This window comes from Carex rostrata, chromosome 28, assembly GCF_964058835.1.
Source record: "Carex rostrata chromosome 28, lpCarRost1.2, whole genome shotgun sequence".
NCBI classification, from domain to species: domain Eukaryota; kingdom Viridiplantae; phylum Streptophyta; class Magnoliopsida; order Poales; family Cyperaceae; genus Carex; species Carex rostrata.
In genome coordinates, this window is record NC_135945.1 from 881,210 (window position 1) to 1,025,388 (window position 144,179).

The following is a 144,179-nucleotide window of genomic DNA, read 5'->3' on the forward strand; positions in this document are numbered from 1 at the left end:
GCATCCACAAACGAGTTAGTGAGCTATTTAAATATGCGCAACGAAAATGAAAACGTTGACATCATGACGTGGTGGAAGAGGAATCAAAGGTCTTATCCAACACTGGCGATGATGGCCCGCGACGTCTTTGCCGTACCCGTGTCAACCGTCCCTTCAGAAAGTTGTTTTAGTTCGGCGAACAGGATCCTCTCCGACAGACGCAGTAAATTGGGTCCACATGTTTTTGAGAGACTTGTGTGCTTGAAAGATTGGATTAATGCTGACGAGCGCAACCAACATCGAGATCAAGAATCATCATCCGCAGCTGATACTGAAGAAAGTGTTACCGAGCCGCAGCCCCAAGCTAATTCAGATTCAGACGGTGCGGAAGAAAGCGAACAATGGTATATGAATCCAAACTACTAGATAGGTAGTGTCGGTATAATTTTCTAACATCTTTTAATATTTATGGTTATTTTTAAAATTATAATTTCTAAACATTTCAATTAGTTTTTAAATTATTCATTTTAAAGAACAATTACTAATAAAAAAAAAGTTAGAACTCCGCCTATGTTATTTTACATAGCCGGTCCCAAGCCCGGAATAAAGGAGGAGGGTAACTTTTATTTTTTAATCTATTGTTTTTAAATTATTCATAATTATTTTTAATGTAATAAATTAATTTAAGATATTTTTATTTATATTTTATTGTTTTAATTAGAATGAGAATTTGAAAATAAAATAAAATGACTTGCTTAAATAAATAAATAAATAGATTTGTACTTAGCCGTATAAATATACAAATTTTTGCACGAATAATTTTTATATATAAGGTACAAATTTTATTCATTTATAAATTATAAAGTTGCGACTTGATAATTTCATGTTTATATATACTCTATTTGATATCGAACTATTCATATTATAAAAATCGAATTATAAACATGTAATAATATTCGTACGACACTGTAAAAAAAAACAAAAAACAAAAAAAAACAGAAAAAAAAACAGAAAAAAAAACAGAAAAAAAAACAAAAAACAAAACAGAAAAAAAAACGGAAAAAAAACTAAAAAAACAGAAAAAAAAAATTAAACAAAAACAGAAAAAAAAAACGGAAAAACAAAACAAAAAAAAAAACAAAAAAAAAAACAGAAGAAAAAAACAGAAAAAAAAAAACCGAAAGAAAAACAGAAAGAAAAAAAAAAAAAAAAACCCGTACCCTACCTGACTACCCGTACCCGAGGTACCCGTATCCGTTACCCGGGACGGGCACGGGTTTGAAACGGGTAGGGTACACTTTTTTAAAACCCTACCCGACCTACCCGTACCCGCCTACCCGTACCCGCCTACCCGTACCCGCCCTACCCGACTACCCGCCCTACCCGTACCCGCCCTACCCGACTACCCGCCCTACCCATACCCGAGGTACCCGTACCCTACCCGAATTCAATCCACTAGTTCCGGACGTGTCGTGTGGTGCTACGAACACGTGAAAACATGGCACACATCCAAAGCCCGACACGCACGACAATTCTAGAATTTTAACGTGGTACCATTAATAAAAGTTTCGGGACCAGTGTTGATTTCGAGAAGGATGAATTGTTCTTGACATATTTATATAATTAAAGGATAATACTCTTAGTAATTTTGTGTAAGTTATAATTAAAGGACTATCCATACTTGCAAATTAAAAAAAAAAAAAGGTTTAATAGATTAATTTGTTGAATGCCCTTAACTGAACTAACGATCCCTTTGATAAGTTATGATTCATTTATGTTTAATAAATCTGAAATTTACATAATATTGTCAATATATGATAGGATATTATTTACATAATTTGACTTATATTTGCATTTGTTTAAGAAAGAAAAATAATAGATATCCTCAAAATATCTTTCAAAACAATTAATGGGATGTCTGCTTCATTTTCTCGTACACAGTTCCCTGCATTAATGAAACATGACTGGCTTATCTCATAAATCAAATTCTATTTTAAATTTGTGCAGTTTGGGGTCTGATGTGCATCGGAAGCAAATTGAATATGATGGGAATGTTGTCCGGTACGATGTAACATTTGTGCGTACCAATTTTAAAACAGAGCACGCACATATCTTAAAGCGCATCGGATGCCTCCGATGCCTATCAAATCCAAATTTGCTTCCGTCTGACCGAAACTTATCTCCTTTTGATACCCATGTCTTCCTTTATATATATAAGCTACCCCTCTCCAAGAAGAATCGCACCTCCTGAAAAATATATATATATGAAAATTGACAAAATTATCACCCACAACTGAACTCAATGGAGAGTGTAGGAATCAGTGTGCAGCGCAGTGGGACATTGTCATCCCTACTAGCCACTAGCTCAAGAATTGATGCGAGTATTGTACAACAAATTGGATCATTGGTAACCCCTGGCACAAGTGCAAGGAGCAATGCATTCTCCCATTCATCATGGGAGGAAGATGATGAGGAGCAGTTGAAATGGGCAGCACTGGAGAGGCTGCCGACATTCGATCGAGTCAGGAAAGGAATTTTGATGGGGAATGAAGGGCAGATGCTCGAGGTTTATGTCAAGACATTAGGAACTGTGGAGAGAAAGATGCTATTGGATCGGCTGATCCGTGTTGCTGATGAAGATAATGAGAAGTTCCTTCGCAAAATGAAAACCAGATTGGACTCGTAATATCTTGTTATTTATGGATATTTGGTTCAAGAAAGATATAGATTGGTACTTGAATTTCAAATTTGCAAAATCATCATTATATTCTGATATTTTTTTTTTGAAAATTTTCAGAGTTGGTATAGAGATGCCTACAATAGAAGTTCGATATAATAATCTGGAAATCCATGCGGAAGCCTATGCGGGAGGAAGAGCCTTGCCCACTATTGCCAACTTCTTTGTCAATAAAATAGAGGCAAATTGCAACCCAATTTAGCAATATAATTTGTCAAATGCAACCAATTACATTTTGTTAACTATTGCAATTTCTATATTGTGAAGGAATTCTTGAGTTGCCTTTACATTTTACCAAGCACAAAGCGGCCAGTAACTATTCTTCATGATGTTAGTGGAATAATAAAACCGAGCAGGTAATTAAAGGAGATTAAGGGAGCTGCAGTTAAATATTTCTTACCTTGACTAATTTACAAATAAACAAATTTATGTACCTTTTTGTTATACGTGTCTAATTGTTAGATTAACCTTGTTGCTGGGTCCACCTGGTTCGGGAAAAACCACGCTTCTGTTGGCTCTAGCTGGAAGGATTCCACAAAATCTAAAGGTAAACATTTTACTAACCACCTTACCACCAAGTAACAGACTGTACCTGTTATGGTATACTTGTACCAGAAAGCAATTCATGAATATTACTAGCATGTTTTCCTTTATAATGGCTAGTTCACATATAGTGTTTTAAAAAAAATAAAATCACAGTAAAATTTCTATAAAGATACCAAAGGACTATGCCTTCAAGTAGGGACTAATCATCTTTGACAGGTATAAGTACAGAAGTCTGGTACCAGAAATATACAAGTAAAGAATAACATTCACTAATTTCACATGTGTCAAATATATATGTGCATAAATACGACACTTGCTTTTGATTACAATCAGGTATCAGGAGAGGTCACCTACAATGGTCACAAGATGAATGAATTTGTGCCAGAAAGAACCTCAGCATATATAAGCCAACATGACACACACATAGGAGAGTTAACTGTTCGAGAAACCCTTAATTTCTCTGGAAAATGTCAAGGAGCAGGAACACGTTATGGTTAGTAAAAGAAAAGAAAAATCATCTACTGGGACAACTTTCAATTTCATTATTTTTTTATTTGTTTGCATTTCCTCTTTGAAGTATACAATTCACAATTTTATCTTTAGATTAGTATATTAAAGATCAAATTTAGACACTATGTTTCTCAAAATGACATGTTGTTTTGTCTTATTTCCTTTTGAATTAATGAAAGATATTGTGACTGAGTTGACAAGGAGGGAAAGGGAAGCGAATATTAAGCCAGATCCTGATATTGATATATTCATGAAGGTGAACTAGTTTAAATTATGAAAACCTATTATGTAGATACTAGCTATTCAAATTTTTAAATTAGTTGCAATAAATGTTTGACATGATATCTTTCCAAGAACAATTGACAAGGAAATAATCACAAAGCATTGTGTATGCCCACCACACCAGGCCAATTCTCTAGATTCTAGAAGTGTCTATAAAGATTCCAAAAAATGATAATAAATAAAAGAGAGAGACTAGCAATTGACCATATACTATACTATACTACTATACCGCATGAGCCGTGAATAGCACTGCATTAAATTAAACTTTGACATGTTGCAATTGAATGTTTCATAGTAGGTATACTGAAAAGGACAATCAATATTTATTAATTAGCACAAATATTTCTTTATAGTGTTAAAATTGACCCGTAGAGACTCTACAGTGTAAGTCAACAGGTTATATTCCATTACTAACTATGATGTAGAAAATATTTTTTTATTATTTTTTCCTTTTGTGAAATAGCTCTATGATCTTATGCAAATTAACACAGGATAACTACATAAAATAAGATAATATTTTTGTGCCTTTGTACAGGCTACGACTCTAGAAGGGCAGGAAAATGTGGTCACTGATTATTTCCTCAAGGTAACAAATGCAATAAGTGAATAGTAATTGAATATCAATTATTCAAGGTTTTACCATAGAAGGAAAAATCGGCTGATTCTGAGTTGACTCGGTCGAGACAGACCGGAATTGGACTAGACCAAGCTTATTTTGGACATATAATTAACACGGAGAGCGGGTTTTAGGGGAAAAACCGTGTTAAATAGTGTTGAATCGGATGAGTCAGAACCGATTCCATACCGAGTCTTATGATTTAGAATGATTCTTCTAGTTCCAAACCGATTCTTGCGTTGGATCTTGATTCTTCGATTTTTTTTCTGCTTTTCTGAGTTATTTCCTGAGAAAGAAGAAAAAAATATTCAATAGGAAATAAACATGGTGCAAATACACCCTTGAACCATGGGACTCTTCAATTGAAAATGATTGGCCACTTAACGTGGGCTCCACTTATCTGATTAAATGAAAGAAAGAGGAATCTCCAATTAAGACTTACTATTCCTCTCCATTTCATGTGATAATCGGCACCTCCATTTAAGTCTTTTTCTTTATTTTTGTTATATTTTTGCCTTTAACTGTTTTCATTTTTCCTTATTGGTATTTTTCTTTATTATTTTCCTATTTTTCCTTTCTTAAGTGTTAGCAAGTGGTCTTAATATTAGTTTGAATTATTTATATTTTTTTGTACAAAACAAGTTACAGGCAAAAAAGTTCGAGTTTCCGATTCCAATTCCGATTTTTCCTTCTATGGGTTTTACACCTTATATCTATAAGAAATCAACCGATCTTTTCCGTCTTATACTTGATATTGCAGATTTTAGGATTAGACATATGTGCTGATACAATGGTGGGAGATCAAATGTTGCGGGGTATATCTGGAGGTCAGAAGAAGAGAGTAACTACAGGTATGATAATTAAAAAAAATTAAAAAAAGGAAAAAGGAATTTTGATTTGCCTGAACATTGATGTGTATTCTGTTTTTATAAGCATATATTTTCGAAAATACTACTTAGTACTAATTTCGAGAAAATGTTAATATACACAAAATTTGAGGACTAAGTATTCTTACTTCTTTCACACAGGGGAAATGATAGTGGGTCCAGCCAGGGCTCTGTTCATGGATGAGATATCAACTGGCCTAGACAGTTCGACAACATTTCAGATTGTAAAATCAGTTCAGCAAATGAACCATATTTTTGGTGACACAACAGTCATATCTATGCTTCAGCCTGCCCCAGAAACATACGAGTTGTTTGATGACATCATCCTCCTGTCGGAAGGCCAGATAGTGTACCAGGGCCCGCGGGAACATGTGCTTGAATTCTTCGAATCAATGGGCTTCAAATGCCCCGAGAGAAAAGCAGTTGCTGACTTCTTGCAAGAGGTACCAGTGTACATATGTACCATATACAACTTTAGAGGAATAAAATTAAATTTGGCTTAAGTGTATAATTATATGATACCACAGGTCACCTCAAGGAAAGACCAGTCACAGTACTGGGCAAGTCATGAAGAAACATGGAAATTTGTACCAGTCTCGGCATTTGTTAATGCATTTCGCTCCTTCCATGTGGGACGGAGGTTAAGAAGGGAGCTGTCAATCCCTTTTGACAAGACCAATAGCCACCCTGCAGCTCTCACCAAAACAAAGTATGGTATAGGAAACAAGGAATTGCTTAAGGCATGCTTTGAAAGAGAGATTTTACTGATGAAGAGGAACTCCTTTGTCTACATTTTCAAACTATTCCAGGTACCACCTTATGATTTCCTGAAATTTAAAAATCCCATCAAAATATGCAAGACATCTTTGCAATAATATTAATTTTTGTCTGTTTGTACTTCCCAGCTATCTATAATCGCGATTTTTTCATCGACGGTGTTTCTTCGGACCGAAATGCACCACCGATCGGTCGAAGATGGCTACATGTACATGGGTGCCATATTCATAGGGATAGTCACCCACACCTTCAACGGGTTTGCTGAGCTGGCAATGAGTGTGGTAAAACTACCTGTTTTCTACAAGCAAAGAGACTTCCTCTTCTTCCCCGCATGGGCTTATGCCATTCCAACATGGCTTCTGAAAGTACCAGTGACATTTGTTGAGTGTGCTCTGTATGTTGGTCTGACATACTACACAATGGGCTTTGACCCAGATATTCAGAGGTTAGATTTTAATCACTGTAAAGTCCAGCTATCTGACCAACTGTTCTTTCAGCCGTTTCATCAAGCAGGTGTGTACCTAACTGGGCAAATATATACCAAACAACAGTCAGTATTAGCAGTTACCAAAAACCGAACAACTAAGCTCAAGAGGATCATATGTGAAAGATTTTAATATCATAACAAAATACCAGAAATTAGGTGCCACAGATCATGCTACTAATTTGAATTGTGGACTATACCTTGTCTATAAACAAATACAAGTATGACATGTAAAGTTGTATATACAGATGCAAACTCCATCTCTATCTCCCCTCTCTCTATACTCTCTAACCCAAGTAATCTAGACTTCTAGCAGTTTGCTGGTTTGGTTGTGTTGGGTTCAAAGTTGAAACCTGTCCAATCAGTCGGAGGAATTTGGGTCAATGATGCCAAGTTCTAGGCCTCTGGGCCTTGGGCCCTTGGCAGTTTCCCAGAAAGTCCCTCTTTTTTTTTTTTTCTCGGTAAACCACCCATAGGTAAAACTGTTCTCTTATTTTGTGAACCATTAAGCTAGCACGAATTGGGATAGACATTAAAAATAAGAGAGGGCACAATATTTTTATATTTACCAAAGAAGGAAAAATCGGAGTTGGAATAGGAATTGGATGAATTGAATCGAAAACTCAGATTTTTTTGCTGGAATTTGTTTTGTACTAAAAAAATAGGAAAATATTGATAAAAAAATAATCTATCTTAGACAAATAATTACACTCAAATAATCCACTAATATAATATAATACAAACATTCAAAAAATAATAGAGTTAATTTTAAATTAAAAAAATATATAAAACAAAAAGATTTAAGAAATAGTAATTTATAAATAATGCGGTACAAAAATAAATTGAACTACTACAAAGGAAAAAAATAATAATATCAAAAGATATATTCTACCACTCACACCATTGACAACACAATTATTGTAATAATCTATTCCAACATTAAATCTGAATTTTTGATCCGATTTAAAAAAGAAAATATTATGGAAGAGTAATTAAAAAAAAATCCGGATGGTTCCAATGTGGGGAGTCCCAAACCCAAGAGTAATGTAAATATAATTGTTACAATTTTTTTAAATTAAAGTTTTGAGTTGTTGTAGTGGTAAAGCTCTTTGTTGTTACCCATCTGACTTGGGTTCAAGCCCTGCTTGTCACAATTATTAAAGAAATTTTGGGAGAAAATATATTGGGGGCTGGAATGGATGGAATTTCCGGAAAACATCTGTTTTGGCCGAAATTTGACTGGAATCCACCATTTTTCCAAAATTAACTGGAATTGGACCAATTTGGCCGAAATTTGGACTGAAATAAGATCGTTTAAGCCGAAATTCGACTAAAAAATTAAAATAGCGTGTAAGTCGGCCAAAAATCAGATCGTTACTGTCCAATTCCTGTCCGGAATAGCCGATTTTTTATATTTACACATCATTAATGAACATTCAAAATTGGGGCAACGGAACAAATTCTAATGTAATTCTCTATAATCCTCTTTCAATTACTTGTAGAAGGAAATGGTCAAAAGATTTTGGGATCCAATATTTCTACATTGCTACCGAAGAACCAAAATTGAAGAAGAATCTAACAAAGAATATGTTGCTAATTACAGGATGTTTCGTCAACTCTTGGTATTCGCACTGATGAGTCAGACGGCCTCGGCTATATTCAGGCTGTTGGCAGCTTGCGGCCGCAAACCTGTCACTGCCAACACTTATGGTTGTTTTGCAAACACTGTGCTGGTTGTTCTAGGAGGTTTCGTCCTTTCAAGAAGTACTTCTTTTGTCATTAATTCCTATTTTCCAAAATGAAAACAAAACTATAGGATATCCTGCGTATAATATTTGATTTGTGAAACTTTAACCTTGCATATAGTTAATGTGCAAAGGAAAATGGAAAATCCTTTATACCAATTGCTTAATCTGTCATTGTTCTCGTGGGGATTGAGAAATAAAAAGGCAATGATTCTAGAATATTTTTCCAAGTTAGCTAGACACTTTTTTACAATAAAGTTCACCTTACTAAATGCATTAAATAATTTGCGGTTGTCAGTGAAAAAGCTTGTACTTAATTGTAGATTTTTACGATAAAAACATAGACAAGATGAGGATAAATATAATTATCTCCTTTTGCTATTTGTGACAGAGAGTATCAGCAAATGGTGGATTTGGGGTTACTGGGCAACTCCATTGATGTATGCGCAGAATGCATTAGCAGTCAATGAGTTCTTGGGGAGTCCATGGAAACATGTAAGTGATTGCCGATGGTCTTGCATCTCTATACATGTACCAGCAAATTTTATTTTGTACTGGTTTCTTGTATTACCACCCCTAAGGTGCCAGTACACACACAAAGACACATACCAATTTTTGGTAGAGAAGATTCTCCTAATACTAACCCGGTTTATTGAAATAGGTAACTAATTTAACTGTGAGCACAGAAAGCCTAGGAATTCAAATCATAAAGTCGCGTGATTTATTCCCCGGACAAAAGTGGTATTGGATCGGTGTCGGTGGGCTTCTTGGATTCATACTACTTTTTAATGTTCTGTACATAGCCGCACTATCATTCCTCAAATGTAAGGCCTATCTGAATTCACTGTTATAATTAACTGTGTTATCTGTTTCTAGTAACCAGAGTGATATCGTTCTAACTTTTCTGGAATGTTTATTATGCAGCAACTCAGAAAAGCCAGACAATCTTTGAGGAATTGGATGAAAAGCCGACAGATATAATAAAAGATGATGCATCAACACATGAAGGTTGACAAAGAATAAATTGTTCTCAATTTCTAGAATAGTAAAGACCATTTTATTTTTTTTCTTTCTTTAGTTGGTGTCCATACCTGACCAAGGCAATAATCATTGAAATCTATACGAAACATTGAAATTGAAATGGCACATAATCATTCAAATCTATATGAAACACCAAACCAATAGGTTTAAACTTTATCTGTAAGAACAAATGTATTGTAAACTGCAATTACTAGTTTACTACTACTACTATGTTTTGGTCTCTCTTAAATTAGCTAGTGGAGAAAAGTGTGATTTATGATTTGTTATTTAAGGATCAACTTCTATATGATTCATACATTCTCATCCTCTAAAAATCTACAGAAATGGGAAGGATCGAGATAAAACCAGTTCAGCCTGATGACAACACCAAAGAGAACATGAGAAAGAAAGGGATGGTTTTACCCTTCCTTCCTTTGTCAATCGTCTTTGAGAACATCATGTATTCTGTTGACATGCCAAAGGTATCAACTATCAATACTCCAATCCTTTAAAATGAGGAAAAACCTTACAACATTACGTTAATTAATTATAATTCAGGAACTAAGGGCGGAAGGAGTACAAGAGGACAGGCTGCAGCTCTTAAAAGGAGCAAGTGGTGCGTTCAGGCCAGGGGTCCTTACTGCACTAATGGGAGTTAGCGGGGCGGGTAAAACAACTCTAATGGATGTTCTATCAGGGCGAAAGACTGGTGGCTACATAGAAGGTAGCATTAGCATTTCTGGGTACCCAAAAAACCAGGAGACCTTTGCACGCATCTCAGGATACTGTGAACAGAATGACATACATTCACCAAATGTAACAGTTCACGAGTCTCTCATTTATTCGGCATGGCTTCGGCTGCCTACAAAGATCGACTCCAAGTCAAGAGAGGTAAGTCTCAGTCTCTGTTCCATATATGGACTATCGCATAATTTTATATATCACCAGTAGTATGAGGTGATTGAACACAATTGCTGGCTGTTCTGCTGGTAATTACCCCTTTTGTAATTATGTTTTCCGGTTAATGGAAAATGGGCTTTTGCCTCTTTTTTTTAAAAAAAAAAATAATGTGGCAAGTCACATTGTTGTATTAAATGGATAGTTCTTGTGGGACCCACTCGTCAATGGTGCACCATGCAGTCAGATCTGAAGTTAATTATGACTAAATCACTTGTTTTTGAGTACATGATGTTTCCTTTGGGCATAGAGAGCAGATTTATCTTATTTAAACTGGGGTCAATTGACCCCCATTTCATTTTATTTTCAAATTTAATGAGTTCCAATTGATTTTTTACCACCCCATACTTTGTTTGAAAGTCTTTATTTCGACCCCCATATTTATACAAAGTATTATTAAATTAATGACTATATAAATTTCAATTAATAAATAGTTAACCCCTTTTTTGTGAAATTTCTGCATTTGCCTCTGTATTGGCTTATGATATACTGAAATATTTTTTGTATCAAATAAAATAAAATATTTAGATTTTGATGTTATACACCCACACAATAATGTGCTTATGAGTTCTATGCATAAAATTGTTCAGTTGTTCATAGAAGAGGTGATGGAGCTAGTTGAGCTTACAGCAATCCGCCATGCGCTAGTTGGGTTGCCGAGGGTGAACGGGCTCTCGTCTGAACAAAGAAAGAGACTAACGATCGCGGTTGAACTTGTTGCAAATCCATCGATCATATTCATGGATGAGCCCACATCTGGACTCGATGCAAGAGCAGCAGCTATAGTGATGAGAACTGTTAGGAATACTGTCTATACAGGAAGAACAGTAGTTTGTACCATTCACCAGCCCAGCATTGATATATTTGATGCATTTGATGAGGTATGTAAAGACACGCTCTGCCAAGGACTAGTAACCAAATGTCTCTTTTAATTATTACATATTGAGTTGATATCACATTTTGGTGGACCCTTGAACTTATTGTGCTTTATTTCTTATATTTTTTTTGTCTTCAATATTTTATTTTGTTGACCAATTTTGAATGGCGGCCATTGATTGTTCGTACAGAGCTACGAATGTAAAATGATAGATGCCTGTACATAGCAGTATTCCTCAGTGTCTGATCCCTTGCCTAATATTACTGATTGTATGCCTTTTTGTAAACAACAGCTTTTTCTTATGAAAAGAGGAGGAGAGGAGATATATTGGGGTCCAATAGGACATAATGGTTCTGAATTGATCAAGTACTTTGAGGTAATTATCACAAATAATAACCCTCAAAAAATTGTAGTTGTTCACTTGTTCCAATCAATCAAATCATTTATCTTCTGTCTTAAGCAGAGCATACCTGGGATTGTGAAAATAAAAGACGGTTATAACCCTGCCACATGGATGCTGGAGGTGTCTACATTGGCCCAAGAAGAAGTTTTAGGGATCAATTTCACTGAGACTTATCATAATTCAGACCTCTACAGGTAATATTAATGGAGATTTACCATAATTCAAACCTCTACAGGTAAAAGAAATATAGTGATATAAGATTAACACTGATGAACATGGTTACTGCTTTTCAGGAGAAACAAAGTACTCATTGCTGAGTTAAGTACACCACCTCTAGGTTCAAAGGACCTCTACTTCCCTACAAAATATTCACAGAGCTTCCTTGCTCAATGCCTAGCTTGCCTGTGGAAGCAACACAACTCCTACTGGCGCAACCCAGCTTACAATGCCATACGAATTGTTTTCACAACGGTTATCGCCTTGATAATAGGGACCATATGCTGGAAGCTCGGTAGCAAAAGGTGACCATTCTCAAATTGTTTACCTCCTAAACATAAGGATCAGGTTACAATATTGGAGGAATTCCATATCATTACAAGTGATATCCAGTTATTTGTGTCACATGATATGAAGAAAAAATCAAATTACTGATCAACAACTAAATTGCAGGGGATCACCAGGGGAGTTGCTCAATGCCATGGGTTCGATGTATGCTGCAGTTATGTTCACAGGCATACAAAATAGTCTAACGGTACAACCAATCATAGATATTGAGAGAACTGTATTTTACAGAGAAAAGGCTGCAGGAATGTATTCCGCATTGCCCTACGCATGGGCTCAGGTGGGAGATTCAACATTTGATGTTTTCTTTTAAAATTTCAAGAGGTGTATGTGCATCTCATGTTATGTCTTTCTGTGTAATTTAACTAGTAAGGACCAAATCATAAGATGTATACATAACAAGGGCCAAAAGAATGAAATGCGTACATAATTTCAATCAAAATCAACAGCAAAATAATTTAAGACCTCAAAAGAGATCAAAAGAGGGGTAAAAATTGTACAAACTTTATGAACCACTAAAGTTCTGACCATTCAATTTATCAACTAAATCTCATTTATATAGATTGCTATATATATTTCAGGTGGTGATCGAGATTCCCTACAACTTGGCACAAGCAGTCATATACTGCCTACTGGTGTATAGCTTGTTAGAATTTCAGTGGACAGCCCTAAAGATTTTCTGGTACATTTTGTTCACATTTTTCACTCTTCTGTACTTCACGTACTATGGGATGATGGCTGTGGCCTTGACGCCTAATGCACACATCGCATCAGTAACTGCTGCTGCATTCTATTCTATTTGGAACATCTTTGCTGGTTTGGTAATTCCTCGAACTGTAAGTGTTGTTTTTCTTAACACTGCTATTATAATAATCAGTCCCAATATGTATTACCAGCCTAGCACATTATCAACTGAACCAAAAGAAAAAAAGAAAAGAAAAAGAATATAAAAGAATAATAGAATATAAAAGAAACACAAAACTGTTAACCTGGTGAAATTACTTTGACAAAACAGAGGTTGCCTATATGGTGGAGATGGTACTTCTGGGCTTGCCCCGTTTCATGGACACTATACGGCCTGGTAGTTTCACAATTTGGAGATATGGATGATATAATGGATAATGGTATAAGTGTCAAAGATTACATAAGGAATTATTTTGGATATAGAGAAAGCTTCCTGCCAGCGGTTGCAGTAGCTGTAATTGGATTTACCCTCCTCTTCGCAACTGCTTTTGCATTCGCCATTAAAACACTCAACTTCCAAAAGAGATGAAGTTAATTAATGCAAACATATTACCAGATGCAGGTGCAAATATCAATCGTAGACCTGAGGCTCAAAATATCTGTAGATTATAGATTATATCTGCTTTTGTAAATTGTAATAATAGATCAACTTTTTCCCAAGCATTTCTAGATTACAAGATATCTTTTCAGATTTGGTAATATATTTTGATTACATGAGTATAATTTTTAGTTCTTTTAGAGTTAATGTTGAGAGTAGACCTTTGACACCATCAAATATGTTTATTACCTTCCTTGAGTTGAAACACATTCCCTTGGCATTTGCCATGGTGTGCTCATCATGGGTCTAGAATTTCACAAGTTGATTATCAGAAGAGCAAAGCATTAATTTCTCTGGTATGGAATTTCTCCTTTGTACCTCTGAGTATAAGTTTCTCATATTATGCAAAGTATATTAATCATAAAAGATCTAATATTTTATTAACCACAAAAAAACATAAATTTATTTTCCTATATTTTTAATTAAAATGATTTAATTAAAAAATAAGACATATTAGATATATTTAAGGGAGGATCTAGCTATCCCCTGTAACAATTCCCCATTTCATCCCCCAGTTATTAACTACTTTAATAACTACTAACTACCTAGGGGGACCACTTACTATTTGGGGACCACATAATATTTGAAAGATTTTACAACTGACGCGCGCAAGTATTCATCTATAATGCATCAAGTATTCATCTATAACACATCAAGTATTCATACCTAATATATTATGTATTTTAAAAAAAAAACTGGATACGTTTTTAGAGGTGGGATTTTTTTTTCGTTCAATCTAATCAATATTTCTGACGATCGGTGAGAAATTTTGCAAATCTAAAACCACAAATATTTTTGTCATAATTTTATCTTTAAAATGAGATCCATGATGATATACTTTCAAGTTGTCCGTTGTACAAGTATTCATCCTTATCGAGAAAGTATTCATCCTCGTCGTGCAAGTGCAAATATAAAAACTGGACACATCACTCATCTATCTTTTACACGTTTTAGAGGTGAGTTTTTTTTTCTTCGTTCAATCTAACCAATATTTCTGACGATCTGTGAGGAATTTTGCAAATCTAAAACCACGAACGTTTTCTACACAATTTTATCTTTCAAATGAGATCCATGATGACATACTTTCGAGTTGTCCGTTGTACAAGTATTCATCCTCGTCGTGCAAGTGCAAATATAAAAAATGGACACATCACTCATCCATCTTTTACACGTTTTTAGAGGTGGTTTTTTTTTTCTCCGTTCAATCTAACCAATATTTCTGACGATCTATGAAGAATTTTACAAATCTAAAACTACGAACGTTTTCTACACAATTTTATCTTTCAAATGAGATCCATGATGACATACTTTCGAGTTGTCCGTTGCACAAGTATTATTATCTTGTCACGCAATTATTCATACCTAAGATATTAAGTATTCATTTATACACATTGAAGTATTCATATCTAAGACATCAAGTATTCATTCATATATCTCTATTTTTTTTTTCAAAATTTGTTTTTATGTCATTTATTTAATACGCAATAGCCTAATTCACCATTAATAAAGATTTGTTCTTTGCAAAACTCGCTACTTCATGAGGAAGGGGAACATAAACATGAAAGTGATTAATTGCATATACATATACAAAATTATTTTGATACGATCGACAATGACGGATCTGACCTAGTAGAGATATGCTCTAGTATTCATTCATACACATTGAAGTATTCATCCATACACATTGAAGTATTAATTCATACACGTTGAAGTATTCATTCCTGGTAGAGGCGTGCTTAATTGGGATGGAGCGACGGATGATCTCCGGTAGAACGTTCACTGGAGCGGGAGCAGCAGGCATAGAGGGAAAAAACTGAGGCGAAAGTGTAAGAGGGAGGGAGCTTATTGTATTTACCATTTCGATGTGGGAGATGGTGGGAGGTGGGAGAAGGAAGGGAGCTTATCGATGGAAAAACGGAGGCGAAGGAGGAGGTGGGATGCGGAGGTGGGAGAGGGAGGTAGAGGTGGAGGTGAGGTGAGGTGTGGGGAGCGAAGGTGAGAGAGGGAGGTGAGAAGTGGAGGTGGGAGGCGGAGGTGGGAGGCGGAGGCGGAGGTGGGAGAAGGAGGTGGGAGAAAAAGATGGAGGTGAAAGAGGAAAATGAAGGTGGAAGAGAAAGGGAGAAAGAGGAAAGAAATAAAAGTTGTTAAAAATAGTAGTTATAGTTATAGTTAAAATAGAAAGTTAGTTGGGAGATGAAATGGGGGATGAATAGGTGGGGAAAATTATAATTACCCTATATTTAATTGCTTAAAGCGTGCGAAAAAAAAAAACTAAAGTTTATGTATCATAATTAAGCAATTATATATATAAAAAAGAAGTAGCTAACAGTCCTCCAACTCCAGTCTCCCAAAAATCTCCGGAGATTTTCAACTAATTCTGTAAACATCAATACTAAATCCTATAAACTAATTCAACAAATCCTGTAAACATAAAAACGTGTGAAAGCTGTTAAAAATGCGTGAAAGCGGTTAAAAATGCGTGACAGCTGTCGAAAACGCCTGACAGCTGTTGGGGACCACCTTCTGTGAACATACACATAATATCCTGTAAACATACACATATTATCCTGTAAACATACACATATTATCCTATAAACATACACATATAATTATGTAAACATACATAGTGTACTTAAAATTATAGCAGTTGAAATATCCTGTAAACATATACATATTATCTTGTAGACATACACATATTATCCTATAAACATACACATATAATTCTGTAAACATACATAGTGTACTTAAAATTATAGCAGTTGAAATTATGGCAGTTGTGGCAGTTAAAAATGCGTCAGAACTAAGCTAAAAAGGGAAGACTTTTATACACGGGGATTTTTGGGGGACTGTAGCCCGGGGGACATTACCTTTTCTCAAATAAAAATAGGAGCTTGATAACTCTACCCCAAATAAAATCTCCGAGTGCGTCCCCCAAGTAGTTTAACAAAAAAAACTTCCAATGTTATCTAACTTTCATTTCCAGTGCTAATATCCAAACATTTAAAGCTCTGCTTATAACATTTTACAATGCTACTCGCAAGCATTTAAACCTCTATATGTAAACATTAAAATTCTAAATCTGTATAGTTTTAACTCCTAACTACTTTTGTTTTCAAGCCAAAAACAAAAAGATTCATTTCACCAACTTTATTTAATTTTTTCTCTGATCATTCTCATTCAATTTCTTGACGATCCGTGATGAATTTTGTGAATATAAAAATATGAATGGTTTTTATCCGATTTTCTCTTTCAAATGGGATCCATGAAGAATAACTTTTGAGTTATATTTGTGTCGTAATTTTTTTACCACTTTAAATCTCTGTCACTTTCAGTTTTTTTTTTATTTTTCTTCAAAATATATAATTGAAACATCTGTTTACAAGCATATAAACATCATTAATAACACTTTAAATCTCTAGAATAAAACATATAAACCTCATGTATAAATAATTTAAACCTCAACAATAACACTTCAAAACATATAAACCTCAACAATAATACTGCATTTACAAAGCTCATGTACAAAGCATATAAACCTCGTGAATAAAGCATTGAAAATTTTAATAGTTGTAGACTGAGATTTGAAAACTTAAAAATTTAAAGTGCTCATGAGTTTTACTTTACAAAAAAAATAAATGACTTTAAAATTACTCAAAAGTATTTCTTAATGGATCTTATTTGAAAGATAAAATCGAATAGAAAACGTTCATATTTTTAGATTCGTAAAATTCATCACGGATCATCGGAAAAATAAATTATAATGATCAGAGAAAAAATAAAAAAAAGTGGGTGAAAAGAAACTTTCATTTTTTGGATTGAAGACAAAACTAGTTTGAGAGTTAAAACTATCTAAAAATATTTTCAGACAGAGATTTATATGCTTGCGAGTAACATTTTAAAATATTATAAACATAGCTTTATATTTTTGGATATTAGTGCTGAAAATGAAAATTTAACAATATTGGAAGGTTTTTTTTTCTGTTAAACTACTTGGAGGATGCGCTCGGATATGATGGCTTGGGGTACTATAACATTTTTCATAAAAATAAACTACCACACAACCCAAATAATTGCTTTTAAAATAAATATGTTTTGATCGATAACAATCTACAAGAAAACTCCAAGAATTTCAATAAAATCGTTATTTTAATTTCAACCAAACTAATAGTAATTTCCGAGACATATATTTCATATAGAAGTATAATTATTATTTTATTATTTTTTCTGATATTTTATTGTAAAATTTTAAGAATCATGTAAAATTTTGAATATAATTACTCAAACTATATATGTTTTTATGAACTTTCTTACTAAAAAATAAAATAGACTTATTTGTTGAGAACTTTTTACTCTTGTGCTATATAAAAGAAATCATAATTAGTATTTGTTATAAAATTAATGAAATATTTAAAATAAAATAAAAATAAGACATGTATGCATGATAGATCATGCAGAACACTCCTTCCCTCCTCCCCTTATTTTTATACACAAGAAACTTGTTTGCAAAGTTATTTTTTAATAAAGACTAAAATAATCGAACTTTTTATTAGTAATTTAAAAACGCTAAAATCAAGGGCTAAAGAATTATAGAAGACTTAAAAGTTATACGGTCTAAGTATTCATTCTAATATATAATTTCAACGATCGCTCTATTCATTTTTAAAATTCAACAATTAATAATTGATCTAATTAGGCGTCCAAACGGATCGGTTATTATTCGTTTATATCCGATTCCGTAATAAAAAATTAGATACAAAATATTCGATATTTAAATATCTGTACAGATGTAGATATATATTAGTTCTAAATTTTAATTATCTATATTCAAATAATAGTTATATATTATATACTTAATATATTACGATTAAAATTATGCTACTATTATCTTAAAATAAACAGATATCTGATCAGTATCCATATGTATCCGAAAAATAAAAACAGATACATATATAATTTTACCACTATTTTATTTATTTTTTATTGAAAGTTTTACCACTATCGGTCCGATCCGTTTGCACCTCTATATCTAATGGCAAGAGCAGATGCATTTGACTGCGTTTTGGGCCGGGCCGAGCTGGGCCTGTTCTAATCAAACGGCCGGTCCACTGAACAATTGAAGAGGAAACAAGTCCGACCCCAATGGCCCAATCCATAAGCCTATGGATTTAATTTAATTGACCAACGAGAAAGCAATAGAAGAAAGGAAAGCTTAGGTCCGACCTCTGTGTGCACCGTTAGATCTAAACTAAAATTCAATTCTCACACGAATCTTGACACATCAAACGATATTGGTCGGATACTGGATGTAATTTGATTCAATTCCCATGGGATACATCCCTCTCCCTAGTCATCAGTTCATCGATTTCATCAATTATTGTAACGCCATAATTATTCTCTTTTCCGTTACAAGTTGTATTTACCAGTACATCTCATCATCTCACTTACAGTAGACCAACTGACAACCTCAGAGAAATGAATCCAGAGTTGACCCTCCGGCCATTCGACCTGGCTGACCTGAACGACTTCTACGTGTGGGTCTCTGACTACTGGGTCAGCATATGGTGCCGCTTTGAGACTTACACCAGCAAAAATTTCATAATTGCAAACAAATAAAAATAAAGGAAAGGGTTTCAAAACTTGAGTTGAAGTTTTGGATTCAGTTTATTTCAATGTAATTTTTTTTCTTAGGCATTCTTTGTTGTGTTTTCATTTTCTTTGTTAGAATATTTTCATTTTGAAAATTAGTTTAGTGTTTTTTTATATTCAGATTTAGGGTATGCTATAATAAAAATAGATCATTTTGAAAATTTAATTTAGTGTTTTCATTTTGAAATTTAGGTTAGTATTTTCATTTTGAGATTTAGTTTAGGGCATTTTATATTAAGATATAGGATGTGCATGTTATAAAAAAAATATATCATTTTAAGTATTTAGTTTATAGTTTTCGTTTTGAGGATTTTCCAAAAAAAAATTAAAATTGGACTGTCAGGATTTCTGATTATCCAAAAAAAAGAGAGTAAGTGCCAAGAATCATGGTGGTTCCGGTATTTTTAAAATTTTCAGAAAACGATAGATATATTTATAATTTTTATTTTATGGTGGATATTAATAAAAAATTCGGCATACCCAATATGATCCTGAGCTTGTCATTGTCGTCAAATTAATTATTAAAAAAGAAAAGGATGTTTACAAGTTGCATGAGAAATATTTTACCACACTTATCTTCTCATATTAGAGATCGGCGTCAATAATTTATGTGTATTTGGAATGAGATGCTGAGAGCAACTTGATGATCTTGATGGCTCCTCCGATAAAGACGAGTCAAAACATTACAGTCAATTTAACAAATTTTAAAAATTAATAAATATTTAAGTTGGAATTAAATCTCTAAAAAGTTAATGATTTATTAGAACGATTTCGGATTTCTCTATCTTATTCAGAACTAGGGCTCAAAACGGATCAGATATTATCCGACCGAATTCGGATTCGTATTCGAAAATTAGATACGGATATCCGATATCTGAATATTCATGCAGATAGTGGTACGAATATGGTTTTGAATTTTAATTATCCGTATCCAAACGTTTCCAAATAGTAGATATATACCATACAGTTTAGTATATATTATGAAAATATGTATGTATATATCTATGGATATCCGCCGATCCGTATCCATATGCATCCATCTAATATCCGATTCATATCCGTATCCGAAAAAAAAAAAAAAAGACAAATATAATTTTACCACTATCCGATGCGTTTTCACCCCTATTCAGGACCCACTCCCCTCAAATTTAGTGCAATACCTGACTGAGTACAATGAGATCTATGCCATCAGTTTTAATGTAGCACGAATTTCAAAGCGGGCGACCTGTATCTAAATGGATACTGTATTATTTTTGGTTCGGCTGGGTATGCTATAATAAAATAAGATCAGTTTGATAATTTAGTTTAGTGTTTTTTCAAAAAAATTATTTAGAGTTTTCATTTTGAAATTTAGTTTAGTGTTTTCATTTTGAGAATTTTTCAAAAAAAATTGAACCGCTAGGACTCCTTGCAGTCCAAAAAGAAATTAAACCGCCAGTAGTCTTGGCAGTTTGGGTATTTTTTTTAATTTTTTAAAAGACCATGATTATTTTTGTAATTTATTTTATGATGGATATAATAAAAAAATCAGCTTAGAAAATATGATCATGTGCTTGTCATTGTCGTCAAATTATTCAAACAGAAAAGGATCGATGTTTACAAAATACAAGTTGCATGAGAAATATCTGTGTATTTACAAAAAAAATAAAATAATAACTGAGATGTTACGAGCAACTTGATGATCTTAACGGGTCCCTGGAGAAAAGGACACAAAACATTACGGCCAATTTAATAATTTTTTAAAATTCATAAAAATTTAAATTTGAAATAAATCTTTAAAAAGTTAACCACTTGCTAGGTTTCTTTATCTCATCTAGAATGCACAGGGGCGGAGCAAGGATTTTCGTTAGGGAGGGAGGCAAAAAAATATCGAATCGGGTTTAAATAACTTATCGGATTTAAATCCATTAACTAATTGGGTACTCGATAAAAAAAACAATGCTTTGACTTGTATTTTCCAATGCTCTGACTTGTCATTTCTACTATTTTAACTTAAAATTCTAATTACGAATCATAATTCAAGAAATTTATTTTGATTTTAACATTAAATTTAACCCGAATTACAAATCAAACACTCGGACGGGGACAAAAAAATTTATGGAGAGGGAGGGCGGGGGGGGGGGGGGGGGGGGGGGGCAAAGTCTCGAAATCCAGGGGGGCGGCTGTCCCCCCTGGTCTATGCTGGGTCCGCCCCTGAGAACGCAGTCCCTCTCCCTTAAATTCACTGCAAGACCTGACTGAGTACAATGAGATCTAAGTCATCAGTTTTGTACGAATCTCAAAGCATATGTACTGTATTATTTTTGGAGTGTAAACGAGTCCGATATTATTATCCTTCCGAATCTAGATCCATATCCAAAAGTTTACATATCCGGATGTCGGATACGAATAGTTACAGATTCAGATACGAGTAAAGTTTCAATTTTGAAATCGGATACGAATACAGATACAAATAATTATCTATATGCATATTTTAGTTTTCCAGATATCCGATAAAAATCCAATCTCTCTATCCGACATCCTTGTCTCTCCCAATTTGTCTAGTACGGGGCAAAAGTGAAGAGAACTCTTCTGGGGATTGAGATTAAATGGGAGAGTATTCGTGAGGATAAAATTAACTATCTGCAAAATTGTACTGACAGAAAAATGTTTTTTCTATTAGCAACGATAGTATCCGTGAGGGTATACTGACAGCATTAGTCGCAAATACTTTCCCATTGTGGTTATACATACATATATCGATCGAGCACCTACTGTTTAACCTCTGACACTTTCTTTCCGGATTTGCTGTTGCCATCCTTGTGTGGCCTAAAGAAGGAACATTTTTTTATTAAGCATGTGAAGATACATCGAAATAAAATCTTTTCATTTTTATATATAATCTTCAGAATGGTAGTTTCCTCAAGAATAAAGCGTCGCCATAATTTTTATTTTTTAAATTGTTTTGATAAATTCAAGAGTTCATAATTAGAAACTTACTATTGATCAAAAGTCAAAACTCACCATAGTCCTACACTAATTAATTAATTTTACTCAATTTTTGTACGTAATAATTAAACTAAAAACGCTCCTAGTAGCAGTACTTGATATTCTCAGTTTTAATTTCAAATTCTCGATATTAAATTTGTTCAACTTGGAATGAAATTAGCTATATTTCTATTTACTAATATAATAAAAACAAGTGTTAAACACAAAGCTGGAATAGCTCAGTTGGTTAGAGCGTGTGGCTGTTAACCACAAGGTCGGAGGTTCAAGCCCTCCTTCTAGCGTTATTTTTCCATTTAATTTCCTTCTTTGCTACTTTCAAATATTTTGACAACAATTTATTGTTGATATTGTTATTTTGAGAAATTAAATTTTGATTAATCATCAAAATAAACCATTAGTAATTCTTTCTTTTATAATATTTATATATTTTTAATTATTTTCATATAATAAAAGAGGGAGGGCTCAAAATAAACCATTAGTACTTCATGCTCCAATTGTATCTTAACATTTTTATCTTCGATTTTAAAGTCTAAGCAAAAGATCTGAACCGCTCAACATGATATCTATTTTAAAATGTGCTTTGAGATAAAATTTTACATTTTTTTAATTTTTTTACTATTTTTAAAATAAGTAAAAAAATCATTCCTTTTGAATGGTCCACAATTTTCTGAAAAACATTGATTTTGTACTTATTTTAAAAAATAGTAAAAAAATTTCAAAAATTGTAAAAGTTGATCTCTAAGCACATTTTAACATGAATATTATGTTGACCTGTTCGGATCTTTTGTTTGAATTTTAAAATCAAAGATATAAATATTAAAATACGATTGAAACATGAAGCAATAGAACACTAGCCTTCCTCATAACAAAATTGTACTATACCAATTTATGAGTCTCTCTAATCTTAATTTTTAATTTCTCCGCATGTATGCATCTAATGATAAAACCTTAGTTAAGAACCAAGCTTTCTTGTGACAACTGCCAAGGTTTGGTTAAAAGCGTCAAGCGGATAAGCACATATATCACTACAGCATTTTGTGTTTTCTGCGACCGGTAACAGCGACTGAGGCTGGCGCCGGTCGCAGAAAACGATTTTTTTCTCAAAAAAGAAAAAAAAAATGGCAACTTTGGCGACGGAGGTTTTCTGCGACCGGTATCAGTGACCGGTTATGTCGCCGGTCGCTAAAAGTCTTTTTTTCCGAAAAAAAAAACGCTGGCTCGCTCGCGCCAAACCCTAGCAACGTAATTTTTTCTTCTCCCGCGCACCAGCTTTATCCCCAATTCGACTTTCTCTGCCTAAATTTCAATTTTGCTTCTTTGTCTTCAAATCTGAGCGAGAGAGAGCGGGAGAGTGAAAGCCTTGCCAATAATTTCAAGAGAGAGAGCGATGGAGAGAGATTTGATGGTGAGAGAGAGATCGCGTCTTCTCTCCTGGCTTTGACCACGCCTTCGTTCCTGCGGCTCTCCGGCATCCGTGAGTCCTTCCCTGCCGTTCTTCTACTGTCTGGTTGGTTTCTTAATTTATTTGTTTATTTGAAATGGGTATTGGGGTAATCAGAACTGTCGGCATGAGATTAGCTTTGCCACGATCAATTTTCAGGATATTAGCTTTCTCCGTGGAACTTTTCTGATAAAACAATTTTCTGATAAAGTCCTTTCATTTAAAGCAATTTACAGGAGATTAGCCCTTTCAAAATGATTTTTAGCCAACTGACCTTTTCTAATCTTGTGTAGGTAATAAAAAGACTGATAGAAATTGTCCATATTTATAAACCTGATATATGATAAATTGATAATAATTTGCTTGATTTGATAAATCCATGTCTTGTGAGATTGGTAATGAGCCATCTTTGGGTTTAGGACTTAGCCGGACTAACAATTTGAATCTCGAAAGATAATTACAAGGTAGCACACTGATTATCTTTATTTATGTTCTTGGTTATTGAGGATTGTCAACTGAGCTTCATGTGGTTTTTTTTTTTAGTGCAGAGCTTCATGTGGTCCTCAGATGGGGTGGTGCAGAGCTGTGGTAAAAGGTGAACTCTAAGTCTTGTTAGTATTGGAATTAGAATATGGTCAAATGGACTTATCGCTATATTTTCTTTAATAATTTGGAATTTTTTTTTTTATGTAATGCAGTTTGATGCTCTTGTTTCGGCTTTGCCATTGTCTAGAGAAGAAGAGCAGTTGCAAAGAATTGCTGAGCGATCGAGTTCGCCTGTGACGATAGCAAGGTCAACTCCTCTCTCCTCTCTCCTCTACCTTCAATTAGTTGTCTTGCTGTTTTCTTATCCAATTTTATTCTAATTTCCTGTTAATTTGCTTAAGATCGAGGGTTTAGAAGTGTGTTATTTAATTAATTTCAGCTCCTCTCTCCTCTACAGCTATATGGTACTTGTTCTTTTCAATTAGATTGAAAATTTGATGCAATTTTTTTTAGCGCTTTGCTAATTCATTGTTACTTGTCTTTTTTAGCAGCATATAAACGTGATTATTACTCTTTCTGCTGAAGAGGTAAACATAAATGAACTTTGTTACTTTATTTAGCCTCAAATACTATCGACAGAGGATCTTGGCAAAGGCATCAAACATGACCATAAACCCATTTTAAATAGTGAAATAAGAAATGGTGTATTGGTGTTCAATTTCAAGAATTTTGAGAACCTGACCCTACTTGCACAGTAAACAGAAAAATAAAAAGTTCAACTTCAAAAATTCACAGAGATCAATTTATAAGTCCAAAAAAGAAAAAAATTATATAGGAATGCTCAGGGTGATGTCCTATAACTGTCTGTAAAGTGACATAGCCTAATTAGGTATACAGCTATTTTTAATATTTTTCTTTGTGTTTCTGGTCATTTTTGTACCAGTTAAGTCCCTTTGTCATTTCCTTTATCTGTGTGCTTATCATGTGCTTATCATGTGCACCAGTAAAGATTATTCAATGATTTATTGAATCCCTTATAGAACTTGTGATGAGCATATAATACTTTTGGTATTAATTTTTTGTTTCTTGGCCTTTTTTAGGATGAAGGTGATGACTGAGTTGGACATAAATAGCTGGGTTAGAACTTTATTAATTACATTATATGTGTTGTTTTGTTAAACGGGGGTGTTTGATATTATGCAAAATAACAATAGGCTGTTTTTTTATAAATAGCTGGGTTAGAACTTTATAAATAGCTTAATTTGGGAAAATTGGAATTGAGAATTTTGAGGAATATGTGTTGTTTTTTTATATTTCATGACTTGAGTTGAGAATTTTGAGGATATTATAATTGATACTATGGCAAAATTAGAATTGTTGTGTTGATATTGTTCCCGTTGTATCTCAAATAAAAACCGTAATTTTGTATGATATTTGATGTTATAATTGAATCGATCTATTGTGTATGTTTTGAGAAAAGTGAAATGAAAAAAAATCCAAAAAACTAACAAAAAAGTAAATAACAAAAAAAAACTGACATAATAGTATCAGCGACCGGGTTTTGACTTTCAGCGACCGTTGTTTGGTCGCAGATATCTCTTCGTGACGTCAGCAAAAAACAACAACGATCAAAAAAATTGGTCGCAGAAAAAGTATCAGCGACCGAATGACGTCATTCAGCGACCGGCGACGTCATCGATTGAGTATCTGCGACAATGCTTTCAGCGACCGGAGTATCAGAGACCGGAATCAGCTTTCTGCGACCGGAATAACTATCTGCGACCGGCGACGTGACTATCAGCGACCGGAAAACCGGTCTCTGATAGCCTTTTTTGCTGTAGTGTATATACACAAAATGTGATTTGTTTTTGATGTTTGATCTTTTGATTGATATTTGATATTGAAAAAAAAACAACATTAAAAAATATTTTAATATTAAAAAACATTTTTACTGTGTTGTACAGAAAAGAATATCCCAAAAATAAATGATCAACACTAGAAAAATGCTAGTACATATTAAAAATGAAACAGAAAGTTAATTTATATATACATGGAAAAAAAAAGTTCAATTAAATTTTAATATAAATGAGTAAAATTTTAGAAATTAGAGAAAAATTCCATTGTACCCATCAAAATTTTAAAATAGTCAATTCTCCCGTAAAAACATCATAATATCCAATATCTCAATGAAAACTTAACTTTCTTTGCTGCTATGTCTTTTTAGTTATTTCATAAATTAAATTGACAGATATATCCTTCCATTAAAAATAGAGGTATTCATTATATTATGGTGTTTTCAAAGGGAAAATGGCTATTTAAAAAGTTTTGATAGTTACATTGGAAAATTTTCCTACAAATTATTGGTGGCGGCTACGTAGATCCGGGTCAGATTAAATAATACAAACTCAGTTCTCCAATAATAATCAGCTCCATTTCAAACTGAACTGGAGGTGATCGGTATCATATCTTGCTCTATGCTACTATGCCTATTTAACCAAACAGAAACCACACTCACTTGCTCACTGAGTGGTCACTTCCTCCTCAAATTATAACCAAAGATGGAGGGTACCAAGTCCTCCATCCCTGCCAAGTTCAATCCACCACTCAACACTTTCCGTCTCGACCATAGAATACCGATATACCGCGTACATATTTTCGTATACACTCTTGCTATCATCACCTTAATATATCATCGAATAACATCTATTTTCTCCTCCTATACGCTTGTCGAAGCTTTGCTTATTATGGTCGATCCTAATATCCGATCTCATATTAGCGTTCATATGGGCACAAGTTCAGGCCTTCAGGTGGCGACCAATGCATCGACAAGAGTTCCCAGCTAGGTTACCAGATCGAGCAACTTGGCCTGCACTAGATGTGTTTGTGTGCACCGCTGATCCGCACAAGGAACCACCAATGGGTGTTGTGAACACGGCGCTCTCGCTTTTGGCCTTTGATTATCCTACTGAGAAGCTATCACTAGTGGAGAACTTGGAATTAGTGTCGGCTATTTATGGGTATTAGTGTCGGACATTAGGCGACACTAATCGGGCTGATACTAATACTTCGTAAATAGCCGATACTAAAAGTAAGGCACTAGTGTCGGCTATTTATTAAATGGCCGACACTAATACTAACTTTTAGTGTCGGCCATTTAATAAATAGCCGACGCTAATAACTTATTAGTGTCGGCTTTTTAATAAATAGCCGACACAAATATTTATTAGTGTCGGCTTTTTAATAAATAGCCTACACTAATGCTTTTTTTTAAAAAAAAAATCAAAAATTCACTATAAATCATAGAAAATTTCAAAAATGAAAATTTTTGTTCTGGGATGCTCATATATTTTTGCTGAACTATATATAAAACAAAGATATATCAAATAATTCATCATAATTTACAAATAACACTCACTAAATAAAATATCATCCAAATTGCTCATTTATTGTTATTCTTATAAATGGGCTGTGCAAGAAAGTTGAAATTGAGAAGGCAATGGATTATCTACATGACATGATTTCTAAAGGGCATCAGCCTGAGGTCGTAACCTATAACATTCTTATAGATGGATTATACAAGAATGGTGAAATTGAGACAACAGTGGATTTTTTACATGACATGATGTGTAAAGGGTATGAACCTGATGTCTTGTCGCGAGAAAAGGCATTGTCGCGAGAGAGAGGTCGTGTAGCGAGAGAGCACAGTTGACGAAATGAAACAGCGTCATCTTCTAGTATTCGCCTAGAAGAAGCGGCTAGGTTTGAGAAGATCAGATCGGAGAGAAGCGTGAAGTGAAGTGAACGCTCAAGAGAGAGGGGAAACTAGATTTTTCCGAGCGGGAGAGATGTGTGGAGGGAGAAAGGAGGCTGTGTTTTAAACCCTAAGCGTGTGTTGTGAAAGAGGTGCGCGGGACTTAAAATGAAATTATTTTAGCTTTAGTGTCGGCTATTTATAAATAGGCGACACTAATGTATTAGTGTAGACTATTTATAAACAACCGACACTAATACTTAACTATTAGTGTCGGCTATTTATAAATAGGCGACACTAATGTATTAGTGTAGGCTATTTATAAACAACCGACACTAATACTTAACTATTAGTGTCGGCTATTTATAAACAGCTGACACTAATACATTAGTGTCGCCTATTTATAAACAACCGACACTAATACTTAACTATTAGCTAGTGTCGGCTATTTATAAACAGCCGACACTAATACATTAGTGTCGCCTATTTATAAACAACCGACACTAATACTTAACTATTAGCTAGTGTCGGCTATTTATAAACAGCCGACACTAATACATTAGTGTCGCCTATTTATAAACAACCGACACTAATACTTAACTATTAGCTAGTGTCGGCTATTTATAAATAACCGACACTAATACATTAGTGTCGCCTATTTATAAACAACCGACACTAATACTTAACTATTAGTGTCGGTTATTTATAAACAACCGACACTAATATTATTAGTGTTGGCTTTTTGTAAACGACCGATATTAAAGTATTAGTGTCGGCTTTTTAAAGCGACACTAATTGTACATTCTCCACTAGTGTATCAGTGTATATTTCGGATGATGGTGGCGCCGACGTGACGCTCTTTGCGTTCATGGAGGGTGCGAAATTTGCATGTCATTGGTTGCCATTTTGTAGGGTGAATGATTCAAGGATAGATCCCCCTTGGCTTTCTTTGCTTCGGGGTGTTGTTGCGGTGGCAGTCATGACGAGGACAAGCTGAAGGTAATTAATATAATTTTTTTTTATATGTTTTTAACTTCTTGAGAATTAAAACATGCTTAACAGTTTATTTAAAGCATCATGTATTTAATTTTGTTCATCCATATATTTTGCTTAGCTAGCTATCATTTTTTTCTAAAATAAAATGGGAAGAACCAATATACCATACTTTTATTCATTTTGTTGCATTCATACTCTCCGACAATACTTTGAGGATTATTTATAATTTTATATCATCTTACATATATATCCTCTGTTATATCATCTTACATATACATCTTAGATGTAGAATTCCTGTCAGAGAGAGGCAGGAATTGAGCTAAAATAATTTATCGGGTTCAAATTCATTAGTTATCGGGTACAAGATTAAAATGTGTATAGAGTTAAGGAAAACAACTAAAAATAAAGAATAATTATATGAATCTCCTCAGTCTTCCTAAAATCTCTACATCAATTTTCTTCTAATGTTGTACTATGGTCCCCACTAAATACATGGTCTGCCTTTTCTAGTCCCTACATTCGTTCGTCAACCTTTAGATCTATAAATACTTAGAAAATAAAATATTACTATTTGAAAATTAAGATATTAATATACTTGCATACATAACTTGATATAATCATCCTCATTTTCTAGTCCCCAAATGGTTCACGTGTCAATCTTCCTCTAATGAAGTATTGGGAACCCTATATCGCCACATTAACCTTCTCCAATCGTTCTCATATTAACATTTTTTTTAACAAAAATAGTTGACCTCATAGGTATAAATATTTCACTGCATAGTTATAAATACGTACAAAATAAGATATTAATACTTTGAAGTGTAACTTGACATGATCAAACACTTGAAGATTAAAATTTGTATAATATATATACATACAAATATTTCAGTGTATAGGTATAAATATTTGCAATACTTGATATTAATACTTTCCAGCACCATATGTAACAAAAAAAAAATCAAGTTTTGTAGTCCTCAAGATAGTTATGACAATATTGATATTTTTTATAAACGTGTACGGTCCTCCCTTGTAGTTTGAGTGCTCCTCCAGGTATTTATAGTTCAGGGTCATTTGAGAAATTTGTAACTCAAAAATTGTTGTAACAGCTTGATCCCTCCTCTTTTGGAGAGATTTTAGTGCTGGTATTGTTATCACCTCCCAACAATAAATTGAAGGATTTTTTTTGTTTACATTTTTGTTTATACGACAGCGTAAGCCCGATACGAAAGATGTGTCATACTCAGCAGTTAGTTATTGAGGACACATATGGGTCAGAATACGTCACATGTTCATTTGTGCACTATCACGTGACCATTCATACATTGCCAAAAGCTTGATATTAATCTCTTGTATGTGTTTATATATATGTATGTTGATGAATATTGAACAATGGATATGCATATTGTTTATGTTGAATATTTGTTAAATGTGGTTTATGTTGAATATTTGTTCAATGTTGTTTATATATGTTGAATATTTGTTAAATGTTGTTTACGTTGAATATTTGTTAAATGTTGTTATGTTGAATGTGTTGAATGTTGTTTAATTATGTGCTTGTTGAATATATACTGTCTTATGTCTTTTCATTATGTTGAATATGTGTATGGATGTATATGTATGTTGAATCATGCGTTATATATGTTGTTTATGTGGAATGTATATTGCCTTTTGTATGTTATAAAACATGTTATAAAATGTACAGTACAGTAGTAAGTGAAAATAAAAAAAAAAAACACTCATGGAGAAGTTGACTCACCCAACTAAATAGACTGCAAAACATGCATCTATAAATAGTAAATAATGTTAGTTTAATCTCATAAATAATTCTTTCTTATTTTCAGTTCATATTACACTACAAAAAAATGAATGAAGTACTAATTGGGGTATCGATCTGCAGAGATAATTCTTTCCTATTTTCAGTTCATATTACACTACAAAAAAAATGAATGAAGTACCGATTGGGGTATCGATCTGCAAAGATAGTTATTGTATATTAAGTTTTTAACAATTTTTACTAGTCTAGATTGATTCGGTTTTTAACAATTTATTAACAATTTATTGAGTCTCCCTAATCTCATTTTTTTTTTATTTCGCCCCATGTATGCGCATCTAATGATAAAGCCCTCCTTCTAGCGCTATTTTTTTTTTCATATAATTTCATTGCTTGCTACTTCTTTCAAATATTTATTGTTCATGGTGTAGTTATTTAAAAAATTAAATTTTGATCAATCATCAAAATAATTAAAATAGAGGAATTTTTATTTTATATTTTTATAATATTTATAATTTTAAAACATTTTAATTATTTTCATAACATAAAATTATACAATAATAATTTATTTATCTAATCTCAATTTTTTATTTCGCCGAATGTTTGCATCTAATGATAAAACCTTAATCAAGAGCAAAGTTTTCTTGTCATCAACTGCCATGTTTTGGTAAAAAGTGTCAAGCGGAGAAGCACACATACACCAAATTAAATGTGATTTCTTTTTGTGTTAAGTATTATAATTAGCCTTTTTGCATGCCTTGATTGATTTTTGATGTCATCTAATTTGGAGATTTGTAATTTGTGACACTAGGCAATCAATCAAGCTAACTTTTTCATACGCAACATAAATTCCTTTTATTGATTATTTATTTTAAAAGTAGCTCTATTTTTTTAATGAAGCGATATTTTTATTTTAAAAAGAAAATACATGAGATTGCTTGCATTATTTTTTAAAAATTAAAATGCTGACAATGAAAACGCGATCTCAGTATATATACTTGAAATCCAGCTAATATTTTCTATATTTAATTATTACGAAAATTTACATTAAAATCTTTTAAGATTATTATATTATGTATTATTTTAAAAATAAAAACTTGATATTAAATTCAATATAAACATTTTAAAATATAATTATTTTACTGTAGCACTTGAAAAAAAAAGATGCTAGCTAGTACATATTAAAAATGAAATAGAAAATTAATACATGCTAAACAAAAGTTCAATTAAATTTTAAAATTATGGGTGGCGGCTACACACCCCTAGTTATACGGGAAATTTTATAAAATATCCCTCTTTCCAAAAACTTCAAACAAAATAACCTCTGCTCAAAATTATTGACAAAATATCGTTGTGGTCCTAGTTTCCTCTCCCTTCCTCCATTTCTCCTATTTACTCCCACATCTGTCTCTCCCCTGTTTTTGCACTGGTCTATGCTTCTCTCACTCATCTCTCATCTCTCATCTCATCAATCTCTAAGATTTAGGAACAAATTTCTAAGACTGAGGAACGAATTTCAGTCACATGCCCCATCTCATCTCTCTACACACATAGGTTATGTTTGATTGTGGAATAACTTTAATTCGAAGTAAATTGCTTACTCCAAGGTAGAGTAAGTTAATCATGTTTGGTCTAGTAAACTAAATCACCTCTCTAGGTGGAATAAGTTAAACCAAATTAATTCAAATGTTACTCTCACTTACTCTATCAATTTCACTCCTTATTTGGTGAATTAAGTGTGGAGTAATTAAGGAGTTTAATCCACCCATTACTCTACAACCAAACATGACCATAATGCAATAAGGATGTGGTCAACCTCAGATTGCTCAGGGGTTTCAGAAAATTACAAGTTGACCCATCGAAAAATTAAACGAATAATTTGAAATGAATAGTGGAATCCGGTGAAGACATCAATATCTTGTAAAAATTAATATGGCACAATAAAGCTTAGCTGCTTCTAAAAATTAAAGATTGAGGAATCGGGAATGATCATAGAACACCTCAACATGTCATATTTTAATGAAAACACAATTAAAGAAAGCAGCTTGCATGTTTCATCTATTTCTTTCGATTCATATATGGTGCATTTTGAAACTTTTTGCAAATGGGAGATCGAACCTTACTGAGCAACTCCATGCAGATGAACTTACATGTTTACTCAAACTTGTATCTATCAACTCCATACCACTTGTCAAAGCTTCGACCCATCACAGCTTGAATCCCTTATGTCACTGACCATGGTGGATAAATGGATGGGAAGAATGTGTTAGAGAGGTCAGAGGTCTTAGGGAGATGAGATGAGAGGGGCGCAAGGAGAACAAACCAGCCAAAAACAAAGGGAGAAAGGGAAAGAGGGATGTGGGAGGTGAAAAGCGTCAAACTCACGGAAGTAAAAGAGAGCAATGTGGGATAGAGGGAGATGAAGGTAAAAAGTAGGATCCACAAGAACATTTTGTCAATAATTTTGAATAGAGGATATTTTGAATAGAGAATATTTTGTTTGAAAATTTTAAAGAGGGGTATTTTATAAAATTGCCCTAGTTATACTGTTGATTCACCCTGTTGCTATTGAAAATTAATTAGATATTGATAAACAATTAAACATGAAAAAAGCACACAACTCAGATTGAGATAAAATAAAAGTGCTGCATGTGTGTTATAAACATATAATTATAAGCGCCATAATCTTTGGAGATCTGGATCAGTTTAAATAATAGAAACTCAGTTCTCCAATAATAATCACCTCCATTTTAAACAAAACTGGAGGTCACCCGTACTTATCTCTCCCTCTATCCTACTATGCTTATTTAACCAAACAAAAATCACACTCAATTGCTCGCTGACTGGTTACCTTCTCCAAATTAAATTTTAACAAAAGATGGAGGATACCAAGTCATCCATCCCTGCCAAGCTCAATCCACCACTCAACACCTTCCGTCTCGACCGTAGAATACCTATTTACCGAATACATATGTTCGTATACACTCTAGCTATCATCGCCGTAATTTATCATCAAATAACATCTATTTTCGCCGCCTCTACCCTCTTTGAAGCTGGCTTATTGTGGTCAATCCTAATATCCGATCTCATCTTAGCATTCGCGTGGGCACAAACGCAGGCCTTCAGGTGGCGGCCGATGCACCGGCAAGAGTTCCCAGCTAGGTTACCAGATCGAGCAACTTGGCCAGCTCTAGATGTGTTTGTGTGCACCGCTGATCCGCACAAGGAACCACCAATGGGTGTTGTGAACACGGCGCTCTCGCTTTTGGCCTTTGATTATCCTGCTGAGAAGCTATCGGTGTATATTTCGGATGATGGTGGCGCCGACGTGACGCTCTTTGCATTCATGGAGGGCACAAAATTTGCGCGTCATTGGTTGCCGTTTTGTAGGAAGAATGGAATCAAGGATAGATCGCCAGAGGCTTTCTTTGCTTCGGGACGTTGTTGCGGTGGCAGTGACGAGGACAAGCTTAAGGTAATTAATCTGATACATGTATATATTTTTAACTTCTTCACAATTAATAAGTTCTAAGTGTTTATTAAAAAGCATCCTTCATTTATTTGTACTAATAATCATGATAAGTTGCAACCTTCAATTCTTTTTTTTTTTTTTTTTTTCAAAAAATAATCAGAAGAATCCATACCATACTTTTATTCATTTTGTGGATGAATATAATCATCAATAATATTTTTCGGTTTAATTTATAATTTTATATCAAATATATATATATATATATATATATATATGGAATATGCTAGCATGCTACACGTAGCATAGAGGGCCTCCGTGCAACGGCTTAATATTCGACTTTTCAAAATTCTAACAGTCGATCCGAACCATTCATCTTGTTCTCCATATTAATATGTGTTTGGAGACCAAATTTTATATTTTTTGGAATTTTTCACTAGTTTTTTAGATTTATTGAAAATCACTGTTTTCAGCAAATATGGACCATAAAAAAACATAGATTTTCAATAAATCTAAAAAACTAGTGAAAAATTCCAAAAAATGTAAAATTTGGTCTCCAAATGTATATTAATATGGAGAACAAGATGGACAGTTCGGATCGACCGTTAGGATTTTAAAAAGTCAAATATTAAGCTGTTGCATAGAGGCCCTCTATGCTATGCGTAACATGTTAGCATATTCCTATATATATATATATAGAGTTAGGCTGGGGTGCTATGGATAGCATAGTGGCCTCTATGCTACGGCTCAATATTCGAGTTTTCAAAATCCAAATGGTCGATCCGAACTGTTCATCTTATTCTCCATATTAATATCTGCTTGGAGACCAAATTTTACATTTTTCTGAATTTTTTTACTATTTATTAAGTATTTTACAAAATTGTTGATCCAACGGTGGCTGCACAAAACAGTAAAACCGTTGGATTAGCAATTTTCAAAGTGGCTTAATAAATAGTAAAAAAATTCAGAAAATTATAAAATTTGGTCTCCAAGCAGATATTAATATGGAGAATAAGATGAACGGTTCGGATCGACCGTTTGGATTTTGAAAACTCGAATATTGAGCCGTAGCATAGAGGCCACTATGCTATCCATAGCACCCCAGCCTAACTCTATATATATATATATAGCCTATATTAATCCTCTGACCTTTGTTAAAGACACGTGTTATTGCCTTATTGGAATTGTTCTTTTAGAACCACATGTCTAGCTTTTATTAGATTTTATTTTCCTGTTGTTTTACTATATGCATCAACACATGCAACCAAGAAGGAAAAAAAAAAAGAGAAGAAGCATTATAAATTAAGTTAAACAAAAAAACTGAGATATTTTATTTTATAGTGGTCCTACGGTTGTCTTAGATTAAAAAAATAATATTGAAATATATTTGAAACCATACAAGCTCACATAAAAAAATCTCCTGTACAAGAAAACCCAATTTTTTTTTTCGATGATTGCATTATAAAGTCTCACTATAGTCAAGTCAAGTAGGAGCAGGATGATATACATATGGCCAATCTGGTATGGGCTATGTATGGTCCCAAAATTATTGGGTTTTTGTTTCTATTGGACTTAAATAAATTAACATTAAGTCTGATTTATTTATTTATTTATTTATTTTTGTGTGGTTGGAAAACCCTTCAAATATTTTAAAAGTGTCTAAAAATCTGGTTTAGATTTTAGAGAAGTTTGAATTGTATACGGAGTAGAGACAAAGGTACAATCAAATAATGATGCGGATGGTGACAAAATTGGTTGAGTGAGGCTATGGTACATTGCAATGTGCATATCTATTTTGTACATTGAATTTATATTGAATTTTGTTTTTTTGAAGTTCAAATAATCAATCTGAACTGTTCAATATTATTATTATCATGTGAAAATATATTTGTACTTCAAATTTTATATTTTTCGAATTTTTTCACTATTTTTTAGACAACTAAAAAATCACTAAAGTAGTGATTTTCAACCTACATAAAAAATAGGAAAAAAAAATCATGAATATATAAAATTTGATCACCATGTATATTTTCCGATTTTTTTTATTTATATCCAAAAACCGCTTGTTTTTTTCAAAAACTATCCAAACAAGAAACCGATTTTTTTTCCGGTTTCAATACCAATTTCCGGAAATTGGATCCAAAATCAGGAATAATTTTTTTTGGATTTAGGATTTCTTTTTTTTTCTTCAATCCGGAATAATTTTTTCCGGATTTAGGAATTTTTTTTTTAGGAATTTTTTTTTTTCATTTTTCAGTTTTTATTTATAGTTTATTTATTTTTTGTATTGAAGTATTACAAATATTTAATATATTTTTAAAAAAATAGATGGAATACTATATAATTTGATTTATTCGAAAGACTGCTACAAATAATCCGGATCAACATTTTTCATGCCGGATTTTTTATGGCCGTAAAAAAAATTAATATAATATAATATATGTATATGTATATATAATATAATATATGTATATGTATATATAATATAATATATGTATATGTATATATAATATAATATATGGAGTTAGGCTGGGGTGCTATGGATAGCATAGTGGCCTCTATGCTACGGCTCAATATTCGAGTTTTCAAATCCAAACGGTCGATCCGAACCGTTCATCTTATTCTCCATATTAATATCTGCTTGGAGACCAAATTTTACATTTTTCTGAATTTTTTTACTATTTATTAAGTATTTTACAAAATTGTTGATCCAACGGTGGCTGCACAAAACGGTAAAACCGTTGGATTAGCAATTTTCAAAGTGGCTTAATAAATAGTAAAAAAATTCATAAAATTATAAAATTTGGTCTCCAAGCAGATATTAATATGGAGAATAAGATGAACGGTTCGGATCGACCGTTTGGATTTTGAAAACTCGAATATTGAGCCGTAGCATAGAGGCCACTATGCTATCCATAGCACCCCAGCCTAACTCTATATGTATATATATATGTATATATAATATAATATATATGTTAAAATGTGCTTGCATATCAAATTTTATATTTTTTTTGAATTTTTTTACTATTTTTTAAGTATTTAACAAAATCGCTATATTGAGACCATTGAATTTTTGTACCCATCTTAATAAATAGTAAAAAAATTTAGAAAAATGTAAAATTTGATCTGCAAGCACATTTTAAAATATCCATCATGTTGAACGGTTTGGATCGACTGTTTGGACTTTGAAAGCTTTGAAAATACCGATCGTTGAATGCCTACCGTTGAACGAAAACTTAAACTGAATTTTTGAGGCACTAAACGAGGGTTCCAATGCCTCATTTTTTTTATACCTCATCATACCTCATATTTTATATCTTCATTTTCTTCATATTCAAAGTCTAAATTGTCGATCCGAACCGTTCAACATGATATCCATATTAAAATATGGTTAGGGATGAAATTTTATAATTTTTGAAAAAAAATTTACTATTTTTTAAGATGGGTAGAAAATCACTGGTTTTTGAACGGTTCAGATCGAATAAAATTTTTTGTTGAACAGTTCGGGGCGAATAAATTTTTTAACATATATATTATATTATATATACATATATATACATATATTATATTATATATACATTTACATAGGAATATGCTAGCATGCTATGCATATATAGCATAGAGCCCCTCCGTGCAACGGCTCGGATTTTGAGTTTTCAAAATCCTAACGGTCGATCCGAACCGTTCATCTTGTTCTCCATATTAATATGTGTTTGGAGACCAAATTTTACATTTTTTGAATTTTTTTTACTATTTCTTTAGATTTATTGAAAATCCCACGTTTTCAGCAAATCTGGACCATAAAAAAACAGCGATATTCAATAAATCTAAATAAATAGTAAAAAAATTTTTAAAAATGTACAATTTGATCTCCAAACACATATTAATATGGAGAACAAGATGAACGGTTCGGATCGACTGATAGGATTTTGAAAACTCGAAATCCGAGCCATTGCATGGAGGGGCTCTATGCTATGTATAGCATGGTAGCATATTCCCATATACATATATTATATTATATATACATATACATATATTATATTATATATACATATACATATATTATATTTTTTTTACGGCTGTAAAAAATCCGGCATGAAAAATGTTGATCTGGATTATTTGTAGCAGTCTTTCGAATAAATCAAATTATATAGCATTTCATCTATTTTTTAAAAAAATATATGAAATATTTGTAATACTTCAATACAAAAAATAAATAAATTATAAATAAAAACTGAAAAATGAAAAAAAGAAATTTCCTAAAAAAAAAAATCCTAAATCCGGAAAAAATTATTCCGGATTTAGGAAAAAAAAAATTAATCCTAAATCCGGAAAAAATTATTCCGGATTTAGGATCCAATTTCCTGAAAAAAAATTTTCCGGAAATTTTTTTTCCGATTTGGGTAGTTTTCGAAAAAAACAAACGATTTGGTCAGTTTTTTAAATTTATATATTTTTTTGAATATAAATAAAAAAATCGGTATATTTTCATATGATAGTAATATTGAACGGTGTAGATTAATTATTATCACGAATAAACAAATACTCCATGCAGATCTCAAAAAGAAAGCATATCACCACATGCACCGAATTCAGATTCTGTGCAATACCCGACCAAATGAGATCTGAATCGTCTATTTTTAAACTCACACAAACTTTAAAATAAATTATTAACAATCTAAATAATTAAGTACATAATTGATTATTTTTAAACTGACACAAATTATTTATATCAACATGCACATGCCCCGAATTCAGATTCTGTGCAATATAAACCTGACCATGTTGTCTTTGGACTTTTATTTTTAAAAAATAATTAATTCATTTTCTAGTTAATCTGGTGGCATGAAAATTGAGAGAAATGGAGAGATGTTGCCCTTGCACACCATCTGTTCGATGAAATGCATTCATCAAAATTCATTTTGAAATTTCATTAGAAGTATTCATGGTGCTGCTGGTAGGTAATTATGGACCATTTTGCTTCATCATAATTTCTGATTGGATGTGGCATTTTTGCAATTTTTGGTTGTAGATGATGTATGATGCTATGAAAGAAAGGGTAGAGAGTGCACTAGAGAAAGGCAGTGTTAGTGCTGACTTAGTTTCCTCAGAGGAAGATCAACAAATTTTTCAAAAGTGGAAGCAATTTTCCCGCAACAACCATCCTGCGGTCGTCCAGGTTTTTTTCTTGTTACCGATAAATGCTGACATTCGATGTACAAGTTTCCGGAAAAAGTTGTGATCGCTAATGTGTGTCGTTTCTCTTGTGCATATATGTAGGTGCTACTTCAGAGCAGCATAGATACAGATATTGCCGGTCATGTAATGCCGAACCTGATTTATGTTTCAAGAGAGAAGAGTCCGAAATCTCCTCACCACTTCAAGGCCGGTGCACTTAATGCTCTCGTAAGACCAACTATTAACAGTAGAACTTGACATATATAGTTTCATTTGTATTTGTATGACATCCTAAGCATGTATCATGTACATTCAATTTTAATTGAAACTGTGATTCTTTTTGTTAGGTACGTGTCTCGAGCGTTCTGACAAATGCACCAATAATCCTAACAATCGATTGTGACATGTGCTCGACCGACCCGAATTCACCACACCGGGCACTTTGCTATTTCCTAGACCCCACCACCTCAGCTAAGCTTGCTTTTGTGCAATTCCCACAGCATTTTCAGGGACTCAACAAGAACGACATATATGGAGGTGAAATCAAGCGTCTCTTCACGATAAATTCTATTGGAATGGATGGATTTTGCGGGCCGAATTATGTCGGGACCAACACGTTTCATGCAAGGCGTGCCTTGTTTGGTTCATCATTGGAAGGTGTAAATGATCAGGGGCAAATTGGATCTAAGATAGTTTTGGAAAAGGCGATTGAGGCGGCAGGTTGTGACTATGAAGTCGGGACGAAATGGGGAGACACAGTAAGCGCAATTGATTTTGTGATTATTATCTCATAAGCTAAACTTTATCAAATTATTGCCTTCCTCTTCATTTATTTAGTGTAAAAGTAGCCTTAACATAATGCAACATGATGCATTTTTTTCTGGGTATTTGAAATTAATTTTAATATTAAGACCACTTATAAAACCTTTGGACTGAAGAGAGGATGTGCACTTGAATCAAAGTATTAATTTGGAGAAATTTTCTGAAAGATAGACAAACAGAGCATGAGTTAAATATAAGAAATTAAGTTATATCATATCATATTTATGGATTTTTTAAATTCTAGATTGGTTTTCGCTATGGTTCGTTGGTTGAGGACTACTATACAGGTTATCGTTTGCATTGCGAAGGATGGAAATCGGTGCTTTGCAACCCGCCTGAGCCAGCATTTCTTGGAGATGCACCAAAGAGCCTGAATGATGTGCTTAACCAGTGTAAGAGGTGGAATATTGGGCTTCTTGAGGTAATATAATTCCTTAAATTTGAGGCATTAATCTTACATATTCATACATTATAATACTTACCAGTCAAATGTTCTTTTTAACATATATATCCTCTACAAGTGAGACTACAATACTATGCATAGTGCATATTAGTTCATACTATGGAATAATAGTTCTATTTTCAAAGTCCAAACATTCGATATGAACTATTCAACATGATCTCCATATGAAAATGTACTTATAGATCAGATTTTACATTTTTTACAATTTTTTTACATTTTTTTTAATATAGATAGAAAATCACTTGATCTTAAAATTCTAGATCATTAAAAAAATAGTAAAAAAATTCTAAAAATATAACATTTAGTCTACAAGAACTTTTACAAATGAAACTAATGTTGAATGTTTTAGATCAATTATTTAGAATTTGAAACTAAAAATATTAATTCTTAATACAGACCAATTTGCAACTTGAATAGTACCATAGCCTAACTCTATCCCCTACTTTAAATATTTTTCTGATTATATACTTTCATTTTATTTAATTATATGCTTATTTTTATTGACAAATTAATTTGTGCATTCTAACAATTATCTAATTTACACCAAAAAAAGGCCAGAAAATAAATTAAGATCCTTTAAGAAGCTGTTGTGCTTATGTAAAATGAAGCTATATTGGATCATGAATTACAGGTGACTATTTCCAGGCATTGTCCCTTAACCTTTGGTGTCAAAAAGATTTTACTTGGAGCAGGGCTAGCTTACTCGCACCTTGCATTTTGGGGCATTTGTTGCATCCCTATTGCCACTTATGCTGTTCTGCCTCAACTTGCTCTAATCAACAATAGGTCATTATTTCCTGAGGTGTATTCCTATCCTTTTATTATCTTAATCTTGGATGGATTAGTTTTAGAAAAGTAATGTCTCCAATATATTTCCTCTGCGTGCTGATAAATTTATTTGTTCAAAAGTGAAGAGAGAAAACCGAAATTAGACTTATAATTCTTCTAAAGTGCATTTACAGCATTTTGGTTCTGATGTTTTTATAAAATTATGGTCTTATTTTAATAAACAATGGCTTATAGGAAGCATATGTGATATGTTCAAACTAAATACATCAAAGAAAACGAAAGAAAACAGACAAAATGGAAATTAATACGGGACATAAATAGCTTAAAGAGCAATGTACCAGTTCACCATGGTAACTTCCTAACTGTGTGCTATTGATTTTACCTAATCGCAGCCGTCCAATCCATGGTTCTATCTATATGCATACCTCTTCTTGGCAGCGTACATCCAAGACATGACCGACTTTGTCTCCTACAATGGCACTTTCATGTGCTGGTGGAGTGACCAGCGAATGTGGCTCATTCGCGGCCTCACCGCATGCCCCTTCGGTATGATGGAATTTGTGTTCAAGCAATTCAACATCACTACTCAAGGCTTTAATCTCACGAGCAAAGTCATGGATGATGATCAAAGCAAGAGGTAATTTGTGTTCAAACAATTCAACATCGCAATGCTAGTGTAGGATGTCCTTGTACAATTGTCACATACTTAGTGGCATTTAGGCATACGCTTGTGTGCACATCACAAGTAAGAAAATAAATCATTTGCCCTCACAACCGGCCAAGATTGAACATTTCTCTTAATAAATGGTAAAATACGTACTTTATAAAAATAAAATTAGCTTTAATGGAAAAGGCAATAAATTCGGCAAATTTTTTAGTTTTTGAAATTTGAGAGGGTAAATATGATATTTTGAATTTTCGAAGGGAAAATACGTAGTTTCGATATTTTTGTGGGGTATACGTGAAATCCCCTTTAGATTTGAACTCAGCAACTCTAATTTCATACCATTCTTATTACAGCTTGAATGTTGGAACAATATATCAGAATTGGTGGACATATAGGGAAATTAGTGTAGGCAAAATTTCTCAAAATAAGTTTTGAAATCAACACTCATATATAATACAATGTTTCTACACTTAATGTAGGTATGACCAAGGCTTGTTCGATTTCGGTGTAGACTCGCCTTTCTTTGTCATATTAGGTACTGCAGCAATACTCAGTTTGTGCGCATTCACGGTCGGATTGATCAGAAATGGCATGGTTTTAGAGATGTTTCTAGCAGGATATGGTGTTGTGAATTGCTGGCCGGTATATGAGGCACTATTTTTGAGGAGTGATAGTGGGAGGATGCCCGAAAGAGTCGGCGCTCGAGCATTTATCATGGCAGGAGTTATTCTTGCCATAGGTTTTGTTGCATTTAATGTGTAACATTGTGATGTGTATTTCGGTGGTATCACGTCTCAGAGGAGAGTACAAAATGGATCCACTCTAGCTAGTAGGATAATAAGATCATTACTTGTTAATTTTAAACAATAATTATATATGAAATTATTGTAGTCATTGGTACAATTAATTAATAACATGACTATGACAGTGAAAATGATATGAAGCTTGCCAAAATTTGAATGGTAAAATGTTGTGGTCAATTTTCACAAAATGGGTCAATTTATTGGCCCAAAATGAAAGAATAGTTATTATATCTTGGCCCATAAACAAGAGAAATAGAAACACTCAGGTTACAAAAATTAACTTTCAAGCAATGTTGATCAACAAAATATATGATCACTATTTGTAATTTTGAACTTGAACAGTAATATATATGAATATATTGTGATAGTTGACCCCATTAATTAATAATATCAGTTTGGCATTGAAAATGAAATGTTACTTGCCGGAAACTGAATGGTAGAAAACTGAGGCCAATTTTCACTAATTGGGTCAATATTATTAGCCCAAAATAAAAGAAAATTTATTATATCCTGGCCCATAGACAAGAGCAATAAAAAACACTCAGGTTACAAGCAATGTTAATTCATAATATATAATTGAAATTTTTCATGAAGCTGGAAATAGCTCAGTTGGTTATAGCATGTGGCTGTTAACCACAAGCTCTGCTCTTCAATTCCTCCACTGTCCTCAAATATTTTATTTAATAAAAAAAATATCCAAATCATGATTGTCTTTTTTTTTTTTTTTTAAATTCGAACAGTTACACAAACTGAGCCAGCATCTCTTTAAGAAATTAAGATTACATGGTAAGACAAGTTGCACAGTATGTGAATTTTTCGTCCAATTTCGGCCGAAACGGTCCGATTACAGTCAAATTTCAGACAAAATGGTCCTTTACAAATCAAATTTCAGCTGAAGCGGTTTAATTCCAATCATACCATCGGCTAAAATGCACAAATACCAATCTCCAAAAAAATTCACCTACTGCGTGACTCGAACTAAGGGCCTCTTGGTAATCAAGCCAACTACCACCACACAATGCTATTTTTTGTTGCTAAAATACATAACTACATGTAAATGTAAGTGTTGAAATGCTTGTATTATATTGTATTATTGGACTATTTGATTGTAATAATTTGTCTAAACCAAATTGTTGGCAAATTATTTTTTTTCTCATTTTTTTCTATTTTTTAGTATAAAATAAGCTTCTAGCAAAAAAGTCCGAGTTTCCGATCCGTTTCCGTCGATTCCGATCGATTCATCAGATTCCAATTCCATAGTCAAAAGACCGATTCCGATTTCGATTTTGATTTTTCCTTCTATGGGTTGAACGCAGCACCAAGGACCACATCACTGGATTCGAGAAATGTTATTTGCATATGTGGCAATTAGTCAATTGATAGATCATAGTGCTTATTTCTTCAATTAATTATCCGTTCAACACACACACAGTTACAAAAAGAAGTGTTAGTAGGTACAAACCTGAAGGAATAATAAGGAGGTGTCTCTGAGTTCACAACCGGCACAAACAATTTTCTATTAATCTCAGCCGATAATTCGTATCCTTTTAAGTTATCGTAAGCTTTGACGACCGAACTAACACGAAAAAAGCACCCTCGCCGTTGCAATCAATCTCTAACCGGCCATCTTTATCTGCTACCAATCGGCCGGCCAATGGCACCAATGCCTTTACCAAGCTGCTCTCTACAATTTCTACAGATAGTCCAGATCTTAATTATATTATATAAGCGCCATAATCATGGGAATAATAATCATCTCCATTTCAAAACAAAACTGGAGATGATCCGTACTTATCTCTCACTGTTTGCTACTATATATGCTTATTTAAGCAAACAAAACCACACTTGCTCACTGACTGGTGACTTCCACCTCAAAATTTAACCAAAGATGGAGGGCACCAAGTCGTCCATCCCTTCCAAGCTCAACATGATCTGTCTCGACCATAGAATACCGATATACCGAGTACATATGCTCGTATACACACTAGCTATCATCGCCGTATTTTATCATCAAATAACATCTATTTTCACCTCCTCTACCCTTGTCAAAGCCGGCTTATTATGGTTGATCCTAGTATCAGATTTAATCCTAGCCTTCATGTGGGCCTGTTCGCAGGCCTTCAGGTGGCGGCCGGTGCACCGACAAGAGTTCCCGGCTAGGTTGCCAGATCGAGCATCTTGGCCAGCACTAGATGTGTTTGTGTGTACCGCTGATCCGCACAAGGAGCCACCAATGGGTGTTGTTAACGCGGCGCTCTCGCTTTTGGCCTTCGACTATCCTCCTGAGAAGTTGTCAGTGTATATTTCTGATGATGGTGGCGCTGACGTGACGCTCTTTGCGTTCATGGAGGGTGCAAAATTTGCACGTCATTGGTTGCCGTTTTGTAGGGAGAATCGAATCAAGGATAGATCGCCTGAGGCGTTTTTTGCTTCGGGACATCATTGCGGCGGCAGTGATGAGGATAAGCTCAAGGTAATTAATCTCATATACACTTGTACATATTTTTAACTTCTTCATAATTGATTATACCTGCTAAACTGTTTATTACAAGTATCTTGTTTAATATTTTGTTTAATTAGTTTGCTTAGTAACCTTCATTTTTTTTCCAAGAATAAAGGGGAAGAACCAATATCAAACTTTTATTCATTTTTTTGGATGCATATACCCGATTTTTTTATTTATATCCAAAAATTAAATCAAATTACAAATAATAACCAAGGCACTGTCGAATTTCGAAAACTACCCAATCCGGTTATCCAATAACCGGATTTGGGATAAATGTCCGGTTATCCAATAACCGAACTCAACAAATATAACCGGTTATTGGATAACCGGAAAGTTATTTTTTTTTTTTTTTAAAAAAAAAAACCGGTTAATCACTAACCGGAAAGTAATTTTTTTTTTAAAAAAAAAAAAAAAAACAGAAATTTCGAATTTTTTTATTTTTTATATTAAAATATTAGAAATGTTGAATATATTTCTTTGAAAATAGATGAAATACAATATAATTTGATTTATTAGAAAGACTGCAACAAATAACCCGGATCAATATTTTTCAGGCCGGATTTTTCGCGGCTGTAAGAAAAATTAATATATTTCTTTATGTGCTATTGGAAAAAAATAAAAATGCTCAGATTCTGAGTTATTGATCCCGGTTCAAAAGTCACTTCTAGGTAATCTAGAAAATATTGTGATCCATCTAGTAAATTTAATTAATAAAAAGTTGTTTCTATTTTAAAAATTCTTTTTGAAAAACAATTATTAAATAAATTAAAGTTTTTATTTTTTTTTAAAATAGAAACAACTTTTTATTAATTAAATGTACTAGATGGATCACAATATTTTTTAGATTACCTAGAAGTGACTTTTGAACCGGGATCAATAACTCAGAATCTGAGCATTTTTATTTTTTTCCAATAGCACATAAAGAAATATATTAATTTTTCGTACAACCGCGAAAAATCCGGCCTGAAAAATATTGATCCGGGTTATTAGTTGCAGTCTTTCTAATAAATCAAATTATATTGTATTCCATTTATTTTCAAAGAAATATATTCAACATTTCTAATATTTTAATACAAAAAAAAAAAAAAAAAAAAAAATTCACAAATCCGGTTAACCATTAACCGGACTCAAATCAAATTTCCGGTTAATGGTTAACCGGACTATTTCAATGGATCCGGGAAATCAATAACCGGAAATTTGATTTGAGTCCGGTTAATGGTTAACCGGTTTGGGTAGTTTTGCAATTTCATTAGCTAGTTGGTTAGTTTTTTAAATTTATATTTTATTTTGGATATAAATAAAAAAATCGGTGCATATACTCTCTAACAATATTTGAGGATTAATTATAATGGTATATCATCTAATATATATCTTCTATTAATCCTCTAATGACCTTTGTTAAAGATATCTATGTTATTGGACTAGTTATTTTCCTGTTTTATTACTATAGTCATCAACACATGCAACCAACAAAGTAAAAAAAAAAAAGTTATGTAAAAAACTGAGAGTTATTTTTTTTTTATGATTCTACGGTCCTAATTTAGCTAGCTATGGTTGTCTAGGATGAAAAAAATAATTTTAAAATATATTTAAAATAAGAGAAGCCTCAATATAAAAAAAAACATATCCTATGCATGTGGCACACTATAGTCAAGTGGCGCACTAGGATGGTCCAATCTGGTATGGGGTATGTACGGTCTAATTTTTTTTCGAGTTTCCTAGAAATTTAAACATGCGCGACTTTTCTTTGGTTTGGTGGAGTTTGAATTTTATATGGAGAAGAGACAAATATACAATCAAATAATTCTGCGGATGGTGACAAAATTAGTTTATATGCTGATAAGTTCATTAATTTAACTTGAATATATAAATACCCGACGAAGATCTCAAAAAGAAAGCACTAGGAGCGAAGACGGTATGATAATATCAAATTCGTATTAAATTTGTAAGTTGAAATAATTACGTCGTTCCTTTATATACCTTCTGTAGTTGAAATAATCGAGATTATCTCACTATCAATGATAAGTCTCATGCACCTTCTCCTTGTTCTAGTGAAGTCTATGCCTAATTTCTACTTGTCTGTCCTAATTTTTCTAATTACATGAGCTCTCCTAGAAAATCCTAGATCTATCCTATTTATACTCTACTAGGTTCTTTAGTCTGTCCAGATGGGGAGATGAGTTTTCATTCCATCATGTGTTAGTGGGCTCAGAGGAGCTTGGTTGCCAAGTTTAGAGCTGTAACTGCTGATCTGCCAGTTATTCTGTGCGGTTGCTTAGGTCGCATGCAATTGAATAAATCATTCGCATGTCATTCTTGCGCAGCATAATTCTCTCTGTGGCAATGCACTTCTGTGCGGTTGGTTGCCTCCACTTGCATGCAGATGATGGCAATAGCATGCCTGAGACTTAGTGTCCAAAATGCTTCGCTTTATGCCTCTTTTAGCCCTAATAACACTGAAAATCTATAATTTTACAAATGAAGTAAAATAGCAAAAGTAATATGTAACTACAAAAAATGAGCATTTGTAACTTGATAAATGATAATATTTTAGATTAAGTGATAGAAAAAAATGCTATATATTTCACTCCTATCAATACATAGAAATAGGATCGCACAATGGGCATGATCCCAAGTCGGTGCACCGTGCATGGACCAACTGCTAAAAATCAATTTTCTAGCGGAACTGCACGGATCATACTGCCCCCTCCCCCCTTGGTGCAACGACATGCCTCATTACCACTGCACTAGATCATATTTTATAGTTAATAAGTGTTGAATTAATAATATAATTAAAATTATAAAAAATAATATATTTTTTCAAAGTATCATATCACTGTATCCGATACGATATCCGTATCCATATCCGTATCCATGCAACATAGCTTAGCAGCATATATTATATGCAATTTTGTAAATATTAAGTTTCAAGATTATGTATTAATCACATTAATGTTCAATAAATTAGAATCAATGTGCTGGATTAGAACTAGCATAATAGGAAAGTCTAACGACTAGTAGAGTGATGTAATGAAAAATGAATCAATCAATAAAATAAAACAAATGAAATGGAAAGAAAAAAAAAATTCTAATGGCTAAGTCACCTATATAAATCCTTACAATCAATCAATAAAATAATTTATTTTTCAATTAAATGTGGGCAAATATAATCTCCGTTGCCTTGCACACAATTTGTTTGATGAAATGCCTATACGAGGTCACATGTCTCAAGCATGTTTGTTACAGTGCAGCATTTTAATTTCCTACGTAGTATCATGTTAATTCATTTTGAATTTCTATTACAAGTATTCATGGTGCCACAGGTAGGTAATTATATATACCCCATTTTACTTCATCATAATTTCTGCTTGAAAATAGTATTTTTGCAATTTTTGGTTGTAGATGATGTATGAAACTATGAAAGAGAGGGTGGAGAGTGGACTGGAAAAAGGCAGTGTTAGTGCTGAGTTAGCTTCATCAGAAGAAGATCAGCACATTTTTATAAAGTGGAAGCAATATTCCTGCAATAACCATCCCGCAGTCGTCCAGGTTCAATATATTCTTGTTATTATCAATGCCGGCATCCGGTTTACATATCACCGGATTTTTATTTAACTGATCAATAATATGTCTTTCTCATGAGTGTATTTCAGGTTCTACTTCAAAGCAGCATCGATACTGATTTCACCGGTGATGTCATTCCAAACCTAATTTATGTTTCTAGAGAGAAGAGTCAGAAATCTCCTCACAACTTCAAGGCCGGTGCACTTAATGCTCTTGTAAGACCAACAATTAACAGTAGAACTTGACATATATAGTTTCATTTGTATGTTTATGACATCCGAAGCAAGTATCATGTAGAACATAAAATATTAATTGAAACTGTGATTCTTTTCGTTAGGTACGTGTTTCGAGTGTTCTTACAAATGCGCCAATAATCCTAACAATCGACTGTGACATGTGCTCAACCGACCCGACTTCACCGCACCGGGCACTTTGCTATTTCCTAGACCCCATCACCTCAGCTAAGCTTGCTTTTGTGCAATTCCCTCAGCATTTTCATGGACTCAACAAGAATGACATATACGGCAGTGAAATGAAGCGCCCCTTCACAATAAATTCTAGTGGCCTGGATGGCTTATGTGGCCCGGATTATTTTGGGACCAACACGTTTCTTGCAAGGCGCGCCTTGTTTGGTTCATCATTGATGGGTGGAAATGGTGAGGAGCAAATTGGGTCTAAGATGGTTATGGAAAAGGCGATTGAGGCGGCAGGTTGTGACTATGAGATAGGGACGAAATGGGGAGACACGGTAAGTTCTACTTTTCTCAATGGAATTTGTGATCAGAAGCTAAAATTATTTCCTCCCTCTCCATTATTTAGTGTAAAAAGTAGCCTTAACAAAATAAGCAACATGAGGTTCTTTTTTTTTTATTTCTGGGTAATTTTAATTAATTTAAATATTAATATTAATTATCACACCTTTGGACTGAAGAGAGGATGTACTACTAAATGAAACAAAAGAAATAGTGTGCTGATGTGCTCTTGAATCAAAGCTCATAATTAAAAGATGCCAATTGTTATGTATAGTGCTAAACAAAATGCAAATATTGAAAGATAGACAAACAAAAAGCAAGACTAGAATATAAGAAAGTTATCTCATATCATATTTATTATGGTTCTTAAAATTCTAGATTGGTTTTCGCTATGGTTCGTTGGTTGAGGACTACTATACAGGCTATCGGTTGCATTGCGAAGGATGGAAATCGGTATTTTGCAACCCGCCTGAGCCAGCATTTATTGGGTATGCACCAAAGAGCCTGAATGATGTGCTTAACCAGTGTAAGAGGTGGATTGTTGGGCTCAATGAGGTAATATTTTGAGGCTTTTACCATATTTCAATTTTTCAATCTTATATATGCATATATCTTAATACATACAAGTCAAATGTTCTTTTAACATATCCCCTACTTTAATTCGTTTTTCTGATTTTATATTTTGATTTTGTTTATTCTTATTTGTGTTTCCTTTGTATTTTCTTATAAAGTTGCTGTGCTTGTGGATATAACATCCCTGTACTGGTAACATTGCTTATATAAGTATATAAAATGGGGCTGAATTGGATGATTTGCAGGTGATTATTTCCAGGTATTGCCCCTTAACCTTTGGTCTGAAAAAGGTTTCACTTGGAGGGGGGCTAGCTTACTCACACTACGCATTTTGGGGCATTTGGTGCATCCCTATTGCCACTTATGCTGTTGTGCCTCAACTGGCACTAATCAACAATAGGCCATTATTTCCAGAGGTGTATTACTCTGTCTATCCATATATTATCCAAATATTGTTTGTATTTCTTTTTTTTTGGAAGAATAATGATCTCCAATATATTGTTTGTATTCATTTTTCATTATTTCTTTGACGGCTTCACCTTGTAGCAAATGAATTCAAAACTCTCAAAATTTTGCATTTACATGTATCACTCATGAAATAAATGGATTTCAATAATTTGGATTCTTCATTTGAAGCTTATCCGATATACTTTTGAAGTTGTGCTCATCAAACTTTCTTGGTGAACACATCACCACTTAGCTTTGCTCGTGTATGTTTACAGTCTTGAATATCTGCAAGACTGATTTATTTTTATTAAATTTTGCCTAACAGAAAGCATATGTCAAATTCAATATAACTGACCTAAATATATAGCTTAAAGAGCAATGTACCAGTTTACCATGGTAACTTCCTAACTGTGTGCTATTGATTTTACCTAATCGCAGCCATCGAATCCATGGTTCTATCTATATGCATACCTCTTCTTGGCAGCATACATCCAAGACATGACCGACTTTGTCTCCTACAATGGCACTTTCATGTGCTGGTGGAGTGACCAGCGAATTTGGCTCATTCGTGGCCTCACCACATTCCCCTTTGGTATGATGGAATTTGTGTTCAAGCAATTCAACATCACTACTCAAGGCTTTAATGTCACGAGTAAAGTCATGGATGATGATCAGAGCAAGAGGTAATTTCTGTTCAAACAATTCAACATCGCAATGCTAGTGTAGGATTTCCTTGTACAATTGTCGCATACTCTGTGGCATTTAGGCATACGCTTGTATGCACATCACAAGTAAGAAAATGAATAATTTCACCTCACAAACGGATAAGATTGAACATTTCTCTTAATAAATGGTAAATTAGGTACTTTATAAATATAAAATGAGTTTTAATAGAAAAGGCGATCAATTCAGTAAATTTTTTAGTTTTTGAAATTTGAAAGGGTAAATATGATATTTTGAATTTTAGAAGGGAAAGTACGTAATTTCGAGATTTTTGTGGGTATACGTGAAATCCCCCTTAGATTTGAACTCAGCAACTCTAATTTCATATCATTCTTATTATAACTTGAATGCTGGAACAATATACCAGAATTGGTGGACATATAGGGAAATTAGTGTAGGCAAAATTTCTAAAAATAAGTTTTCAAATCAACACTCATATATAATACAAGATTTCTACCCTTAATGTAGGTATGACAAAGGCTTGTTTGATTTCGGTGTAGACTCGCCTTTCTTTGTCATATTAGGTACTGCTGCAATACTCAGTTTGTGCGCATTCACAGTCGGAATGATCAGAAATGGCATGGTTTTGGAGATGTTTCTAGCAGGATTTGGCGTTGTGAATTGTTGGCCGGTATATGAGGCACTGTTTTTGAGGAGTGATAGTGGGAGGATTCCCGAAAGAGTCGGCGCTCGAGCATTTATCATGACAGGAGTTATTCTTGCCATAGGTTTTGTTACATTTAATGTGTAACATTGTGATGTGTATTTGGGTGGTATCACGTCTCAGAGGAGAGTACAAAATGGATCAACTCAACCTGCAAAACAAAATGGATCAACTCTAGCTAGTAGGATAATAAGATAATATTTGTTAATGTTGAACGGTCACTATAATATGAAATTATTCTAGTCATTGGTATAATTAATTAATAACATCAGCATGATAGTGAAAATAATATGAAGCTTGCCAAAATTTGTATGGTAAAATGTTGTGGGCAATTTTCACTAAATGGGTCTATTTATTGGCCGAAAATGAAAGAATAGTTATTATAGCTTGGCCCATAAACAACAGAAATAGAAACACTCAGGTTTCAAAAATTAACTTTCAAGCAATGTTGATCCACAAAATATGTGATCATTATTTGTAATTTTGAATAGTAATTATATTTGAAATTATTGTGGTCGTGGGCCCCATTAATTAATAACATCAGTTCGGTAGTGAAAATGAAATGTTACTTGTCTAAAACTAAATGGTACAAAAACTATGGCCAATTTCCACTAATTGGGTATATATTATTAGCCCAAAATAAAAGAAAATATATTATATCTTGGCCCATAGAAAAGAAAAATAAAAAACACTCAGGTTCCAAGCAATGTTAATTTATAAAAATTGAAATTTTTCATGAAACTGGAATATCTCAGATTGATATTGTTTGTGGGCTGTGGCAGTTAACCAAAAGGTCTGATGTTCGAGCCCCTCTTCTTTCCATAAAATTTCCTTCTTTGTTGTTTCTTTCAAAGATTTTTCGGGGCATTTGGTTCGCGCTATAGACTATTTTAGGAAATAAAAAGATTTTAGGGAATGTGTCATTATCATATGTTTGATTTGCGCATCGCTATTACAATGGTTATCAAGACATATCAACATCAAGTCATCGACTCAAATAAAAATTAAAACACAATATCAATTTCTAGTCAAAATTTTTACTCATATCCTCCATTAAAGAAAAAAATAAACAAATATCCTCAAATTTTTCTTCTTTAAATGCCCGAACCGCACAGAGTCTGAATGGTTGTATATTTTTTTATAAATGAAGTGCCCAAAATCTGAAAGGTTGCTTTTTTTTTTTGTAAATCAAAGAAATATCTTATAGATGACATATATAGATGGATGAATAATTCATAAGTAAAATTGTTTGTCAATTATTTTTTTTAATAATTAATATCAACTTCGCAAAATATAATATAGGCTAAATGACGGAAGAAAACAATTGTACATGAATGCTGCAACAATTGTACACAGTTTTACTGTGTAGCATAAGTAACAATTTGATATTGATAAAAACAAAGCGGTATCCTTTAGCTTATAAGATAATTATTAGATACAAAAACTATATAATAATTTCTATCCTTACATTTAATTATATATTATTTATTATTATCATGAGATTGATTTATACAATATTTTATATAATTTAATTTAATTAGTATTTATATTATTTTAATATAACCGGTACTAATAATTATACTCTTTTATATCTTTATGTTATTATGTACATAACAAGTCTAATTTAAAATATTTATATGTTTTTACCTGGTTCTAAAATAGCTAGCTATAGTGCTATCAGATGCTTTTCTTTTAATAGGATTATAAATAGATAGCTATATCTACACAATAATTTGCTATAGTCGTTTTTGTAGCATTTTCATGACGACGTGATAATTGCTATTTAGAACCTTAGTTTTAGGTTATATTATGTAAATTATTAATTTATTCGATAATTATTCTTTATATATTCAATAGTATTTTATATTAACTTTAATAGATAAAAATAGAGAAATTGATAAAACTAAATTTAATCTAATATAAATATTTACATCCATAGAAATGATATACTTAGAGGTCATATTATATGAATAGAGACATGCATGGTTATACAACATGATGCACAAGTTGTGTGTATATATATCCACAAGTTACAAATAATATTTATTTATTTTTCTACGTGTGAATGAATAATCTTAGTCCGATTAATATATTTTTTTTCTCCAATTATTTTGTTGGCGCTGTCCAATCCACCGCCAGAAGCAACAAAAGAATTGGTTGAACATGTTTAACATCTACCAAGCAAACATTTGATGCTTCCCCACCAAAGGAAATAAATTCATTTCGATAAAATCCAAAATAAATTACATCCTCCTCACCTAATTGCCTTGACGTTTTCTCTCCCCAGCTGTTTAATTCATTCCTATCTTTGAATTTTTTATTTATTTATTTTTTTTTTGGGGGGGGGGGGGGCGGGGGGGGGGGGGGGGGGGGGGGGGGGTGTGATGACTGATATATATTATATCTTATCTTCATAAAGCATCTTAACATTTATCTTATAATACAATAAAGACACTGTGCTTATTATTGGGCCCAAAGGTTATGATTTTTCAGGAGAAGCCTAGCTAGTCTTTGTCGGCCCTCCCAAATCAGAACTTGAAGAAGAGAATTTGATATGGGCCTTTAAGAATCTGGTATATATTGGGATATGATGGGGTGCATTCTCACCTCTCATATATTGGGATATGATGGGTTTTGTTAGATTTAAGTTGCTGCGGTTGCTCAATGCTGACTTGCTCTTGCTAAATTGTGACAGCCATGCATCCATTTTGAAGAGCCAGTGCCTCTCCTTTGGGGTATTCTCGCTTGGAGCTACCAAGCTGCTCTCTACAATTTCTACCAGATAGTCCAGATCTTGATTATATTATATAAGCGCCATAATCATGGGAATAATAATCACCTCCATTTCAAAACAGAACTGGAGATGATCTGTACTTATCTCTCACTCTTTGCTACTATATATGCCTATTTAAGCAAACAAAACCACACTCACTTGCTCACTGACTGGTGACTTCCACCTCAAATTTTAACCAAAGATGAAGGGCACCAAGGCCTCCATCCCTTCCAAACTCAATGCAATCCGTCTCGACCATAGAATACCGATATACCGGGTACATATGCTTGTATACACTCTAGCTATCATCGCCGTAATTTATCATCGAATAATTAATGACCAAAAATACCCTCCCATCACATCCTCTTTCTCTTCTTCTATCCCTCTTCTTCCTCCCCATCACAACGGCTCAGGTCTTTTGTCCTTTGTGTCCGCCTACCATGCTGGTAAACCGGCCATTGAAGAGCTACTGTTTTATTGATAGAGACAATGACTACTTTCTAGAAATGAACAAACTTAAACGAGCAATCGTGGTTGAGGCCTCAAAACTTGACTTCGATATGCATGTAGATACGGTGGCTAAATGCATAGCAGAATCAGGCATGGTAAATCAACATGATCTGTCAATTAGTATTATGACTAAGGAGCGCTATCTTTATTCATTTTGTTTGCTTAGCTACCTTCATTTTTTCCAAAAATTAAGGGGAAGAACCAATATCATACTTTTATTCATTTTGTTGGATGCATATACTCTCCGACAATATTTCAGGATTAATTTATAATTGTATATCATCTAATATATATCCTCTGTTAATCCTGTCATGACCTTTTTGTTAAAGATAGCTGTGTTATTGGACTAGTTATTTTCCTTTTTTATTACTACAGGCATCAACACATGCAACCAACAAAAGAAATTTTTATTTTGGTAAATTAAGTTATATAAAAAAACTGTGAGTTCATTTTTTATGATCTTACGGTCCAAATTTAGAGCTAAAGTTGTCTAGGATGAAAAAATAATTTTGAAATATATTTAAAATCAGAAAAGCTCACTATACGTATATATAAAAAAAAAAATCTCCTATACAAGAAACCGACTTGTTGTTTTTTTCTATGACTAAATATTATAAGGCACGTTATAGTCCAGTCAAGTGGCACTAGGATGGTCTAATCCGTTATGGGGTATGTATGGTCTAAAATTTATTCGAGTTTTGTAGAAATTTAAACAATATTGGCGACATTTCTTTGGTTTGGAGGAGTTTGAATTGTATACGGAGAAGAGACAAAGGCACTATCCAATAATGCAGCGGATGGTGACAAAATTAGTTTGTATGCTGATCAAGTTCATTAATTTGACATGAATATAATTACCTGACGTAGATCTCAAAAAGAAAGCACATGTATTACCACATGGTCCTAGGAGTGAAAACTACTTGCTCTGTATTCAAAAATTAAATATAGAATATTGGTGTAGATAAGGATATATATATGATTTCATATTTTAATTATTTATATTTAAATAATAGATATATATTATACAGTTTAATGTTTATTATGAAAAAATTATGTCTTTCACTATTATAATTAATTAGATGAATATATATTATGAATTTTTGTATTTTTTAAGAATATTTTTATATATTTTAATAGATATCTAATTCGATCTGAATTTATCTAATATTTGATCGGTATCAGTATCTGAAAAATTTTAAAAAAAAATCTAAATATGATTTTCCACTGTCCGTTACATATCCACTTCATTTCACTTCTACGTTGTCCACATCACTATTATTTAGCAAATTAGAGATTTTGTGTGGCAAAGCCCCCCTGTAGCGTTTCTTACATCCACTAGTATGCAAACATAATTATACACGGTCCGAAAAGTTAATGACACATGTTTTTAGAACCGTACCCGTGAATGTTGTGTATGAATAGGAAGGTACATTGTACACGTTTTCCGAACCGTGACTATATAGTGCTAACATACACGGTTGGTAGAATTGAACCGTTTCAGATCTCCAAAAAAAGACATTGAAAATGGTGATTTCTACATGGTCAAAGTAACTTTGTACAATAATAAGGACTATATACACGGTTTCTACAAGGCATCCATGTGTTTTTTGGGAACCATACACGTTATTTAGAACCGTGTATGATTTTTTTTTTTTAATTTGATTTATACTTGGTAGCATTCATATTTCACTAGTGGAAAATATGGAATCAGGATCGGTTATATACACATATCAGTATCGGAATCCAACCGATCCTGTTGAAGGCGATACTGATACTATCAGGATCGGTTTTATATTTTTTAAAGAACCGATCCAAATAGAAACTATTAGGATCGGTTTTTTAACAAAACCGATCTTAATAGTTGTTATCTAGATCGGTTTTTGACTAAGAACCGATCCAGATACGTACTATCAAGATCGGTTTTTATAAAAAAACCGATCCTGATACAAATTTTTTTTTTTCAAAATTTGCTTGCCATTAAAAATACAAAATTTCACATTCATATTTGCTAGCCAATATACATACAATATTACACATCCATATACTAGCCTTTATACATACAATATTACACATCCATATTTGCTAGCCATTGAATATACAATATTACACATTCAATATTCATTTTTTCGACGTTGCAACGCACATTAGACAATATTCAACCTTCAACTTACATATATATATATATATGTCAAGAGAACCTCTGAGAGCAACTTATTAGAAAAAAGCACCACAACCCTAACTTTTCGAGTTAAGAAGAAAATAAAACCAAAATTGAAAAAAGAACTAGCCTTTGGTCATTAAGAACTTCACACAAACATGTTATTTGTTTTCCTTCAACTTTTACATATCAACCTTCAACAATTTTATATTAATATATATATACACATCATCATGCAAGATAAGTTGGAACCTTTTATCTAGTCTAACATAGATTTTTTTTTTCAAGTCACACACAAATTAAAAGATTTCCCTCTTATAAATCGAGGTGGTGACACTAGACTGCAAATCTCCCGTCTCATACATCACATCCTGCGTTTAATTTGTGTCTTCCACGATTAGCCTTGGCCTCCTATTTCAAATCCTTCTTACTCACGAAAAATGGAACGAAGTTGGACAATTAGTGGTGTTCACACAGCCAGAAACGTAAAAAGAAATGAGTGTTTTTTATAATTCATTATACCCAAGAGGGCGGTAAGCTAGACAACGGCTATGAAACCCTATGAGAGAGAAGTAAAGAGGGCCAAAAGATCGATGAGTTTGAGTTATTTGATTAATCGTGGAGGTGTTGAGAATTGAAGACATGACAAAATTCGAAGAGGCGTCAAAAAAATAAAAACCCTAAGCATATATTGATCATGCATGGTTCAAATACAAAAACTGTGTATAGTGAAATTAATCAAATATGGTTATTATTATTTTTGTAAATTTTTTTATATTTATATTTTTTAGCCAGTAAAGAATCATAACATAAACTTCCTACAATTTAAGAGATTATTCACAACTTTTCTTAACCAAAGAACCTTTCTACTTAGATGTTTTTCTTACATCCATGGAGGAGAGGTTTTGTTGGTAAGAAAAGTTGTGTAACTAAAAAACCTGTTATAAAATAAAAATAAACAAGCATAAAGAAGAATAAACAAGATAGAGTAAAAAAAGATGGCAATATCTTTATTCATACATTTTCCATGTGTGTACAATACAAGATTACAAAGCATCTATTTATATGCTACAAATTGTAAATGAAAGCCATACAAATAATAAATTGAGAAATAAATTCCAATAGTAGTGGGCATCAATATGTATGTAGTGGGGAAATAAATTGAGGATTAATATGAGAGTTATAAAATGAATGACATGCATACATTTAATATATATTCTAACACTCCTCCTTGGATGTCAATTATATAAGAATATACCTCATTAAAACCTTACTAGGAAAAACCCTATGGAATAAAAACCTAGTGAAGAAAAAAAAGTACAATATTCTTCTAAATACGCAACTACAACCTTACCAGGAAAACCCAGTGAGAAAAATCATGGTTAAGGAAAATATATTGCATATTAACTCTCCCTCATGACAGCATCAATCAAGATCTTTAAGTCGGCGAACTGCAATATTACGAACTAGCTTTTCGAATATTGTAGTAAGGAACGCCTTAGTGAATAAATCTGCTGAATTTTTTCACTTGAACGGATTTGCTGAACATTAATAATATTATTCTTTTGGAGATCATGTGTGAAATTTTTTTTTTGGTAAAATATGTTTTGTTCTATCTCCTTTAATGTATCATTCCTTTCATTGAGCAATACATACAATATTATATTCATATATGATCGTCGGGATCATTTTTCTAAAAGACTAGCTACATGTCTGACAAATGTGTTGAATCACATATCTTAACCAAGCGCATACTCGGCTTGCTTTTGTGTATTGCTAAATTTTCTTATAGGTAACGAAGTATATGTTTAATTATATGCCAATATTTTCTTGTGGGAGAAGAACTATATCTTGCTAATAAATATTCACTTAAGTGCTCATATTGCACTAAGGCATGGTACTTCAGGATCAAATAGTTCTTTATTATTTTCTCGAGATCTAAAAGGGTCTTTGTTCGCATCTAATAATATTATAACCATCAGAGTGCTTAATGGATGTTATTTATTCATATAAAATTATTTCAATACTCTTGCAATATAATTTTCTTGATACATAAAAATATTATTTTTAAATGTCGATTTGCAATCCAATGCAAAATTTTGTTCTCCCAAGATCTTTCATCTCAAATCCTTCCTTTAAATAATTTATTGTTTTTGGAAGCTCTTCAGGAGTTCCAATGATACTTAGATAGTCAACATAAACTGCAATTATAACAAAATCATTTCTATATCTTTTCCTAAAAATACATGGACAGATCGTATCATTCTTATATCCATGTTTCAATAAATATTCACTTAAACGATTATAGCATATGTGTCCATATTGCTTTAATCGATATAAAAATTTATTCAATTTAACTGAATAATATTCTCGAGAACCTAAATTACATGCTTCATGCATCTTAAATCCTTCAGAGATTTTCATATAAATATCATTATCAAGTGAGCCATATAAATAGGCTGTAACAACATTCATTAGGTGCAAATCAACTCCTTCATGAACTGCCAGACTAATTATGTACCGAAAAGTTGTTGCATCCACCACAGATGAGTATATTTGATCATAATCAATTCTAGATCTTTGTGAAAAATCTTAGGCAACAAGTCGTGCTTTATATCTTACAATTTCACCTTTCTCATTTCTTTTTCGCATAAATACTCATTTATATCATATTGGTTCTACACATTCAGGTATTGGGACTACAGGCCCAAAAACTTTTTGTTTTTCAAAGGAGTTTAGCTCTGCCACAATTGCACATTTCCATTTTGGCCAATTATTTATTTGTCGACATTCTTTAATAGACTTTATGTCATGATCCTTAATATTTATTATATTTAGCACTATATTATATACAAAAAAATATATCATTGATATCAATTTTATCTCAGTTCCATCTTCTTCCATTCATGATATAATTTATCGAGATCTCTTTATTTTCATAAATTTCAGATATCTGAGTTTCTGCTGGAACTCCAATATTACTTATAATTTTATTCTTTTCTGGAGTTTTATCTAAAATTAGCATATCCTCTACTTGACTATTTTCATTATTTGCTCCTTTTTTCGAGGATATATTTTTTTTAATCTTTGGAGCCTGTTGCTTTTTCACGCTTTATGCGTGTTATAATTAGTATGTCCAACAAGGACATCGACTTTAATTGGAGCATTAACAGCTAATACATGTAATTTGGTCACTTTCTTTGAGTCTGTGAATGTGTCTGGCAATTGATTTACTAATATTTGCAAATGAATTATCTTTTGAACATTTAGTTCACATTCTTTAGTACGAAGATCAAAATAAGACAATGATAATTCATACTAATATATAGTTTTTTTTTCAGCTAATAGTTTTCTCCCCCTAAGGTTGGGAATTTTTATTCATCAAAATCACAATCGGCAAAATTAGCCATGAATAAATCTCCCATCAATGGTTCTATTATATATAGAGATACAAATTCAATATAAATTTCTAACTTTCTTTGATATTCAATTTTAGTGCGTTGTAGTGGAGCAATTATAACATATACCGCACATTCAAAAATTCTTATATGAAAAATATTAGGTATGTGACCAAAAACCAATTATAAGGGGAAGCTTTGTAATAGCTACCTGGCATGATGCGAATTAGTTTTGTTGCATGTAAAATATCATATCTTCTTTTTATATACGAACATCTACAAGATGTTCAACATTAATTCTGACATTGTCTACACGTATTTTCATAATTGGATAATCATATAATAATGCTCTTCATCAAATCAATTGAGCAAGTAATCTCGCAAACGCCAGGTTGCGATTTAATAAGAAACATACATGTGACCATCTTATTGATGCATCAATATAGATCATAAAATATTCAAATGGTTCACATGGTGGATATAATGCTCTATAAATATCATATTTCATACGTTCTAGAAATAAAATCAACACATAAAAATTCATCATATTAAATAATCTTCTGGTTCTTTGATGAGTGTTCACATTACTTCTCTATTTTTTTCGCATCATTATTGATCCGAAATGGCCCAACCGGTCATGCCAAACTATAAACATATTCTTGTATGTAAACTTCTGGTTTACAATAACATGTGTTTCAATTGCACTAATATATGTGTAGTACAAGTCGGAGAAAAAACATATGCAAATTGTTTTCAATATGCATTGTTTTTCATATATTCAATATTTTTTCATTAGTTGTCTCAATATGATATCCATTTCAGCGGATATTCTTAAAACTTAACAAATTCATTTGAGACTTACAAGAATATAATACATCATCAATATAAATTTGTATTCCTCTATGTAACAAAAAATAGCTCCTCTAGAGCTTTCAATCAATATTACAATTTAAAAAAAACACAATAACACAAATAATAATAACAATTGTAATTACCTTTTCTTTATTCTTACCCTCACTAATTTTATAAAAAAAATTTAGAAAAAAAAATTAAAATGACCTTGTCAGGTGTAATGTGTTCATTTTAATGTACATCATATTTGAAAACCGATGACTTTAAATGAGTTATTTTTAAAATTATTATCAGATCTTTCGAAGAACAACAAAATTTAACAAAATTAATTTGTAAGACCAGTATTCTAGTATCAATTTGAGTACCTTTTTCATGCTTCATAGAAAGTATCTATGTGGCATACATAGCATGGTAATACGTGTTGTCTAATAACAATAATAACAATTGTGCGTGATGATATGGAACTAGCATTTATAGGCTGTATAAGAAATAACAATACGTGTCTTTTGATAACCTCATATAACTTTTTTTTTTTTCAAAAGTATCCACAAATTCATCAAACTAATAATTGAATATATATCAATATATCTTTTCAAATAAGCATATATAAGCGGTATCCTTTTAATAAAGAGAGATGGTTGGAAAGTTGCATGAACTTTGAAAGCAATTTGACTCAGATGAGATAAAAAAAATTATCCGAAAGAAGATTAATTTTAATGATGCTTCATAAAGATCAACATGATTTTTTTTTGACGTACTAAAGGTACGTTGACGTACGATAGGTATCCGAAAGAAGATTAATTTTAATGATGCTTCATAAAGATCACTTTTCTTTTTCTCATATTATTTTTAATTTATTCTCATTATTTTCTTCATTATATTTCCACTTCTAGTGAAAATATGTGTTTTTGGAATAATCACCATGATAATAATCTCAATTTTGTCCACATGACTAGTTGCCCATCATATTATTTTCCACTTCTGGTGTAATTATTATTTTGGTCAATGATAAAAAAAAAAGAAATATACTCAAAATATTTCTAGAAATCTTCTTTAGGAAGATTAAATTATTAGAAAAATTTATGAACATCACATTAATTTTTGCACATTGTTTAAATTTTCTTCAGGAAAATTTATTAAAATCTTCTCAATATTTATTGAAATCTTCTTCAGGAAGATCAAAATTATAGAATTGTTTTTAAAATCTTCTCCTGAAAAATTGAATTTTTGAAAAAAAATATGAACATTTTAAAATTGAATTGGTTTTGGACCTGCTATGTCGTCAGTTAAAGCTTCAGTTAAATAGTTGTTAAATGCCAATACTATGACATCATTTAGACTTGAATTGACTTCGGGTCAATTTTTTTTTTCAAAATTCTTTTCAATAATATAAAATGGCTTCGGGTCAATCAATAAAAATTGAGAATTTATAATTAACATATCGCTTCAAGCTATTTGATATTAACATAATATAACATAAATATAATATTATACATGTTATTTATATGGCTTTGGGCCATTTTATTAACTTCGACGGTTTAATTTGAATCATTGCATATTTGCTAAAAGGCAATATAAGGATATCACGTAACAGTGACAAAGATCGTTCAAGTACCAATAAAAATAGGAGAGACTAATTATTTATTATTTTTTTATGGTTAAGAGACTAAATATTTTAACAAATCGATCATTTACTTAGATTTTTTGAAATCTTCTTTCAGAAGATTAAATTATTAAAATATTACACTTCATATAAAATTATATGAACCATATTAAACATCTTAAAATAAATATACAAAAATTCATAACTTATTCCATTTAACAATTACTTATTATAAGAATTATTTATTTAAATGAAATTAAAATAAGAGCTATCAAAGTTACCTCGAATCTTCAACTAGTAGAGCTTTCGTGCTGATAACATGTTATAAACTAAAAATGAACAAGCATAAACAAGAATAAACAAGATCAAGAGAAAAAGATAACAATATCTTTATTCATACATTTTTCATGTGTGTACAATACAAGATTACAAAGCCTCTATTTATAGGCTACAAATTGTAAATGAAAGCCATACAAATAATAAATGTAGAAATAAATTCTAATAGTAGTGAGAAAATAAATTGAGGGTTAATATAGGAGTTACAAAATGAATGACATATACACATTTAATATTTATTCATAACAAAACCTTCATATATTTTTATGATTTAAAACACAATTGCTAGTTATTTAATATTTATTTTCCTCTTCTTCGTCTGATTGGGGTTGTCTAGTTTTATAGCTCATCATAGTTCCTCTAAGTATCATCGTGTTAAACCTCGACATAAAATCAAGATTGCACACGAGGGAAAATGAAGATATGGGATGAAGACAAGATCAACACCAATCAGAGGAAAGAAAAGCACAACGAAGGGACAAATTAGGGGAGGAGACTGGACTTAAATGGTGTAAGTGTGTGAAGAGAGTGGTTGAGACAAAATGTTAATTACTAACAGGGTTTTTGTTGAGAGACGCGAATGAATCATACACAGCTTGAATTAAAAAACAGTGTTTTTAAATTGAGCAAAATCAAATACAATCTTTTAAGAAACGACCGTGTATGAAGTAGTACAATCGTATATGGTTTAATATAATTAAACCGTGCATAAATAAACGTGACTTCTGGACAAGGTTCAAAACTTTCAGACTGCGTGTGTATATATATGTTAGAGATTTTATTCGTACGTGTACCTCCTTCCATTATACACTATCATTGTGAAAAAAAGAAAATTACATCTGTATAAGATATGTCGTGTATGGTCGCATTTTCTGTATACTGATTGAATCAGTTTCTGTATTTCTGCTTAATTGTTCTGTTTTGATTTGCTAAGAATAGCCACAGTTAATCCACACGCTCTCTGTTCATTTCATTAGAAAAAAACTTTAATATTACAACGTAGAATTCTTACAAGGTGAGGTTATTCTTTAAAAAATCGTTTAGTACGTAGTAGTTAATACTGAATGGTAATTCAATAGTTTAACAATTAATCAAGATAAATTGATTGATAAATTAGAATGTCGGCATATTTTTTTATTACGAGGAGATTTTTAGGATTGAGTAATCTCCAAGAAATGGAGAGAAATGGAGGACTGAATGAAGAGTATTGAAGGTACAATACTACATCGAAAACACTAATTAGCAGCATCTGTTATATGCAATTTTATAAATCATTATTTTCAAGATTATGGAATTAATCACATTAATATAAATCAATTAGAATCAATGTGCTGCATTAGATTTCGCATAATAGGAAAGTCCAACGACTAGTAGAGTAATGTAATGAAAAATCAATCGATCAATGAAATAAAACTTATGGCTCTGTTGCCCTCGCAACCAATGAAATGAAAAAAAAAAAAAAAAATCTAACAGGCTATGTTGTCTATATAAATCCTTACAGTCAATCAATAAAAGCATTTCTTTTTCAATTCAATGTGGGCAAATATAGCTAGGCTCCGTTGCCTTGCACACCATCTTTTTGACGAAATGCCTATGCGAAGTCACATGTCTCAAGCATGTATACTAGAGTGAAGCATTTTAATTTCCTACGTAGTATCAGGCTAATTGATTTTGAATTTCTATTACAAGTATTGATGGTGCCACAGGTAGGTACTTATATATCCACCAGTTTACTTCATCATAATTTCGGATTGAAAATTGCATTTTTGCAATTTTTGGTTGTAGATGATATATGAAACTATGAAAGAGAGGGTGGAGAGTGCACTGGATAAAGGCAGTGTTAGTGCCGAGTTAGTTTCATCAGAAGAAGATCAACACATTTTTCAAAAGTGGAAGCAATATTCCCGCAATAACCATCCCGCTGTCGTCCAGGTTCAATATATTCTTGTTATAATCAATGCCGACATACGGTTTACATATCGCCAAAGCATTTATTTATGTGATCAATAATATGTCTTTCTCATGCGTGCATTTCAGGTTCTACTTCAAAGCTGTTATATTCCGAAATTTTAAAATGTGATTAAAATGCTAAAAACAAACTTTACACTAAATAAAAATTTTCTAACTAAACTAATGATCTTCCAAACTATCTGATTTATTTTAATCCAATCTAAAATATCAAAATATAACGGAACTATGAATTTTGTGTCGTCTGATTTTAAGAGTTAAAAATATGTATACATAAATAAGACACATTTATATATAAAAACAATAATAGATAATATATAAATGTATAAACATAATTATGTACAAGATTAAAAATTTAGTTTAAAAATTTAAAATCTCATCCATTCGTGAATTTCAAAGTTGATCTGATAAATAGATTATATATGTATATATATAAATTAATATCAAATTATTTGTTTGTTCAATGTTAAGAAAATTTACGGAAACCAATTTAGAATTCCAGAAATCATAAACCAATGATCTTAAGTATGCACGAATCTTAGAACCATCCCATTCCTTTGATTTAATTAAATGGAGAGAATAGAGATCAACCAAAATGGAGATGCATTGGAATAAATCCAATTTGATTTACAGATCGGGTCCGCACCCAAAAATTTATGAATTCGTTTGAATTCCTTCTCCTCTCCCGTTCATTTACCCCCCCCACCCTCTCCTTACCTCTCTATCTGTCTCTGACTCCGTGTCTCCAACAGAGGGGTTTCCCTCTCCTCTTGCTTCGACGAGAAGCTTTGCCCGCCTCTCTCTTCTTTGAATTCGATTTGTCTGCACTGTCGCGTCCTTGTCAGTAAATTGGTACCCTGGGTGACTTTTTGCTCTTTGTCAGAAACCTAATCGGTGACCCGCTCACTGTCCCGTCAGACCCGTCTGATTTCGCTTATTAGATGGCTGTGGTCTCATTTGAACGGTTTTTACTCTCTCTCTCTATCCTCTCATGTGTTGAGACAAGTCTACTTCTCTCTCTCTCTATTTTGCCTCTGATTTGAGATTGAAAACCATAGAAATTCTAAGGGCTTTTCTTTGAGCTTGTGTGTATTTTCTGGTGTCTTGTGGTGTCTCCCTTGTGTTAATTCGGTGCTGTTGGTGCTCCTCTTTGCTTGCTGAACGGGCGAGAAGGACTGTTGGTGTCGGCCTCTAAAAATCCCCTGCTTGCAATTCCTTCCTTCCGGTTAGTTGAGCAACTCTTAGTTAGTGTCTTGATTTCGTCTTGCGCGGGTTGTTGATTTTCCCGGCAAGACACTCGTGTGGCTGTGCCTTGCGTCATTGGACCTTTCCCTTGTTCTATTCTTGCTTGGTGCTCTGATTTGTATCTGGTGTGTTTGATTCTGGGACTGTGATCTGTTCGGTGTGTATGGCTGAATTTCCTTGTCTCATGACCTGTTTTGCTGTGTGCCCTGTTCTGGTCCGATTTCTATTTGCACTTCTTGTTGTGTTGTTTATATGGATGTTGCTGGTACTAGTGTACCAGCCTAGTGTAGATACTGGTATGGTTTTGACGTGTTTTACCAGGCTTGGAACTGACAGGGACCAAATCGTAAATTTTTTTTTTTTTTGGAAAAATCTGGGTTTGATTTCATGAAAATCAGATCCTTTGTATGATTAATTAGATGTGAGGGTCTGTTATGCATAAAGTAGGCCCTTGTTGGATTTGTTAACAACTAGGGGCTAAGGTGCAATCTTTTTAATTTATATTGGGCTTGGCCCTTTTGGTTGGTTGGTTCGGCAAAAAAAATGAGTATAAATGAACTTGGAAGTGGATTGTGAAATTTTAATTAAAGGCTTAAACCTTTTCTAAATTATGGGCCTTTAATTAATTTGAGTTGGACCGAAAGGTATAGAGAAATTGACGGATTAAAAGACGGCTTTTAAAATTTAGGTTTTGATAATGTAACCGAATAAAATCGGATGCTTATGTAAACTTAAATTAAATCGGGAGATGATTATACCGTCCAGGGTCTGATGCCTCGATGATGACTCATAACATAATTTGAGCAGATACTATAATAACCCGATTGGACACCTGTATGATCCCGAAACAAACCAAATTAAAACACACAACACATTAAACTAAAATAAAAGTTTTATAAAAAGTTTTAAAGTTAAAATAATTATTTTAAAACATTTTTCGAACTTGTACAAAAATTCGTTGCTAATTAATAAATGACAGTTAATTAGCAACGAAAAATATTCGTTATGGACTTAGATTCGAAACGACTAACTAAACGTAGAAATTTAATTAGTGATAAAAATAACGAATTGCGCGACTTAGAAATAAAATTAGTTAGAAAACACGTAAAATAATTAAAGGCCCTATTTTTAAAATTTTATAAACGAATAACACTTCTAGAATATAAATAGCTTAACTATATTAAAACGGATTATAAAATTCGCAATAATCATATAATTAATAGATTATATTTAAATGATTGCCTTAGGGATTTTAATTGTAAATTAACGTTCAAAACCGAATTTCGAACCCTTTTTAAAATTAATTATAGTCTGATCTAAATAAATCAAGTAGATAGGAAATTAAAATATATTAGTTAAGTGAAAACACGTATAATGTACCGCAACTCTCGAACAATTATTTTATTACGAATAATTCGACATTTGAATTTATACAAGCAATATATCTTCAAATTAAATCATTAGAATATAAATTTAATTAGGATTAAATTAGATTAAATTAGACCAAGGTGAATGATCAATAGTTGACGAACTTATAAATTAAGATTAATGCTAAGCTCAATGACATGAGATTAATTAATTAATATATGCCTAATCAGATCAGTCCGACTGACTGAACCGGTAATTTTATAAAATCGAAATAATCGAGAAATCGACTTGTACATTAATTGGGACGAAGGTTAGAATAAAATTAGCGTAGATTTTAATTAATTTAAGTTACGTGATCACAGATCAGCCGACTCCGTACGAGTTCGACTCGTGGACCGATTCGACTGACCCGCAGTTCGGAGCATACGTGGAGCACGTTGATTATTAGCGACTGAGACTCCAGCCCCCTCAGGTGTGGGATATCTGAATTATTCTTTTCGTGGGCGTACTCTTACCAGTCGATCCATCTGACCTGACATCCGCACTTTATTTTTAAGTAGTTGCATTAAAACTTTAGAGCATGTCTATCTTTTCTGCACTGTAGGTAGAATTGCATAAACCCTGAAAAACTCGAATTTACTGTATTTTAAGAGTAGAGTAATTAAATAATATTATATATATATATATATCTTATTAGAATATTAGGTTATTAGCGGTCTTCTTCTCGTAGAAGACTATATTATTACTTTACGTGCATACGCATGCATTGGTGAGAGCTGAGCAGAGCCGAGTGACTTCGTTCCGTCTTGGTGTCACTTGGCATGGGACGGCCCGACAGCCACTGAGCTGAGGGTCACTTGATCTTTGGATGGCTTTAGGATTTATATTATATGTATAAACTTGATTATGTATTCTTTTCGATTCATTTTACCATTGCGTGCGGGCCGGACTCGAGCCCTGAGGCACGGACGATTCGGGATTTATTCCTTCCCTACATTAGGAGCTACTTTGCCTAGAACGGGATTCCAAGCCGGGTAGTGTTGGGTAGAATCTTGTACGGGGTTCCAGCACCGGTTTGGGTAGAATCCAAAACGGGATTCCAAGCCGGGTAGTGTTGGGTAGAATCTTGTGCGAGGTTCCAGCACCGGTTTGGGTAGAATCCATGTGTGGTGTCCTATTGGTCTGGCCGGACGGTAGAGTTCTCTTCTGCTCATGAGGAAAGAGATTAACTTTTTACGACTTGCATTGTATGATTTCTCCTATTGGATATGTTTGGGTGATGAATCGTAGGTGAGATGACACACCGGATTTTGGTAAAGATATAACCATCGGCTAGTGTGCAGTTCTTGTGGGCAATGCGCGATGTCATTAGGCAACGTGTATCATTGTTCCCTGATCACAGTCCTTGGATTATATTATTCAGATTATTTTGGTAAAGGTATAACCATCGGCTAGTGTGCAGTTCTTGTGGAGCAATGCTCGATGTCACTAGGCAACGTGTATCATTGCACTCTGATCACAGTCCTTGGATTATATTATTCGATTCTTTTGATCCTATTGGCACGGCACGGGGTGATTTACTTTATCCATATTATTATTATTATTATTGTATTTGGACACACAGTGCAATGAGTACTGGATTTCGATTTGATTTATATCCGATATTACACCTTGATTTTATTTTGGGTTATTTCGCATGTTGGCATAATAGAATAATTGCATCATGACATCATTCAAAAGTATTATAAGTTCTATTAGATATTAATATAGGTTCACACATGTGCATATTTTTAATTGTATTCATTTTATAAAATAAAAGTGCTTTGGCCGTAGAGGATCCCTGAGGGGATAATTCTGGGTCACATACTGGGCGATTCGTCGCTCACCCACAAGTTGTTTCGTGGGTTTTAGGTACAGGTTATGGCGGTCCGCAGCAGGAAATGTCAGGAGCTGTCCCCGAGGGCCACATCACTTGACCTAGTTAGGGTTAGGCTTTTGATTAGGTTTACGAGTCCCGTATTTTCTGTGTTATATATACGGGTTCGATAGATCATGTATCCCCTTCTATAGATGGTGTTATTTGGATCCGAGATGGATCGAATTATATGTTATGTATGTGTATGTTTATTTATTTGCTATGTGACTGATGCTTGATATTTATATTATGTTGCTTCCGCTGCTGTTTGATTTATTATTTGTGATTAGCCTTGCGTGCTTAATGATTAATTAAGCACGAGGCGAGGGTGATCACATCTTAAACCAGAATTCCTGGTTTGGGGTGTGACATCCTTAGGGTGGTATCAGAGCTCAGCTTACCGTTATCCTTATGGGCTGAGCTGGGTATCACTCGAAGAAACGAAAGGTCAAGCATAGTCACATGCCAATGATTGAATATATCTATATATATATATATATATATATATATATACACGAGTCAAAGCACTTTAAGCAATACCTTTCAAACGAAAAACTTGCATATAAATACTTATGATCGAAATTCCCTCTTGTCATACGCCCATCTCACACGTATCATGGATCTTACATTTATTGTTACTATTGATTTTCAGTTGCCCCATGGACGATCGCCGCGATCCACGTCCGCGGCGCCGTAGAGCCGCATCTCTGCCGATTGAGCCCCACTCGGAGCTCTCGGTAGGTAGCGCGGGTAGCCGAGCTGGCTCCTCGCAGGCTGCTGGCCATATGGTATACCAGCCTCCACCACCACCACCGCCTCCTTCCTCACCCCGCGGGGGTGGACATTTTCCTTCACCCCCTCGCTCTCCACCACGTAGACGTGGACCGCGTGGACCACCGTCACCACCTCGTGGTGGGATGGACGCTGCACAGCTCATGCGGCAGTTCTTCGAGGGTCTGGCCCAGTTCGCGGGCCAGGGAGCTGTTGCGGGTCGCGACCAGCGCGATCCCTTCTCTACAGCTCACAGAGATTTCATCCGTATTCACACGCCCCGGTTTGATGGGCGTGGCGCTTATACCGTAGCTGAGGAGTGGCTCGCTGCGGTACAGGAGACACTTCGTCTTGCTCGATCTCCTATGGACTACCATACTGAGCTTGCCGCTACACTCCTTGACGGAGATGCCCGTCATTGGTGGGCCTCACGGCAGCCCCAGTACGAGCACGAGGGCCATGAGGGCCCTATACCTTGGACATGGTTTACCACTGCTTTCCGCGCCCGCTTCATGGGTCAGGCACGTCTACGGACCCTTAGGCAGAGCTTTGAGTCTCTCACTCAGGGCAGCTCGACTGTGCGCCACTACGGGTCCCAGTTCATCAGCCTGTCTCGCTATGCTCCCGACTTAGTGGCAGATCCGCAGGATCGCCGCTTGCGTTTCATTGAGGGATTGCAGCCCTCATTGGCATTGCACACGACCGCCTGTTCGAGCACGACCATCGACACCTTGATAGACCACGCGGAGTCGATAGAGAGACTCCAGCACCAGCATCGTAGTGTCCGACCGAGGACCGATTTCACTGCCTCCCAGGGACGAGGTAGGGCTGTCCCCTCCCAGCAGATGGTGAGGCGGCCCCAGTCTCAGCCATTCCGTGGTCTGTCAGGATCAGCAGCTCCTCGCCCACCCTCAGGCGCTTGCTTCATCTGCCAGTCTCCCAACCATTGGGCATATTCATGCCCACAGCGTCCAGGAGGTGGCCAGACTTCTGTCCGAGGTACCACTGCTGGATCCAGAGGTCGTGGTCATGGTACGGTATTTCCCCGCAGCAGCGGTGGCAGCACCCCACAGCGAGGCGGTAGGTTTGGATCTGGAGCCGGTCGTGACTCTGCGCGCATCCATGCTACATTAGGAGAGGAGATCCCGGCTGACGAGACATTCGGCAGGGAGATAATACCAGATCCTCCTACCTTGGACGAGCAGATGCATGAGGACGTGGATCTCATCACGGGTACGTTATTTATATCTAGTAGCCCGGCATACGTACTTATCGATACAGGCGCTAGTCATTCTTTTGTATCAGTTAGTTTCGTTCGTACGCATGAGTGGACTACTGAGCTTAGGGCCTGTGCCATGGAGGTACAGACGCCCCTCGGGAAGCGAGTCCTGGTAGACAGGATTTGCAAGGACCGCAAGGTCCGAATCGCCGATAGGGACCTAGCAGTAGACCTTACGGTATTGGACATGTCTGATTTTGACGTACTGCTGGGTCTAGACTGGTTGGCCACGCATCGCGCTGTAGTCGACTGTGAGAGACACGTCGTACGGTTCGGTCGACCGAACGAGGTTTCGTTCGTCTTCAAGGGCCGAAAGCCAGGGACAGGGATTCCTGTCATACCTGCACTTCGAGCGACTCACTTACTCACGTCTGGATGCAGCGCGTTTCTCGCATCCGTAGTCATGGCCGAGGGCGAGGATGGAGATGGAGATTTAGATAGCGTACAGATAGCGAGGGAGTTTCCTGACGTATTTCCGGAGGAGTTACCTGGGATGCCCCCGGACCGCGAGGTTGAGTTCTGCATAGAGCTACAGCCCGGGACTACACCAGTTGCGCGAGCTCCCTACCGCATGGCACCTGCCGAGCTTAGAGAGCTCAAGACGCAACTCGAGGACCTTCTCGAGAAGGGTTTCATACGACCGAGTACATCTCCTTGGGGAGCTCCTGTCCTCTTCGTGAGGAAGAAGGATGGATCCCTTCGTCTCTGCATCGACTACCGAGAGTTGAACAAGTGTACGGTGCCCAACCGGTATCCTCTACCGCGCATCGATGATTTGTTCGATCAGCTACAGGGTTCACAGGTGTATTCGAAGATCGATCTGCGGTCCGGATATCACCAGATGCGCATTCGGGCGACCGATGTTCCGAAGACCGCATTCCGCACTCGATACGGACACTACGAGTTCCGAGTCATGTCCTTTGGACTGACGAACGCTCCCGCCTACTTCATGAGTCTCATGCACTCAGTTTTTGCAGATTATCTAGACTTATTCGTGGTAGTATTTATCGATGACATCTTGGTCTACTCCAAGAGTCAGGAGGAGCATGCCATGCACTTACGGATGGTGCTACTGCGACTTCGAGAGCATCGGCTATACGCTAAGTTCTCGAAGTGCGCCTTCTGGATCGAGCGAGTTGACTTCCTTGGACACGTGATATCTAGAGATGGATTAGCAGTTGATCCACAGAAGATATCAGCTATTACCGATTGGCAGGCACCCACGAGCGTCACGGAGGTACGGAGTTTCTTGGGGTTAGCGGGCTACTACCGCCGCTTCGTCAAGGATTTCTCACGACTTTCTCTACCGCTGACCCAGCTGCTGCAGAAAGGAGTCAAGTACGAGTGGACTCCTGAGCGTGAGAGTAGCTTCAAGGAGCTCAAGAGTCGGCTCGTTACAGCACCGGTCCTAGCTATGCCTATCTCTGGCATGGAGTATACCGTCTACACGGACGCTTCCCATTGCGGACTAGGATGCGTCCTGATGCAGGATGGCCATGTCATTGCCTACGCCTCGAGGCAGCTGCGCACCCACGAGAGGAACTACCCCACCCACGATTTAGAGCTTGCAGCCGTGATCTTCGCCTTGAAGATCTGGCGTCACTACCTCTATGGTGACAAGTGCAAGATCTACACGGATCACAAGAGCCTCAAGTACGTCTTCACGCAGAAGGAGCTCAATCTTAGACAGCGGAGGTGGCTCGAGTTGATGAAGGACTACCAGCTGGAGATACATTATCATCCAGGGAAGGCCAATGTAGTGGCAGACGCCTTGAGTCGCAAGAGTCGAGGCAATATGGCGGCAATGATCACGCAGCAGCATCATCTGCTCGAGGACATGAGGCGACTGGATTTGTGGGTAACTCCATCCGAGGAGCCGGTATGCGAGGCTAGCAGTAGCCGCGAGATAGTGATAGCATCATTGGTGGTACAGCCGACCTTGATGGATGAGATACGACAGGCTCAGAGTAGTGACTACCGACTCGAGAGGATTCGCGCCACTGTTACATCTGGTTGGAGCACCCCGTTTAGGGTAGACGAGGAGGGCGCTTTGAGATTCCGTGACAGACTATGCGTTCCGGACGCAGCTTCACTCAAGGACAAGATCCTTAAGGAAGCACATGACTCGGTATACGCCATCCATCCTGGCGAGACGAAGATGTATCAAGATCTGAAGAAATACTACTGGTGGAGGAACATGCGCCGAGAGATTGCACTCTTTGTAGCGAAGTGCTTGACCTGTCAAAAGGTTAAAGCCGACCGTCAGAGACCTCCAGGACTCATCCAGCCTCTCAAGAAATCAGAGCAAAAGTTCGACATCATCACCATGGACTTCGTGACTGGTCTACCGAAGACCAAGTCGAAGGATGATGCGATATGGGTCATAGTTGACACTTTGACCAAGGTGGCTCACTTCATCGCCTTCCGATACGGTTTGACTGGAGAGCAGATGGCCATGTTATATATGGTGCACCAGCACCGATTACATGGCGTTCCGACCACGATTATCTCTGATCGCGACCCTCGGTTTACCGCTCGGTTCTGGAAGAGCTTTCACGAGGCTCTCGGGACTGAGGTAGTTTTTAGCACCGCCCATCATCCGCAGACCGACGGTCAGTCAGAGCGTACGATCCAGACGTTAGAGGATATGCTCCGCGCATGTGCGCTGACGATGCGAGGCGATTGGACGGATCATCTGCACATGGCAGAGTTCTCGTATAACAGTAGCTATCACACGAGTATCGGCATGTCACCGTTCGAGGCTATGTACGGACACCGAGTTCGTACTCCTGTTTGTTGGGGGCCTACTAGTGCGATTCGCCCTACCGTACCTCAGTTGATCGAGGAGTGTGCGGATAAGGTGCGAATTATTCAGGATCGGCTGAAGGCGGCTCAGGATCGTCAGAGAAAGTACGCGGATCCGAAGCGTCGAGACTTCAGCATGGAGGTTGGCGAGCACGCCCTTTTACGAGTGTCTCCCCGCAAGGGAGTCATGAGGTTCGGAGTCAAGGGCAAGCTAGCACCACGTTACATAGGCCCGTTTATGATTCTTGAGCGAGTAGGTAGTACCGCATATCGACTTGCATTACCTCCGTCTCTTGCTGGTGTACACGATGTCTTTCACGTATCTCAGTTGCGACGCTACATGAGAGGCGAGTCACATGTTTTAGAGTACGAGCCGCTACAGGTGGCTCAGGACTTGACCTACGAGGCCCGTCCGATACACATTCTGGACGCACAGGATACACAGCTACGGAGACGAGTTATTCGCCGGGTACTAGTGCAGTGGGAGTATCATACTCCACGAGAGGCGACTTGGGAGCTCGAGGATGAGATGCGGGAGCGATACCCTCATCTATTCGGATCGACGGAGTAGTCCCATGACGTTCGGGACGAACTTTTTATTTGGGGGGGAGGTTGTTATATTCCGAAATTTTAAAATGTGATTAAAATGCTAAAAACAAACTTTACACTAAATAAAAATTTTCTAACTAAACTAATGATCTTCCAAACTATCTGATTTATTTTAATCCAATCTAAAATATCAAAATATAACGGAACTATGAATTTTGTGTCGTCTGATTTTAAGAGTTAAAAATATGTATACATAAATAAGACACATTTATATATAAAAACAATAATAGATAATATATAAATGTATAAACATAATTATGTACAAGATTAAAAATTTAGTTTAAAAATTTAAAATCTCATCCATTCGTGAATTTCAAAGTTGATCTGATAAATAGATTATATATGTATATATATAAATTAATATCAAATTATTTGTTTGTTCAATGTTAAGAAAATTTACGGAAACCAATTTAGAATTCCAGAAATCATAAACCAATGATCTTAAGTATGCACGAATCTTAGAACCATCCCATTCCTTTGATTTAATTAAATGGAGAGAATAGAGATCAACCAAAATGGAGATGCATTGGAATAAATCCAATTTGATTTACAGATCGGGTCCGCACCCAAAAATTTATGAATTCGTTTGAATTCCTTCTCCTCTCCCGTTCATTTACCCCCCCCACCCTCTCCTTACCTCTCTATCTGTCTCTGACTCCGTGTCTCCAACAGAGGGGTTTCCCTCTCCTCTTGCTTCGACGAGAAGCTTTGCCCGCCTCTCTCTTCTTTGAATTCGATTTGTCTGCACTGTCGCGTCCTTGTCAGTAAATTGGTACCCTGGGTGACTTTTTGCTCTTTGTCAGAAACCTAATCGGTGACCCGCTCACTGTCCCGTCAGACCCGTCTGATTTCGCTTATTAGATGGCTGTGGTCTCATTTGAACGGTTTTTACTCTCTCTCTCTATCCTCTCATGTGTTGAGACAAGTCTACTTCTCTCTCTCTCTATTTTGCCTCTGATTTGAGATTGAAAACCATAGAAATTCTAAGGGCTTTTCTTTGAGCTTGTGTGTATTTTCTGGTGTCTTGTGGTGTCTCCCTTGTGTTAATTCGGTGCTGTTGGTGCTCCTCTTTGCTTGCTGAACGGGCGAGAAGGACTGTTGGTGTCGGCCTCTAAAAATCCCCTGCTTGCAATTCCTTCCTTCCGGTTAGTTGAGCAACTCTTAGTTAGTGTCTTGATTTCGTCTTGCGCGGGTTGTTGATTTTCCCGGCAAGACACTCGTGTGGCTGTGCCTTGCGTCATTGGACCTTTCCCTTGTTCTATTCTTGCTTGGTGCTCTGATTTGTATCTGGTGTGTTTGATTCTGGGACTGTGATCTGTTCGGTGTGTATGGCTGAATTTCCTTGTCTCATGACCTGTTTTGCTGTGTGCCCTGTTCTGGTCCGATTTCTATTTGCACTTCTTGTTGTGTTGTTTATATGGATGTTGCTGGTACTAGTGTACCAGCCTAGTGTAGATACTGGTATGGTTTTGACGTGTTTTACCAGGCTTGGAACTGACAGGGACCAAATCGTAAATTTTTTTTTTTTTTGGAAAAATCTGGGTTTGATTTCATGAAAATCAGATCCTTTGTATGATTAATTAGATGTGAGGGTCTGTTATGCATAAAGTAGGCCCTTGTTGGATTTGTTAACAACTAGGGGCTAAGGTGCAATCTTTTTAATTTATATTGGGCTTGGCCCTTTTGGTTGGTTGGTTCGGCAAAAAAAATGAGTATAAATGAACTTGGAAGTGGATTGTGAAATTTTAATTAAAGGCTTAAACCTTTTCTAAATTATGGGCCTTTAATTAATTTGAGTTGGACCGAAAGGTATAGAGAAATTGACGGATTAAAAGACGGCTTTTAAAATTTAGGTTTTGATAATGTAACCGAATAAAATCGGATGCTTATGTAAACTTAAATTAAATCGGGAGATGATTATACCGTCCAGGGTCTGATGCCTCGATGATGACTCATAACATAATTTGAGCAGATACTATAATAACCCGATTGGACACCTGTATGATCCCGAAACAAACCAAATTAAAACACACAACACATTAAACTAAAATAAAAGTTTTATAAAAAGTTTTAAAGTTAAAATAATTATTTTAAAACATTTTTCGAACTTGTACAAAAATTCGTTGCTAATTAATAAATGACAGTTAATTAGCAACGAAAAATATTCGTTATGGACTTAGATTCGAAACGACTAACTAAACGTAGAAATTTAATTAGTGATAAAAATAACGAATTGCGCGACTTAGAAATAAAATTAGTTAGAAAACACGTAAAATAATTAAAGGCCCTATTTTTAAAATTTTATAAACGAATAACACTTCTAGAATATAAATAGCTTAACTATATTAAAACGGATTATAAAATTCGCAATAATCATATAATTAATAGATTATATTTAAATGATTGCCTTAGGGATTTTAATTGTAAATTAACGTTCAAAACCGAATTTCGAACCCTTTTTAAAATTAATTATAGTCTGATCTAAATAAATCAAGTAGATAGGAAATTAAAATATATTAGTTAAGTGAAAACACGTATAATGTACCGCAACTCTCGAACAATTATTTTATTACGAATAATTCGACATTTGAATTTATACAAGCAATATATCTTCAAATTAAATCATTAGAATATAAATTTAATTAGGATTAAATTAGATTAAATTAGACCAAGGTGAATGATCAATAGTTGACGAACTTATAAATTAAGATTAATGCTAAGCTCAATGACATGAGATTAATTAATTAATATATGCCTAATCAGATCAGTCCGACTGACTGAACCGGTAATTTTATAAAATCGAAATAATCGAGAAATCGACTTGTACATTAATTGGGACGAAGGTTAGAATAAAATTAGCGTAGATTTTAATTAATTTAAGTTACGTGATCACAGATCAGCCGACTCCGTACGAGTTCGACTCGTGGACCGATCCGACTGACCCGCAGTTCGGAGCATACGTGGAGCACGTTGATTATTAGCGACTGAGACTCCAGCCCCCTCAGGTGTGGGATATCTGAATTATTCTTTTCGTGGGCGTACTCTTACCAGTCGATCCATCTGACCTGACATCCGCACTTTATTTTTAAGTAGTTGCATTAAAACTTTAGAGCATGTCTATCTTTTCTGCACTGTAGGTAGAATTGCATAAACCCTGAAAAACTCGAATTTACTGTATTTTAAGAGTAGAGTAATTAAATAATATTATATATATATATATATATCTTATTAGAATATTAGGTTATTAGCGGTCTTCTTCTCGTAGAAGACTATATTATTACTTTACGTGCATACGCATGCATTGGTGAGAGCTGAGCAGAGCCGAGTGACTTCGTTCCGTCTTGGTGTCACTTGGCATGGGACGGCCCGACAGCCACTGAGCTGAGGGTCACTTGATCTTTGGATGGCTTTAGGATTTATATTATATGTATAAACTTGATTATGTATTCTTTTCGATTCATTTTACCATTGCGTGCGGGCCGGACTCGAGCCCTGAGGCACGGACGATTCGGGATTTATTCCTTCCCTACATTAGGAGCTACTTTGCCTAGAACGGGATTCCAAGCCGGGTAGTGTTGGGTAGAATCTTGTACGGGGTTCCAGCACCGGTTTGGGTAGAATCCAAAACGGGATTCCAAGCCGGGTAGTGTTGGGTAGAATCTTGTGCGAGGTTCCAGCACCGGTTTGGGTAGAATCCATGTGTGGTGTCCTATTGGTCTGGCCGGACGGTAGAGTTCTCTTCTGCTCATGAGGAAAGAGATTAACTTTTTACGACTTGCATTGTATGATTTCTCTTATTGGATATGTTTGGGTGATGAATCGTAGGTGAGATGACACACCGGATTTTGGTAAAGATATAACCATCGGCTAGTGTGCAGTTCTTGTGGGCAATGCGCGATGTCATTAGGCAACGTGTATCATTGTTCCCTGATCACAGTCCTTGGATTATATTATTCAGATTATTTTGGTAAAGGTATAACCATCGGCTAGTGTGCAGTTCTTGTGGAGCAATGCTCGATGTCACTAGGCAACGTGTATCATTGCACTCTGATCACAGTCCTTGGATTATATTATTCGATTCTTTTGATCCTATTGGCACGGCACGGGGTGATTTACTTTATCCATATTATTATTATTATTATTGTATTTGGACACACAGTGCAATGAGTACTGGATTTCGATTTGATTTATATCCGATATTACACCTTGATTTTATTTTGGGTTATTTCGCATGTTGGCATAATAGAATAATTGCATCATGACATCATTCAAAAGTATTATAAGTTCTATTAGATATTAATATAGGTTCACACATGTGCATATTTTTAATTGTATTCATTTTATAAAATAAAAGTGCTTTGGCCGTAGAGGATCCCTGAGGGGATAATTCTGGGTCACATACTGGGCGATTCGTCGCTCACCCACAAGTTGTTTCGTGGGTTTTAGGTACAGGTTATGGCGGTCCGCAGCAGGAAATGTCAGGAGCTGTCCCCGAGGGCCACATCACTTGACCTAGTTAGGGTTAGGCTTTTGATTAGGTTTACGAGTCCCGTATTTTCTGTGTTATATATACGGGTTCGATAGATCATGTATCCCCTTCTATAGATGGTGTTATTTGGATCCGAGATGGATCGAATTATATGTTATGTATGTGTATGTTTATTTATTTGCTATGTGACTGATGCTTGATATTTATATTATGTTGCTTCCGCTGCTGTTTGATTTATTATTTGTGATTAGCCTTGCGTGCTTAATGATTAATTAAGCACGAGGCGAGGGTGATCACATCTTAAACCAGAATTCCTGGTTTGGGGTGTGACATCCTTAGGGTGGTATCAGAGCTCAGCTTACCGTTATCCTTATGGGCTGAGCTGGGTATCACTCGAAGAAACGAAAGGTCAAGCATAGTCACATGCCAATGATTGAATATATCTATATATATATATATATATATATATATACACGAGTCAAAGCACTTTAAGCAATACCTTTCAAACGAAAAACTTGCATATAAATACTTATGATCGAAATTCCCTCTTGTCATACGCCCATCTCACACGTATCATGGATCTTACATTTATTGTTACTATTGATTTTCAGTTGCCCCATGGACGATCGCCGCGATCCACGTCCGCGGCGCCGTAGAGCCGCATCTCTGCCGATTGAGCCCCACTCGGAGCTCTCGGTAGGTAGCGCGGGTAGCCGAGCTGGCTCCTCGCAGGCTGCTGGCCATATGGTATACCAGCCTCCACCACCACCACCGCCTCCTTCCTCACCCCGCGGGGGTGGACATTTTCCTTCACCCCCTCGCTCTCCACCACGTAGACGTGGACCGCGTGGACCACCGTCACCACCTCGTGGTGGGATGGACGCTGCACAGCTCATGCGGCAGTTCTTCGAGGGTCTGGCCCAGTTCGCGGGCCAGGGAGCTGTTGCGGGTCGCGACCAGCGCGATCCCTTCTCTACAGCTCACAGAGATTTCATCCGTATTCACACGCCCCGGTTTGATGGGCGTGGCGCTTATACCGTAGCTGAGGAGTGGCTCGCTGCGGTACAGGAGACACTTCGTCTTGCTCGATCTCCTATGGACTACCATACTGAGCTTGCCGCTACACTCCTTGACGGAGATGCCCGTCATTGGTGGGCCTCACGGCAGCCCCAGTACGAGCACGAGGGCCATGAGGGCCCTATACCTTGGACATGGTTTACCACTGCTTTCCGCGCCCGCTTCATGGGTCAGGCACGTCTACGGACCCTTAGGCAGAGCTTTGAGTCTCTCACTCAGGGCAGCTCGACTGTGCGCCACTACGGGTCCCAGTTCATCAGCCTGTCTCGCTATGCTCCCGACTTAGTGGCAGATCCGCAGGATCGCCGCTTGCGTTTCATTGAGGGATTGCAGCCCTCATTGGCATTGCACACGACCGCCTGTTCGAGCACGACCATCGACACCTTGATAGACCACGCGGAGTCGATAGAGAGACTCCAGCACCAGCATCGTAGTGTCCGACCGAGGACCGATTTCACTGCCTCCCAGGGACGAGGTAGGGCTGTCCCCTCCCAGCAGATGGTGAGGCGGCCCCAGTCTCAGCCATTCCGTGGTCTGTCAGGATCAGCAGCTCCTCGCCCACCCTCAGGCGCTTGCTTCATCTGCCAGTCTCCCAACCATTGGGCATATTCATGCCCACAGCGTCCAGGAGGTGGCCAGACTTCTGTCCGAGGTACCACTGCTGGATCCAGAGGTCGTGGTCATGGTACGGTATTTCCCCGCAGCAGCGGTGGCAGCACCCCACAGCGAGGCGGTAGGTTTGGATCTGGAGCCGGTCGTGACTCTGCGCGCATCCATGCTACATTAGGAGAGGAGATCCCGGCTGACGAGACATTCGGCAGGGAGATACTACCAGATCCTCCTACCTTGGACGAGCAGATGCATGAGGACGTGGATCTCATCACGGGTACGTTATTTATATCTAGTAGCCCGGCATACGTACTTATCGATACAGGCGCTAGTCATTCTTTTGTATCAGTTAGTTTCGTTCGTACGCATGAGTGGACTACTGAGCTTAGGGCCTGTGCCATGGAGGTACAGACGCCCCTCGGGAAGCGAGTCCTGGTAGACAGGATTTGCAAGGACCGCAAGGTCCGAATCGCCAATAGGGACCTAGCAGTAGACCTTACGGTATTGGACATGTCTGATTTTGACGTACTGCTGGGTCTAGACTGGTTGGCCACGCATCGCGCTGTAGTCGACTGTGAGAGACACGTCGTACGGTTCGGTCGACCGAACGAGGTTTCGTTCGTCTTCAAGGGCCGAAAGCCAGGGACAGGGATTCCTGTCATACCTGCACTTCGAGCGACTCACTTACTCACGTCTGGATGCAGCGCGTTTCTCGCATCCGTAGTCATGGCCGAGGGCGAGGATGGAGATGGAGATTTAGATAGCGTACAGATAGCGAGGGAGTTTCCTGACGTATTTCCGGAGGAGTTACCTGGGATGCCCCCGGACCGCGAGGTTGAGTTCTGCATAGAGCTACAGCCCGGGACTACACCAGTTGCGCGAGCTCCCTACCGCATGGCACCTGCCGAGCTTAGAGAGCTCAAGACGCAACTCGAGGACCTTCTCGAGAAGGGTTTCATACGACCGAGTACATCTCCTTGGGGAGCTCCTGTCCTCTTCGTGAGGAAGAAGGATGGATCCCTTCGTCTCTGCATCGACTACCGAGAGTTGAACAAGTGTACGGTGCCCAACCGGTATCCTCTACCGCGCATCGATGATTTGTTCGATCAGCTACAGGGTTCACAGGTGTATTCGAAGATCGATCTGCGGTCCGGATATCACCAGATGCGCATTCGGGCGACCGATGTTCCGAAGACCGCATTCCGCACTCGATACGGACACTACGAGTTCCGAGTCATGTCCTTTGGACTGACGAACGCTCCCGCCTACTTCATGAGTCTCATGCACTCAGTTTTTGCAGATTATCTAGACTTATTCGTGGTAGTATTTATCGATGACATCTTGGTCTACTCCAAGAGTCAGGAGGAGCATGCCATGCACTTACGGATGGTGCTACTGCGACTTCGAGAGCATCGGCTATACGCTAAGTTCTCGAAGTGCGCCTTCTAGATCGAGCGAGTTGACTTCCTTGGACACGTGATATCTAGAGATGGATTAGCAGTTGATCCACAGAAGATATCAGCTATTACCGATTGGCAGGCACCCACGAGCGTCACGGAGGTACGGAGTTTCTTGGGGTTAGCGGGCTACTACCGCCGCTTCGTCAAGGATTTCTCACGACTTTCTCTACCGCTGACCCAGCTGCTGCAGAAAGGAGTCAAGTACGAGTGGACTCCTGAGCGTGAGAGTAGCTTCAAGGAGCTCAAGAGTCGGCTCGTTACAGCACCGGTCCTAGCTATGCCTATCTCTGGCATGGAGTATACCGTCTACACGGACGCTTCCCATTGCGGACTAGGATGCGTCCTGATGCAGGATGGCCATGTCATTGCCTACGCCTCGAGGCAGCTGCGCACCCACGAGAGGAACTACCCCACCCACGATTTAGAGCTTGCAGCCGTGATCTTCGCCTTGAAGATCTGGCGTCACTACCTCTATGGTGACAAGTGCAAGATCTACACGGATCACAAGAGCCTCAAGTACGTCTTCACGCAGAAGGAGCTCAATCTTAGACAGCGGAGGTGGCTCGAGTTGATGAAGGACTACCAGCTGGAGATACATTATCATCCAGGGAAGGCCAATGTAGTGGCAGACGCCTTGAGTCGCAAGAGTCGAGGCAATATGGCGGCAATGATCACGCAGCAGCATCATCTGCTCGAGGACATGAGGCGACTGGATTTGTGGGTAACTCCATCCGAGGAGCCGGTATGCGAGGCTAGCAGTAGCCGCGAGATAGTGATAGCATCATTGGTGGTACAGCCGACCTTGATGGATGAGATACGACAGGCTCAGAGTAGTGACTACCGACTCGAGAGGATTCGCGCCACTGTTACATCTGGTTGGAGCACCCCGTTTAGGGTAGACGAGGAGGGCGCTTTGAGATTCCGTGACAGACTATGCGTTCCGGACGCAGCTTCACTCAAGGACAAGATCCTTAAGGAAGCACATGACTCGGTATACGCCATCCATCCTGGCGAGACGAAGATGTATCAAGATCTGAAGAAATACTACTGGTGGAGGAACATGCGCCGAGAGATTGCACTCTTTGTAGCGAAGTGCTTGACCTGTCAAAAGGTTAAAGCCGACCGTCAGAGACCTCCAGGACTCATCCAGCCTCTCAAGAAATCAGAGCAAAAGTTCGACATCATCACCATGGACTTCGTGACTGGTCTACCGAAGACCAAGTCGAAGGATGATGCGATATGGGTCATAGTTGACACTTTGACCAAGGTGGCTCACTTCATCGCCTTCCGATACGGTTTGACTGGAGAGCAGATGGCCATGTTATATATGGTGCACCAGCACCGATTACATGGCGTTCCGACCACGATTATCTCTGATCGCGACCCTCGGTTTACCGCTCGGTTCTGGAAGAGCTTTCACGAGGCTCTCGGGACTGAGGTAGTTTTTAGCACCGCCCATCATCCGCAGACCGACGGTCAGTCAGAGCGTACGATCCAGACGTTAGAGGATATGCTCCGCGCATGTGCGCTGACGATGCGAGGCGATTGGACGGATCATCTGCACATGGCAGAGTTCTCGTATAACAGTAGCTATCACACGAGTATCGGCATGTCACCGTTCGAGGCTATGTACGGACACCGAGTTCGTACTCCTGTTTGTTGGGGGCCTACTAGTGCGATTCGCCCTACCGTACCTCAGTTGATCGAGGAGTGTGCGGATAAGGTGCGAATTATTCAGGATCGGCTGAAGGCGGCTCAGGATCGTCAGAGAAAGTACGCGGATCCGAAGCGTCGAGACTTCAGCATGGAGGTTGGCGAGCACGCCCTTTTACGAGTGTCTCCCCGCAAGGGAGTCATGAGGTTCGGAGTCAAGGGCAAGCTAGCACCACGTTACATAGGCCCGTTTATGATTCTTGAGCGAGTAGGTAGTACCGCATATCGACTTGCATTACCTCCGTCTCTTGCTGGTGTACACGATGTCTTTCACGTATCTCAGTTGCGACGCTACATGAGAGGCGAGTCACATGTTTTAGAGTACGAGCTGCTACAGGTGGCTCAGGACTTGACCTACGAGGCCCGTCCGATACACATTCTGGACGCACAGGATACACAGCTACGGAGACGAGTTATTCGCCGGGTACTAGTGCAGTGGGAGTATCATACTCCACGAGAGGCGACTTGGGAGCTCGAGGATGAGATGCGGGAGCGATACCCTCATCTATTCGGATCGACGGAGTAGTCCCATGACGTTCGGGACGAACTTTTTATTTGGGGGGGAGGTTGTTATATTCCGAAATTTTAAAATGTGATTAAAATGCTAAAAACAAACTTTACACTAAATAAAAATTTTCTAACTAAACTAATGATCTTCCAAACTATCTGATTTATTTTAATCCAATCTAAAATATCAAAATATAACGGAACTATGAATTTTGTGTCGTCTGATTTTAAGAGTTAAAAATATGTATACATAAATAAGACACATTTATATATAAAAACAATAATAGATAATATATAAATGTATAAACATAATTATGTACAAGATTAAAAATTTAGTTTAAAAATTTAAAATCTCATCCATTCGTGAATTTCAAAGTTGATCTGATAAATAGATTATATATGTATATATATAAATTAATATCAAATTATTTGTTTGTTCAATGTTAAGAAAATTTACGGAAACCAATTTAGAATTCCAGAAATCATAAACCAATGATCTTAAGTATGCACGAATCTTAGAACCATCCCATTCCTTTGATTTAATTAAATGGAGAGAATAGAGATCAACCAAAATGGAGATGCATTGGAATAAATCCAATTTGATTTACAGATCGGGTCCGCACCCAAAAATTTATGAATTCGTTTGAATTCCTTCTCCTCTCCCGTTCATTTACCCCCCCCACCCTCTCCTTACCTCTCTATCTGTCTCTGACTCCGTGTCTCCAACAGAGGGGTTTCCCTCTCCTCTTGCTTCGACGAGAAGCTTTGCCCGCCTCTCTCTTCTTTGAATTCGATTTGTCTGCACTGTCGCGTCCTTGTCAGTAAATTGGTACCCTGGGTGACTTTTTGCTCTTTGTCAGAAACCTAATCGGTGACCCGCTCACTGTCCCGTCAGACCCGTCTGATTTCGCTTATTAGATGGCTGTGGTCTCATTTGAACGGTTTTTACTCTCTCTCTCTATCCTCTCATGTGTTGAGACAAGTCTACTTCTCTCTCTCTCTATTTTGCCTCTGATTTGAGATTGAAAACCATAGAAATTCTAAGGGCTTTTCTTTGAGCTTGTGTGTATTTTCTGGTGTCTTGTGGTGTCTCCCTTGTGTTAATTCGGTGCTGTTGGTGCTCCTCTTTGCTTGCTGAACGGGCGAGAAGGACTGTTGGTGTCGGCCTCTAAAAATCCCCTGCTTGCAATTCCTTCCTTCCGGTTAGTTGAGCAACTCTTAGTTAGTGTCTTGATTTCGTCTTGCGCGGGTTGTTGATTTTCCCGGCAAGACACTCGTGTGGCTGTGCCTTGCGTCATTGGACCTTTCCCTTGTTCTATTCTTGCTTGGTGCTCTGATTTGTATCTGGTGTGTTTGATTCTGGGACTGTGATCTGTTCGGTGTGTATGGCTGAATTTCCTTGTCTCATGACCTGTTTTGCTGTGTGCCCTGTTCTGGTCCGATTTCTATTTGCACTTCTTGTTGTGTTGTTTATATGGATGTTGCTGGTACTAGTGTACCAGCCTAGTGTAGATACTGGTATGGTTTTGACGTGTTTTACCAGGCTTGGAACTGACAGGGACCAAATCGTAAATTTTTTTTTTTTTTGGAAAAATCTGGGTTTGATTTCATGAAAATCAGATCCTTTGTATGATTAATTAGATGTGAGGGTCTGTTATGCATAAAGTAGGCCCTTGTTGGATTTGTTAACAACTAGGGGCTAAGGTGCAATCTTTTTAATTTATATTGGGCTTGGCCCTTTTGGTTGGTTGGTTCGGCAAAAAAAATGAGTATAAATGAACTTGGAAGTGGATTGTGAAATTTTAATTAAAGGCTTAAACCTTTTCTAAATTATGGGCCTTTAATTAATTTGAGTTGGACCGAAAGGTATAGAGAAATTGACGGATTAAAAGACGGCTTTTAAAATTTAGGTTTTGATAATGTAACCGAATAAAATCGGATGCTTATGTAAACTTAAATTAAATCGGGAGATGATTATACCGTCCAGGGTCTGATGCCTCGATGATGACTCATAACATAATTTGAGCAGATACTATAATAACCCGATTGGACACCTGTATGATCCCGAAACAAACCAAATTAAAACACACAACACATTAAACTAAAATAAAAGTTTTATAAAAAGTTTTAAAGTTAAAATAATTATTTTAAAACATTTTTCGAACTTGTACAAAAATTCGTTGCTAATTAATAAATGACAGTTAATTAGCAACGAAAAATATTCGTTATGGACTTAGATTCGAAACGACTAACTAAACGTAGAAATTTAATTAGTGATAAAAATAACGAATTGCGCGACTTAGAAATAAAATTAGTTAGAAAACACGTAAAATAATTAAAGGCCCTATTTTTAAAATTTTATAAACGAATAACACTTCTAGAATATAAATAGCTTAACTATATTAAAACGGATTATAAAATTCGCAATAATCATATAATTAATAGATTATATTTAAATGATTGCCTTAGGGATTTTAATTGTAAATTAACGTTCAAAACCGAATTTCGAACCCTTTTTAAAATTAATTATAGTCTGATCTAAATAAATCAAGTAGATAGGAAATTAAAATATATTAGTTAAGTGAAAACACGTATAATGTACCGCAACTCTCGAACAATTATTTTATTACGAATAATTCGACATTTGAATTTATACAAGCAATATATCTTCAAATTAAATCATTAGAATATAAATTTAATTAGGATTAAATTAGATTAAATTAGACCAAGGTGAATGATCAATAGTTGACGAACTTATAAATTAAGATTAATGCTAAGCTCAATGACATGAGATTAATTAATTAATATATGCCTAATCAGATCAGTCCGACTGACTGAACCGGTAATTTTATAAAATTGAAATAATCGAGAAATCGACTTGTACATTAATTGGGACGAAGGTTAGAATAAAATTAGCGTAGATTTTAATTAATTTAAGTTACGTGATCACAGATCAGCCGACTCCGTACGAGTTCGACTCGTGGACCGATCCGACTGACCCGCAGTTCGGAGCATACGTGGAGCACGTTGATTATTAGCGACTGAGACTCCAGCCCCCTCAGGTGTGGGATATCTGAATTATTCTTTTCGTGGGCGTACTCTTACTAGTCGATCCATCTGACCTGACATCCGCACTTTATTTTTAAGTAGTTGCATTAAAACTTTAGAGCATGTCTATCTTTTCTGCACTGTAGGTAGAATTGCATAAACCCTGAAAAACTCGAATTTACTGTATTTTAAGAGTAGAGTAATTAAATAATATTATATATATATATATATCTTATTAGAATATTAGGTTATTAGCGGTCTTCTTCTCGTAGAAGACTATATTATTACTTTACGTGCATACGCATGCATTGGTGAGAGCTGAGCAGAGCCGAGTGACTTCGTTCCGTCTTGGTGTCACTTGGCATGGGACGGCCCGACAGCCACTGAGCTGAGGGTCACTTGATCTTTGGATGGCTTTAGGATTTATATTATATGTATAAACTTGATTATGTATTCTTTTCGATTCATTTTACCATTGCGTGCGGGCCGGACTCGAGCCCTGAGGCACGGACGATTCGGGATTTATTCCTTCCCTACATTAGGAGCTACTTTGCCTAGAACGGGATTCCAAGCCGGGTAGTGTTGGGTAGAATCTTGTACGGGGTTCCAGCACCGGTTTGGGTAGAATCCAAAACGGGATTCCAAGCCGGGTAGTGTTGGGTAGAATCTTGTGCGAGGTTCCAGCACCGGTTTGGGTAGAATCCATGTGTGGTGTCCTATTGGTCTGGCCGGACGGTAGAGTTCTCTTCTGCTCATGAGGAAAGAGATTAACTTTTTACGACTTGCATTGTATGATTTCTCCTATTGGATATGTTTGGGTGATGAATCGTAGGTGAGATGACACACCGGATTTTGGTAAAGATATAACCATCGGCTAGTGTGCAGTTCTTGTGGGCAATGCGCGATGTCATTAGGCAACGTGTATCATTGTTCCCTGATCACAGTCCTTGGATTATATTATTCAGATTATTTTGGTAAAGGTATAACCATCGGCTAGTGTGCAGTTCTTGTGGAGCAATGCTCGATGTCACTAGGCAACGTGTATCATTGCACTCTGATCACAGTCCTTGGATTATATTATTCGATTCTTTTGATCCTATTGGCACGGCACGGGGTGATTTACTTTATCCATATTATTATTATTATTATTGTATTTGGACACACAGTGCAATGAGTACTGGATTTCGATTTGATTTATATCCGATATTACACCTTGATTTTATTTTGGGTTATTTCGCATGTTGGCATAATAGAATAATTGCATCATGACATCATTCAAAAGTATTATAAGTTCTATTAGATATTAATATAGGTTCACACATGTGCATATTTTTAATTGTATTCATTTTATAAAATAAAAGTGCTTTGGCCGTAGAGGATCCCTGAGGGGATAATTCTGGGTCACATACTGGGCGATTCGTCGCTCACCCACAAGTTGTTTCGTGGGTTTTAGGTACAGGTTATGGCGGTCCGCAGCAGGAAATGTCAGGAGCTGTCCCCGAGGGCCACATCACTTGACCTAGTTAGGGTTAGGCTTTTGATTAGGTTTACGAGTCCCGTATTTTCTGTGTTATATATACGGGTTCGATAGATCATGTATCCCCTTCTATAGATGGTGTTATTTGGATCCGAGATGGATCGAATTATATGTTATGTATGTGTATGTTTATTTATTTGCTATGTGACTGATGCTTGATATTTATATTATGTTGCTTCCGCTGCTGTTTGATTTATTATTTGTGATTAGCCTTGCGTGCTTAATGATTAATTAAGCACGAGGCGAGGGTGATCACATCTTAAACCAGAATTCCTGGTTTGGGGTGTGACAAAAGCAGCATAGATACTGATATTTCCGGTCATGTCATTCCAAACCTAATTTATGTTTCTAGAGAAAAGAGTCCGAAATCTCCTCACAACTTCAAGGCCGGCGCCCTTAATGCTCTTGTAAGACCAACTATTAACAGTAGAACTTGACATATATAGTTTCATTTGTATTTTATGACATCCTAAGCAAGTATCATGTAGAACATAAAATGTTAATTGAAACTGTGATTCTTTTTGTAAGGTACGTGTTTCGAGTGTTCTGACAAATGCTCCAATAATCCTAACAATCGACTGTGATATGTGCTCGACCGACCCAACTTCACCACACCGGGCACTTTGCTATTTCCTAGACCCTGCCACCTCAGCCAAGCTTGCTTTTGTGCAATTCCCTCAGCATTTTCAAGGACTCAACAAGAACGACATATATAGAGGTGAAATCAAGCGCGTCTTCACAATAAATTCTATTGGCCTCGATGGATTATGCGGGCCAAATTATGTTGGGACCAACACATTTCATGCAAGGCGTGCCTTGTTTGGTTCATCATTGAAGGGTGGAAATGATGAGGAGCAAATTGGGTCTAAGATTGTTTTGGAAAAGGCGATCGAGGCTGTAGGTTGTGACTATGAGGTCGGGACGAAATGGGGAGACACGGTAAGTGCTACTTTTCTCTTGTTGTTGTGAAATAATTGATTTTGTGATGTTGATCTCATAAGCTAAAGTTCATGAAATTACATCTAGTGTAAAAGAAATAGCCTGAACAAACTAACCACATGATGCTTTTTTTCTTTGTAATTATTAATTAGGGAATATTGATTATTTGCCACTCCAAAACCTTAAAATTTGAAAAATACCACTCCGAAATTTGAAAAATACCACTCCGAAATTAATACCACTCTAAACTTAGTTAATTTTTAATTTTTCCACTCCAAATAATTGATGACTAAAATACCCTCCAAATAACAAATTTTCCCTATAACTTAATTGGTGGTTGGAGCATAGCGCAGATTCTTGCCAGGTTTGAGGAATCTGCAAAAAAATGACCTGAAAATCAGCTTGAATCGGACAACATGCCTTTACATGTGATTTTTGTAGCATACCAGCAACCTGTATTGCTTCTGTACCAGTCCAATCCCCACTGTATCAGTGCTTGTCCCAAGAGCCATCCGTAAAACACACAAAGTCATTTGATGAATTTAAAATCAGGGGAATTAGTTGCTCTAACCTGTTAATGACAATGAACCTCCTTGATGCTCCCAGGTTGAACTCGGCTGAAATAGTTCTTTGGTAAAGTTCCAATTTGTGAATTATTGGCCCCTTGCTGCAGGCATAGACCTGGTCATTTGCCCATTGCTCATCTTGTACCAGATCAAACAAAATTCAAAGAAATATAGAGGGAAAAGAGATGGGAGGGTATTTTAGTTATTAATTATTTGGAGTGGCAAATTAAAAATTAACTAAGTTTAGAGTGGCATTAGGATGATTTTTAATTTCGGGGTGGCATTTTTCAAATTTTAAAGTTTTGGAGTGGCAAATATTGTGCTGATGTGCTCTTGAATCAAAGTTTAGTTTGAAAAAACTTGCTCGTTAAATTATAAATGCCAACTGAGATGTAGCGTGCTAAACAAAATGCAAATAGTGAAAGATAGACAAACAGAACAAGACTTAAATACATAAGAAAAAATTATCGCATATCATATTTATTATGGTTCTTAAAATTCTAGATTGGTTTTCGGTATGGTTCGTTGGTTGAGGACTACTATACAGGCTATCGGTTGCATTGTGAAGGATGGAAATCAGTATTTTGCAACCCACCTGAGCCAGCATTTCTTGGAGATGCACCAAAGAGCCTGAATGATGTGCTTAACCAGTGTAAGAGGTGGGTTGTTGGGCTCTATGAGGTAATATTTTGAGTCTTTTACCATATTTCAATCTTATATATGCATATATCTTAATACTTACCAGTCAAATGTTCTTTTAACATATCCCATACTCTAATTTTTTTTTCTGAATTTATAGTTTAATTTTGTTTATGCTTATTTGTATTTCCTTCATATTTTCTTATAAAGTTGCTGTGCTTGTGGATATAAGAACATCCCTGTACTGGTACCATTGCTTATCTAAATATATAAAATGGGGCTGAATTGGATGAATTGCAGGTGAGTATTTCCAGATATTGCCCCTTGACCTTTGGTGTGAAAAAGGTCTCACTTGGAGCGGGGCTAGCTTACTCGCACTATGCATTTTTGGGCATTTGGTGCATCCCTATTGCCACTTATGCTGTTGTACCTCAACTGGCACTAATCAACAATAGGCCATTATTTCCAGAGGTGTATTACTCTGTCCATCCATATATTATCGAAATATTGTTTGTATATTTTTTTGTTTTAGAAGAATAATGATCTCCAATATATTTTCTCTGTGTGCATGCCGATAAATAAATTTGTTCAAATAGCCGAAATTCGACCTATAATTTTTCTGAAGTGTATTTACAGTCTTGAATATCTCCAAGACTGGTTTATATTTATTAAATTTTGCCTAACAGAAAGCATATGTGAAATTCAATATAACAGACCTAAATATATAGCTTAAAGAGCAATGTACCTGTTTACCATGGTAAGTTGGTAACTTTCTAACTGCGATATTGATTTACCTAATCGCAGCCATCAAATCCATGGTACTTCTATCTGCATGTATACCTCTTTTTGGCAGCGTACATTCAAGACATGACCGACTTTGTTTCCTATAACGGCACTTTCATGTGCTGGTGGAGTGACCAGCGAATGTGGCTCATTCATTGTCTCACCGCATATCCCTTCGGTATGATGGAATTTGTGTTCAAGCAATTCAACATCACTACTCAAGGTTTTAATGTCACGAGCAAAGTCATGGACGACGATCAGAGCAAGAGGTAATTTAGGGACTTCTATGTCATTCATAATATTGTACGGAAATTAAATGTTTGAACAATATAACAGAATTGCTGGACATATAGGGAAATTAGCTAGGAAAGGAAAATTATCTCATAATAGGTTTTGAAATGAGTACATATATATGATACTGTTGAGATTTATGTATGTTTATTGCATTAATAGTAACTATAGGGTTATATTGGTAAGAAAGCAATTATAGAGAACCGTAGGGTTACAAATGTAATTGTGACGCCTATATAGGCCCAAAAGAACAAAGGAATGAATACAATTCATTTTTGAACCACATTTCTATTTCGTATCAGAGCTGGAACCATAGTAGGAAAAATCGGTATCGGGATCGGGATCGGTCCCGGCCGATACCGATACAGGATCGGGGTATCGGCCGGTATCGGCCGATTCGAATCGGAAAATCGGACTTTTTGATCAGAAGCTTGTTTTACACTAAAAATTAGGAAAAAATTGATAAAAAAATTAATTTGTCAATAATTTATGTTTAGATAAATAATTACAATCAAATAATCCATTAATACAATATAATAAATAAATAGATATCATTATTGAATACATAAATAGTAATAGACATTAAGCTAAAAAAACAAAATCAGATTTAGGAATTTCTTTATTGAATACATAAATAGGTATCATTAATGGCCCAAATCCAATTGATGAAAATAATCCCTACGTCTTCCAACACTAAAACTGAAAAGAAAAAACTGATGAACAGTGAACCCCAATCAGTGCCACTGCCAGCGGACCCCAACTTCTCTTTAACACTCTGACTGAATAGCCCCACTCAAGTTCTCCCTTGTTAAACCAGACAAGTGGGCCTTTTCATTCTGACAATGGGATCGTGAAATAACCCTTCTTCTCCAATTAGCTTTTGACCCAGTCAAAATTGCATATTTCATCCCCAGATCCAATTTGAAGTCGTAGGCTCGTAGCACTTCGTTTTTTTTGTGAAAATTCGCTCCAAATCGTGGGAATCAACGTCAATAATCGCTCCACAGTAGAAGAATCGACGAAAAATCGCTTGATTCGGCCAATTTGAACCAGTTTTTGGCTGAAAATCGCACACCGAGGAAATCGGGCCAAAATCGGATCGGCAACGGCCGATACCGATCCGTATCGGCCGATTCGGATCGGTATCGACCGATTATTCCTACTATGGATGGAACCCTAGTAGTCTTTTTCTCTCTCTTTCAAGCACTGTAGCAACGGATCCGCACTGTAGCACAGATCTGATACTATAGCAACAAGGCAGAGACCAGTGCCGCCGTCGCAGGCTCCGTTCAGGTCGCCTCCGCCTAGGCAGTGTAGTCATCGGGTCTGATTGGGTCTAATCGGAGTAGATCTCCCTCCGCCACCTCTGACCTGGTGGCCGCTGGCATGACCGAGCTCTCCTCCACTGATCGGAACAGCTCCGCCAGTCCACCGCCTAGGCTGAGCACAGCACCTCCTGCTCCACCTTGCCTTCTCTCAGCCGAGCACTGTAGCTCTGCCCTCCTCAACAGCCAAGGCAAAAACTGGTTTTCTTCTTCCCTAGGCCGTTTTTTCTTCTTCTCTAGACTGGTCAGCCAACAAGGCAGGCTACTTGTGATTGTTTGGCCGGCGTGGGAGGCCTAAATCCCACGATACCCGAGAAGCGGGTTCTTGGTTGGGTTTGATCGGGTTTGAACTCGAGTCTTGATGTGCTAAATCAAGATCGGGTCAAGAGAAAGAGAAAGAAAGGGGGAGATGATGTGGATCTCGTTTTGAGGGATCAAGATCGGGTCAAGAGAAAGAGAAATACGAGCGATTCGGACTAGGGTTGATACGTGAGGCATACATATGAGTCCGATCGATGTCGGGAAAGGAAAAGAAAAAGGATCCGTTTGAGGAAGCTATTGAGAAGCTGATTGCGAATGATGTCTCTGTCATGATGACTCACATGATGCTGTAGTTTGCCATGTCTGGTTTAGGCCAAGCTCTCGCGGCTCCTGTAGTTCCTGTTGAGCCGAGACAACATAGGTTGGATCTTCCACCTATTGATACGAAACTCAATGGGCCAAAGAAGTATCTGAGCTGGTCACGTCGAGTGAGGTACACTCTAGTAGGAAAGAATCTAGAGGGGTACTTGACTGGAGACAAGGCAGAGCCAATGGAGGGTACACCGGGGAGAGATGACTAGAAGGCCACTCATATGCAGGTGTACATCTGGCTTCTGAGCTCGATGCCTTCGTCTATTGCAGACACTGTGGATGGCTTGGAAAAGGTACAGGATGTCTGGGACAAGTTGAAAAGAACTTATGATGGTGTGGGGAATATCATGAGGATGTACTAGATCAAGGGGGAGATCTCAGATGTGGTACAAGGGGCGAAGACCGTGCAGGAATATGCCATAGAGCTGGAGCACTTATGGTTAGAGCATGATCACTACAGGGTCCGACCATGTTGCTCACACCCTACGTGTTCTGAGAGAGAGGCATCCATGAAGGATAGGACTATGTTGTTCCTCAAGCATCTGGCGCCAGCATTTGAGTCAAGGGTGGCTATGTTACTGAGCGAGAACAGGATTCCCTTGCTTGCGGAGGCAGTATCAACCATGATACAGGAGGAGAGCTAGATGAGGCTACAGACTGGGACAGGAGGACCTCCAGGAGTGAGGTCAGCACTAGCGGTCTCCAACTCAGGGTACAGAGGTGAGACTTGAGAGTGCTACAACTGTGTGAGGTAGGTCACCTGAAGCAGGCTTGCCCTAAGCCACCAAAGAAGAGAGATAGGCCACTCTTCTTTTAGCCTTTTGAGTCGTTTGTATCCCCTTTTATTTGAAAAAGTAAATAAAGATAAACTTGTTTGTGATGCTTGTGAGTTAGGTAAACATACCAGGAGCTCTTATGCTAGCTCTGGTAATAGGAGTACTTGTATCTTTGATTTGATTCACACTGATGTATGGGGACCTTGTCCCATAACTACTGTGAATGGATTTAGATGTTTTGTTTCTTTTATTGATTGTTTTTCTCGTATGACTTGGATTTACCTGATTAAAAACAAGAGTGATGTGTTTGCTTGTTTGAAAGACTTTCACAAAGAGGTTCAGACACAATACGGGGCAGTTGTGAAGGTATTGCTTGTTCCAATGAGACCGAGTACACCAATAGGGCATTTGGGGAGTATTTGTCATCTCAGGGAATACAGCACCAAACCACGTGTCTGTACATACTAGGGCAGAATGGGGTAGCAGAACGGAAGAATAGACATCTACTTGAGATAATTCAAAGTATGATGATTTCGATGAAGGTTCCGAAGTACTTGTGGGGGCAAGCAGTTTGGACAGCAGCTTACTTGATCAACAGGGTGCCCTCACGGGTGTTGGATTGGAAGTCACCAATTGAAATGCTGAAAAGGTAAGAATAGAGATATTCTTCCTATCAAAACCTTTGGCTGTATGTTGGAGCCCTGGGGAGAGGAGATTATTTGTGAGTATGGATGTTACATTCCGAGAGCTCGAGCCATACTACTCCTCAGAGGCGATATCACCCTTTAGAGACTTGCTCGATACAGGAGGTATGAGACGAGAGGGGGAGAGTAGTGGGGATGGTGAGAGGAGGATAGTGAGTGTGGGTGGTATTGGTTGCCCAATACCAGAGAATTCAGCTCTGGTTGAGCCAGAAAAAAAGGATTCGATTGTGGTTGAGCCAAAAGTTGAGAAGAATGAGACTGAAGGTGGAGGAACTCAAGCTCAAGGGGAGTTGAGATACCGTAAGGTGTATGTTAGGAGAACACAGCAGAATGAGGGAGCTGTGCCTACAGTGCCAATTGTGCCAAGTCCCTTGTCCCTGCCTACTCCGACTCTTGAGACACCTTCACTATTCACCTCAGACCCATAATACACAAGTGATATAATTCCTCTCTCTACTCCTCCCACTCCCCTATCGGTAAGGAGGACTTCTCGCGAGAATGCAGCTATTCCTCCTGACCGATATGGTTTTCCACATGACATTGCCCAATTTGTCTCTTACTCACACATATCACCTGTACATGGAGTATTCATTGCATCATTAGATACTGTCTCTATCCCTAAGTGTTGGCAGGTTACTAAGGGAGATCCGAAATGGAAAGCAGCCATGCAAGAAGAGCTCAAGGTCCTCGAGAAGAACAGAACCTGGGAGCTTGTGTCACTACCACCAAGCAAGAAGGTTGTTGGATGCAAGTGGGTCTTTACAGTGAAACAGAATCCAGAGGGTATGGTTGAGCGCTACAAGGCTATGTTGGTAGCGAAGGGGTACAGTCAGACCTATGGCATCGACTATGATGAGACTTTTGTACTAGTGGCGAAGATGAGCACAGTGAGGACACTGGTTTCCATGGCAGCGAATGGAGGATGGAAGTTACACCAACTCGACGTGAAGAATGTGTTTCTTCATGGTGACTTGTTAGAGGAGGTGTATATGGAGATTCCATCAGGGTTTGGCACAAACCAGACAGTGGGTAAGGTGTGCAGGCTCAAGAAGTCGCTTTATGGGTTGAAGCAGTCTCCCCGGACCTGGGTTTGATAGGTTCAGGAAGGCTATGGTAGGCATGAGCTATCAGCAGATCAATACTGATCACACAGTGTTTACTAGACAACATGGTAGTCACATTACTATGCTGGCTGTGTATGTCGATGATATGATCATTACCAGGGATGATAAGGGGAAGATTGCACAATTGAAGGCAAGATTGGGGAAGGAATTCGAGGTGAAGGATCTGGGACAGCTTAGGTACTTTCTTGGGATTTAGGTGGCTCGTGGAGTAGAGGGGATTGTTCTATCTCAAAGGAAATATGTCCTAGACTTGCTCACTGAGACATGCATGTTGGGTTGCAAGCCTACAATTTCTCCAATTGATGTGAAGGCCAAGATTAGTGCAGAGGCAGGAGAACAGGTTGATCGTGAGAGGTACCAGAGACTGGTAGGCAGATTTATTTATTTGATACATACACGTCCCAATATCTCATTTGTAGTGAGCGTGGTGAGCCGCTACATGCATGACCCTAGGAAGGGCCATATGGACGCAGTGTATCACATTCTGAGGTACCTGAAGAGTGCACCAGGGAAGGGCTTGATTTTCAGGCAGAATGGACACATGAACATTGATGGCTACTGTGACTCTGACTGGGCCAGTTGCCAAGATGACAGGAGGTCCACAACTGGCTATTGCATGTTCGTAGGGGGCAACTTGGTCTCTTGGAAGAGCAAGAAGCAGCCAATTATTGCGAGATCGACAGCTGAAGCCGAGTACAGGGCTATGGCATTGGGAGTTGTTGAGATGGTGTGGCTGAAGAAGTTGTTGGAAGAGCTCAAGGTAAATCACGGAACTCAAATGAAATTGTGGTGCGATAGCAAGTCAGCGATCAGTATTGCCAACAATCCTGTACAGCATGACAGAAGCAAGCATGTGAAGATCGATAGATTCTTCATAAAGGAAAAGCTAGAAAGTGGACTATTGGAGCTGAGTCATGTAGCTACTGGAGATCAAGTAGCTGTCTGCCTCACCAAAGGACTTAGCTCAATAGATCTAGATAGATTTTGTGACAAGATGTGCTTGATTGATATCTTTTGCCCATCTTAAGAGGAAGTGTTGAGATTTATATATGTTTATTGCATTAATAGTAACTATAGGGTTATATTGGTATCAAATTAATTATAGAGAACCGTACGGTTACGAATATAATTGTGATGCCTATATAGGCCCAAAAAAACAAAGGAATGAATACAATTCATTTTTGAACCACATTTCTATTGATACCTTGTTTATACTTTATACACTTTATATAGGTATGACCAAGGACTCTTCGATTTTGGTGTAGACTCGCCTTTCTTTGTCATATTAGGCACTGCGGCAATACTCAGTCTATGCGCATTCACGGTCGGAATGATCAGAAATCGCATGGTAGTGGAGATGTTTCTAGCAGGATTTGGCATTGCGAATTGCTGGCCAGTATATGAGGCACTGTTTCTGAGGAACGACAGTGGCAGGATGCCAGAAAGAGTAGGCGCCCGAGCATTTGTCATGGCAGGATTTATTCTTGCCATAGGTTTTGTTGCGTTTAATTTATAACATTATTGAGATGTGTATTGCGGTTGTATCGCATCTCCGAGGAGAGTACAAAATGGATCAACTCTTGCTTGTAGGATAATAAGATTGATCATTATTTGTTAGTTTTGAACAGTAATTATAATATGAAAATTATTGTAGTCAATGGCATTGAAAATGATATGAAGTTTGCCTAAATTTTAATGGTAAATTGTGGAGCCGATTTTCACAAAATGGGTCAAGTTATTAGCCCAAAATGATACTACAGTTATTATATTTCGGCCCAAGGACAACAGAAATAAATATACTCAGGTTACAAGAATTCAACTTAATATCAAGCAATGTTGATCCACTAAAACTGAAATCTGTTAAAATAGGCCATCTCCAGATAAATAAAGGTTGTAAAATATGAGATATCGGTGGTCTAAATTATAGAATTTTTTTACAAACCATAATTAAAGAAAAAGAACAAATTTTAGGGAACCAACTTGATTGGTTTATTTTTACGAAAACCTTATGTACCGAATAGGCTGTTCGGTACCTTCCATTTATGTCCAAGAGGAGGTTTCAAATACCTCATGCCTTTCTTACCCCAGCATACGTCATATTTTATATCTTCATTTTCAAAATCTAAATTGTCAATCCAAACTGCTCAACACGATATCCATACTAAAATATGCTTGAGAATGAAATTTTATCAGTTTTGAAAATTTTGTACTATTTTTTTAGATAGGTAAAGTTTCACTGTTTTTCAACGCTACATAAACATTGATATTGTATCTATCTTAAAAAATAGTAAAATTTTTTAAAAATTATAAAATATTATCTCTAAGCATATTTTAGTATGTATATTGTGTTGAGCGGTACGGATTGATAGTTTGAACTTTAGAAATAAAGATATAAAACATGAAACGCACAACTAATGAAGTAGATCTGTTTGAATGGTTTGGATTCATCGTTTAAAGTCAATTCGATAGATTTTGGAGTTGATGTTATATACGTTAATATGACCAATATCATACTAGCCAAATTCTTTATTATGAGATGATATGTAAAGTAGATCATATATAAATTTATTTGGTAATTTTTTATTTATTTTCAGTTTGGTAAATCATGTAAAAGATCCCTTTGCCACAACATGCCAAACCAAACCAAATCTTGTGTCTTCTAAAGAGAGAGCATATTGGGGCATTATGAGATGGATCTCCTCTGTCAATCTGTGACTTTTTTTTTTTCCTTCTGATTTGTTTTTGCATGGATGAAGAGCTATGAACAGCACAACTTGTACATTCAACTGGTACTAATGGCATATTATGCGCTGTCTTTTTTGCCACAATTTTTTGTTATTATTGCTATAATTATTTGGGTAAAAAAAATAGGCATAAATTAATTATCTTTTATTGTTTTAACTGTAAGCAATTGAAAAATACATGGAGTCGAAGCACTAAATAGTAAATACCAAGAACAACAGTAATAATTAAAACAATTAAGTAGACATGGTAAATAAAAGTAGTCGTGATAAATTTTGTATAATTTAATAAGAGGAGTCTATGGTACTATGCATATTACGATTTGTTAACGTGCTACGGCTCTATATTTGAGTTTTCAAATCCTAACGGTCGATCCGAACCGTTCATCTTGTTCTCCATATTAATATGTGTTTGGAGACCAAATTTTACATTTTTTGAAATTTTTTTACTATTTTTTTAGATTTATTGAAAATCACTGTTTTTGAATGGTCCAGAATTTTCAGATCAAGTGATTTTCTAAATATCTAAAAAAATAGTAAATTTTTTTCAAAAAATATAAAATTTGGTCTCCAAACACATATTAATATGGAGAACAAGATGAACGGTTCGGATCGACCGTTAGGATTTAAAAATTCGAATATAGAGCCGTAACACGGTAACAACCCATGATATGCATAGTACCATAGACTCACTCATTTAATAATGTTGCAAAATTTTATTGACAAATTAAGCTTTTTCATATGCCAAATATTATCTTAATTTTCTTCTTTATTTTTGCTAGTTTAATTGTTTATTCAGGATTTTATACTTCCCAATCATAAAATTGTAAATACATCTTAAAGAGTTTTACTGAAATATATGTGATCATATGAACTATTAAAAAAAAATAGATACTACTCCCTTTTTCTCTTCTAAAATCAAAGCGAAATTAGATTTTCAAACATTTATCTTTGATATAAAAACTATTATCTTAACCAACTTACTAGTTCCTAGAGAACTACAAAACTTGTAAATGACATATTAAATAATTACTTATTTTTAACTGTTTTCATAATTTTCTTTAATTTAATTATCTCACACCTGAGTCCATGCCTTAGCAATAGCCCATAAAATAACACAAAATAGTCCTTCCATAGACGAGAGATGCAAAATGATTGCGTGGTCGGTTCCTGCCAGATCAATTTTTTTGGCACGGTTCAGATGTGATTGATCCTCTGTGGCGGGTACGGTAAATGGGGTGGTATGATGAGTCATGAAACATGCATGCATGCACATCTGTACATTCTTATTCAATTATTTCATTTACCTATTTATTTGTTTATTTTTAGGATACATCAGCAATCAATAAATAGATTATAAGTACCTCCCACAAAACACAATGGTTAAGATATATATAATATGTTCATTTAAGATCGAATTTATTGGATTTGATTAGTAGTGTCTTAATTTTCATAGCATAAGTAACAATTTGATATTGATAAAAACAAAGTGGTACCCTTTAGCTTATAAGATAATTATTAGATAATTAATTATATATTATTTATTATTATTTTGAGATTGATTTATACAATATTTTATATAATTTAATTTAATTAGTGTTTATATTAGTTTAATATAACCGGTACTAATAATTATACTCTTTTATATTTTTTTGTTATTATGTACATAACGTGTCTAATTTAAAATGTTTATGTGTTTTCTACCGGTTCTAAAATAGCTAGCTATATTGCTATCAACTGTTTTTCTTTTAATAGGATTCTAAATAGGTATAGTTGTAGCTGCGCAATAATTTGCTATAGTTGTTTTTGTAGCATTTTCGTGATGGCGTGATAATTGCTATTTAGAACCTTTGTTTGTTATACTTTATACTATATTATGTAAATTAATAATTTATTCAATAATTATTCTTTATATGAGTCAATACTATTTTATATTAACTTAAACAGTTAAGAATAGAGAAATTGATAAAACTAAATATAAACTAATATAAATATGGCAAATGCTTCTGTGCATACAAAATTTTCTAGACCGTTCATTTATTCATGATCAAATGGTTCATATTTCTTCCGCTCAATTACTTTTCCCGTTAAATTTAACGCAATGCTTTTGACGGAAGGGCAAAACAGTCATATAACAGCGAAAATATGACCAATCCCTCCGTCTCCGATTTCTTTCGCTTATTCCTTCTCCAGTCTCCATTCTTGTAAACCCTAGCCTCCGAGGAAAGTAGTCATGGCGATAAAGAGAACATCCCTCCTCAGCGGGGTTTAGGGTTTTCTCTTCGACCACTCCCCACAGCCTCAGACCTCTCGGCATCGACTTCTCGAGCGACAATATTAGGTCGCGTGAACCCTAGATCGCCTGAGACCCTCTCGGCACCGTCTCTCTCAGGTGATTACTGTGTTTTTGGTCTAAATTGTTGAGTTGTAAAGTGCTTACTAATTTCTGAGCTCCAAGATTACTGTGTTTTTGAGCAATATATGAGCAAGGGTATGACTCCTATGCCTTCCTCAAAAATAAAAAAAAATAAAAACGGGTATAGTCTGACAAGTGATTGGTATTAATATTCCTTGTATTACTTATTTGAACATGAGACTACAAAAAGTTAAGTAAAAACTACTTGCGTTAACTTTTACTTTTTATTTCTTAACATACAGCTTTAATTTCAAGATTGACTGAGAAAAATAATTCTATTGTTCAGCAAAAGAACAAGCTTCGGCAATCAACGGTCAGTGCCTGTCTCTTTGTTAGACAGGTACATTTCATAGATTGCAACTTCCTTTTGGTGTGTTTAGTTTAAGCTTTTCCATTTCAGAACTTCCAAATCAAGGAATTTTGAATGCTGTGATAATTATACTGTAAGTGATATCACGATATCATTAAATTTGAATCTGTAAAACACTTGAAATGCTTGAAGTTTTGAGTTTATTTTATTCAATAAATGAATGCTTTCAAGGTGTTTGATGAAATGCTTGAACCAAATTAAGATTTTAGATAAGATTTGTAGAGCTGCCATTGATTGTGCCTGGGTGTTTGATGAAATGCTTGAAGGTGTTTGAATGATTCATAATGGCCACGGTGATTGAGCTTGAATATTTTTTAAAACTTTTAAAGCCTAGTAGCCAACTGATTCTTTACACACCACTTAAATTTTTTTGATAAAATTCCAGTAAGCAGTAGCATCAATCAGTAAGCTGTATGGTGGATATCTGCGAGTATTCCTTGGTCCATTATTTCTTAATTTACCTTTTCTCAGATTATTCCTCAATCTACATGTACCCGCCACGGGCTCAAAGTCAGAACAAAGAGGGCACCATTTGTGCGTGTTCTTGTCATTATCATATTTCCAATAGGCAATAGCGTATCCCATCATTAAGGTACAATTTTGTGGCTTAATGTAATAATTCAATATTGACTTTTAAAATCCTATTTTTCTGTCTGTTCCACATTTTGTATACTGCTTAATTATTGATTGTGCTCATCTACTTTCCCTCTTCATTAATGCAGGGTGGTGACTCATACTGTAAATATCAGAAGTTCACAGAATAGCGAAAGTCTTCATTATTGTTTGTTCCTTTTTGTTCCTATAAGTCACTCCACTCATGTAAACCTTTCAGATATATAGGAGGATTTTCTGCAAGCATTGAAGGTAATCATTGAAGAGAAGGGGTTAGTGTTACACCCTTAGCAAAGTCTTCATCGAAAAAGCCCTTAAGGAAGATGAGGGGCCCCTGGTAAATATATAAGTTCCTTTATATTTACCAGTTTTGCAAATTTCTTATTCAATAATATTAATGAGTTGGTTGACATACTTAGCTTGACTCTATATATTTTCCTGTCCCATGATCTCTAGTATGATGACATGAAGACATGCATCTGTATTCCGGTAAGTTGATGCTGCACTAATACTGGTATTGTCCTATTTTTCAACAGTACAAATCCAATGCAATGCAATGTAGTGATCATGACATGGCAGCTTGTATATCTAATTGTGAAACCCATATAACTTACATTAAGAAACCATCTAATCTGTTGTCTGTTGGTCGATCGGGACCGTTGAAATCAAAGAGCACTTCATTTATTGCCTTCCACCCAATTTTGATCAAATTTTGTTTTGATTTACATTTCCATCTAGTTGATCGAAAATTAAAGCATCGTATGGCCATAAACACTTCGTGCTGGATTGAAGCTCATACATAATAAAACTTCCAAATTTTTATGTTGGTTACATTCAATGTTGTATCTTGATCATTTTAGATCAGCTTTGAAATTATGTTGTTGCAGATCGACAGTTGATTTTCTGCGTGAAAACGAACGGTCTGAAAAAGTTTTCTAAATTTGAAAGGACATATAATGATCAAAGTCTCTAGAAATGCTATTGGTAAGTATTATTTGGCCATATAAAATGTAAATTTTTTTTTAACTGTTTTTACATATTGATTGCTACAAAAATTGCAAAAAAATGCAAAAAAAAAAAACTTATTTTTTAATTTAAAATAAATAATACTGCAAAAAGTAAAAAAAAAAACTTATTTTTTAATAAAGAATAAAAAATGAAAAAATTCAGTCTAAATAAACTACTTTCAAATTCTTTTTGGATTTTTTTTTTTTAATAATAGCACTCCTGTCTCAAATTGAAAATCACTCGTCAATGCAGAAGATGTGGACCTCCCTCAATCCCAGTAAAGAAAGGAGCTTTGTGTTTCGTGCAGAACGTATTCGAACGGTTGAGATTTTCCAAAAAGTCACGCAAAATATGAGATATCTCAGAGGATGTGAATTCGCAGAGAAAGGGAGCCAACGGGTTACGATCACACGGATCGCTGACATGGCTATACAGTTTTTGACGAAGCCCTCCTAAGAGAGGCTATCATTTCATTTTACCTCCCTGTACCGAAATTTCAAATCCGCCTTAGGTAATTTTGACGAATCCCGCCTAAAGGAGTATTGTTCTGCAATATTAGCTTGGTGATTTGAGGCTTTAATGGTCCTTCTGAACTCTAGAGATATTTGTACCTAACCCAATTAATCCAATTTTCGTTTGTTCTCTTGACGTACTTTGTTTTTTTGTAGTTTGTCTTGACATTGTCTTAGATTTCTACGATCTGTTGGCTTGTGATTTAGGAATTACCAGTTGCAGCTTCTATTCAGATTCTGAGAGGTAGATTAAATTGCTAAATTCAAAGGCAGCAAATCATCTAGATATTCCTTGATTTCTCCAAAGGCTGTTGTTAATTAGAATCATCTAAGGTTGTTGTTATTAATTTTTATCTCAGGTTCGTATGTATCAAAAGTACTGTGAACTCAATTCATGGAGATACACACCTATATCAAGCTCAGAGGTATGATGTCTCCTTTTCGTTCTGACTTCAATTATTAATGGAAGATACCTTTTTCCAAAACATTACCATAATTAATCATCTTAGGTGCATAGAAACTGTGGATAAGATTGTCTTCTCTATTTTGTATGTTGTTATTAAGGTGGGTATTTTGTCTATTTTGTCCTTAATTCGAGACACTTTGAGCTCCTATAATTCTCCGAGAACCATCTTAGCTGCATAAACCAGCTGTACCAGTATAATACCAGCACCACAGTCTAAACCCTAACACTCACAAAGAAATCATCAGCATATGACAGTAAGCAAATTATAACAAAAGGCAAGAACATCTGGACCAAAGCCAAGGCAAAATTTGCTGATTTAATTATTTGCTGATTTATTTGGGCTTTTTGAATTATACTCTATTGTGGTGATATTAGGTGACCTTGTATGCTACGTAATATCTGTGTATAGGTCTGCTATCATACGTGTTCTAACTCATCAGTATATCTGTGTATAGGTCTGCTAATATTGGGATATTTATAAGCGTAAAATGTTTTGGCGTGCATAGGAGTCTAGGCACACATATCTCCAAGGTAATTACGGGACATTGTAGAAAGTCCCTTTTCATTCTATTAAAAATAGGTTATATGCTTGTTTTATTGGAGTTTTTAAAAAGGTTCACCAAATTTGCAAATATATGCAGCATTTCATACATTTACATTACCTTTTTTTTCCTCTAACACTTGAGCATCATAATTAAGATTTGGTTTGTCAATAGTTATTTTAAGTATGTAGTTGGGTAAGGGAGAGCATGTCTCCTTTCTATATGTAATATCTCCAGTGACATTTAATGGGTACATGTCTAATACTTTTCTCCTTCACAGAGCAAACACAAGAATTTCTGAAAGGAGACCTCCAGATTGTTTCTTCAAAGAGCTCAGATTCATTCAAGGATTACAATCATGGCCAGGCCTCTGAGAGCTTTTGGGGTCATGTTTAAGCAATTAAAAAGAGCCTAAAAAAATAGAGCCTTGGGAGGATTTATTTTCATTTTTATCTATAAACATACGGATATCAGTAGATAATAGTAATGAGCTATGCATCACTGACCCATATATGACATAACTAAGCAACAAGCACTCCACATGGTGCCCATTTATTTGGATCGTTCTGCCTTACCAGGATAACTAAATTAATTAAAAAAAATATATATTACAATATAAAAAAAAAATCAGCCTAATTGCTTGCATCATTGATAACCAAATTGCCCCTAAATGGAAATAACGTGACATACAACAAGTGCAATTGTACTAATAGAAAATTATAAATCATTAAACATAATTTCAGCAAATATTCTCATAACTGCAACAAATCAGAATAGAATTTGAGCATTCAAGTGTTACATACATATTAGAATTTGAGCATTCAAGTGATACATCTCAAAATTCGTTGAAATCAAAATAGAATTGAAATATTACATCCTTTCATAGCTACCACAAATCAAAACCCTAACCCTGCCTTTCACTAACTTGTGCATATATAGCATTAACTATGTACCACCCTCATTGAGAGATTCATCACTGAAGCTCTCATCAATAATGTCATCATCGTCCTCTCGTTTTCTCTTCCCTAAGTATTATCTCATATCTGCTACAAAACATACTATTGTCACATCTGCATGAAATAAAATTAAAACAACACAATTGACCTATTATACAAGGGAGGATGACATACCTAGGGACAAGTTTGGCAATTATGACACTTGCTCGTGGCAGTAGGTGACGACAAGTTCATATTAAACTGGTTGGACTTATGCCTAATTAAAGAAAGGATGGTTTTGATTGGATCTATTTTGGCAAGGATTGCATCTTTGTAGCTTAATTTGATTGGTTGATTCTTAATTTCCCAAGTAAAATTAATTTTAAATTTCTGTCTAGTTTAGCTTAATTTTAGAAAGGGCACTTAATTGGGTTGTATTGAAGCTTAGAATATCTAAGAATCAAGCATACTAGAATGACAGAATATGAACACATACGGCAGTGAGTAAAATAGACTTTTAAATTCAAGAAAGCATGAAGAAAATTATCAATTTGTATGACACAAAGTACTAGCCGTCTAAAGGTCACGCCTAAGGGATAATTACTATACTATTCATCAAGTGTCAGTTGATGTTATATATACCTAGAATTAAAGTATTCAAGTCAATGATACCACTGGCATGTACCAAAACCAATAGCAGTGCCGGTACTGATTTTGGTATGTGCCAGAACTAGTAGCAGTGCTGAGACTTTGGATAAAAATTGCAGTCTGAAACTGAAACATTCAAGTAGATGTGACAACAAATATGAGAGGAGTCTTGATAGATTGGTTGGTTGAAGTAGCTAAAGAATACAAGCTTGTATCAGATATTCTGTACCTGACAGTTTCATACATTGACCAGTTCCTCTCTTCTAATGTTGTGGGTGCGTGTGGAAAATGAGGAATGAATGTTGTCTTATGTCTACTTGACAACTAACAGAAACATGACATTAATGATTTGTTCTCTTATTTTTATTGGACAGGAAACATGCTGGAGATTATTGAATGATGTAGATAAATGAAGAGGAAGGAACATCTAAGACCAATTGAAATGTGAGAGATAGGGAAATTAACTCAATACCTTTAGAAATCAAGGGCGATTGTGAGGTGTGAGGCGACAAGGTCAGATCGAGGCGGAGACACAGAAAATACGACTGATCGTGAGCTATGCGGAGGTGAAGTGGTCAGATGGAGGGGTTTTTTCGTTAGGTTTTCTTCTCTGTACCAATCCTCGCCACCACCGCCAGGGTTTCTTCTCGTGTCAGCCAGTTCTGCACCTCCTAGCAAGTACTCGCGAGAGAGAAAGGGCGAGACTGGAGAGGACTAGGTTGCGTCTCGCGTCTCACGTCTCACGGTGGTAGCGGAGCGAGAGCACGGTTGGAAGAAAGAACAAGAGACAGAGGAGAAAGGAGAGAACGAACGAAGAACAGGAGACGGTTCGCCATGGTTGGGAAGAGGAGGGAAGCCTAACGGAGTCTAACAGAGAGATCAACACAAAATATTATACCAAAAGTGTCCTTTTAGAAATCAACGGCTGTAATCAATTCCGCAATTTTTTTGCTGAAACAGTTGCTAAAAGTTCGTATGCACAGAAGCATCACTCTATAAATATTTACATCCATAGAAATGATATACTTATAACTATATTATATGAATAGAGACCTGCATGGTTATACAACATGATGCACAAGTTGTGTGTGTATATATCCATGTGGGTTAGTTACAAATAATATTTATTTATTTCTCTACGTGTGAATGAATTAATAATCTTAGTCTGATTAATATTTTTTTGGCGCTGTCCAATCCACCGCCAGAAGCAACAAAGAATTGGTTGAACATGTTTAACATCTACCAAGCAAACATTTGATGCTTCCCCCAAAGGAAATAAATTCATTTTGATAAAATCCAAAATAAATTACATCCTTCTCACCTAATTGCCTTGACGTTTTCTCTCCCCAGCTGTTTAATTCATTACTATCTTTGATTTTTTTTTTTTTTTTTTTTTTGTGTGTGTGGGGGGATGAGGGGCGCTTGGAGGCACCTAAATTTATGGTGAATGCTAGAAATCTACCAATATAAGTTCTTGTTTTTAGTTTTATTATAAGAGCAACTTGATGCCTAGCTAGTCATCAAGTTATTTAATTTCAATTCATGTAAAAGCTAGCTAGATAAATTTGGATTTAATTACTTTTATTAGTTGATATCTACATTAATATCGAATAGGCTTTAAATGATATTGAATAGGCTTTAAACTATAAATTCAAAATTATGCGTTAAAAATTGATAAAAAATAAATACTTTATTTTTACTTAAAAATCTTACATTTTGCCGCTTGACTTCATGATCTAACTAAATTCAAAATTTATAATTTTATATGTTAACACAATATTACTCATAAAATAGTAATAAGATGCAACTAGCTAGACTCTACAATAGAGATTGCTAAATAAAACCTTATAGGATAGAGTAGTAATAAGGGGCAATAATTTGGTGACCCTTAGCAATTAATACTAAAAACGGAACGCATGGAGGGATCATGGGATTAGTGCTAGCCTGGCAGCACTAATTACTTATATTCTCTTGGGGTTGGATCCATTTAATTCTTCCAATCTAATAAATCCCCACAATCTCTCTATCTCTCTCTCTAAAAAACCCCTAGCCCTCTATATGTAGCTTCCAATTCCAATATTCTTTACCTCACAACCTCTCAACACATCTCTATTTCTCTCTTCAAATATAGAATCTAGACATGAATTGGTGGTGCAAAAACAAAAAACATGGTGCTCCATGTAGCCTTCCACAGCTTTCTTGAACTGCATCTATATGTTTCCTTTCATGGATGCATGAATTGATTTCATGAAGAAGTATGCATGTATCGGTGCATATTTGTCAATTTATTTCAGTTCAATAAAGCTGTGGGAAGTTACCAGGAAAAACCAAAATAACATGAAGAATTTTTTATTTATTGTGTCTTTATTTTAGTACTTCTAATTTTTTTTATGTGTATATATGCAGGAGTATGGTTTCGTATACACATGGTAAGGTCATGATTATTAGATTTATCTTACAATTACATCTGTTTTTGTTTTGGTTTTTTCAAATTTTTAAATCGAATACTTGTAAATTAATTTGTTCTCATATGCATGGTGGCGGATTTTAAGGCGTGAGAAATATAAAATTAAATCTGTCAAAGGATATTTATTCCAACTGTTTTTAAAAATGAAGAATAAGTCCTATTAGTTCTGTCAAGAGGAGAAATTAAGTATCTGAAGTGTATTCTACAATTTTTAAGCACAAAATTATTATCTACATATATTTGTAAATTAAAAAGGTGTCTTCCATGGGGTAATTTATATATCATACCAATTGACCTAAAACCTTCAATTATCAGTGGCCATTTTATAGAGATATATATGCCACTGCTTTTAAATGTCTAACTTCAAAAAAAAGATTGTATTTAATTAATATAATATCTTATTATTTTGAAATTTTTATAATTAGTTTAAACTTTTCATATGAAGTTAAAACTAATTTTGGTTCTCAAAATCTTTATAAGAATTATCTTTAGTCAATGTGCAAAGTAAATAAATGTTGACATATAACAATTGTAATTTTTATTGTAAAAGTATAGATCAATTATTAATATAGTACTCTTTGCTAAATTAATAATCTATCTAAATTTTTTACTTCAATTTGAAATTGACAATTACAATGATGTCAAAAACTTTGGAAATTTTAAAAATAATACGATCAAATTACTGATGTGACCAAAATATCTATCATCTGTAATTTTCGGAATGACAATACTTTATACCTAAAAAAAACAGTTTTTATTTTGAAATTATTTCCTAGGTGCTTCAAATAATCTTGATATATCTATTATATATTATTTGCACATAAAGAAAAACATGTACGGCTTAGGGTTTAGGATGAACGGAACTAACTCAGCTGCTCTCCAAATAGGAGAGCATGACTCTATTATTTTAAATTGAACCGTTCATCTGTGTTGAGATCTGTGCATGAAAAAATTCCACGGTCCGATTTTGAATAACAGGGTCCTGCTCTCCTATTTAGAGAGCAGCGGAGTTGGATCATAGGATGAACACCTTTGCACACATAAAATATTAAAATATTTGGACTGAGATATATATTATATCCTATCTTCATAAAGCATCTTTAACATTTATCCTTATAATACAATAAACACACTGTGGTTATTATTGGGCCCAAAAAGTTATGATTTGTTCAAGATAAAAGCCCAGTCTTTGTTGGGCCTTCCCAAATCAGAACTTGAAGAAGAGCATTTGATTTGGGCCTTTAAGAATCTGGTACTTATTGGGATATGATGGGGTGCATTCTCACCTCTCATATTTCCATAGTATAATGGGCTTCTTTTACATTTAAGTTGCAAAAGCGGTTGCTGAATGCTCACTTGCTCTTGCTAAATTGTGACAGCCATCTAGTTTTCCTTTTTTAGTCAAATTCGATTCAATTTATTATTATTTTTCTGTCTTCCAGGGAAAATCAAGGTTGTTTTGGAATGATTTAATGAATGCAGCATTCTGTGGTTTATAATTTTAAAGTTGAATTGTTCAGTAGTATGTGTTTGGTTCGACAATCAACTAAATTATTCTAGTTTGATTATGTTGCTAATTTTAGAATTGCTTGGTAGTTTTGGTCCATTAAAAGCATCAAATTGTACTCATCTTAAATTATTTATCATTACCTCTCGGATGAAATTGTTTCAATTGAACTATTTTTTTATGAAAATATTAATATTTGTCTTGAACTAATTATAAGCTAGTATTCTCTTAAGTTGTTATCTTGACAGAATCTCTGTTAAAACTGACATCTTTTGTATATGAAAAATTGTTTTCCATATAGGGGACACCATAAGGGAAACATGAAAAGTATTTTGTATTGGGTAGTGAAAATATTGAAACCTATGTAATTAACATGGTATGAGAAACAAGTCCATTTAGAGGTTTCTATGATTAATTTAGAGGTATAGAACTAGACGCCTATAGAAGTTCTATACATAAGTGTAATCTATTTTTTCAGAGTTAATAATTATACATAATTTAATTAGTTTATAATCAATAATGTTCGTTTATGTAGAAATAATAATGTAGGGTCATTGATAGACTTTTGCTAAACCCGGAACGGGTAGAACCCGTTTTGCCCGGCCCGTACCCGTTACCCGTGGTACCCGTACCCGTTGCCCGGGTACAAACGGGTAGACGGGTAGACGGGTACGGGTAATAAACGGACCGGAGAACGTGATTTAAAAAATAACCCGTTGTACCCGTACCCGTCTACCCGCCAACCCGTACCCGCCTACCCGTACCCCTATACCCGCCTACCCGTACCCGTACCCGTTACCCGTACCCTTTACCCGGTTGCCCGTACCCGTTACCCGTACCCGTTACCCGTTACCCGTACCCGCCAACTTTACCCGTACCCACTTTTGAAATTCAAATTTTGAATTGTACCGCCGGTTCAAGAGGGGCCCGGTCCGGGTCAAATCAAACCCGGCCGGACCCACCCGGGTCACGTCGGTTTTTTTTTTTTTTTTTTTTTTTTTCAAATTTTATTCCCTCTCCAATTTTTTCTTTAAATACACCCCTCTAATCCTCTTCCTCTCCACATTCTAACTCAAATTCTCAAATTCTCAAATTCTCAATCCCTCAAACTCAATTTCAAATTCTCATTTTTCATTATTCTCAATTTTTAAATTTATTTTTTAAAAAATATATAGTTGTAATTTAATTCATTTTACCAATACGCAAACGGAATTAGAGGTTCGCTAAACCCGTTACGGAATTACGAAGGTATCAAAATTACAAAGTTCGGCACCTCCCGCAAGATTTTTCCGCGAAATTTAAAGGTTAGATTTATTTTATGTTAGATTAATTTATTTTTGTAGAGTAATTTAAAATTTGATATTAGATTTATTGTTGTAGATAAATGTATAATTTAAATTGAATGTTAGATTTAGTTTATGATAGATTTGTTAGATTTATTTAATTTATGTTAGATTTGTTAGATTTATTGAATGTTACAATTATTTAATTTATGTTAGATTTGTTAGATGTGATTATGTGAACTTGTGAAATAATTAGATTTATTTTGAATATGTTAGATTTTATTTTTGAAATTCGGATTTATTTTTAATAGGTTAAAAAAATATGTTAGATTCATTTTTGTTAGATTCATTTATTTTTGTAGAGTAATTTAAAATTTGATATTAGATTTATTGTTGTAGATAAATGTATAATTTAAATTGAATGTTAGATTTAGTTTATGATAGATTTGTTAGATTTATTTAATTTATGTTAGATTTGTTAGATTTATTGAATGTTACATTTATTTAATTTATGTTAGATTTGTTAGATGTGATTATGTGAACTTGTGAAATAATTAGATTTATTTTGAATATGTTAGATTTTATTTTTGAAATTCGGATTTATTTTTAATAGGTTAAAAAATATGTTAGATTCATTTTTGTGAATATGTGAAATATTTTGAATATGTTAGATTTATTTTTGAAAATGATAAATTTATTTTGAATAAGTTATATTTATTTCGAATATGATAGATTTATTATGTGAACTTGTGAAATAATTAGATTTATTTTGAATATGTTAGATTTATTTTTGAATAGGTTAGATTTTATCTTTGTTTTTTCAAATTCTTTTTTTTTTTTTCTGTTTTTCCTATTTTTTCTGTTTTTTTCCAGATTTTTTTAATTTTATTTTTTTCTGTTTTTTTTAAATAAAGTTGTATTTGAAATTCATTATATAATTAGGTTAGATATATTTGTTGAATATGTTAAGTAACAATTACATTGCATGTTGATAGTAATAAATTATTATTGCACGTTATTATATTATATAGAAGTATTAACTTAAACTAATATTAGTTATCAACAATAAATGGCAATTGTGTCACATAATAAGTAATATTAGGACTAATTGCTTGTCAAGAATTTTGAGTTGCATAAATTATATGATATATTGTTAATGGATTTGTATGAGTAAATTATTATTCATATTTATTAAATGTAAAGACCAGTATGAAGATCACTGGGATTCGATCGAGTCATTATTATCGTTACGAAATTCCCTTGTTTATTAACGACATATCTAAATGGAGGTCGATTAGGGTATTATATTTTTAATAGACTCATCTACATGTATAAAGGAAGAGTTTAGTATATAATGGTAAAACTTTGAAAATATAATCCGAACTTTGACATATGAATTTCCATGATTGTTATAGTAGCAAGACGTTATGATTGTGAATTATTTTTAAGTAAACATTTATTAAGAATATCTAACTAAATTATTGAGTGATATGAAATTGATGTAAGGTGTACGCAATATATTATAATTCTATAATTGAGAGGAACTTGTAATAATAAAGTAACAAACAATTAATTTAGAGTAATCTTGATGTTATGGTATCAGTTAAATAATTTTAGAATAAAATCATAATTCTTGTCGAATGGCAATCATTAGTAATTATTTTGAAAATACTTGGTGAAATTTTCGTACAAAATATTTCCATCAGAGTAGCGCAGCTGAAGCGTGGTGAATTTATACACTTAATTAAATTGGGTAAACTATGCATTTTAATTTTTGGTTCAACTATTTTAGATAAAGGAGGATACTATTTTCTATTACGATTTTTAATTTCGAGGACGAAATTCATTTTTAAGGGGGGAAGAAATGTTACATTCCGAAATTTAAAACATGATTTAAATTGATAAATCAATCATTTGGTTTAAATAAAAAGTTTAATTAACTAAAATATATAAATAGAGATGTACAATTAATACCAAATGATTTGAATATTAGAATAGAGTAATAAAAGTACAAAATATTCATACGAAATTAATTGCAAAATTTTACGAAACTTCGATTCGAAATTATAGTAGAAACAGATTTTAAACCAATTAAATGAGATTATATTGAAATTCTGGAATTAATTGGACCATTGGATTCCATCTAGCACGAATCTCAAAGCAGCCAATTAATAAAACCCCCTCTCCTCTCTTTCTCTCCTCTCCCTCCCTACCCGTGAGACAGAGCCCCCCCCCGTCCCCTTCCCTCTCTGTTCCGCCAAAACCAGAGGGGCTCCGCCCCCTCCCCTCTCCCGTCGCCGGCGAACCCACCCGACCGCCCCACCCTCTCCTCTCTCTCCTTCTCAGTTCGGGAAACCCCAAGCCCCGCCCCTCTCCCTCTTTTCCCGCCTCCCCTGCCCCTTCGCGCCCCCCTCCTCCTCGCTTGCTGATCCCCGCCACCACCACGAAAACCTTCATCTCTTCTCTCTCTAACCCATGGACCTCCTCTTCCACTTTATCTCCCTCTCTTTTGCACCGGTTGCCATTGATTTCGTGAGAATCCGAAACCCTAGAAATTGGGGGTTTGCCATTATTGCTTGCGGGTGTTTTCGTGAGGTTGCTATGGTGCTTGCTCGTGCTCAAGTGAGACGGTTGCAAGGCGGAGCGAGACGAAACCCTCGAAATCGACCGTTCTCCTTTGACATCCTCTCTTTCGGTTAATTTTTAAATTAAATTATAAACTTCTTGAATTGTGTCTGGATGAATTGATTAATGTTGTAGGAAGTGATTTGTATAAATTAAAGGGGCTAAAATGTAAGAAATGATTAATTGTAGGAAGTGATTTGTATTAATTAAAGGGAATTGTAGTTAATTTCACCTTTGCTCGGGTTGTTGATTTTCCCGGTAAATGGTGCTGATTTTGTGTGTGTACCAGTCCTTGACTTGACAGGGACCAAAAATGTAAATAAATTAAACTGAAGGTTGTTTTGTGCAAAATACAAGCCTTGGGGATCTTTATAAAAATAAGGGGTATGAATTATAAAATATAAAGCCTATGTGAGTTGTATAAATATAAGGGACCAATGTGTAAGATGTAAATTGTTTGAGGCTATGGCCGGCCATGCATGTGAAGTATTATAATTTGAGCCATATGTAAATTTAAATAATTGTAAAGAGGACTGAAATTGAAATGTTATAAATGGACTTTGAGTAAATGGTGAATTGTTAATTAGGGGCTTAAACCTTTACTAAATTATGGGTCTTTAATTAAATTGAATTGGAATAAAATAATTGATACGTCCAATGGACCAAAGTGTAATAAGGTGAAAGTTTATATAAGGGCCGACCATATATATATAATTTTGGAATTGGACTTGAATTAAAATGACTATAAATGAGCCGAAAGGTATAAGAGAATTGACGAATTGAAAGACGACTTTTGGAATTTAAGTTTTGAGAATGTAACCGAACTAAACCGAGTAATCGTATAATATAGGTGTAGGCTCAGTCGAGCCAGATTTTGCGAGACAATACGAGACGTCCGATCCTTAAATTAAGCGGTACGCTCGTCATACTAAGGTGCGGGATTCTTGGACTTGTTTGATACTTTATTTTCAGGAATTAAACTGTGTTTTCGTTTGTCATGTTGAATATCATTGATTGCATCACTGAATTGCGTAGAGCATTTGCATAGCCCAATTAAATTAAACTCGAATTGATCTGAATTGAATGATTTGCATGCTGGTATGGTTAGGTTATGTTGATCTATTGTGATCTGATTTTGATTGAAAGTCACCACGAACTAAATGATTTGATGTGTATGTGAATGGATTTACGAAGTTAAGCACTTGGATCCAATGAATTTGCCAAGTCGGGCTGTATGCTGACTTGGATTCCCAGGATCCTAAATGGCCTTAGGTGAACGGCCCTCGATATTCCCAGTACCGGTTGGGACGAGGGAGGGTGATTATGTTATGAGATGTGATTGGAAATCGTGGGTGACATGTGTAACGTCTATGGATCTGTGGCATTTTCCTACGTGTTAATTCATTTGAACGGTCGATTGAATATGACGAATATTGGAAACGATTCTAAAAAGGATTTTCTTTATGTGATTCGAACCAGACCTTAATAAACGGTTAAGCCAAGTGATTACAGATGGGTGTCAGATAAAGGGTCCAGCGGTTGGCCATCTGTAGGTGTCTGTAACCCTGCAGATGTGGGTTTGATAATGGTTCAGCTCGAGAGAACATCTGTAATTGCTACAAGCCCTATTGAATTGAGTTAAGCCAAAATATATATGAATTGTGTTTGAAATTCATCTTGGAAATTCCGTAAACTGTGTTTCAGGTTGATAAATTGTTGTCGAGTAGTGGCATTCTGTTATTTATGTTTTCTTATATAACTGTTGCATTGTTATTGTTTGGGTTTCATTGTTGAATATAGAGTTTGATTGCAAGTCCAATAATCTAAACTGTGGCAAATTTTCGCACTGAGGATTTATTCTCACCCCCCACCCTCCCGATTATTTTCAGGTTTATTTTACGGATGCAGCGAATGAGGATATTGGTAATGCATATAAAAGATCCACTGCCTTGCGTGTATATGCGACACCTGATAGATACACGCGGCAGGCTGTCAGACCCCGGGGATTTGGGGTGTGACAAAAGTTGTATTTGAAATTCATTATATAACTAGGTTAGATTTATTTGTTGAATATGGTAAGTAATTGTATTTATTTTTTAATATGTTAGATTTATTTTTCAATAGGTTAGATTTTATCTTTGTTTTTTCAAATTCTTTTTTTTTTTCTGTTTTTCCTATTTTTTCTGTTTTTTTCCAGATTTTTTTAATTTTATTTTTTTCTGTTTTTTTTTAAATAAAGTTGTATTTGAAATTCATTATATAATTAGGTTAGATATATTTGTTGAATATGTTAAGTAATTGTATTTATTTTTGAATATGTTAGATTTATTTTTGAATAGGTTAGATTTTATCTTTGTTTTTTCAAATTCTTTTTTTTTTTTCTGTTTTTCCTATTTTTTCTGTTTTTTTCCAGATTTTTTTAATTTTATTTTTTTCTGTTTTTTTTTAAATAAAGTTGTATTTGAAATTCATTATATAATTAGGTTAGATATATTTGTTGAATATGTTAAGTAATTGTATTTATTTTTGAATATGTTAGATTTATTTTTCAATAGGTTAGATTTTATCTTTGTTTTTTCAAATTCTTTTTTTTTTCTGTTTTTCCTATTTTTTCTGTTTTTTTCCAGATTTTTTTAATTTTATTTTTTTCTGTTTTTTTTAAATAAAGTTGTATTTGAAATTCATTATATAACTAGGTTAGATTTATTTGTTGAATATGGTAAGTAATTGTATTTATTTTTTAATATGTTAGATTTATTTTTCAATAGATTAGATTTTAATCATTTTATTTTTATTTTTTCAAATTCTTTTTTTCTTCTTCTGTTTTTTCCGGATTTTTTAAGATTTATTTTTTTCTGTTTTTTTTAAAGAAGTTGTATTTGAAATTCATTATATAACTATGTTAGATTTATTTGTTGAATATGGTAAGTAATTGTATTTATTTTTGAATATAGGTTTACATTTTTTTAAAATGTCATCTCATCGTGATTCGGTGCAAGAAGATATCGCGAGAATGTCGGCCGATATTTTTGGCCCCGAAATACCAACTACAAATTATCCACAAGATTATTCACAAAATTATTTTGATAGTTCCTCTCAAATGCCGCCACCTAATTATCCACAACCTCCCCAAAATTATCAAAGAAGAGACCAAATGCTACAAACAAATTATCAACAAAACCCCCAAACGGGTGCACCGTATTATACTTCAAATGATCCAAACACATTCATTCCACAAGAATCACATCAACTACCACCACCGTATGCATATGGAGGCACTTCTTCCGTTGCATCGTCGAGTCAACTCAACCCCCCTATTTCAGGTACTCCTTCGACAAGTGTCACTGAAATTCAAGAAGAAGGTCTCGCTCCTCCTCCGCCAATTGTCCCCCGCCCCCCACAACAACCAGCAGCAAAGAAGGCTAGAAGACCTCCCGAATACAACCAATATTGGTTTGAATGGTATGATGTGACCAAAGATGACGACGGTTACTTGAAAACTCTTTATTGTAAGGTAGACCATTGCAAGAAACCTTATTTTGTTTATAAACAAGCTAGTGGTATGAGTAGCTTTAAAAGACATGTTGATGTGCATATTAGAAAGGGTGAAAACTATAACCCGAATAATACCCCGCAAATTCAAACTCAAATCACCCCGGATGGTACTTTAACCAACCCAAAATTTGATGAAAAAAGAATGCTTAGTGAATTGGCCCGGTACATAACCCACAAAGCCCAACCAATCAGTATGGGTGGTTGCACAGCCTTTGCCCGGTTGGTCATTCGGGGGTGTGCTCAACCAATGTACAAGAGGATGCATCATAGAAAGTTGGTTGGTGAAATAAAAAAACAGTTTACAACCATAAAAGATGACCTCAAAGGTACATTTGCATATCAATCCAACAAGGTCTCAATTACCTCCGATATATGGACTGCTGGTAAACATGGCCTTGGGTACTCTTGTATTACTGGGCATTGGATCGATGATCAGTGGGTATTACAAAAGAGGATATTAAGTTTTCGAGTGTTAGATTCCCCGCACACCGCAAATGTAATTTTTAAATCTATTATTGAGGTTTTACAAGAGTATAACCTTAAGAGGGATATGGCTAACAAGGTTTTTTCAATATCTTTCGATAATGCTAGCAATAACATTGCTTCCATTGAAATTTTTAAACGGTCACTAAACCCGATTATGAATGGTGAAATGTTTCACCAAAAGTGTGCTTGTCATATACTTAACCTCGTCGTGAAGGCGGGACTTAAAACAGAAGCCATAAAATTATTGATAGTTAAATTTAAGGATGCCCTCAACCACATTGTTTCAAACCATGAAAGAAGACAAGAGTTTGCGAAGTTGTGCGTAACCTATCGAGTAAGCAAGTTGAAAGTACCTTGGGATATAGATACCCGTTGGAACTCAACCTATAGGATGTTGAACCGATGCCTTCCTTATAAAGCTGTCATAGGGGAGTTTTTGAGGGGATCCACCCCTCAGGCAATGCAATTGGAACTCACCGTCGGGGAATGGGACCAACTAGAAAGGCTTTCAACATTCCTAGGAACCTTTTTTGAAGCAACCGTCAAACTATCCTGCTCGTATTCATCGACGGCATTTGAGTTGTTGGGGCAAATCTATCAAATTTCCAAGGTTTATCGTATTTTGGAACAAGCAGAAACCCACGATAAATCTCTCACACCGATTGTAGAGGCCATGAAACTAAAATTTCTAAAATATTGGGAAGATGTACCCCTCTTGGCCATTATTGCAAGCTGCCTTAACCCGGCATACAAGAAATATTACACGATCAAAATGGTTGAAGCGTACAAAGATAATCTACATTTAGTCGCAACCGGGGTCGAGGCATACGTGGATGCGAAGTTCGCTGAGATGTTTAACATATACAACTCAAGAATTAGTGGCAACCAGAACCCCTCTTCGTCCCGGGCTGGTCCTAGGTATGAATAAATATACATTATGCTTTTAATCTTTATTATTTATAATATCTACATTATTTGTCCACTAATTTTTTTTTTTAATAGTTCCACTTTCAGGAGCACTAGCAGTAGTGGATTGTTAGCAGATTTTCAATCAGATAGCGAACCGCACGCATCCACAAACGAGTTAGTGAGCTATTTGAATATGCGCAACGAAAATGAAAACGTTGACATCATGACGTGGTGGAAGAGGAATCAATGGTCTTATCCAACACTGGCGATGATGGCCCGCGACGTCTTTGCCGTACCCGTGTCAACCGTCCCTTCAGAAAGTTGTTTTAGTTCGGCGAACAGGATCCTCTCCGACAAACGCAGTAAATTGGGTCCACATGTTTTTGAAAGACTTGTGTGCTTGAAAGATTGGATTAATGCTGACGAGCGCAACCAACATCAAGCTCAAGAATCATCTTCTGCAGCTGATACTGAAGAAAGCGTTACCGAGCCGCAGCCTCAACCTAATTCAGATTCAGACGGTGCGGAAGAAAACGAACAATGGTATATGAATCCAAACTACTAGATAGGTAGTGTCGGTATAATTTTCTAACCTCTTTTAATATTTATGGTTATTTTAAAAATTATAATTTCTAAACATTTCAATTAGTTTTTAAATTATTCATTTTAAAGAACAATTACTAACAAAAAAAAAGTTAGAACTCCGCCTATGTTATTTTACATAGCCGGTCCCAAGCCCGGAATAAAGGAGGAGGGTAACTTTTATTTTTTAATCTATTGTTTTCAAATTATTCATAATTATTTTTAATGTAATAAATTAATTTAAGATATTATTATTTATAATTTATTGTTTTAATTATAATGAGAATTTGAAAATAAAATAAAATGACTTGCTTAAAGAAATAAATAAATAGATTTGTACTTAGCCGTATAAATATACAAATTTTCGTACGAATAATTTTTATATATAAGGTACAAATTTTATTCATTTATAAATTATAAAGACGCGACTTGATAATTTCATGTGTATATATACTCTATTTGATATCGAACTATTCATATTATAAAAATCGAATTATAAACACGTAATAATATTTATACGACACTGTAAAAAAAACAGAAAAAAAATATTAAACAAAACAGGAAAAAAAAACAGAAACAAAGACAGAAAAAATAAAAAAACGGAAATACAAAACTGAAAAAAAAAAAAAAAAAAAAAAACTGAAAAAAAACAGAAAGAAAAACAGAAAAAAAAAACAGAAAAAAAAACGGAAAGAAAAACAGAAAAAAAAACAAGGAAAAAACAGAAAAAAAAAAAAAAAAAAAAATGGGCGGACCGGACCCGTACCCGGATACCCGGACCCGTACCCGTCAACCCGCAACGGGTACGGGTAATAAACGGACCGGATATACATTTTTGGAAATTTACCCGTCTACCCGTTACGGGTTTTACCCGTACCCGACCTACCCCTTTACCCGTCCTACCCGTTACCCGTAACGGGTAACCCGGAACGGGTCACGGGTTACCCGTTAGCAAATGTCTAGTCATTGATGAGGACTCAATAGAACGTGGTCTGAACAAAATATTGTTCTCTAATAAACAAAAGGTGATGCATCACATCATGCATAGAGGACACGTCGCTTGAGATTGAGAAATGGAGAGCAGGAATTTAAATAAAAAAGGGGGCTTCTCCTTACCGAAAGCGGTTAGTGGTGAGTATAAGATAAATTGTGGACTCCATTGTATAGAGTATGAGAGAGGACGTTTGGCTCAACGGGAGCTTGTAATTATTTTAAATTTTTGTAATAAAATATTTTTTTATTAATATATATATTGACGACAATTGCCTTCAACTATTAAAAAAAAATAATGTAGAATCATATAAAAGCATGTTGATTATTTATTAGAATTGAATTTTTAAAATACAGGAAAAATAATGCCTAATATCTTAACTCTATAAATGTTTCTATAAAAAAGTGAAAAGATATTTCTAAATTAAAACCAAATGGCTCAGTTTACATAATCGATTAAGTATAAAATCCCGCAGATATTCAAAATCAAACGAATCTTAAATAATAATGTGTTTTCTCTGAACTAACTGCAAACAAAAAAATAGTTAAATAATGTTAACAATATACATTTAAAAATAATATATTTCTCCATTTTAGTTTTCTTCTATTAAGTTTGATATTTTTACGATGACATTCTTGTTTAGATAAAATGAATGGTAATTAAGAAATTATATTATGATAAGTTTTTTTTCCCATTAAAAAATCTAAGTGCATTAATAATCCTCTTGCAAAAGAATATCAATATAATAGAAAAATATATTAATTTGAGAAGATTAGCTTCGTCTTTGTGCTAATGAAACCATTAGCAATAATTAAATACCCATAAATTTCATTTTCATGACTTTGTCTTTGCATCAGTGAAACCAATTTTGTGAAACAAGGTTTGTGTCGTACTACAATGTAACAAATAAAATAAAAAAACATACAAATTAAAATGTTCACATATGGAATTTTTCAGATGATTTCATTTTACAACGTATTTTTAATTAGTTCTATGCACACAAAGAAGTTCGCTATCCATTGTCACACCCCGGAACTAGGGGTCGTGCAGTTACGCCGTGAATATATAGATGACTATACATTCACAAGGCAATTACGGTGTAAACCTAACATAATATCGGTTTACAACATCACCACTTATCATTTAATCCGATTTAAAATCATGTTTATACAAATACATTTATAGATTATCAAACTATACTCAATAGTATATGTATAAATTCGTGCAATAACTATATAATTGAAAGATTAAACATTCCCGAATCAATTCCCATTTCTTTTCCCCGATCTCAAATCGGTCGATCCCCATATTACCAAATCAATATAAACCATTTCCGTTAACATTTTATACACATTTTAAAACATAAAAGGAATTCATATTAAATCACAGTAAACGTTTAATATACAATTAGGTTTACAAAACCACTCGACACGGTCCGATAACGTGGTTATACACAAATACCATACCAAAACCCTATCGACATCAAAATGGACTCAATGTGAGGCATACCCTATCGCTATGCGGCTTAAACCTCACTGGTCGAGCACTCGAATCCCTTCTATTCGCGTTTACCTGCAAACACATACAAAAGAATAAAGTTCCCCGAGGGGATAGGGGGTGAGAAAACTTGTCAACCGTTTTCTCAGTGCGGAATTTTAGTCAGGGCTACTGGATTTGTAAGAAATCCATTACCGGAACTAAATAAACCCGCAACGAGTTTCAATTCAACAATTCGATAAAAGAAATGCATATGCAACACCTATAGAAGCAATTAAAATCCAACTCATATCACAATCAAATGAAATCAAAGAATTCATAGAATGGTTTGGTATAACAAATACAATTGCTAAGTCCGGTTACAATTGATAGATATCGACTATCCATCTCATTTGGCTTAACATTTCTCTGGTCTGGTTTACAGTCAAACATCCATATCAATTCGTCAATTTCCAATTTAGGATTGCATATCTCCCGATCATGCAACGGTTTGTCACTCTTCCAAAGAGAGACCAATAACAATCAATTATCCACAGTTTCAATCCTCCTGCTATACTCTACCTTTTTGGTATCAGTTAACCTAGCTCTGCCTTTCTCCTTGGTTACCGATACCCTCCACAATTAGGGTTATTCACCGTATGCGCATATGGGCCCTGAGACAAAGTCTAGTAGCTAGCTAGACATTGTCCCTACAATTCACTCATTTCATTCACAATTAACTTATCCTCTGCCCTCTTCACATTTCAGTACTGTGGTTCCATTCAATTATCAAAACGATAGAACAATCAATCGAATAACAATACCAACATGCTAGATCAACAATATCATATCAATTCAATTATATCATTACTTATTTTCATGCAATGCTGCAAATAATGCTAACAATAGAGATCCAACATGAGGTCATGCACAATACGTCAATTAACAATTCAATCGGTATATATATATAAGCACATATATATATATATATATATACATGTACCGTTATTTAATTCTAAGTAATAGTGTTACGTTACGAAATTTTTACAATTAAATTAAAATGATTTAAAAGAAAGAATCAAGTTAATTGTGTTAATAAAATGGAAGTTTAAACCTTAATTAAGGTTTCCCTAAATAAGTAAGTTAATTGTGAATTGAAATCGCGTCGAAATTTCGAGATTTCCGAACATTATAGGCTCAGTGCGGATGGGGTCCATCCGCAGTGCGGGTAAGGGTCCATCCGCAGTGCGGGTGGGGTGCATCCGCACTCATTAAAATTCTGTGTTGGTCCAAAAAAAAATCGGCTAAGTAGTGAGTGCGGATGGGGTCCATCCGCAGTGCGGGTAAGGGACCATCCGCAGTGCGGGTAAGGGTCCATCCGCAGTGCAGGTAAGGGTCCATCCGCACTAGGCTCGGATTTTCTTGATTTTGGTCTGAAAACTTTCTAAGTCCCGAGTGCGGGTCAAGCCACCCGCAGTGCGGATGGGGGCATCCGCACTCAGGGTGATTTTTGCCCTAAAACTCAAATCCAACCTTCTCTCTCTCTCTCACTTCACTATTTCCCCATTTCTAAGTTATTTTCGTCCAAGAGAGAAGGAAAAGAGCCCGTGAGTTTCCGTTTCTTTCAGACTCCCGATTGTTGCGAGAAATCGAGTTTGGAACCGAGAAAGCAGCCGAGGATCTCTCCGAACCCTTCTATTTGGTATTTCTTTCTCTCCTTATTTCTTTCGAAAACTCGAATTTTCTCGATTTCTCAGATTCTCGTTTTAAACCCGAGATTTGTGTTCGAATTGCTCGAGGACTAGTTCCTCTACACTCCTTACTAGTTTGTTTGCCAATCTTTTTCCCGATTTCTTCCGATTTATGAAATTTGATTTCTAGGGTTTCGTTCCAAAATTGAAAGTTGGCATAATCGTGATTTGATTTGCTTAACCCGACCAATTAGACTTGTAATCGGTAGGGTTGCCTCCTGATCGTGAATTTTTAGAACATTTAACGGCTGATTTGAGGTTTTGACCAAATTAGGGTTAACCAAATGGTAAATTGAAATGAACCGAGAACCAAAGTAGTGAAACGGTGATTGATGGTCACCAAATGGAGAGTTGTATGGTCCAGAGGACCTAGATGAGATTTTGTGTAGTTTTAGAGGATTTTGGTAAGAAAGAAGGAACCGAAAAGAATTGATTTGGGACTGTACCAACCCTAAGTAAACGTATGGACCACTGAACCCGAATTAAACCAAGTAAACGTATAATATAGGTGTAGGCTCGGTCGAGCAAGAACTTGCTAGACAATACGAGACGTCCGATCCTTAAGCTAAGCGGTACGCTCGTCATAATAAGGTGCGGGATTCTTGGACTTGTTTGATACTTTATTTTCAGGAATTAAACTGTGTATTCGTTTGTCATGTTGAATATCATTGATTGCATCTGAATTGTGTAAAGCATTTGCATAGCCCAATCAAATTAAACTCGAATTGATGTGACTTGAGTGATTTGCATGCTGGTATGGTTGTAGGTTGTGTCGATCGATTATTATCTGATTTGATTGAAAGTCACCACGATTTGATTTGATATGTATGTGAATGGATTTACGAAGTTAACACTTGGATCCAATTAATTTGCCAAGTCGGGCTGTATGCTGATTTGGATTCCCAGGATCCTAAATGGCCTTAGGTGAACGGCCCTCGATATTCCCAGTACCGGTTGGGACGAGGGAGGGTGATTATGTTATGAGATGTGTGATTGGAAATCGTGGTTGACTTGTGTAACGTCTATGGCTCGGTAGCATTCTCCTACGTGTTAATGCATTTGAACGGTCGATTGAATATGACGAATATTGGAAACGATTCTAAAGTGGATTTTCTTTACATGATTTGAACCAGACCTTAATAAACTGTTAAGCCAAGCGGTTGCAGATGGGTGTCAGATAAAGGGTCCAGCGGTTGGCCATCTGTAGGTGTCAGTAACCCTACAGATGTGGGTTTGATAAAGGTTCAGCTCGAAAGAACATCTGTAATTGCTACAAGCCCTACTGAACTGAGTTAGGAATCGAGTTAAGCCAAAATATATGTTGTGTTTGAGATTCATCTTGGAAATTCCGTAAACTGTGTTTCAGGTTGATTAACTGTTGTCGAGTAGTGGCATTCTGTTATTTATGTTTTCTTATATAACTGTTTGCATTGTTGTTGTTTGGGTTTCATTATTGAATATAGAGTTTGATTGCAAGTCCAATAATTCAAATGTGGCAAATTCGCACTGAGAATTTATTCTCACCCCCACCTTCCCCGTTATTTTACAGGTATTGGTGCGACTGATTCCGGAGAGGCACGAGAGTAGTAGGCCTTAGTAGCTTACCAGTATATGACCCTAGATATCTTTTGTTGTATAGATTTAGGGTAGGCCTCGTGGTTGGTATCCGGATGAGATACTTTTGTTGTATTATATGCTGACCAGACTGTGTACTCTGATATATATATTAGAAACTTGTTTGAATTGCTTGTTGTTTGGTTTGAAATGTGAGTAGCCTTGTAAGCATACACGGCGTTGTATGCTTACGGCGTGTGACAGCTCTCTTCGGTGGTATCAGAGCTCAAGGTTTAAACCCTTACCAGACTGATAGGATACGTGAGTGGGGTACGTTATACTTCGGGTCGTCACGGCTAACGACTTGTTCGTTCTATGAGATAAGTATATGCAAATCTAATGACTATTTTCTTCTTATTTAAGAATTATGGAAGGACGTCGAGGTAGGGGACGACCTAGAACCAGGAACCCACTGAACGAACCGATCATTCATGCGAGCGAGGCCGGATCTGCAGGGCCTGAGGTCCAGAGAGTTGATCTTGGACCTGGAGGTGCGCAGAACCGGGACCGAGATCTAGACGATAGGTTGATCGCGGCTTACGAGAGAGGTCGCCAAGCAGAAAGACGTGAGGTGGCACCGGAGGCTCCCCGAGGAGGTCCGGAAGATTTTAGGAGGTTATACGACTCCTTTATGCGCCTTAATCCACCTCGGTTTAATGGCACTGGTGAGTATGCCGCTGCTGAAGAATGGCTCGCGAGCGTTAGTGCGAAGCTAGTTCTATGTAGAGCACCAGAACAAGATATGGTGGAGCTGGCAGAGCAGCAGTTAGAGGAGGGTGCGAGGTTCTGGTGGGATGGAGCCCGACGTAGTTATGTCGGGGAGGAGGCCAAGATTCCGTGGGAGTGGTTTGAACTGCAGTTCACTCGACGGTTTTTGAGTAACATCCAGCGAGAGGCGCTGCGGAGGAAGTTCCTAGACTTAAAGCAGAGTGGGCGAGCAGTGGCGGAGTATAACAATGAGTTCCTTGCCTTGTCCAGGTACGCGATTGATGTGCAGACTGATGTGGTGAGATACCATAGGCAGTACCTGGATGGACTGGATGGAGGGATATCGATGATTGTGGATACCCCTATGGCTACTGAGTTGCAGGCCATGATGGATCACGCTGAGCAAGTGGAGTTGCACAGCAAGAGAAGGAGGTCGGAGATGACAGAGAGGAATGTCAAGCAGAGGGAGGACCAAAACCGACGGTTTAGGTCAAGGGGAGGACCGTCGACAGCTAGACCACCCCCGAGACAGTTTATGGCACCTAGACCCCCTCCGAGGCAGATAGCAGCACCGGTACTCCGGCCGGGCTTCGTTTCTGTGTGGTGCCGTTCATGCAACCAAGCACACTCTGAGATCGATTGCAGACGCCGCAACCAAACGTGTTACACCTGCGGCAGCATGGAGCATTGGGCAAGAGAGTGCCCGAATGCGGCACTAGGGTTCCAAAGGAACGGCGGTGGCAGAGGGCCCATGGGACGTGGATCTGGTAGACCACCATTCCGTGGTCGAGGTGCGTCACAGACCAGCGGAGGCAGGATTGGAGGTCGAGTGGCTGCCCACGCACTCGGCATAGCAGATGTTGCATATGACGCAACGAGGGCTCTGGAGGAAGGTGAAGGCTCGCAACCATCTGATTCTCGAGCTGATGTGATGACAGGTATACTTTCTATCTCGGATGAGAGTGCCTATTGTTTGATAGATACTGGGTGTAGCCATTCCATTGTATCGAAGGCTTGGGTAGAAAAGTATAACTGGTCAACTGAAACCAATAACCAAGTCCTGAATGTCCAAACCCCTTTCGGTTCGACTGACCGAAAAATAACCATATGCCGAAACCGAAAAGTCAGAGTTGATGGAAGGGATCTCGAGATAGACCTGTTGGTTATGGAGATCACGGGTTACGACGTTCTATTGGGGATGGATTGGTTAACAAGACATGCCGCAACGATCGACTGTCCGCACCGCAGGATTTGTTTTGTGACCGCAAAAGGTGGTATGTCGTGCATGCTGAACTGTAGGAAGGTTGGAGGGTTGATACCGTGCATCTCGGCTGTGGAAGTTAGGCACCTGATCGATTCAGGGTGCACTGCATATCTGGCAGCAATAGTGTACACTGATACAGAAGTTCCTGAGATGAATACGATTCCAGTGGTGTCGGAGTTCGTGGATGTGTTTCCGGAAGAAATAGTCGGATTACCACCGGAACGAGAAGTGGAGTTTGGCATAGAAGTGGTACCAGGTACGACACCAATTTCAAAGAGTCTGTATCGTATGGCTCCTGCAGAATTGAAGGAACTCAAGGCCCAATTAGAAGAGATGCTGGAAAGCGGGTTTATTAGACCGAGCACATCTCCATGGGGTGCTCCGGTGCTGTTTGTGAAGAAGAAGGATGGTACCTTGCGGTTATGTATCGACTACCGTGAATTGAACAAGGTGACCGTCAAGAATAGATACCCGTTATCCCGAATCGATGACTTGTTTGATCAGCTGCAAGGATCTTCGATCTACTCCAAGATAGACTTGAGAACGGGGTACCACCAGCTGAGAATACGTCAGACTGATGTGGAAAAGACAGCCTTCCGAACGCGCTATGGGCATTATGAATATATGGTGATGCCGTTCGGGCTAACGAACGCTCCGGCTGCATTTATGGACATGATGCAGCGAGTGTTTCACGACCTATTGGATTCAACTGTGGTGGTGTTCATCGATGACATCCTGATATATTCAAGGTCACGTGAGGAGCATGAGGTACATCTGCGGATAGTGTTACAGAGATTAAGGGATCATCAACTATTCGCAAAGTTTTCGAAGTGTGAGTTCTGGCTTGAGAAAGTGGCCTTCCTTGGGCACGTGATATCAGGTGAAGGGTTGGCCGTGGATTCAGAAAAGATTCGGGCGGTGACCGATTGGAAGAGGCCAGAAACAGTTACGGAGATTCGCAGTTTTCTGGGGCTAGCCGGATATTATAGAAGGTTCGTACTTGGATTCTCACAGTTAGCTGCTCCCCTTACGAAGCTTTTGCATAAAGGTGTGAAGTTCGAGTGGGGTGCCACTCAAGATCAAAGTTTTGAGGAGTTGAAGAGTCGGTTGGTAACTGCACCGGTTCTTGCCATGCCCATCACCGACGAGGAGTATACCGTCTACACCGACGCATCCGGATCTGGTTTGAGATGTGTATTGATGCAGAAGGACCATGTTATAGCATATGCTTCTCGGCAGTTACGATCACACGAACAGAATTATCCGACCCATGATCTGGAGCTAGCTGCAGTGATCTTCGCTTTAAAGATTTGGCGGCATTACCTGTATGGAGTGAAGTGCCGTATCTTCACGGATCACCAAAGCTTGAAGTATATCTTCACTCAAAGGGAGTTGAATTTGAGGCAGAGGAGATGGTTGGAGCTGATGAAGGACTACGATCTGGATATCCAGTATCATGCCGGAAAGGCAAACGTGGTAGCAGATGCGCTAAGCAGGAAGAGTCAGATCAATCTGGCATCGATTATCACCAGCGAGACACACCTCCTCGAAGAAATGAGAAGAATGAATCTGCACGTGGGTGCATCCCGTGAGTTTGCATTGGAAACCTCATCTCGATTGATTGGAGCGAGCAATAGTGCAGGTACAGCTACAGTTGCTTCGATTATCTTGGCTGCGGTCGAGGTTCGACCAGAGTTACACGAGCAGATTCGAGCAGCACAACAAGAGGACCCAAAGTGCCAGAAATTCCGACAACATTTCGAGTCAAAGGCAGACTCGCCATTTCAACTCCACGAAGATGGTATTCTGCGGTTCCATGACCGCATATGCGTTCCGAATGTCTCAGAACTGAAGAATCTGATTCTGTCAGAAGCACATGACTCGGGGTATACCATTCACCCTGGTGAAGTCAAGATGTATCAAGATCTAAAGCGATATTTCTGGTGGCCAAAGATGAAAAGGAACGTGCAAAACTATGTGGAGAAATGTCAGGTCTGTCAGCAAGTTAAGGCAGATAGACGAAAGAGGGCGGGCTTACTAAGACCTTTGGAGATACCCATGCGGAAATTCGAGTCTATCACTATGGACTTCGTGACTGGATTTCCGAGAACCGTTGGACGATATGATGCCATATGGGTGATAGTGGATCGGTTGACGAAGATTGCACACTTCATTCCACTCCGGATCGAGACATCCGGAAGAGAGCTAGCCGATTTGTTCCTGCAATACCAGTTTAAATACCACGGATGTTCGCGACACATTGTCTCCGACCGAGACACTCGATTTACATCTCACTTTTGGGGAAGCTTTCAAGAAGCCATGGGCACGAAACTGAGATTCAGTACAGCCCATCATCCGCAAACCGACGGTCAATCCGAACGAACCATACAAACATTGGAGGACATGCTTCGATCCTGTGCTTTGAGTTTCCGAGAATCTTGGATCAACCATTTGTACTTGGTAGAGTTTGCGTACAACAATAGCTACCATTCGAGCATTGGAATGTCACCACAAGAGGCACTTACGGGACAGCAGTGTCGCACACCGCTGTGGTGGGGACCCGCAGGTACGTATTCACCTACCGGGCCTCAGATGCTGGAAGAGATTGCCGAAAAGACGAAAGTCGTTTTGAGTCGGCTTAAGTCGGCCTAAGAGCGACAAAAGAAATATGCAGATGTGCATAGAAGACCGTTGGAGTTTCAAGAAGGGGATCACGTGTGGCTTCGAGTTTCACCCGTCAGGGGTGTACACCGATTTGGCGTATCAGGCAAGTTGAGTCCTAGATACATTGGACCGTTTCAGATTTTGAGGCGAATGGGACCGATGGCATATGAGCTTGCATTGCCACCAGCATTGGACCGGGTTCATCCGGTGTTTCATGTGTCACAATTGCGCCGATACGTACGAGATCCATCTCATTGCATTAATCACTCGGACCTGCATGTCCAAGGTGACTTGTCCTATCAAGAAGAGCCAATGCAGATATTGGACCGAAAAGAACAGCAACTACGGAGCAAGACGATTAAGCTTGTCCTGGTCAAATGGGGACGCCATTCGACTAAGGAAGCAACATGGGAACATGAGGAAACCATTCGTGAGAAGTACCCGGAACTATTCAACGAATCAGGTACGCAATTTAGTTCAGAGGACTGAACTTTATTCTAAGGAGGGAGAAATGTTACGTTACGAAATTTTTACAATTAAATTAAAATGATTTAAAAGAAAGAATCAAGTTAATTGTGTTAATAAAATGGAAGTTTAAACCTTAATTAAGGTTTCCCTAAATAAGTAAGTTAATTGTGAATTGAAATCGCGTCGAAATTTCGAGATTTCCGAACATTATAGGCTCAGTGCGGATGGGGTCCATCCGCAGTGCGGGTAAGGGTCCATCCGCAGTGCGGGTAAGGGTCCATCCGCAGTGCGGGTGGGGTGCATCCGCACTCATTAAAATTCTGTGTTGGTCCAAAAAAAAATCGGCTAAGTAGTGAGTGCGGATGGGGTCCATCCTCAGTGCGGGTAAGGGTCCATCCGCAGTGCGGGTAAGGGTCCATCCGCAGTGCGGGTAAGGGTCCATCCGCAGTGCGGGTGGGGTTCATCCGCACTAGGCTCGGATTTTCTTGATTTTGGTCTGAAAACTTTCTAAGTCCCGAGTGCGGGTCAAGCCACCCGCAGTGCGGATGGGGGCATCCGCACTCAGGGTGATTTTTGCCCTAAAACTCAAATCCAACCTTCTCTCTCTCTCTCACTTCACTATTTCCCCATTTCTAAGTTATTTTCGTCCAAGAGAGAAGGAAAAGAGCCCGTGAGTTTCCGTTTCTTTCAGACTCCCGATTGTTGCGAGAAATCGAGTTTGGAACCGAGAAAGCAGCCGAGGATCTCTCCGAACCCTTCTATTTGGTATTTCTTTCTCTCCTTATTTCTTTCGAAAACTCGAATTTTCTCGATTTCTCAGATTCTCGTTTTAAACCCGAGATTTGTGTTCGAATTGCTCGAGGACTAGTTCCTCTACACTCCTTACTAGTTTGTTTGCCAATCTTTTTCCCGATTTATTCCGATTTATGAAATTTGATTTCTAGGGTTTCGTTCCAAAATTGAAAGTTGGCATAATCGTGATTTGATTTGCTTAACCCGACCAATTAGACTTGTAATCGGTAGGGTTGCCTCCTGATCGTGAATTTTTAGAACATTTAACGGCTGATTTGAGGTTTTGACCAAATTAGGGTTAACCAAATGGTAAATTGAAATGAACCGAGAACCAAAGTAGTGAAACGGTGATTGATGGTCACCAAATGGAGAGTTGTATGGTCCAGAGGACCTAGATGAGATTTTGTGTAGTTTTAGAGGATTTTGGTAAGAAAGAAGGAACCGAAAAGAATTGATTTGGGACTGTACCAACCCTAAGTAAACGTATGGACCACTGAACCCGAATTAAACCAAGTAAACGTATAATATAGGTGTAGGCTCGGTCGAGCAAGAACTTGCTAGACAATACGAGACGTCCGATCCTTAAGCTAAGCGGTACGCTCGTCATAATAAGGTGCGGGATTCTTGGACTTGTTTGATACTTTATTTTCAGGAATTAAACTGTGTATTCGTTTGTCATGTTGAATATCATTGATTGCATCTGAATTGTGTAAAGCATTTGCATAGCCCAATCAAATTAAACTCGAATTGATGTGACTTGAGTGATTTGCATGCTGGTATGGTTGTAGGTTGTGTCGATCGATTATTATCTGATTTGATTGAAAGTCACCACGATTTGATTTGATATGTATGTGAATGGATTTACGAAGTTAACACTTGGATCCAATTAATTTGCCAAGTCGGGCTGTATGCTGATTTGGATTCCCAGGATCCTAAATGGCCTTAGGTGAACGGCCCTCGATATTCCCAGTACCGGTTGGGACGAGGGAGGGTGATTATGTTATGAGATGTGTGATTGGAAATCGTGGTTGACTTGTGTAACGTCTATGGCTCGGTAGCATTCTCCTACGTGTTAATGCATTTGAACGGTCGATTGAATATGACGAATATTGGAAACGATTCTAAAGTGGATTTTCTTTACATGATTTGAACCAGACCTTAATAAACTGTTAAGCCAAGCGGTTGCAGATGGGTGTCAGATAAAGGGTCCAGCGGTTGGCCATCTGTAGGTGTCAGTAACCCTACAGATGTGGGTTTGATAAAGGTTCAGCTCGAAAGAACATCTGTAATTGCTACAAGCCCTACTGAACTGAGTTAAGAATCGAGTTAAGCCAAAATATATGTTGTGTTTGAGATTCATCTTGGAAATTCCGTAAACTGTGTTTCAGGTTGATTAACTGTTGTCGAGTAGTGGCATTCTGTTATTTATGTTTTCTTATATAACTGTTTGCATTGTTGTTGTTTGGGTTTCATTATTGAATATAGAGTTTGATTGCAAGTCCAATAATTCAAATGTGGCAAATTCGCACTGAGAATTTATTCTCACCCCCACCTTCCCCGTTATTTTACAGGTATTGGTGCGACTGATTCCGGAGAGGCACGAGAGTAGTAGGCCTTAGTAGCTTACCAGTATATGACCCTAGATATCTTTTGTTGTATAGATTTAGGGTAGGCCTCGTGGTTGGTATCCGGATGAGATACTTTTGTTGTATTATATGCTGACCAGACTGTGTACTCTGATATATATATTAGAAACTTGTTTGAATTGCTTGTTGTTTGGTTTGAAATGTGAGTAGCCTTGTAAGCATACACGGCGTTGTATGCTTACGGCGGGGGACTGTTACGACCCGTGGCCGCGGGGTGTGACAAATAGAATCCAAAACAGATCCCGTGAACCCCCGCACCTGATCAAGTAGGGCACTTGGGTAGGATCCGGTATCGCTAAACTCGACGACCTCGTCTAATCCGCTAATCCTCGGTCAATCGGGTCTATGCCTAAATTACATGGCATAGCAAGTCAATTTCAATATAATTCATAATTCCTATACCCAATCGCATTCTAATCCTCGTAAACGGTCAATTCAACAAATTCGGACGTTTTACCATCTTACCCTTGCAATTCACCCCTTTTTTCTTTAGGGTTTAAGTCACATTTCTTCTCAATTGGGGTTTATATCAAATAGATAGCAATACGGAAGTCTCAATTCACTCAAACTCGTAATCACGGTCATTTACAATTCAATTCGTTCGAAAGTTGGTTCAAAACCCTAATCAATTTGGGATAATCTCACCATTCGGGTTTTAGTTGGAATTGAGACATGAAATCAATCAAATAACGCTCAAGAAGCAACAAAGACATTGATTCTCGAGTTTGGTTCAATTTGGTCGGGTTTCACCGAAACCCTAAAAATCAAGGGACGAGAAAATAGAGCAAACGAGAAGAGGGATTACCAAACCAAGTGGAGGAAGGGGCGAGATTTGAGCTCCTCTACGATTTTCTCAAGTTTCGGTCAATTCCGCGGGAAATCAGACTCTCTCTCTCACTCTCTATCTCTCTCTCGTGTCTCTCTGTTGGGGCGGCCAAAGAGAAAAAGGGGAAAGGAGGAAGAGAAAGAAGGAGAGAGAACAGGAATTTTTGCTAAATAAACCCTCACTTTATCGGATAAAACGTTATGACGTTTTGTTAAATCGTTATAACGATTCAGCTAGTGAAAAACGCAGGAAATAGTGTATAAAACGCATAATTTGGTGTATAAAACGTTATAACGTTTTCTGAAAACGTTATGACGTTTTAATTGAATCCAACCTTCATAAAATCGTCGTTTTTCATCAAGTTTTACAGCGAAAAACGTTACATAACGTTTTAAAACGTTATAACGTTTTAGGAAATTTTTTTTTTTTTTTTTTTTTTTTTTTTTTTTTCACGATGTTACATCCATATTGATTGAAACTGGAACTATTCATTACCTGTGAATTTTTAAAATAAATATTTTTTTTTAAGTTGAAAAGGTAAAGCATTATTGTAAAGTTAAATAGAGAATGTTGAAATACAATTTGATTAGAAATTGTAAAATTGTCACATAATAAAGTTCAATATTTTTTTTAGAAATATAACTTAAATAAGCAATTTTGTAAATAATTTATTTTATAATTTCAAATATTTTTTTATCAAATAACATATTTTATTTAGAAGACATGTGAAAGTTTATATTTATATATGAAACTGTAAAATTATATTTGTTAATATTATATTTTATAAATTGAAAATTATATATTCACTAAATATATTACATTTTATTGATTTTCTCTTATATCTTATGAGTCGTGTTGCTAACTCGTCAGTCTTCATTATGTTTCAATATCGGATAAACTTAAAAAAAAAAAATTTAGTTTTGAAAGCACGGTGATTGTTATATAGCCAGTTGTTTTTTCATATAAAACTTTATCTATGTTATTTGCATGCAAACTACATTCTTGATTCATACAACTGATCGATGTGGTTAGATAATTTTGTTTTCTAGCTAGGAAGGTAATTCTACTGAATAATATGTTATTGCAATTAGAAATGGTCCATGAATTTGATTCGCACAAAATGAATTTTTTATTTAAAAGCAGAGAGCTATTTTTTCTACCAAGTATAAGAGGCAAAACAGCATAACGCCATATGTGGTCCTTAAGATTTAAAATATAAAATATATATACAGCTATTTATTTTTGTCTGAAACATTTGAAAAATATATTTAAGAATAAAAAATATATAATTTTATCTCATTCTAATATTTTTTTTTTTCAAAATATGCTTTTATTCTATGTTTTTCTTGAAAAATAATAAAATGTGCTTAATATTAAAAATAATTATAAATTTATGTTTCACTCCACTATGCCTTGATGGCATGCTTTAGACATTATATATAGTATATGATAACTTGATAAGTCCCTGAACAAGAGACTTTTGTATAGATCGATGCTTTCAACCTGTTTTTTCTTTTATTTTAATGGTATGAATTATTAGGATTAACGTTGTTTTAATTGAAGCTGTCCAATAAAATTAAAAGATTCAAATCAGCATCTAATAAAAAGTAAATAGGATCCAAACACTACAATAATTAAATATTTTATAGTAATAATATATTTACATTATTTTTTCAAATTTGCACAATTCAATATTTAATATCAAAATATTAATTATGTTATTTCGAATAACATAAAATTAACTCTTAATCATATTATTTAGATTAGCATGTTTTGAAACTATATTAATTATATACTAACTCAAATACAAATTTTATAGACAATATATTTTATTAACAATTCAAATCAGCAAGTTGGAATAGATAGAATTGGTAGTGCAGGATTACATACCTGTAGGTTTTGGCATTGACCTATATATATATATTTTGTTCAAACAATAAATGGCATCATTCATTTGATAATTATTTTATTCATCCATTTGGTCATCATGTCTTTATTATTTTTAATTTTTTTTTCATTTCATTTGTTATTCTAGTCAAGTTGAACTTGAAAAATGACATAGAGAGATTTGTTGAGCCTTAATTGAGCTTACAAACTGGTTCCTGTCCAATAAGATATCATAATGAAATAGTTTTAAATCTGTATATATTTTACCAGCCAAATGTTGTACCAGTTACATGTTTGGTACTAGAATCTTGTAGAAAATGTTGCACTAATAATATATAATTGTGGAACAAAAACATGTCAAAGGTTGTTAATCTTGGAAGTTTATTCATGATTTATCACAAATCCATTGCTTCAAATATGTATTATCACAATGACAACTATTATCAAACAAATTAATTTAAAAAGTTTCTAAGACTTTGGGGGTTTAATCTGAAACTTTGGATTATGTTGGATCTAGGGTTGTACAAAATTGTTCAAACTCGTAATGCCCTCATAGCTCACTCGCTTTAATTCGCTCATTAACAACTCGAGTCAGTTCCAACTCCAGTTGGCTAACTCGTTTAATAAATAAATTGAGTTTGAGAATAGGCTGGCTCACTCATTAACAACTCGAGTTACACCAAATTTGTCACAATAAATCACATACCCTTCTAAATAACTCCTAAACTGTTGTTTGGATTTTTTATTTTGTTAGCTGTCATTTAATTATGTTTGAATTTTTTGTATTTAGATTAACTCTTACTAAATTATTAAATGGTTTTTGTTGACATAAACTCTTACTATTATATAACTATAACTAAAAAAATTGACTAGTCAAACGAGTTATAAATGAGTTGTGAACCAACTCGAATTAGCTTTATAGCTCGTTATTTATATTTCACCTCGAATTGACTCGCTCATTTATGATATGAACTAAGCACGAGTTGGAGGTACCTATCTCAAACACGGCTCATTTACAGTCCTAGTTGGATCTATATTACTGCATTGGAATTTACACTCAAGGGTTGAATTAATAAAAAAACTGGAAGAAGACTTTGTAGTTATCCAAAAGATTCTTCATCAGTGGGAGCTAGTGTATTAATAATACCCTTAACGGGTTACTCGTGCCCTGCCCGCCCGTACCCGTGCCCGAGCCCGGGTATAGGTCGGGTACCCGGGTATAGGTCGGGTACGCGAGTACAGGCAAAAAACGGACCGGACCGGTTTTTTTGGACAAATACCCGACCATACCCTACCTGACTATACCCGTACCCGACCATACCCGTACCCGACTTTACCCTACCCGGATACCCGCCTACCCTTACCCGTACCCGTACCCTTATACCCGATCCACTTTAATTCAAATTCAAACCCAAAATTTGATTTCCCCCCCACCCGGTTCAAAAAAAAAAAGAAAAAAACAGAAAAAACAGAAAAAAAGAAAAAAGAAAAAACAGAAAAAGAAAAAAGAAAAAAAAAACAGAAAAAAAAAGAAAAAAAAGAAAGAAAAAAAAACAGAAAAAAAAAGAAAAAAAAAAGAAAAAAAAAAACCGGACGGGACCGGACCCCCCGTACCCGGACCGCCTTGCCCGTCAAGAGTACAACGGGGACGGGTATAGAACGGACAGGGTACGGTTTTTGAAAAATATATCCGAGATACCCGTGCCCGTATACCCTAGTACCCGTCATACCCGTACCCGAGGCGTACCCGTACCCGTGCCCGGATATGCCCGGACCGCCCGTGCCCGCCCGACCGTTAATACACTAGTGGGAGCACACAAAGTGGGGATCATGTGCCCTTCATTACCCCCACAGGATTTCCATTGAAAGAAGAGTTAATACTTCAATAAGATATCTACGAATTCACATTCTCTTCATTACCTGAAAAGATAATCTTTTTACAATTTGTAGATGCGGACCGTTCTTTCTAAATTGTTACAAATCTCGAAACAAAATAATACTACCCTCTGCGCTAGCCTGAATCACAATCCTGCTGAGATTTATTCTAAAAGTATAAAATGAGGGGAATCGTCTACAGTACCTGGGAAGAGCTGGATCTGATATCCATGGCTAAAAATAGTGTTGCCAATAAGAAATAGCCTTTGGTTTAGTGGAAAATGTTGAAGACAATTAGTAACTAAGAGGCATCATGTCATGGATCACATGGACACTCTTTTTTGATATGTTAGACGTAATACAACTAAATTTGTATGAAATTTTGGATAAACGTAATAAAACATAATGTGTTTTACAATAGAAAAAAACACAAGTAATCCAGAATCCGTAAATCCAAAATAAAATAACAAAGGAATTTAAATCTTACAATTACGAATTGAATACATCTTTAGACGGAAGCGTAAGTACTGATCTTTAATGATTTTCCTCAGATTTGATGATGGATACTTTAGACGTTTTCTTTATCTCTCTTTCAATAAAAAAATGGACGAAACGTTTTCATAATAAGATCCCTCAAAATTAGAGAACCTTAAAATGTTTCCGAATGTGATTCCTTAAAATAAGTGCGTGAAAAAATGTTTCTAGAATTGGATCCGTCCAAATAGAGAAGAGGTATTTCTATATTCTTTGAGGCAACCTTTGGGACCAGTACATTTATTAATAGCAATTTGAATTTTTCCATCAAAAATTCAGATGCATTTTTATTAATTTTTTAAAATGAAATTAGTGCAAAATAATAACATAGGCCACATAATAAAATAAAACTAATAGAAAAGACACATGGTCTCTATGTGAGAGGTCATGGGTTCGAAACTCAGATGGAAAAAATCTTTTGTTGTATTACAAGAGTATTAGATAGTTGGGTGGCTAAACCTTCAACTTTTACTCCAAAAAAAAAGTGTTGACAAAAAGAGAACTTAAAATCTCTCTTTAACACCTTTGATTTTCGTCAAAATTTGTGCAGAAAATATTCAAAAACAAGATACAAAAACAGAAAGAGTATCTCTAGATTTTCATGAGTAGACAGATCAGTAAAAATTTTACTGATACAAAAGTTTGGATTGGCAAAATTCTTACCTATCTAAACCGAACTGTTTTATTTTTTTTTAATTTAAATATATTAGAAAGACACCATCTATTTTTCTAATATTTTTTATATTTTAGCAGAGAAAACATAAAAAAAAATTGTTTGGATTGATAATAATTCTACTAATCCTAACTAATTTAAACTTTAAATCGGTGAAAATCCTATCAATCTTTTCTATTCAAAAAAATTTGTATTGTTTCTCTTTCTTCGTCTTTAATATTTTCTACGGACAAAAAGGTAACAAAACTTAAAACAGTTGGATGAGAAAAAATATATTTTGTTATTTCAAAAGAATAAAGCAGATTCGTACTTTATTTTAACGGGGAATCTTTCAAACTAATATATCTTCCGAGTAAATCAAACAAAATATTCTTTCTTTAACTTTTTTGACAAAATACTTTTGTGGGCGCAAATATTATCTCTCTCTCTCTCTCTTTTTTTAAAACTTGACAGTGGCCTCCATTAAAAATCACTGATTGTCATTTGTTTTGAGAAAAAATATGGATCTTGTCCGTATTTAATTGATAATTGCGGTTACAAGAGTTTGTAGATGCATGTCGAAAATAAACATAAGGTACTCAAGACTACTTAAGCTAAAAGTAAAAAACATAAATGTAGAAGAATAAATGTGAAGGAAATAAGACCAAAAAAATCTAAAAAAAACAATAATATTATACTAAAAGCAAAATGAAAATTTATTTGGTAGTCAATCTTCTCCCGCTCATTCTATGCGACTTTGCAATAATTGTTCAACCTCATCTAACAATTCCTCTAACGCCTTTGTAGATTCTCTGAAAATCCGTGCACATCTCTCTATATGACAAACATCGTCATTTCTAGAAACTAAAAACGAAAGTCCACTTTTAGTCTAATTTGAAATTTAAACTTTGAAGTGTTCTCTCTAGAAATTATTTAAGCCCTTATTGGTATCAAATACTAAGTGATGACAGATCATGATCAGAAATGATGCGAAATTGGGAATCGACACAATTAGTCAACAAAACACCAACTTTTTTTTAAACAAAGAAAAGGTGCTTGATTTCAAACTAGAAGACAGGATTAATGATCTAAACGTGGTAGGGGTGGAAACGAATTGGATACGGATTGGGTATCCATTTTTTTATAATAGTCAATAACATAATTTTTTTCATAATATATATTAAAATATATGATATATATCTATTATTTAAATATGGTTAATTAAAACTTAAAACTATATTCGTATCCGTATTTGCACGAATATTCGGATATCAAATTTTTGTATCTAATTTTCGAATACGAATCCAGACACAGTTGAATAATATCCGATCTGTTTGCACCCCTAAAACGAGGACTGCACTTTATTAGAAAAAAAACAATATCTTCTCGGCTCTTAAAATTATCATTAAAAGTGTCATTCAATTCATTATAAAATAATCCCTACCTCTCTGGTCCTTCTCCGCCGCATGATTATAAATTTATGATCTCACAACCACCACCACTTCCTCTCTACTCTCTCTCTCTCTATCTTTGTGTATATATATATCCCTAATTACACCACCTTCCCTCACTTACCCTCTCCTTCCTTTCTCTTCTTCTTCCAAGTCCCTCACTATATCTCTCACTGATTTTCTGCCCATCCTATTCCTACCTCCATGGCGGGGCCTGATCGATCGGTTGTTAGGGCAAATTCTAGATTTTTAAGTTTCAACAGTCTTTGAGTAAAGTTGGTAGTATTTTGATAAATTTAAGCAACTCATAATCTGAGATTTCAGTTATGCACCATTCACAGTACTTTATATACAAGCCTTGTAATTTGTACTATATATAAGTATTGAAATGTTTGTATTATATTTTTTTAATGAATTATTTGATTGTAATCATTTGTTTAAACAGAAATTGTTGACAAATTATATTTTTATCAATTTTTTTTCCGATTTTTTAAGTATAAAACAAGCTTCGGGCAAAAAAGTCCGATTTTCCAAGCCGAATCGGCCGATTCCGGACGATTCGCCGATTCCGGATCGGAATTGGCCATGACCAATCCCGATTCCGATTCTGATTTTTTCTCCTATGATTTCTAGGACTTTGGAGGTTTAATCTTAAATTGTTGAATATGTTTAAGAAGACTTCGTAGTTTTCCAATAGATTCTTCATCAGTGGGAGCACACAACGTGGGGATCATGTGCCCTTCATTACCCCATAGGACTTAAAAAATCTCTCTCTCTCTCTCTCTCTAACACCGTTGATTTTCATCAAAATTCGTGTATGAAAAAATTAAATCGGTTCGACGAGGAAAAAATAAGTTTTCGTTATTTCAAAAGAATAGTAGCAGATTCGTAACGGAGAATCTTACAATCTAACATATCTTCCGAATAAATCAAACAAAATATGGCCATAAATTTTCTTCCTTCCCATGCACCCCTCTTTTTCCTTTTTTTTGTTTTTAAACTTGACAGTGATCTCCACCCCTCTCTCTAAATTCGTGCTTTTAATTGAAGCTTTAATATTCCAACACATATTTAATTAGGGAGCCCATTCCGCGCATAATCATGTGCCTTTACCCATAACAGAAGAGGCGTCTCTTCATGTATTGTAAATTTCAATATTTAAATTGATTAATTAAATTACTACATTTTCATATTATTTTGGTTCAATGACACAAAATTTCCTCCCATAAAAACTAATTCAGCAGTACGTTTTCATCTATTTAAAATATCATGGTTTTAAATAAGAGTAAGGCTTTGGTGCTATGGATAGAATAAGGTCATATGTGCTACGGCTTAAAAAATATATCGTATAAATTTCAAGCTTTGATTTAAGTAGCTCAGTAAATTGAATATATAATGAACTTGTAGAATATTAATTTTTACTATTTTTGAAATTTGTTTACAATTTTTTATGATTTATGAATGATCGCAAAAAAAATGACAAAAAAATAAAAGAAAATTGTCAAATATTTTAGGCTACTATTTGCTATCTTTCATAAATTATAAAAAATAGTAAAAAAAATCCAAAAATAGTACAAATTGGCATTCTACAAGTTCATTATATAACTAATTTAGTGAGCTACTTAAATCAAAATTTGAAGTTTATATGATAAGTTTTTAAGGCTATAGTACGGATGGCTTTATGCTATCCATAGCACCCAAGCCTTACTCTTTAAATAACATATATAACGCAAAATGAAATAACACTTTTGCTGACATTATCAGTTCATACTGTACATGATTATATTTTCATTAATTGTTATTTTACAAGTTGTGGAGTCCAAATATTCAACAAATTAAATTATCTATAATAAAAGTTAAGAATAAAGTAAGTCATATGGATAA

At 35.8% G+C, this 144,179-nt stretch overlaps 5 protein-coding genes, 2 long non-coding RNA genes and 1 other non-coding gene across 31 annotated transcripts; 7 read left to right on the forward strand and 1 right to left on the reverse strand.

Moving 5' to 3' along the window:
- The first annotated feature begins 2,244 nt into the window (after positions 1-2,244).
- On the forward strand, positions 2,245-13,840 carry LOC144545891 (pleiotropic drug resistance protein TUR2-like). The gene is made up of 24 exons (XM_078294461.1): positions 2,245-2,661; positions 2,777-2,897; positions 2,984-3,072; positions 3,179-3,263; positions 3,596-3,755; positions 3,952-4,028; positions 4,590-4,640; positions 5,431-5,521; positions 5,699-6,000; positions 6,085-6,366; positions 6,463-6,779; positions 8,422-8,582; positions 8,955-9,058; positions 9,225-9,387; positions 9,488-9,571; positions 9,926-10,065; positions 10,142-10,474; positions 11,131-11,421; positions 11,710-11,793; positions 11,881-12,014; positions 12,114-12,341; positions 12,490-12,661; positions 12,963-13,217; positions 13,397-13,840. The coding sequence occupies exons 1-24, from the start codon at positions 2,282-2,284 to the stop codon at positions 13,652-13,654; spliced, it is 4,362 nt and encodes a 1,453-aa protein (XP_078150587.1). The 5' UTR covers positions 2,245-2,281; the 3' UTR covers positions 13,655-13,840.
- An 8,724-nt stretch (positions 13,841-22,564) lies between these two features.
- On the forward strand, positions 22,565-22,638 carry TRNAN-GUU (transfer RNA asparagine (anticodon GUU)). Its single transcript has one exon. It is a non-coding gene; the product is annotated as a tRNA-Asn (tRNA).
- A 916-nt stretch (positions 22,639-23,554) lies between these two features.
- On the forward strand, positions 23,555-25,670 carry LOC144545939 (uncharacterized). 3 transcript variants are annotated; one of them, XR_013508639.1, is made up of 5 exons: positions 23,555-23,864; positions 24,342-24,393; positions 24,497-24,748; positions 24,836-24,871; positions 25,385-25,670. It is a non-coding gene; the product is annotated as an uncharacterized LOC144545939 (long non-coding RNA). The 3 variants fall into 3 exon arrangements; XR_013508640.1 differs by having other exon boundaries at positions 24,497-24,591; XR_013508638.1 differs by having other exon boundaries at positions 24,497-24,871.
- Positions 25,671-33,581: 7,911 nt separating this feature from the next.
- On the forward strand, positions 33,582-43,127 carry LOC144545533 (cellulose synthase-like protein G3). The gene is made up of 8 exons (XM_078294097.1): positions 33,582-34,277; positions 39,304-39,450; positions 39,552-39,677; positions 39,797-40,207; positions 40,516-40,692; positions 41,366-41,536; positions 41,916-42,160; positions 42,670-43,127. Exons 1-8 carry the CDS (start codon positions 33,681-33,683, stop codon positions 42,950-42,952), a joined length of 2,157 nt encoding a protein of 718 aa, XP_078150223.1. The 5' UTR covers positions 33,582-33,680; the 3' UTR covers positions 42,953-43,127.
- Positions 43,128-44,818: 1,691 nt separating this feature from the next.
- LOC144545534 (cellulose synthase-like protein G2) lies at positions 44,819-99,644 on the forward strand. 3 transcript variants are annotated; one of them, XM_078294099.1, is made up of 9 exons: positions 44,819-45,466; positions 65,638-65,784; positions 65,890-65,899; positions 90,544-90,659; positions 90,781-91,191; positions 92,262-92,438; positions 92,697-92,867; positions 93,201-93,448; positions 99,266-99,644. In XM_078294099.1, the coding sequence occupies exons 1-9, from the start codon at positions 44,882-44,884 to the stop codon at positions 99,546-99,548; spliced, it is 2,148 nt and encodes a 715-aa protein (XP_078150225.1). In that variant the 5' UTR covers positions 44,819-44,881; the 3' UTR covers positions 99,549-99,644. The 3 variants fall into 3 exon arrangements, with proteins under 3 accessions (XP_078150225.1, XP_078150224.1, XP_078150226.1); XM_078294098.1 differs by lacking the exons at positions 65,638-65,784; positions 65,890-65,899; positions 90,544-90,659 and adding exons at positions 48,902-49,048; positions 49,153-49,278; XM_078294100.1 differs by lacking the exons at positions 65,638-65,784; positions 65,890-65,899; positions 90,544-90,659; ... (3 more) ...; positions 93,201-93,448; positions 99,266-99,644 and adding exons at positions 48,902-49,048; positions 49,153-49,278; positions 49,401-49,811; ... (2 more) ...; positions 51,274-51,518; positions 52,027-52,509 and having other exon boundaries at positions 44,820-45,466.
- On the forward strand, positions 66,261-90,437 carry LOC144545535 (uncharacterized). Of its 5 annotated transcripts, none has more exons than XM_078294103.1 (5): positions 66,261-67,045; positions 68,796-68,905; positions 71,001-72,352; positions 78,708-78,817; positions 80,913-81,045. In XM_078294103.1, exons 3-4 carry the CDS (start codon positions 71,008-71,010, stop codon positions 78,791-78,793), a joined length of 1,431 nt encoding a protein of 476 aa, XP_078150229.1. In that variant the 5' UTR covers positions 66,261-67,045; positions 68,796-68,905; positions 71,001-71,007; the 3' UTR covers positions 78,794-78,817; positions 80,913-81,045. The 5 variants fall into 5 exon arrangements, 4 of the variants coding, with proteins under 4 accessions (XP_078150229.1, XP_078150228.1, XP_078150230.1 ...); XM_078294102.1 differs by lacking the exon at positions 80,913-81,045 and adding an exon at positions 80,259-80,521; XM_078294104.1 differs by lacking the exons at positions 66,261-67,045; positions 68,796-68,905; positions 71,001-72,352 and adding exons at positions 76,121-76,957; positions 88,620-88,729; positions 90,169-90,437 and having other exon boundaries at positions 80,913-82,264.
- Positions 99,645-102,962: 3,318 nt separating the features above from the next.
- Positions 102,963-107,239, forward strand: LOC144545426 (uncharacterized). 16 transcript variants are annotated; one of them, XR_013508515.1, is made up of 10 exons: positions 102,963-103,165; positions 103,432-103,529; positions 104,031-104,151; positions 104,282-104,508; positions 104,628-104,660; positions 105,059-105,155; positions 105,432-105,935; positions 106,051-106,116; positions 106,613-106,688; positions 106,980-107,239. XR_013508515.1 is itself a non-coding variant. In XM_078293997.1 (9 exons), the coding sequence occupies exons 5-9, from the start codon at positions 104,645-104,647 to the stop codon at positions 106,998-107,000; spliced, it is 267 nt and encodes an 88-aa protein (XP_078150123.1). In that variant the 5' UTR covers positions 102,963-103,165; positions 103,432-103,632; positions 104,031-104,151; positions 104,282-104,508; positions 104,628-104,644; the 3' UTR covers positions 107,001-107,239. The 16 variants fall into 16 exon arrangements, 7 of the variants coding, with proteins under 7 accessions (XP_078150123.1, XP_078150122.1, XP_078150124.1 ...); XR_013508514.1 differs by having other exon boundaries at positions 104,282-105,155; positions 105,432-105,690; positions 105,848-105,935; XR_013508513.1 differs by having other exon boundaries at positions 104,282-104,660.
- Positions 107,240-107,465: 226 nt separating this feature from the next.
- LOC144545427 (uncharacterized) lies at positions 107,466-108,378 on the reverse strand. Its single transcript, XR_013508520.1, has 2 exons — positions 107,830-108,378; positions 107,466-107,742 (listed from the first exon to the last, which is right to left on the reverse strand). It is a non-coding gene; the product is annotated as an uncharacterized LOC144545427 (long non-coding RNA).
- Positions 108,379-144,179: the final 35,801 nt, after the last annotated feature.

Excerpts from the sequence above, each read along its gene's own strand:
- LOC144545534 (XM_078294098.1), top strand. The coding sequence starts at position 44,882 with ATGGAGGGCACCAAGTCGTCCATCCCTTCCAAGCTCAACATGATCTGT. Across the intron at positions 92,439-92,696 it reads GGGTTGTTGGGCTCTATGAG|GTGAGTATTTCCAGATATTG; the intron begins GTAATATTTTGA and ends GATGAATTGCAG. Across the intron at positions 92,868-93,200 it reads ATAGGCCATTATTTCCAGAG|CCATCAAATCCATGGTACTT; the intron begins GTGTATTACTCT and ends ACCTAATCGCAG.
- LOC144545426 (XM_078293997.1), top strand. Across the intron at positions 105,936-106,050 it reads TTCTATTCAGATTCTGAGAG|GTTCGTATGTATCAAAAGTA; the intron begins GTAGATTAAATT and ends TTTTTATCTCAG. Across the intron at positions 106,117-106,612 it reads CACCTATATCAAGCTCAGAG|GTCTGCTAATATTGGGATAT; the intron begins GTATGATGTCTC and ends ATCTGTGTATAG.
- LOC144545535 (XM_078294103.1), top strand. The coding sequence starts at position 71,008 with ATGGACGATCGCCGCGATCCACGTCCGCGGCGCCGTAGAGCCGCATCT. Across the intron at positions 72,353-78,707 it reads GGACGTGGATCTCATCACGG|ATCAGCCGACTCCGTACGAG; the intron begins GTACGTTATTTA and ends ACGTGATCACAG.
- LOC144545891 (XM_078294461.1), top strand. The coding sequence starts at position 2,282 with ATGGAGAGTGTAGGAATCAGTGTGCAGCGCAGTGGGACATTGTCATCC. Across the intron at positions 3,073-3,178 it reads GGAATAATAAAACCGAGCAG|ATTAACCTTGTTGCTGGGTC; the intron begins GTAATTAAAGGA and ends TCTAATTGTTAG. Across the intron at positions 10,066-10,141 it reads ATTCTGTTGACATGCCAAAG|GAACTAAGGGCGGAAGGAGT; the intron begins GTATCAACTATC and ends ATTATAATTCAG.
- LOC144545533 (XM_078294097.1), top strand. The coding sequence starts at position 33,681 with ATGGAGGATACCAAGTCATCCATCCCTGCCAAGCTCAATCCACCACTC. Across the intron at positions 40,208-40,515 it reads GGACGAAATGGGGAGACACA|ATTGGTTTTCGCTATGGTTC; the intron begins GTAAGCGCAATT and ends TTTAAATTCTAG. Across the intron at positions 42,161-42,669 it reads GATGATGATCAAAGCAAGAG|GTATGACCAAGGCTTGTTCG; the intron begins GTAATTTGTGTT and ends CACTTAATGTAG.